The 133,009-nt window shown below is 44.9% G+C and overlaps 2 protein-coding genes and 2 long non-coding RNA genes across 5 annotated transcripts; all 4 read left to right on the plus strand.

Moving 5' to 3' along the window:
• The first annotated feature begins 54,459 nt into the window (after nucleotides 1–54,459).
• On the plus strand, nucleotides 54,460–56,794 carry LOC142362189 (uncharacterized). The gene is made up of 2 exons (XR_012764784.1): nucleotides 54,460–54,614; nucleotides 55,339–56,794. It is a non-coding gene; the product is annotated as an uncharacterized LOC142362189 (long non-coding RNA).
• Nucleotides 56,795–58,884: 2,090 nt separating this feature from the next.
• On the plus strand, nucleotides 58,885–89,310 carry NAMPT (nicotinamide phosphoribosyltransferase). 2 transcript variants are annotated; one of them, XM_075427633.1, is made up of 12 exons: nucleotides 58,885–59,064; nucleotides 70,243–70,399; nucleotides 71,703–71,806; nucleotides 74,580–74,708; nucleotides 75,191–75,349; nucleotides 75,694–75,830; nucleotides 77,579–77,804; nucleotides 78,830–78,949; nucleotides 81,458–81,475; nucleotides 84,224–84,364; nucleotides 84,528–84,662; nucleotides 86,369–89,310. In XM_075427633.1, the coding sequence occupies exons 1-12, from the start codon at nucleotides 59,005–59,007 to the stop codon at nucleotides 86,480–86,482; spliced, it is 1,500 nt and encodes a 499-aa protein (XP_075283748.1). In that variant the 5' UTR covers nucleotides 58,885–59,004; the 3' UTR covers nucleotides 86,483–89,310. The 2 variants fall into 2 exon arrangements, with proteins under 2 accessions (XP_075283748.1, XP_075283749.1); XM_075427634.1 differs by lacking the exon at nucleotides 81,458–81,475.
• A 10,356-nt stretch (nucleotides 89,311–99,666) lies between these two features.
• On the plus strand, nucleotides 99,667–101,527 carry LOC142362318 (uncharacterized). Its single transcript, XR_012764959.1, has 3 exons — nucleotides 99,667–99,729; nucleotides 101,200–101,289; nucleotides 101,416–101,527. It is a non-coding gene; the product is annotated as an uncharacterized LOC142362318 (long non-coding RNA).
• Nucleotides 101,528–123,921: 22,394 nt separating this feature from the next.
• Nucleotides 123,922–128,634, plus strand: SYPL1 (synaptophysin like 1). The gene is made up of 5 exons (XM_009933781.1): nucleotides 123,922–123,990; nucleotides 124,709–124,827; nucleotides 126,015–126,219; nucleotides 127,505–127,693; nucleotides 128,503–128,634. The coding sequence occupies exons 1-5, from the start codon at nucleotides 123,922–123,924 to the stop codon at nucleotides 128,632–128,634; spliced, it is 714 nt and encodes a 237-aa protein (XP_009932083.1).
• The last annotated feature ends 4,375 nt before the right edge of the window (nucleotides 128,635–133,009 follow it).

Genomic DNA, 133,009 nt, shown 5'->3' on the forward strand with positions numbered 1-133,009 from the left:
AGAAGAGCAGCCCTCCTGCTCCTCGGCACTTGGGATGCAGTGGTACCAGCGGGCAGAGCACGTGCCCAGGCTGAGCCCTCCTGCCACCCACACATATTTAAGCAATTGCAACAGGCCCGTGGTGGAGACACAGTGGGGCTAAAGCAGTGACCTCCCCGAGCACCCCACAGATGATGGAGGGTCCTTCTCTCTCCCTTCCACACAAGTCAGGGAGAAAAGGGAAGTGTGTCAGGAGCTGTACAGAGGTGCATGGGACCCCGACCTGTGGTGCTGTGGGGTGCGTGGTGGCTAGTGGGCAGCGGGGGCTGCCAGGACCACCCCTGGGTCACTGTGTTTGACAGGCTGGTGCTTGCAAAGCACTGGGCCCTCAGCTCACAGAGCTGCGCAATGGTTCTACCGCAGGGAAAATCACTTTGGCCCTTCTCACTCAGGGCTTTCATATCTGTTTGGCCAGGATAATTTTATTTTTCTCACCCTGAAAGAAATATTTTTGAAAACAGAGTTGTCTTAACCTCCACAGAGGGTTATTACACATTACTCAGGCATGTTTCAAGCACAGACTGCGGCTGCTCAGGCTTCAAAAATCAGATTATATTTTCCTTTTAAAACGTAGAGGAATGTCTTCTTGAGCCGTGAGTCACCTTAACTGTGACGTACTTGTTTGGACTGTTTCTGCTTAAAAAAGAAGTCCTGAACATCAAACAGCAGCAGGAGGTGACAAGGGATGGATGAAAGCCTCCAGGCGCTCCATCCCGAGGGAAACCCAGGAGAGAACATGCTGAGACCAACAGCAAGGGGCTGCATCCCCGCATCCTGCAGGCGCAGCCAGGTGGGCTCCTGCCCAACACAGAAGGAAGCGCTCCAGCATCGCGGAAACCCGCCCTGACATGACATGAAAGCAAATACTGTTTTGACACCTCTCCCCCTGCAAAAAGGGCTTTCCCTCATGGACGAACCCTTGGGCTGCAGTGCTTGCAGGCAGTGATTTGGGAGCAGGGGGCTTCTGTGCGGCAGCAGGGAAGGACCACGATGGATGTGATTCAATGGCACGGAGCGGCTGTCCCCGAGGAGCTGTGGCCGACAGCTGCCCCTTCCCGCAGACACCCCCTGCCCTCTGCAAACAGCAGAGCAAAACAACAGCCCAGCAAAATGAAACCCTGAGAACCTCTCCTTGCTTGTCTAACACAATTGAAATACAGCCTGTGGTGAGGGGAAGCGGAAGGCACCAGACTGGCAGCTCGTTTTAATTTGTCAATGAGTAAGCAAGGTCCGACAATAATCTGGTGAATGTCCCATCCATGCTAGTGATTTACAAGTCCCCCGTTTGACTTCAGCGGAGGATTTTGCACTTGTGTAATGCAGCCCTGCTGTTATACAACCAACTGCAGCCACACGTTTTCTGGTTTCGCTTGTGATTCATATCACGCAAGAGCAGAAACATGTTCGCTGGCTCCCGCCAAACAAAAGTCACACTGCGTTATCTAGGTTAAGGTTCGTACTGCTCGGGCCCTTGAGCAGCAACAGGCATATCAAACACATGGTCAGTAGTTAATATTTACAGGACCAAAGATTACAGAAAATCAATAAAGTCTGTGAGATGACTGTGAGCCAAAACTTCAAAACCAGAGGTAAAACTTTCCAAACTAAAGGCCTGGCAAAAAACCTATCAGTGTCTGACGATGAGGTTTGCTTCTTTCCCTTGCACATCCTCTTGTGCAACATCACATGTACAGCTTACACTGAAAGCTTCTGACCCTAAAATCGGGCTCTGTTTCAAATGCGTCCATGAAAGGATTTGTAATGGGCAACGCGAGCAGCGGGCTAATCCCAAAGGTATCTAGTTCATGGAGCACTTTCCTGAAATTTGTGCAACATCCAAATATTGCAGGCTGGTGCTTTCTAAGCTGCTTTGTGGTCTGTAGGACATGGATCCACCCGCAAATTTTTTTCTGGATAGAACTCCCACTTGCAGACCGATAACTTTGTGCAGTCCCAAATTCTTGTGTCATGCAATTTAGGACTCTAGGAGATATGCCACCCAAAAAAAGATGCAGGAGCAGGGTGAAATAAGGCACAGAGAGAAGAGCAGGGAAAAGCACACGGCCTCCCCTCCAGTTGTTTAGCTGTAGTAAGTGTTTTTGACTGGAGGTCCAGGGAAGGTCTCCCTGAAGTTGCTCCCATGCTGTACCCTTGTGTCGAAGCCCATGAGCTCTTGCTGGACATTCACATTGCATCTCCTGCTTGGTAGCCCCAGCATAAATCCAACTGGAGAGCAGGACATTGGTCTGACGTTTGAGGATAAGGACTCCATTTGATTTAGCTCCTTTTTGGAAAGCATCTTCATATGCAGGGCATGTCCCTGGCCACGTGTCCAACCTGGTACTTGCCTCGGAGTTATAGCACAGACCAGTGTATGAAAGCTGGGGGGTGAAGCTGGAGGAGTGGTGCACAGTACACCATACTTTTGGTCCCAGATAATGCTCTAACTGCAGGCTTGTTTGCGGAGCTAAGTTGGGACTGGATGCAGACTGGGGCTAAGTGCCCTTTTGCTGGGCAAGACAAAAAAGGCTCAGGAGAAAAGGCAAGCAAAGAGGGCAGCGGAGGAGGCAACATCACAAGAGATGTGCAAGGGTGGCCAGTCATGGCCAGAATGATGCTGGTCTAAAGGGGACCTGGGAATTGTACCTGTGGCCACAGAGCTCAGGTGTAATCCCAGGAGGGAGGAACACTTAATGCAAAGGCGTTGTTCCGGGGCTGGGGCTGCCCATTGCTGTCCCTGCTGGATACTTCTCTGGTCTTGTGATCCCTCAGCCCTGCATCCCAGAAGATCCCTGAAACAAGAAACCCCAGAAAGGAGCCTCCCTTAACCGCCCCATAACCACCAAAGTTAATCCTCCCGCTCCCGCCATTCCACAACCTGGAGTGGCTGAGCTTTTTCTCCCGCACCATGAAAAATACACATAAATCCTTCTGCAGAATTAAGTTGATTGATTGATATTGAAATTGTCAGGTTTCAACCTGCAGCCCATGAAATCCTGTGGGTACAAGGTAATTAACCAACAAATGGGAAGCCTATTGTCAGAACGCTGAAATTTGTCACAGGGGGATCCCACATCTGTTGGGGAAAATATCTGGGCCCATAAACGTAAAATGGTCCACAGGCTCCCAGATGTATGTTTGCCCGTAAACCATCCGATATTCTGGTGGAACGGCATTCCTGTGGAGTTAAGAGTTTAGCCACAAGATAAAAATAGCCAGGGCTAACATCTGGGAAAGTCATCTATGTTTTGTAAATTTGTAAAAAGCCATTATGCAAAACCAGTTGTGTCATGCCTGTGCCATTTAATATCACAGGGATTTAAATCTTGGCTAACCCAACTGGCCAGGCCAGTTCTTTTATAATCCTGAAGAAAAAAATGCAAAGTCATGTGTACTCTGTGTAGGGCTCTATTTTTGTTTCTTGCAAGCTTCTAGTTCTTTCTCCATTGCTGAACCACTTGCATAATACATTGCAATTTTAATTCAGGGAGAAAAGCATTTTGTGGCTTGCAGTGGCCTGGGCAGTAGGAAATGTTTTACCAGTAAAATTGGGCAGGCAATTTTATTGGTGACTGAAGAAGAGGAGGAGGTTGAACCACATGAAGCTGTTACTGTGTTCTAGCATTTATTAACAAGACTAGGGAGGGACTCTATTTGGTCTCAGAGGGATTGATGGTTGATGCTGCTGCACAGGGAAAGCTCTGCTTAAACCCTTTGAAGGGTGAGAGTGAGTTAAGCAGAGACTGCCGTTTCACTTGGTCCCATTAAACAGGGCATTCTGCGTATGAAAAGCTGTTTGGCTGGGAGCTCATCTTGTCACATCCATACTTATTGAAGATAACACAGAATTAGACAGCACTAATGACACTAAATGACACTTAGCTCCTCGCAGTAGGATGGCAGATGGCCTTGTTGAAGTAGGCACATGCTATTTGCCTTGGTTTGCAGATGTGGAAACTGAAGGGCAGAAGTGAGCTGCTCAAGGTGACAAATACTAACTGGCAGGACTGCGACTAGGACCCAATCCTGCTTTCTTCTGGAGCGCCCTTGCGTAATGTGTTCCCAGACTTTGTATTATGGATTAGCTCCAGCCTCGCCTCTGCGCTGCTGAACTTCCGACCTGTCATGCGTGGCTGCAGGTCAGCAACTGGGACATCCCTGAGGGCTCAAATGGTTGATCTCCTCTTGGCCCTTGGCACGAATTAGCCACGCTCCTTATCTCTTGCTCTCTGCAGCACTTTAAACACACTGCCCCACACTGAGCTTCCTACAGAAGCATCTTCATCCCTGGAAGCTGTTTAAGAAAATGTTCGATACCTGTTGTGCAGAAGTGCTACAAGGGCAGCTGGCCAGGAGATTGGATTAGCTGACCTCCTGAGATCTGCTCCAGTCCTAACTGATTCTACCCAAATGACTGAAAACCGTTGACACCCTATTTTCTGTCAGGGATTGTGCTGAGGAGCCTCAGTTGTTTATCACCTGCCACCTCGTGAGAGTCATGGTGGGACTCCTTGTCCTCCAGAGCTGTCACTGCTGGAACAAGCCTCAGGCTGCCAGTGCCTTGGCATGTATGTAGCAGGGTTGCTGTCTAACCAATGGCTGACGGTTTGGCTGTTGAAGATGCTGGGCATGTGCCAGCAGCAGGATCCTCTCAAATGAAATCACAGCTGTCCAGAGTACACTTGGTTTTCACGCAGCTGGCTTTCCTAGCAGCTTAGCCCAGTTGGGAACCACTGAGGAGCAAAGTTAGGCCCCTGCTTTTTGGGTTGCCCAGCTTAATTTTGTCTGGGGGCAGAGAGGACAGCTACAAAGAATTGAACATATATTTCAAACTATCACCTTAGCACCAGACCATCCGCCTGCCCCCTCCCATGCAGGCAGAATTACAATGTTCACATAAGACAAAAAAGTTGCTGTCCTTGGCAAGTACTGATCTTCTTGATTAAGTAGTTTCTCTGGTTTAATAGATTACTTCAAATCTAAATATGAATCCAATTATTTCTCAGCATCTTAGGAATGTGATTTTTCTGCTACTATTGTGAGTTTCGAGTTGTCACTGCTTTGAAACCTTTTAAGTTAGAATTCTTAGACTTTACACAGCTTTATACCTGTCACATCGCATTCTGCTTGCTTTTGAAAAGAAGGAATCATGAATGTGTTTTTTTCTCAAGGGAAAATATATATTCTCTTTCTAGAACTACATTGAAACAGAATCAAAATTGAGCCTTCATGCTTTTTTTTCAGTAAATTGAACTATTGTACACTATTTTCTCTCGATATCTTGTGTCGGCTTATATTTAATGCATGCCATTGTCATTTCCAAAGCTTTCATTTTGCAAGGAATTTAGATGCACATCCTTGGTCCTTTGACTGTAACACATCATATTTCTACAGGCCTTGGTTTGCTTTCTTTTAATTCTTCTGTACTTTGGAGGTGTCCTTTTCTGCACTTGTGAATACTTCCCACTACTGCACGGATTCCAGCTTAAAATGACATTCCTTCCCAACACCAGCTGGCTTAAACTCCCCCTGAAATGTGAGCCTGTGTGCAAGGGTGTGAATGACATGCAATGGGTAAAATGCATTCTCCTTAGGGCCAACTCTTACTAAGAATTTGGGTGCCTACAGGTCAAGTGGACCCCTTAGAGGGTCCAATGCAGATGTCTGCACCCTGTCGGTTGCCCACAGACCCCTCTCCCGTGCATGCAAGACCCCACAGTTTCAGGACAGGACACAGAATGGTCAGCATGCCAGGCAAGCCTTGGAGGGCTGCTATGCTGAGAGCAATGCAAAACCTGAACACCGTTCCTCAGGCAGCTCAGCCAGGGCTGTGGGCAGGCATCTCCAGTGAGGATTTGTCAGGATGGATGCTCAAGATCTTTTCTTTCTCAGAACCAAGCAGGACTCACTCCTTTAAATCCGGGCTGGGGGAAATGATGGACCACATGCCTCCCCTTCCCCTTTAGTTTGAGCTTTTTGAGATAGTTTGAGTTTGCTAAATACAACAGATTAGGAATTTCTAATTGTACTGCGGGGCAAATTTGATGGTACTAACCATCTGTGCACTTGTGAAAACTTTTGCATTTTTAGTTGAAAGTAAGTACTTATTAGGGATATGCTAGCATTTCTTCTAAGTATTTAACCTAATCTTTCCTGATCAGTTTTTTGTCTGTACGTTCCTACCTGACCCATCCAATATTGCATGCAGCCTGTCTCTGTTTCCTTCTCTTTCCATTGATATCACCTTTTCAGAATTCCTCAGTCATCTGTTGAAACCGTGATCTGTTATCCACTCCTATGATTTCTAAATCTAATAAAGGAGCAAGTCAAGAATAGAAAGATGTGCAAACTAGTATCTCACCGTGACACTGTTACAGCCCCTTGAATTTCCTATCAGACAAGCTGATTCAGGAGCTGTGATTCAGACAGTAACGGGTACTTTGGTAGTAAACATCTATCTTCTGCATTGGGCTTTTTGTTTGTTTGTTCATAGATTTGCCATATGACGTTTGAATAGTATTAACTGACAGGCTTTTCAGGTGCAAACCTGCAATGTCAGCACATAAACAGGACAACCGCAGCAATTTCAGGCCCATCAGCCTGACTCTGGGAATGTATCTAGAAAAGATCCCTGCTAAGGGGCACTTCCAAAGGGGAACTGAGGTACTCGTGTCCATAACTGCAAAAATTACTCCCCCCTCCCCAAACCCTATCCCGGGAGATACCACAGATACCTCTACACCTGACCTGCAAGCTCTGTCCACATGTAGAGCAGCAGGTCCATGCAGCTCCCTGGCTTGGTGCCTAAATGCTGCACCTGCCCAGGGAGGATTTGCCCACATATGTTGGGCAGTCCACTCTGGCTGGCATTTCGGAGGCTAAATTCCTCTTCCCTTTGCCTTTCTGGTGATGCTTCACCAATCTCCATGAAATGACTTGGAGGTCACCTAGCAGCCAGCAGGAGCAGAGAGGTGATCATGCCCCTGTACTCATCACTGGTGAGGCCACACCTTGAGTACTGTGTTTAGTTTTGGGCCCCTCACTACAAGCAGGACATTGGGGTGCTGGAGTGTGTCCAGAGAAGGACAACGAGGCTGGTGAGGGGTCTGGAGAACAAGTCTTATGAGAAGTGGCTGAGGGAGCTGGGGTTGTTTAGTCAGGAGAAGAGGAGGCTGAGGGGCAACCTTATTGCTCTCTATAACTCCCTGAAAGGAGGTTGTAGTGAGGTGGGTGTTGGTCTCTGCTCCCAAGTAACTAGCGATAGGACGAAAGGCAATGGCCTCAAGCTGCGTCAGGGCAGGTTTAGATTTGATATTAGGAAAAATTTTTTTACTGAAAGAGTGGTCAGACATTGGAACAGGTTGCCCAGGGAGGTGGTGGAGTCCCCATCCCTGGAGGTGTTCAAAAAATGTGTAGATATGGTACTTCGGGATATGGTCTAGTAGGCCTGGTGGTGTTGGGTTGACAGTTGGACTTGATGATCTTTGAGGTCTTTTCCAGCCTGTGATTCTATGATTCTATGGTCAGGAGGAGCTGCTCAGTTGTCCAATAGAAATATTCCATGTCATGCTTGGTGTATGAACGGGGGTTGGCTGGGCAGCAGGTGTCCATTTTAAATCGCTTTTTCTTTTCTCATTTTGAGTTTGAATCCTCTTTTTCCGGGAGTTCAAGATTTTCTGGGAGTTCAGCCTTTTTCAGGAATTATGTGAAATTTGTGAAAATCCGGGGGGTCCATCATCACTGCTCGGGGACTGGCTGCGAATCGGTCATTAGGTGGTGAGAAAAATTATATTGTATATAGCTTGTTTTGCATATTCATTATTATAATTGTTATTATCATATATATATCATATATATATACACACTGAAAGGTGCAGCCGGAGGCTCCGAGAATTTTAAAAACTAGTATTTGTGTGCCTCAGTGTGGTGCTGAGCAGAGGTTTTCAGACTCATGGACATGAACAGGGGCAGAGTTTCCGCCTGTAGCTCCTCCAGCTGACTTGGTCTGTGATGCCATCTCTTTGCTCCCTCCCCAGTGCCGCGGCGCATCACCCATGTTCACAAGCACTCCTTCAGAAAACATCTGAAAAAACAGAAGTCCACTTCTTTCTGTTCTTTCTTTAACTATCCACTGTGACCTCCAGGCTTTAAGCAGCTAAGGCCCTAAAAACATGTGTGTTCATCTGTGAGCTCTATTAAAGACAAGAAGCAAGACATAGGGAAGTTTTCAACTTGAAGTGGAATGCGTAGGTATAATTGCCTTCTTTCTGTTCTGGATCTCTTGGTGCTTGAATCTGAGTATCCTGTGTCCACAAGGATAACAAAGGTAATCCACATGCACCTTAATTGTTGTCATCAGTAATATGGTCTGTCATGGAATCAAGACTCAAATAAAAAACCTAGTCTCAGGAAATCAGCTCTGTTGTTTATAATGCCTTCTGCTAGAGCTATAATGAGGCAGAGAGGCAAGGAGTAGGTCTGAAGGTGTAGGTATTTCAGAGACTATCAAATCATAAGATGGAGCCAGATCTGTCCATATAAATATTTATATTAGAGAGACAAAGCTGCAGCAAATTCTTGGCTGATGTGAAGAGTCTTCAGCTGATGTGAATTTTTACAGCTTGTGCTTTCCAGCAGGGCTGTGACAATTCACATCAGCAGAGGAGCTGCTACTCTATAATTAGCCAAATCCTTGCAACAGGGACTGCTGTCACCTTCTCATCAACCCTGCTCTCCGCACACGGTTGTTATTTAACCAGTTGCAAAAATGCCACTTATCCGAGCATCTCAACAGTGTGCCGAACAAAAGAATATCTGGAACTCTGGCTCACTGTCAGACAGGCAGAGCCACAGATGACAACAGCATTAATTCAAGATCTTTAGTTATCTGGCATTTTGCAAAAGAAACTGTCTCCTTTGATCTGCTGATCTTTGGTCTTCGACCAAAGATCAGCAGATCAAAGGAGACAGTTTCTTTTGCAAAATGCCGGATGCAGGAGTTGGGCTGAAGTTGCTCCTGAGCCGTCGCCTCTGGGTTGCGGCAAGGGAGGCGGCACAGGCTGGACGCAGCTGAGCTCGCCCGTGGGGAAGAGCGGAGGGCACAGGCATCTGCTTCTGCCTGGGTCGCTCCCACACGTGTCAGCGTCTGCAAAACTGGCTCTTACCCTGAGCAGTACATCTAGCAAAGCTGCCTGTTAATACAGACGCAATAACAGAGGGATTACTGGGGTGACAAGGTCTTGGCCAAATGTTCTCCATCACGTTTTTCTTGGGGCAGCGTGGGGAAAGAACAGGCTTTCCCGGTCTTGCTGTGATGTGGGAGAGCTTGGTTTCATCTGCGGGGCTCTGAGCAGTGCAGCAGTAGCAGGTTCCCTGGTAAGCTGGCAGCCCTGTCCTGTCCACCGCAGCCTGGTGGAAAAACAGGACAAAAGGAGTTTTTCTGGGGGTTGAGCAGCCCCGTCAAATGACCAGGCTATGCCAGAGCTTAAATGGAGCTGGAGCTTAGGGAGCTCTTAGAGAAAGGTGTGCACAAGGCAAGTAATTAGAAACTGGAAACCAAAACGATTGCAACATTTCGCTGCATAAAGTGAACATAGAGCCCATTCCCAATGCACGTGCAGCCCTCATTCAAGCAAAACCAGGGTCTCGCCAGAGGCCAAGGGGTGGCTGTCACTAGGGATGACCCTCCAGCTCACCTCCCAAACCCCAAACCCACACCTGGGCTCGCAGCAGTGCCTGTGGCTGCTCCATGAGGCTTTCCCTGCTCCGGGGACATCCACATCAAGAGTGTGGCTGGGCACCGTGGACAGGAGCTGGGCTCTGCACAGCATCTCTTAGCTTGACTCCTGGCGTGAGCTTGCTGGGGCTGTGGTCTGCCATCGCCGGTGCCCTGATGGGGCTGTTCAGCAAGGACCGGGGCACCCTGCCCCAGCATTTCCACGCCGATCTGTGCTGTGTGGACTAGGTGTGGCCCTGTGCAGTCCTTACACTTACAAGGGCTTTAGCTGCCACCTCGTCCTTCTCGCCAGGCCCCGGGGAAGGCTGTTTCACTGGGAGATGAGTGCTATTTGAAAGAGATGTCACCCTTCAGGAAAATCACCAGAGTGGGTGTTTTGTTTCCAGGAGTGACTTTTCCCGAGGCTTTCGCGGCAGCGTTGTCTGCGTGGGCTCCCATATCAGCCTGCTCTCTGGAACAACCCAGGCTGATGCTTTTTTGGCAGCTTACACAGAATTTGATTGCTTTTGCTCTGGACCGTGGCTGTGTATTTCTGTAGAGTCAGGGCGAGCCCTGGGACACTCCACCCCAAGGGATGTCTGCATACAGCATCCATCCCCTCCACCTGGAATCCGCCCTCGTCACCCCTCTAGTTAAATGCCCTGCAAAAGGAGGGAGCCACAAGGTGCCTTCATGCACTAGCGTGGATGACTCAAGTATTATTCGAGCACCAGAAACTTCTTAAAAACAGAGTAAAGGCATTGGAGTAGGAAACATTCACCTTGGCATGACAGCACTATGAAGAGGGTCATCCCTTTGACTCCCCTGTCTCGTAACACTTCCGCAGCTGTTTCTTTGTTACCCTTGAGCGAACATCACTCAGTCTATCAAAGAGTAGTTGAAAAGGTAAATTGCTTTCTGACTATGGCTTTACACCACCCCCTTCCTGCATGATTTGACTCCAGCAAACTGCAAACATGATTTCCAGACTATTGTTGGAAAGGAGAGATATATGTGTGTGTGTGTGTGTGTGTGTGTGAAGTATGTGGGTGTGTTTGTTTATACATATGAATAGATAACATGTTTTTCTTATTGTGTTTTAAGTATATATGTCTACGGAGAGAGACAGACAGCAAATCGTGTGGGGACTGACTTTCGTCAGCCCTGTCCACACAGTGAGCTGTGTCCTCGCTTCCCTTGAGCTGCCTGCGAGCCCATGGGCAGTGCTGCCGCAGGCTGCTGCCACACGCACACTGCTCCTGCTTGCTGGCGAGACGCAGAGGCCATGGCACCCTCAGCTCCCACCACCGCTCCTCCGTCTGCCCTCGGATGTGGTGCACAGCCCAACGCAGCCTGGGCGGCAGACGGAGCCTGCCCAGGGATCTTCTCCTCTGCCAGGGAGATGCACCGACCCACAGCAGGGCAGACGTGGGGTTTACTCAGCCCCTGTGCTCTCGGCTGTGGGGATGGGAGGGAGCGTTAGCCCACAGGCTGTGCCTGTTGTCCCCATGGGACCGCTCCTCTTGCACGCAATAAAGGCATCAACTTCTTCCCACCATTGCTACTATATTTCCACACACCTTATGAGTATAAAAAAGCAACTGCTAGGCAAAAAACATTATCTCAGTTGCTCTGGGGCTCTCAACACTGTCTGCAATCATGGACATTGCAAAAGGATCAATGCCCGCAATAAGGATGTTGGCACGATCCCCATCTGCAGCCCGGTCCACCCTCTGCCAAGCAACAGCTTTGAATGCGCAAGTCCAGTGCCAGGCCCTGCCAGGGTCTGGAAGACACCAGTGCACTGCCAGGGTGTCCAGCCCCAGCGTTGGGTACCTCACTGTGCTTGCTCCTGGGTGGGGTGGTAACAGGTTGAGGCAGCTCCTGGTCAGTGTCTGGGCAACAGGAGCAGAAACCCCCATGGTTCGTGGCCACAACAGCTGTGCACCTGGTGCACACCACATGCCTCTTCCCTGAAAGGTTCACCAGGCTGGGATGGAGATATAGGGATCTTTGCAGGCTGTCCCTCATGATGGGGAACTGCTGTGAGTTCCTCTGTCTTCAAAAGCTCCACCACATCAGTACTGAGTGGTCTGTTGTTGGATCCTGCCCTGCTGGGCAGCTTTCTGAGACACTGCCCAGATCCCACTGTGCAAGCGGGGTTCTCACAAGCTGGAGAGGCCACCACGACGTGGCCAGAGCGTGGGTGCCTGTTTGCTGGGGTACGTGGGAGGCTGGGAGACTGTTTTGCAGTTACAGCTTGAGGGAAGGCTGATGTGTGGAGGGATGTGGGGGAGGGAATGAAGAATGGCCATGATGGCTGTGGCCGGCTGCACCACCAAGCTGACCAGCAGTCTGGCCAGAATGGCTGCTGGTGAGAAAGCCCTCGGATGGCTGGATGTAACCGTGGCTTTTGGCAGCCCCAAGCCATGGGATCCTTGGTTTGGGGGTCTGCAGGGCAGGGCCAAGCCGCAGTGCATGGTGATGGGAGCTGGAAAGGGGTCCTGGGCTGTGGGCAGGGCAGGTGGGAAAGGATGAGCCTGTGATGTCTTCCCACTGCTGCCACCTCAGAGGTGTTCGTCGTTCTGCCCTCCTGCATCAGATAGTCTGTCAGACCATAAAAAGTTCACACTTTTTCTATTGATCTGATTACTTTAGGCTTGCCACAGATGATGTGAGTTGCGCTGCTCCTCAAGCCTCAGCAATGCCTTGCCTGAGCTTTGCATGGGAGCTCAGTTCATTGGATGCCTGGTGCTTCAGGTCCCCTTAATTACCGACATGTCAGTCTCCAGTAATATTGGAAGAACTGGTACAGCAATCCACTAATACATAATTAAAGGAAGGTAATAGGATTAGTGTTGCACAACCTAGATTTAGGAAAGATATTTTCATTTTAAAAGTAATATTAAATTAGTTTGAGAAGTCTGGCTCATAAACATGATGATATTGTAGCAATACACTTAGACTTGTGTAAAGAAGCTTGCTTAATCTTAAATTGTGTGCTGACTGAGATAAAAGATGACAAAATTAGCACTGTATCTTTGTCTTTTCCGTGAGAGATCAAGATCAAAAAAGTCGTTATTGACAATGTTGGGGGAATTGGTGAGAAAAACTGGCACAAGAAAATAATGCATATTTCAGTTAGGTAAAATACGGTATATCTAGGAACAAAAAATGCAGGTCGTGTTTGCCTAATAAGGTGTTCTGTCTTGCAGAGCAGTAATTCTGGAAGAGATTAGGGATCACTGATAGATAATCAGTTGAAACAAAATTGCAATATGATGTTGGGACCTTCAGAGTCAATGATGTTCTTGAATGTTGTCTGCAGCTTGTCACAGAGCAGGAGCAGAGTTCTGTTGCTTCTGCATTTGGCATGGGTGCAGCTGCAATACCATGTCCAGTCCTGGAGCTCACACTCCAAGAGGGATTTAAAAAAATCAGGCAAAGTTCAGCACAGGCCAATACTGTCTGAAGGCCCGAAGAACCTCTTCAGGAGACACAAAGTCTACTGATCTTCTCTAAACAGTCTGTAAGAACCTGCCAAAGGGTTTTGATGTTACAGATCAAGATACAACAGGCTTCTGCATTTAGACTTGATAAATTCAAGCAAGAATATAATTATTTTCACTAACGAGGATGATGATTGTCATAGATTTGCCATCCCTGGAGAAGATTACAGTCAATGTTTCTCTGAAGGATATCCTCAAATTTAACTGTAGTTACTGGAACTGAATCAAGGACTAATTTCAGGGAATTAGATAAGACTCGGGCAAATGACCTCTGCTGTTCTTCCTGGCCTGATGGTTAGAGGCAGTCACACAGCTCAGCCCTATGCAAATCTGAAAATCAAAGTTTGAATTCAGTGTATTTTTCATGCCCTGCTGTACAATGTTCAACATCTTGGCAGATGCCAAGGAGGAACAGAATTTGTGCTAGTGACTGCAGGGCAGCCAATACACTCCTCCTTCCCTTTGGAGAACTGCTTGTGGTACCTGCTGCATCCCAGCTGCTGGCTCTGTGGCTCTCAGTTATCTAGCTGAGCAGCAGAACAGAATTTTATGGCATATTTAAGACATAATCATGTGTAAACTATAGAATCCCATTCCTCATTCACCCTTGTGAACCCTATTCTAATCTCCAAGCCTATGTGATGGAATTGCAAAGGAAAGTACGGCTGATAGGTTTGCATGAAGCCTCCTACGTGAACACCTGCCTCGCTGTGCTGTGAAGCTGTGACAAAGGGATGCCTGGAACCTGCAGTCCTGATCCTATTCCTCCTGGGCCTTAAGCTGGCATGAGAGGCATCTCCACTCACTCGGGGGAACTCAGCCAGCTGAGATTCTCTAATGGAAAGCTGGGCAGCAGACCACATCTGGCAGCCAGTGACAATGCCTAAGGCTAGCTACAAATCCAGACGTGTGCTGAGCTCATTGCTCCAGCACATCATAGAATCACAGAATCATAGAATGGTTTGGGTTGGAAGGGACCTTAAAGACCATCTATTTCCCACCCCCCTGCCATGGGCAGGGACACCTTCCACCAGACCAGGTTGCTCAAAGCCCCATCCAACCTGGCCTTGAACACTGCCAGGGAGGGGGCAGCCACAGCTTCTCTGGGCAACCTGTTCCAGCGCCTCACCACCCCCAGAGTGAAGAATTTCTTCCTATCTAGTCTAAATCTATCCGCTTTCAGTTTAAAGCCATTACCTCTTGTCCTATCACTACAGGCCCTTGTAAAAAGTCCCTCCCCATCTTTCCTGTAGGCCCCCTTTAAGTACTGAAAGGCTGCAATAAGGTCTCCCCAGAGCCTTCCCTTCTCCAGGCTGAACCACCCCAACTCTCCATTGCACCAGCTATCGGTGCAGTCCTCATTGCCAGTAGCCAATGAATACCCACACCTTTACTTCACCCCTTGTCAATGTGGGTTGTATCATGCTCTCATCTGTTTGCATTAAGAGTGAATGGATGCAATGCTCTAATCTTCAAAGCTCTCAAGGGTTAGGACTGGCTTTAAGGCAAAGCTTTGTGATTATCACCTGCTTCAACCTTGGGCTGCCAAATCACCACCAGCGTCTGTTGGCTCTTGCAGCCTTACACATAACAATTTACCTGGTAGACTGTAAACGAATGTTTCTCAAGAAGATGGTGTGCAGCTCTGCGCAGCATGCACAGACAGTCTGGCTGCATACTGTGTCCTTCTCACGAGTCCCTGCAAACTCTGATACCACTGGAAATTAAATTAACGCTGTGATTATGGGTGTGTTTGTGTACACATGGGCAGATACCCATATGCATATAAGGAGAGCTGTAGATAAAAAATATATATACTACAGACTACATATAATACATGTAACATGTAAATAATGTAATTATGAAGAAATACAGCATATTTATATAAGCATATATAGGCACATAAATATATATATGTATGTGTGTCTGCATGGAGAGAGTGAGAGTCTGCGAGTACGAGTGTACGACCACTGCACACATGCCTATCACTTTTTCTTAGCACCTTCAGCCTGGTGTGATTCTAGAGCTGCAAAGGGTGCTCAGCCGATAGCTCAGGCATGGAGGCTTCTGATTCTGCCCCGTTCAATGCTGTCAGCAGCCCTGTGAGCTGCTTAATCCTGTCCCTTTGATGCACAGCAACCCAGCCCGGATGGACCCGTTTCTGGTGTGATAAGATACTGAGGCTGGCTGAGGCTAAAAACTAACCTCAAGGCTAGATTTGCACAAGCAGTTTAGACATAGAAGCTTTCTCCTCTGCAAGCACTTCAAACCCATTTTTTCCTTTTAATTATTCTTTTGAGAAAACTCAGGCTTTGAAGAATTTTTAGAATGAGGAGCAAAAACTAAAAATCTGCCACTCTGTGTGACTGAGTTTAACAAAATTCTCTATTTTGACTTGGAGTGCTAATTTAAAAACAAGCAGCCATGAGTGCAAGGCATTTCTGGTTATTCTGTGCTGTTACAGGCAAGAAGGTTCAGGAATGAGATCAACAAACCAGATGTCATCACTATTACTTAGAACTCTTCTTTCAAAGGTCAGAGATATTAGGAGTCTAGGTTGGTGAAAAACACTAGCTGCTTCTGCAGGCTTCTTACTTCTTTATTCTTTCATTAGGACCGTATACTCAAATACAGCAGTGTCTCCTTTCCCAGGTCAGACCATTACAGCTTTGTAAATACATATGTTCATCCCATTTCTGCCTTTGGATTTCATCACCACTTTTAGTAAGATTATATTGGGTTTGTGTGGCAATGTTTTGGTAGTGGGGGGAGGCTACAGGGGTGGCTTCTGTGAGAAGCTGCCAGAAGCTTCCCCCATATCCGATGGAGCCAATGCCAGCCGGCTCCAAGTCAGACCCACCGCTGGCCAAGGCCAAGCCCATCACCTCTGGGATAAGATAGTTAGAATGGGTGAAAAAGTTGCTGCGCAACAGCAACTGCAGCGGGATAGAGAAGTGAGACGATACGAGAGCAACAACTCCGCAGACACCCAGGTCGGTGCAGAAGGAGGAGGAGGAGGTGCTCCAGGCGCCAGAGCAGAGGTTCCCCTGCAGCCCATGGAGCAGACCATGGTGAGGCAGGCTGTGCCCCTGCAGCCCAGGGAGGTCCATGGTGGAGCAGATCCCCACCCGCACCCTGGGGAGGACCCCACACCGGAGCAGGGGGATGCCTGAAGGAGGCTGTGACCTCATGGGCAGCCCGCGCTGGAGCAGGCTCCTGGCAGGACCTGTGGCCCCGTGGAGAGAGGAGCCCAGGCTGGAGCAGGTTTGCTGGCAGGGCTTATGACCCCGTGGGGGATCCGCGCTGGAGCAGCCTGTTCCTGAAGGACTGCACCCCATGGAAGGAACCCACGCTGGGGCAGCTCGTGGAGGACTGTGTCCCGTGGGAGGGACCCCATGCTGGAGCAGGGACAGAGTGTGAGGAGGAAGGAGCAGCAGAGACAACGTGTGATGGACTGACCACAGCCCCCATTCCCCGTCCCCCTGCATCGCTTGGGTGGAGGACGTAGAGAATTCAGGAGTGAAGTTGAGCCTGGGAAGAAGGGAGGAGTTGGGGGAATTTGTCTTAAGATTTAGTTCTTATTTCTCATTATCCTACTCTGATTTGATTGGTCATAAATTAAATTAATTTCTGCAAGTTGAGCCTGCTTTGCCTGTGACGGTGATTTCTGAGTGATCTCCCTGTCCTTATCTTGACCCATGAGCCTTTTGTCGTATTTTTTTTCTCCCCTGTCCTGTTGAGGAGGGGAATGATAGAGCGGCTTGGGTGGGCACCTGGCACCCAGCCAAGCTAAACCACGACAAAGGTACAAAAGTTAGTTTTGCAATGCAATTCTAAGAAATCCCAGAGTTATTCTTCCAAGTTTTTTTAGCCTGTGTTTGAAAAATAAAAAGCAGCTATTAGATGTGAACTGCTTCACTAAAATGGCTTGTTTTACTGACTATATGATAGCAACAAAGTTGGCAAAGCTTTACCTGACAACTGAAAAATCTCTACTGTCTCATTCTCCACACTGCAGTAAACATCAGATCCCACCTTAGAAGCAGAGTTAAAAATCAGGTCTTTGGGGGACATCTGATGCCTTATTTTGTATCTTATACTATGCCTCAAATTATGTCTTCAAATCACTTCTTGACTTGTACAAACAAGGGAAACAAAGGCATGCACAGCTGCCTGTGTAAAAAGGCACCTGAGATGGTTTTGTAAGTCTTCCTTGACTGATCTTAAGAGACGTTTGTAGTACAAGCTATTTTTCACTGTCTCTCACTGTGTAAGGATGAACGCTGCAAGCACAGAGGAGCAAGTGTCCTCTCTGCAAGACCCATGCCTGCTGTGTAGGTGCACCTGCTGGGGCTGTCCTTTTGTCGGGCAGGCACAAGGGATGCAGAGGTATTTTTAGTCTTTGTACATATGTATTTTCCTCTTCTAATCCATGAAGGACACCATTTCAGGACAAAGACTACGTCACCCAGTGAGTCACGAGAATCACCAGTAGGACAGTTTATTGTTTCCAGCCTGCATGCAGCTTGCCAGAAGCGCAGACACGCTTTGCTTCCGTCAGTTCTCAGCGGCTCTGCCCTCCGCTCATAGTGAATACTCTCCCCCGTTATTTCATCAGAAATGGTCCTCAGACATGCTCCTCTCCTCTCCTCTCCTCTCCTCTCCTCTCCTCTCCTCTCCTCTCCTCTCCTCTCCTCTCCTCTCCTCTCCTCTCCTCTCCTCTCCTCTCCTCTCCTCTCCTCTCCTCTCCTCTCCTCTCCTCTCCTCTCCTCTCCTCTCCTCTCCTCTCCTCTCCTCTCCTCTCCTCTCCTCTTCTCTCACCTGTCTGCAAAAATATTTCATCTGAATTAAACCATTCATAAAGGTACTGGTTTCGCCTGTGAAGAAGATGCCAAGTGAGACTTCTGCACAGTTTCTGTCAGAATGTGATTTAAATAATGACTGCCTTTCCTTGGCACCAGGTGATGCTTCCTAGGACTGAGCTTTCAAATGCAGAGCTTGGAAGGATGAAATATAGCACTAACCTTTAAGGCTTCTCCAGAAACTCAAAACGTGGCACTGATCAAATGTCAAGAGCAGTGCTCTTAGGTATTTTATCTGGGCTATATGAATTGAAAACCCAAGCACTTTTCTACATGTGTTAATTGACTATGCATCACTGAATCAAATCATTATGTAATGATTATTACTTATGCATTATTCTCCCTATTCTCCATATGCATACTTTTAGGTGTTATAACTTTAAAATGAATGACATTTATTTGAAAATGTGATGAGGAATATGTGCATGCCTGTAGTATATAGCTTTGGACTCAGCCATTTGAGTGTGTATAAGCAGAAAAATGGCAAAGCTTGATTTAAAAGTACTTTGAAAGGTTTCTCTTCCGAGAAATTCAAAGCAATCAAAGGGATCAGGAGCCACATTCAGGACCTGCTTCAAGAACTCCTCAACACCAGGGTCGAAAGCCAGAACTCCTTTGGCACCGAGCTATACTGAGCTTGGTAAGGTCAGGGAAGAGATTGTATGACATGCTGCTACTCCAGGAAAAATGAACTTGATGATCAGAAGATGTCTGTGTTCCTGAATGTTTGTATCAAGTATGAGTGCGTAATCAGATTATCAGACTTTGTATGGTCCTAAAGTAGCAGATCCTGTGTGTATATGTTGACCGTAAGCCCGGGAAATTCTTTTGGCATTAAGGTACTATTTAGGTGCATGAAGTTCAGCAAACGTGTGACTGTAGCCTTCACAGGAGTTTTGCAAGGCCTTTGTTGCAAAACTGGGTTAATGCAAGTGGCTCCTTGAGCCCCCATTGACACTGGATCTTCAGCTGCTTCCACGTGGTCACACTTCTGTCATACAACTTCTGCTACAGCAGCAGGTAAAAGCACTGTTCACACAAGAAAAGTCAGGGACCAATTTCACCTGGGAGAGTGGCAGAAATTGAAAAATGTGTTTACCTTGACAATACCATCTTCAAATCAACAGCAAGTGAGAATGAAACATTTTCTAAGAGGGTTCACTGTTGAATTTCTACGATATTTGCAAAACTGTGTTTTGATCAACAACTGGATCCAATGGTCAACCCAGATTACCGTGTAGCAGGCTGCTGTAATTTTTACCCTCCTCTTTCGGTCTCATTCCTGGACTTGATGAACTTGTAGGTTCATTACATCCAACAGCTCAAACTGCAATTAGCATTGACTGTACCTTCTCTGGGTATAGGACTGAGGCTCTTGGTGATCTCCTTAGGACCAAAAGGATGGCAAGGCTTTATCAGAAGTGAGCTGGGTTTATACTAGTCATGAAAGATTTCCCATGAAATCCCAAGCCATGTGAGAGCTCATAAAATATCCGAATTTCAGTGCATGTGCTTTATAGGCAACCTGATAGTCTTTTGAAGCACATCAGTTCAAAACCAACGATGGGGTGGTAAACAACTTGTATCAAGGAACTGATGGTAAAGTTTCTATAGTGCCGCTTTGAAGCAAGGCATCCAGCTGACAGGCCAACAGAGGAAAGGTAATTTGAAAAAAGTTCCCTACTGCCTTGTCATCAACAGAAATTCATGTATTCAGCCTGTAACAACACAAACTCCTCTCAGATTGGCTGCTTCTCCCAAGAGTGCAGAGACAGCAAAAGTAAATAGACATATCACATAGAAGAAACACAACAGGCAACACTCTGTGTTGTGTGAATGCATTGCATATATAATAAATGTATATAATGCATATGTAAACATAACAGATTCGGAAACACTGGAATGCAGCAAGCATTCTAGTAGCTACAGACTTACCACGTGTCATTCATACACATGCTAAGCTATATGCATACCTGGTACATACAGCTGTATGTATATACCTGTTTACCAAATTGACGCCAGAATAAGTTGCCCAGCCTGTTTGCTCGGCTCCGCAGACTAGGACTGAAATCCTGCTCTACTCCTTTAGAGTCAGAGATGCCCATGACTCTGCAGTTCTTGAAGCAGAATGGGAACTGACAGTAGTAAAAAGTGATGCTCCTAAAATATTCATGGAAACATTTTACTTAAAACATTTGGACGTCAGTCAGGCTTCTAAAAATAAAAGCAAAACAAGACCCCAGAAGAAATTGCTGTGGTTTTCTGTTGTCCTTTATGACTGTGTTTTTTCCCCTTTCTAACCACAGGGAAGAAAATATCAGGAAATGTTTAAATCTATCCTATAGTCCCCAAAATTCTGCCTCTGTGTGGATGAATCAATCTGATCACAGCGTGTTGTTTGAAAAGCCATTCCTGAGATTCATCTTGAACAGTTACGGCTGTTTCTGTGTTTTACATTTATCAAATTCTGCTCTGAATGCAATGGAAAGACCCTTTTCAAATGTATTTTACAATAGGTTTGGGGAAAGCTTTCCTAAGACAATCTTCTCCTCTTCCTTTTTCTTTGCCATATGAGAAGGGCACATTTTTGTGGTGGTTTAATTTGCAGAGATGAGCCTGTAGCATGTAAACTGTAATAGACAACATTTATTTTCCTGGTAGAAACATTTCTCGTGAAAAACTGGCAATGCTTTGGCAGATTTTCGGGAGCAGGAAGGAGAGGGGATGGAAGTGAACAGAAGGTAAAAAGGGAGGGATTTTAATTTTTTTTAATAGTGCTGCCAGTAAATATGTGCATCCAGTTTCACTTAATCATGTTCTTCTTTACTCTCCTCCACTGGACTTTCTCTCTGCCAGATTATGGATGTCCAGAATGTATCTGGTGGTCTGCAGTGACTGTACGGGATATCCACTAGCAGCAGTCTCAGACCAGTTATTAACGAAACATTCTGCTCTAGAGAACACATACTAACTTCTGCTTGCTCACTTTGTCTTTACCTCTTTTAAATGCAGATGTTGTTGAATGAAGGCCCTTGATTGCCTGTTGCTGGTGGTTATGTTCTGGCTGCTGCAAAAGCAGCTTCATGTCCTCTCACAGCAGAAGCGCTGTAAGCACAGCCAGCATCATTGAGATGATGGACAGAGGCAGCATTAAAAGCTTTGTTGTGGGACAGAAACCATATGAAATAAAGGTGGTTTTCCCTGTATACCCCGCACAATAGCTCAGAAGAGGTCAGTCATGAACCTTACTGGCTCTTTTTTACCTGCCAGTACTAGTGCTGACTGCCACAGTACCTTAATGCTTCACCTTCCCAAGGACATCAAGCCTGAGGGCCCCTCAAATTTACTGTTCTACTGTCAACTATGGACATAAGCAGTAACCCAGAAGCAGCTGACACACTACAAAGTCAGGCTCTTTTTATGTGGCAATAACATACCCTGTCCCTACCTCTGAGACTTTCCCATGAAACGCTGGTTTTGTAGCATACACCGCCACTCATGAGATATCTGTCAGCAAATCCCTGGAAGTGACCCCCCAACTTGGTAAGCCATAGGAGGAGAAATCAAACAGAAACATCACTTTTCCTGTAGATGGAAGTCAGGAGACAACCGTTAAGGAAGCGGCAGCGTGTAGAGCCCACCACCGTACCCCTACATGCCTGCTCAGCTACCTTGGCTGCAATGAGCTCTGGATACAGCCCTCAAATTGGCCCATGGGAAAATAAAAACAAACCCAAGAAAACCTGAACCCCCTTATGCAAAATCTGCTGCTAGTGCACAGCTTTTTCCAGAGAATTCCATCAGTTACATCCTGAAGCTTTTACAAGGAGTTCTCCTGAAGAAAGCATTATCCCTCATGACAACTCACAAATTTCTGCTTCCTGTCGTATCACCTGTAAAGCTGTTCTGAAACACATTTCAACAATTATTCTATATCAGAAACAATACAGCTTTATTTTTTTTCCTTCACATCTTGCTAGAAAACACTTTTTTTCTTTCTGACTCAACCTGACTTCCAGGCAGAGTTCCAGCATTGCTGTTGAAACTCACCCCTCCTCAGCTGCCTGAGGTTTTATTTGCTGCACTCTAGCAACCATAACAGGTTCTTTTCATCTCAGACTCTCAACTCATGGCGCTCCTCATTATTGTTTCAAGAATTACTTCTTCACAACAGTTGTGGAGAACCAGGAAGTTGTTACTACCCCTCACTTGAAAAAGAGATTCACCTGTCATGACCGGGAACCCAATAGCAGCAGCAATGAAACAATCCAGGTCCTCCACGTCCTACCTGCCAAGCTGTAGGAGCAGTCTCCCTTCCCAGCAGGCCCATCCATCACTCTGTACATGTCACAAAACTTCAGTACTGGACATTTCCAGGTACCCAACAACCCCACCACCACCAGTTTGCCAAATCCTGCTTCCAAGCAATGCATGGAATGAGGTAGGCAACCCAATAGCAGTAATTGGATATGATCACATTACAAAAGTTTATTACAGTGAATCCACTCATAAGCTAGTCTGAAATAACTCTGGGCTTTTGCAGACATGCTCTCCAAGGAGCATAGTCTCCAGCAGGAGATGGTACCGGGATGAGACGTGTAGATTATGCTGCAGCCTCCTTCCATGCGAGTCACAGCATGGCTCTGTAACTACAGGGCTAGGGAATTTGGAATTTAATCTCTCGCCTCAGGAAACTTGGTTTGTCTTTAAAAGAGGCTTAGACTTCAGCTCACAGTCTGCAGCACGTAACCTGCAATGAATATATTGTAATACAAGGGCATGCAGAGAAATGAGGAAGCACTGAGAGGACAGCACTATGGGGGAAGCTCTCATAGCGTTCCTGGGAAGCCAGCAGGACTGAGTGCCCCTCTGCGGTGCCTGTGCACTGACACATGCAGCATGGGGAACACACAGGAGGAATTACGAGGTCTGTGATCTGACTGGGATCACTGAGACACAGTGTGACAGCTCTGAAGTGCTGCCATGGTTGAATACTGGCTCTCCAAGGACAGGCTGGGAAAGCGAGGAGGGGATTTGCCCTTTATGTGCAAGAGCAGGGGCAATGCATGGAGCTCTGCCTGGGGTGGTCGATGAGCCAGCTGAGAGCTTTTGGGTTAGGATTAGAGGGCCGACCAATGTGGGCACTGTTGTGGTGGGTGTCTGCTACAGACCGCCTGGTTAGGAAGAGCATTTGCCACTGGTCTCAGGGGCCCGTGATTCTTGAAGGCAAATCTCACCAGTAAAGACCAAGGCAAAGCGGACATTGTTTATCTTGATGATACCAAGGCTTTAGAGGCTGTCTCCCAAAACATTCTTACAGACAAACCAATGAAGTACAGAGTAGACAAATGCACAGTGAAGTGTGAATCAGTGGCACAAAGTCCAACCAGAGGCTATTCACTAGTGGACTACCCCAGGGGTTGATACTGGGGCTAATACTCTTTAACATCTTCGTTAATGAACAGTACGATGGGAGAGAGTGCCTCCTCAGCAATCTGGCAGACAAAACCCAGAGAAGTGGCTGACACCCCAGAGTGTTTTACTGCCATTCAGAGAGACCTGCACAGGCTAGAGAAACAGGTGGACAGGAACGTCATGACGCTCAACACAGAGAAACACCAAGTCCATCACCCGGGCAGGAATAACTTCAGGCACCAAAGCAGGCTGGAGGTCAGCTGGCTGGAAAGCAGCATGGCAGAAAAGGACCCGGCAGTCCTGGTGGACAGGCTGGCCATGAGCCAGCAACGTGCTCTTACAGCAAAAGAGGCCAGCAGCTTCCTGGCTGCATTAGGCAGAGCATCACCAGCAAGTCGAGGGAGGTGATCCTTCCCCTGTGCTCATCACCGGTGTCTTGTGTCTCTGTGGGCTCCCCAGTACAAGACAGGCATGAACATACTGGAGTTAGTCCAGCAAAGGGCCACCAAAATAATTAAGGGACTGGAGAATCTGACACATGAAGAGAGGCTGTGAGAGCTGGGACTGTTCAGCCCAGGAAGTGCAGGCTCAGGGACATCTTATCAGTGTGTGCAAATAAATACCTGATGGGGAGAGTAAGGAAGACAGATACAAAATCTTCTCTGTGGTGCACAGTCACAGAAGAAGAGGAAATGAGCACAAACTGAAACACAGAAAATTACACTTGAACATAAAAAAAACCCAACACTTTTTTTTACTGTCAAGGTGCTCAGACAACAGTGCAGGTTGCCCAGACAGTGTGTGGGGTTTCCATTGTTGGAGATTTCCATAAGTGCACTGGACACAGCCCTGCGCGGCCTGCTGCAGCTGACCCTGCTCTGAGCAGGGAGGCTGGACTAGATGATCTCCAGAGATGCCTTCAAAGCTCATCCATGCCGTGACTCTGTGTTCCTATGGTATCTCTTGCAGAGAGGTGGTGCCTGCTCTGATCCTCAGCTCCTGGCTCATGGCATAGGCAGTTGAAGAGTAGCCAGTACCCTCTTCAATTAACCTGAGCTGTCATCAGTGTCAGTGACACCACTCACACTAATGCACAGATAGGATGGCTGAGGAGCTCAATGCACTTTTCCTGCTGCCCCTGCTCAGGGACAGGAGTCTCCGCAGTGCCAGCAACCTTCCGAACCACTTCAGCCCAGCTGCTCAAGAGTAGGTCAGAGCATTTGTCTGTTTGGGACTAATGCAAGGAGAAAGACTTAATACATTGATAGAAAGAAGAAAAAAAATTTCTTTATCCTTTTAGCCAAGCTCTCTTTCAGCTGTTGAGATAAGATGGACTACATCCAGAGGAACTGTGAGTTTTCTTTCATTAGTGATAAAATCTAAGCTGTTGTTAGAAACATCAGGGGGATTTAATAGGCTTAACACAGACTCCTAAATTCCTCAGAAGGCCTGTGAATTTGGAGTCTAGATCTGTGAGAGCTAGGAAGCGCTTGGCACCTTATCAGCAATCAGCTCTGCAGCCTTTGGAGAATGAAAATCACCTTTTTGTTCAACTTTCCTTGGTAGCTTGCCAATCTTCTTGTTACTCACTAAGTCTCTAGAAAATATGCTCTCTGGTCTAAGCCCCAGGATTCAAAACACAGCTTAATAAGTAAGCATCAAGTCGATGGGAATTATATCATAACATCTCCTCAACAGGCAAAGGCAGTTCAGCTTCTTGACTGCCCAATGCCCCAACTAGTCAGTGGGTTTTGCTTGGTGGTGCCCCTACCTTGCAGGCACTGAGTCCTCCCCATGAAGCTGCCTGGCTGCTTTCCTTCTGGAAGAAAGTGGGCAGGGAGGGACACAGAGAAGTACAGAGGAAAGGACCGAGGAGAGAAAAGCCGCATAACGAGAGTAGGTGGATGAGCAGCTGGCAAACAACCCCAGAGCCATGAAATTTCCTTAGCAGTCTTCTCAGAGTGGTTGAAGCATGACCCCAGTTTAGCCTGTTTGTGACTCTAGGTGTTTCTGTTCACATGGACGAAGTTTGCTAAAGTTGTTCTTCTGATAAGGTCATTTTAATAAACACAACTTGTGTGTACAGCTACAATTAGTACTCTCTAAAGAGATATGGGATAAAATACTCTTGCATCAGTAACTAGGAATACCAAATTATAATCACAGCTATCACTAGTCTCCCTCCTTCACCTTGAAAAAAAATCCCAGATTTACATTTATTCTGTTGGCACCCATGCCATCACTGGACAAGCCATATTATAATCAGAGCTGCCAAAGCCATGCCCAAGGCCCGGCCAGAGACACCCATGCCACACACCACAAGGGATGGGAGAAAAAAGAAATACAAGGGCAAAGGAAGGGATGTTCCCAGATACATTGCGTGCTCTGAAACACTAAATATTTTTCAGTCGCCTTGACCATTTGTGGAGTGCTCTCCATTAAGCATTCATCATTTGCTATCCCATTAATCATGGCAAGTGAATCAGTAAATAGCTGTGATGAATGTAAGGTATGTGTCAGCAAACACTGATAATAATTTTCTAAACAAAACTCTGCCTAGCTCTGGAGGAAACACTCCAAAAAAAAGTCTGCTTGTTCTAAGCAAAATGTGCACAGGAATCTAGGACTTGGCTGGTTCTCCCGTGTCTGGGTATTTGGGTGATTTGCGATGCTTCACTCTTAATTTCAAGTAGCAATGTGAGTTTGCTTGTTCTGCAGCAGAGTGTATTGGTGGTGTCACTTCCCCTGAATAGCCCTTTTGCCTGAAAAGCTCATGTTCTCTTCAGCATGACAAATAACACATCTCATCTCCCCCTGGAGCCTGGAAAATCTGCAATGAGGTTGGCACCACAATATTAAGTGAGATACCCTTGAAAGAGAGGCAACAGAGGCAACACCATTTGGCCTGAGTGGAAATAATCACTGGCACTTCCAGACACGAACATTTCTGTATCAAGATGTATTTCAATGCGAAGTGGCTTTCTCTCGTCGTGTTTGTACAGCACCTAGCACAATTGCATCCTAATCTTGACTGTGGGTTTCTGGCACTGCAGTAAAACAGATACTGAGTTTATAAAAAAACACAGAGTCACATGCGGTCTTGCATGAGCCATCCACGCCCTCAGCATAAATTAAACGCAGGTGCAGGTCCTTCTACGACTTCAGCTTTGGACATTAAATAAAATAACATTGTGTCCAGAAAAAAACTTTTCTCAACTAATCCTGCATTTCAGAGCCAGCCAAGTTGGGAGCTTCTTTTTAAAAGATAAAACACGCAGGTGGTCTGCCATTTGCTGTGGGTACATAAAAGCAGCATTACACAGAGAGCGAAGGAGAAATGGATGGATCTGGCAGATGGCATCATGTTCGGGGTTAGCCAAACCCCCTTTCAGGCACAGGAGCCCAGATGGCCAAGCAGAAACACTTTCTGCCACAAACCCTTTGCATGCCTTTGTGGCATCTCTGTGCTGGGAGGGGAAGTATGTCAGTTCACAATCTTGCTGCAATAAAACAAAACTGGGCGTATTCTGGCAAAGTATGTTCATTCTCAGGCCCTCCTCAGCCCTGAAACTTTGCTCCCCTCATCTGAGCCTCTGCCTGGCTGGGGTGCTAATCGCGGCTCCCACATGCTGTAAATCATGGTTAGCACTGATTTTGAAAGCCGGGTTTGCATAAAGAGGCAAAAAAACCCCTCCTGGCAGGTTTCTAACCGTGCACCTCTAAAATCAGTAAGGAAGCTGGGAGAGCAGGGACTGGATGGATGCAGCTGCTAAAGGGACCCAGCAAGGGTGACTGGTGCTGATGGAAGTGTTTTGCAAAATTCTTAACACTTCCCATTTGTCTTGACGTTGCTCTTTAGCTTGTGGGACTTCACAAAAATCTGCTTTGCTCAACCCCACCGGAGGGCTGAAGCACACAGTTATTCAACCAATTCTCACTGCTCGTCTTACAAATGACCTCTCAGGACATCCAAGGTGTTAAGACCTTACAGCTGTCTCCTACATGCTGTCTGGCACGTCCTCTTCCAGAGCCTTGTGGTGCCACGTCCAATGCTGCTATGTGTGCTGGCCATGATTAGCCCAACATGAAATAAGGCCTGGGGAGACTTTAGTGAGGACTCTCACCAACAACATCTGCCCAACATCTGCCCAAGCTGTCCCTGTCTTATGCATTTGGTAAATGCTTAACACACACAAAGAGAGCACAGGGACTGGATGGGGGAGGAGGAAGAAGAAAAGTAAAAAATGGGAGCAAGAAGTGGGGCAGGACAGGGAGGGCAGAAGCAGGACTTGGTTCAGAGGTAAGGGGAGGAAGCACCATAAAGCTTTTATGGAGAGAAAGGATTAATTAGTAATTATCTTTAATCTCCCCTACTCTCTTGCCTTTCCTGAAACCTGACTTTGCCTCCTTACCATTCTATCCTGCTCCAGACATGTCTGCAGACACCCTCAATACCTTGCACAAGCCTGCTCCCTCTCGCAGGCTTTCTCTTTCTCCTCCTCTTGTCTCCAGCCCTCCCTCCCTCCTGCCAGAGCCTGTGGCTGCTCCCTTGGTGCCTGCTCCATCCCCAGCTGAAGGAGCCCGGCTGTGCCATCACTTGAGCAGGGATATTGCCATCGTCATGCCCTCATCCACACACACATCCTGTCGTGATTCCCTAAATACCTGTAAAAATCCAAAAGTTCCTGTTCTTCCTCCCTGAAAAACCTCTCCTTCCGTAAGTTGTTTGCCTTGCGCTTTGCCTTGTGCACACATCCATGCCAGGGAACAGCCCCTCTGCCATCCCTGCTGCGGTTTAGGGGCAGCAATAATGCTCCTAAGCCAGTTCTTCCCTGGCTATGAGGCCAGCTGGGCCAGGAGGTTCTGTGCCGCAGCCTGCACAGCCAAGCATGGGGAGGGTGACAGGCCACCTCGTGGCACCCCGATGCCCACACCACCTCCTTTCAACCTGGAGCAGGCTTCTCCGTGCGACACCTGAGACTTTTGTCTATAGCAATAAGTAAAACAAGAGCTGGAACCAAGGTCTAAGCACCAATTCACGACCAGCACTAGATGGTCAGAAAGGTCCTTGGTGTGGGTGAGGCTGAGGCAACCCACACCGTGTCCAGCCAAGGCGCATGCTAGCACGAGCCTGGGTCCTTGCAGGCTATTTGGATGCAGCCGTCTGCTTTGGCGATGGGAGAGTCTGGCTGTACGGACACAAGCTGAACCATGCCAAGGGGCCTCCGGGCCAGAGAACGGGGCTTCATTTCCTAGCACAAACGTAGCATCAGGAAAGCCTTCAGTGTAGTCACACCTTCCTCGCCTACCAACTCTCAGAAGCAAGAAGCACATAACAGCCTCTCCAGTAAAGTGCAATGGGTATAGTATGACTTTATGTTTTGCAGATTATTACAAGAAACTTTATTCCAGGATTGAGTTAAGGTAGTCTAAATGCTCTCCCATAAACTCCGTGAGTGATTGTTGCATCCCCAGATTTTATATTCAGGATGTTATTATTTTGGGCTAAGCACTGCCCATGCCATGGAAGGGAATTCTGTATCTCCGTAATGCCAAGCAATGACTTTGCTCACATTATCTGTCAAACTACTGTTGCTGCTCTTTCTTCTGCCACCTCTGTTTCTACATCTCTTCCCATCTCGTACAGAGTCCCAGGTCAGACTGTCAGGCTGTGGCAGATCCTAAGAGATCCTGACTGCCAGACATGTCAGGATTAAGCCTAACTTTAGGGTCTGGGTCACTGAGACAGTGAAATGCTGATTGGAAAGTTCACTGCTCCTCTGAGAGGGTGGACCTTGAAATGGCATCTCTCAGGACACTGAGTGCAAGCCAGCTAGATTCCAGCTGATGTGCTGACCTCGGCACGGGGGGAGTTCTTGCATAACAGGAGGCACTCAGAAACTCGGTGTGGCTAAACCCAATGCCTGTGCTTGTTATCGAACCCAGACAAGGAAAGGGGTTTAAATTAAGATTGTCAACTTTTTTTTTCGCATATCACCTGGAGGAAAATATTCATTCTCACTTAAAAGTTGTCTGCCTACATGTAGATGATGTAGAAAAAACTAATATTGGACTACAGCTGGGAAAATCCCTCTTTGTATGATACTTCTTCTGCAACAACAAGCTTGTCTTTCCCTCTCTGAGCACAGCCACCCGTGTCTGAGCAGGGCTGGAAAGCAGGGAACACTCTTTTACTCCCCAAATCCCCTCTCCCTTCCTGGTTGGAACATGCAGCAGCTTCACCACTTCACCTTGGTTTGGTGCAGGATACTAGCAACGGCGAAGTGGCAAAGGCTGCTTGTGGCCAGGGGCTCTGTGGCCACGTGGTTCTGGCAGCCTGGGCAGCCTCCAGCCAGCCATAAGCACAGGAGGGGAAGGAGGATGGCAGCTCACACCCCTCTGTTCTCTAGCTGATGGCAGGAGCAGTATTAGCTTGAAGACCTCATACCTGGGAGAGTCAGGGAACAAGCCTAGAGCTTGGGAAACGGCCTCAAGTTGCACCAGGGGAGGTTTAGATTGGATATTAGGAAAAATTTCTCCACTGAAAGAGTTGTAAAGCATTGGAACAGGCTGCCCATGGAAGTGGTTGAGGCACCATCCCTGGAGGTATTTAGAAGACATAAAGATGCAGAGCTTAGGGACATGGTTTAGTGGTGGAATTGACCGTGTTAGGTAAACGGTTGGACTCGATGATCTTGATGGTCTCCTCCAACCTAAAGGATTCCATGATTCTATGATTAAAAAGAGACGTCCCCATTTTACGCTCAAAGTACCTAACTGAGCAGGTAGAGCATGAACCTCAACAGGGTGTTGAGAAACGACAAGTTGTTGTAAAGGAGAGGCAGTAAGTGTTCGCTAGCTTGATGGGATGAATAAAAACAATTCTTAATTTATTCCTGTCTTTGAGACTCAAGGGCCTGAAAAGTTGGGCGTAACATTTATAAGCTCTTAAAACTGACTGTGATTTCCCAGGGCTCCCAGAGAGGACCCAGTATTGCTCACTTGCAGTCTAGCAAGCAGCCATGAAACTCCACCAAGCCAGCACAGTGCCCAGCTTCTCCCCTCAAGCCCTGTCAGCGCAGTTCAGCCCATGTTGAGCTCCATGCTGCCCACATCCATTGACCACAAGGCCATGCCTCAGCATGACACTGCCACCATCATTTCTGCGCTGCTGCAGCACGGGTTGGCCCTGACTCCTGTTTACTTGTAAGCAAAAAAAGGGAGAGGCTACTGCTATATTTGAAAAATAAGAAATTGGTTTCTTCCATGCCATTCCATTGTTCCAGCTCCTGATTTGGTTCCAGGAGCTTGTCAGCCCTCAGCAGAGATGGCCCTGTGACAGAAACAAAGTCTCTTTGTTTGCTGTGGATCCCTGGGCCCTTCAGGGACCAGTCTCCCACTGAACTGCCTCAAATGCTTTTTCCTGCAGTAAGCTTTGAGGTGGGTCCATTCCATTCCACTTCCTCAGGGAGTTATCTTGCATAAAAATGCTGTAGTTCTTTCCCTGACAGGTCCTTAAGATATATTATAACTATATTTCATCCGGATGCAAAGAGGCTGGCAGCATTAAATTCAGATGGAGCCATTCGTCACCAGAGGTTAGCAAAGATGAACATAATTTAATAACATGACGAAATTCTTCTCCTGTTTTTGCTGGAACCCCAAAGCTGTGGGCGAGAACATTTCAGGCCTGCGCTCCAGACTTTGTCACTCCTGAGTAACGGTGGGCACAGTCCTGGGGGCATTGCTGGAAGGAAAGACTGACATACGGTGCTAGTCTGACAATTCTGGGGGTAGCAGTTATTTTCTGAAACTTTTGCATCTATTTTATTTTATGCTGATCAGGAAAGCTCTGAGCTGAGACCAGATGGTACTGATTTGCTCAGGGTTATTGCTGGTCAAAGCTAAACAGCACTGCACTCCATTCCCACAGATAGCTATTAACCTGGAGGTGATTATTATTTATTCATTGGCATTTCAGTGGTGTTCAGCTGGGAGTGAGGCAGCATTTGGCTGGGCACTATTCACATACACACGCAGGGAGTTACCGTTCTTCATCCCCAGAAACCTAAACCTGAAGTGAAAGCCCCAGATGCAGAGTGCCTTGATCTCAGGCTGTTATCAAACACTTCTCTCTACTATTTCAAAATGCATTTCTCAGCAATATGGTTTCCTCTTTTATCCTCTCCAACTTGAGGAGACTAGATGTCATACTGCAGGAACTGCTGACCGGACTGGCTGAGAAGACACGCTTCAAGGCACCGCTGAGGCTGCTGCAGCTCCACTGCTGGGGCTGCTGATAGTGGCTGCTTCCCTTTTCTGCATCAAAACATCCCCTGCCACATTCTCAGCTGAGCTAGGCCTCCTGCGCCCATCTGAGAGCTGTTAGAACTGGTAAAACATAGGCTAAACTGCCTGTGGATGCTCTCCTGGATATTTGGCCCTGGAGCAGCTTTTTTCTCCTTCTTGAGGGAAAGGGAGACTGCATAAGGTAGTGTTGGTGATTGATAGAAACATTTGCCTGAAGCAATTCTTGACAAATCCACTACTCTGCTCGACGTCTGTATTAACACTGGTCCTGAACACCATGATCTAGCAGAGCTCAGAGGATCTCAGCAGCTCAGCGTCCCACGTGACGGGTCTGGGACAGGCCTGGACAATTCTTGGGGATGGGGGAAAACAGCACTTCAGAAAAAGTGTCTCTGGGGACCCGGAGAGCTGAGGAAACAGAGCCACAAGGCAAGCCCCATTTCCCTTTGCAAAAGAATTCAGCCCAGTGTAATCCCAAGCAGTTTTGTGAGGCCACCTTTCTTCCTCTGTTATCCTTGACTGCTTTGATGAATGTACCTGTTGTGCTCCAGTGCGTGACAACATGCAAACACTGAAATCCACTGATGGCAAATATCAATATAAGGAAAAGCTTTAAGTTAACGTACTGGGTGCCGTAATAATTTACACTCAATTACAACTCCTTATAAGGCTGTCTTGCTACAAATGTGACAGAGGCCAGTGATTCCCTTAAAATGGTAGCAATAAGTCATAGGTTTGGATACATAAAAGCTTATCTTACAATGCTGATTGATTGCTTTTGACAATATTACAATTTTTCATGGGGAATTTTATGATCCAAAATGAATTGGAAGTGTGTTCAATATAAATAAACCCTTTCAATCAGTAATCCAAGAACAGATATTTCCAAATTCTGAAGACCAGGAAAAACATCTTGGAGTGGCAGGAGCAGTCAGACTTAAGTTCTAAGTATAAAACTGAAGTCTGTCCCATAGTTCTAACTGTGGCACAGCTGGGAATCAGGGCTGTGTCTCTCTGCACAGAAGTCATTCGTTCCCTGGGTGGTCCAGGAACACCCCAGCCTGTCATCAGCACAGATGAGATAGTAGGGCTGGTTAGAGACAACAGACTGCCTTGAAAGCAGGTCAGAACTCCTCGCCACCTCCATAATTAAGTATTGTACAAACAAGAGCTCTCCAGACAGGAATTTTGGACAGTTCTACATATTTCCCAGGAAGCTCCTGCTGTAGCTCATCTCCTTTGTATGCCTAGATGTGTATGTGTTGATTAACGTCCTGGGTGGAGTGTTCCTGAGATTCTCACACAGTTCTTTGCTTTGCAGTTGCAGGAAGGAGCAAGCTGTACACAGACATTTGCAAACAGTCAGTACAAACTGGTCCTGCAGATATAAAAACACTCATGTAGGACAGTCTTTTGTACACAATGAAGATTTTTAAACCAGTTTTTTATGTAGCTCTCACGGACAAAACAGTCCAGAGTCAGGAAACTTTACTTGAGTTAATTTATTGCCAGGCCACACAAGCTTCTGATCCCCGATTTGGATATTGAGGGAAAGAAGAACACAAACAACTAGACAAACATTTACATGGAACTCCATCCTCCCTCCTTCCCAGCCTCAACTTCCCTTATTTTTGCTGCTGTTACAACCAGCCCGTCAAAACTCCTCTGGCAACAGGACAGACGGCATAGGAAGTGGAAGCGGTGCACGTGACGGCTTTCCGCTGCCCTGCGTGTAACCATTTCTGCCGAGCTGCACTTCGTGATTCCTGACACTCCTTGTGTAATGGTTTCTGCCGTGCTGCATGTCATGGCCTCTGCTGCTCTGTTCCTCAGTGTCCCCACTCTGGCATGGGTCGCCCATGGGTGTGTTCTTTCACCATATGGTTTTCACTTACTTCAGGGTAGGCTGGAACCATTATCAGCAGACGGCAGGTCATGGGCTTTCCCCAGGCAGGTCACCACTGCAAACTGATGCTACATACAGCCTGCAGCATCTCCCATTGCCACAGGTACAGTCACGGGGATGGGTTGTGCATGGTCATGCAGGACAGCTTGCAATTGAGAACTTGCATGACCACTGCAGTGGGGACTCCTTTTGGCGCGAGACAGTGAGCAACCATTCTGAGAGATTCGATTCTCCATATGAGAGTTACCTTATGTTAAGATTAAAAAAATAGGTTTTGTTTTAAACAAACAATCTATCAGGCTTGGGGCAGACCTGCTGGAGAGCAGCTCTGTGGAGAGGGACCTGGGAGTCCTAGTGGACAACAGGTTGACCATGAGCCAGCAGTGTGCCCTGGCTGTCAAGAAGGCCAATGGGATCCTGGGGTGCATTAGGAAGAGTGTGGCCAGCAGGTCAAGGGAGGTTCTCCTTCCCCCCTACATTGCCCTAGTGAGGCCTCATCTGGAGTACTCTGTCCAGTTCTGGGCTCCCCACTTCAAGAAAGATGAAGAGCTACTGGAGAGAGTCCAGCGGAGGGCTACAAGGATGGTGAGGGGACTGGAACACCTCTCCTACAAGGAGAGGCTGAGGGAGCTGGGCTTGTTCAGCCTGAAGAAGAGAAGGCTGCGAGGGGACCTTATAAATGCTTATAAATATCTGAAGGGTGGGTGTCAGGAGGATGGGGACAAGCTCTTTTCAGTGGTGCCCAGTGACAGGACAAGGGGCAATGGGCACAAACTGAGGCACAGGAAGTTCTGTCTGAACATGAGGAAGAACTTCTTCCCTCTGAGGGTGACGGAGCCCTGGAACAGGCTGCCCAGGGAGGTGGTGGAGTTTCCTTCTTTGGAGATATTCAAGACCCGCCTGGACAAGGTCCTCTGCGGCCTGCTGTAGGTGACCCTGCTTCAGCAGGAGGGTTGGACTAGATGACTCACAGAGGTCCCTTCCAACCCCTGTCATTCTGTGATTCTGTTGATCATTGAGTGTCTATGCAACATTGGGCTGCCTGAGAAATGGTTATTAAAACATCTTTATAGCACTGCCTCTGAAAGATGCACAGCTCAGCAGCTCACTATACCCCCAAAAGCATGAACATGAGGGCTAACACTGCCTACCAGCAGTTGGCTCACTTCAGTTAGAAACCGTAGTAACCATCTTAGAAGCAGAGCCAAATATTATCAGAGCTGAGTTTTTTGTTTGTGCTGCCACATGGAGTCTGCATAGTGGCTGTCTGTCCATCCCTCAGAAAGCATTGCAGAGGAGGAAACCCGGCAGCCTGACGTCTGCCGAGTAGCAGTCCTACCCGCGGTCAGACCGCACAGAGCTACCACTCCTACATAGAGAGCTGGGACCACTGAGGCTTGCGCAAAGCTTCTCAGAGAATTCCTCTGTGTGCTTATACTCTGAGCTGGAAAAACAGTCTCCTCATATCATGTAAGAGCTGTGCAGGCCTGCTTCAGCTGTGCCCATTTTGGGAAAGGATTAAGAGAGGCTGAAGCGCATGGGAGCAGCCCTGCAGAGCTGGTGCACTCGGGTGGGCTCCATCCTGCTCCCTTCTGCTGCCTGTCTTGGGGTTTTCATGCTTGACTGCTTTTCACACCTATGCCGCTGCACCTGAATGTACAATGATTGCTGTAATTCAATCCCTTCATTGATCTAAATGATTTCTGACAGATTTATTTGTACTTATCTAAATTTATAAAGAACAATGTCAACTCTGGTAGCAGTTAAAAAGTCTTCAAACACCCTCAAATACCCAATACAGATATTGCTGTCCATAATGAGTGCACTGTGAAATCACAGAATCATAGAATACGCTTTTAAATGAAGAAAGCCATGGCAGCTTCTCAGGGAATGCTGTTTGCAGTGGCCAGGCACTTCATTTTCATGCTGATCCCTAATCCTAACTCGAGTAAATCAAAAGTGGAAATAAAACTGTACTATTACACAACTGCAAAGGCAGTCAATTCTGCTGTCAGCAGATGCAGTGGCAAAAGATCCTCTTAATCACAGACACCGGCTGACAGTGATACACCCCTGGATGAAAGAACAAATGCCAATGTGAAAGTGAAACACTGGCAAACATTTCACGTAAAACCTAAGCTAAGTAGTACGCAAGAGGGTCTGAGTCATAGACACGTCATGCTGCAATATCAGATGTTGCAGACTGTGAAAATGTCACCATTAGTACAAGTTCTGCCCCCTCATTGGGCAGAAATAATATACATAGGTCAGTCAATCTGCCACATACTGCGTCTTTTTTACTATTATGGCAATAGTATCTCCATTGAGTTCCTATGTGTAATTTATCTCAGGAATAGATAGGTGAACAAATAGACATTTTTTTTTTAAATTTAAACATCTATATTTAAAAAAACATAAAACCATATATATTTCATATATGGATCTTACTAGTGTGGGCAGTTGCAAACTTCTACAATCACACCACAAAGATTTCTCAGAGGGACTCACAAATTATTGGTGTTTACTCCAGGGTAATTACTGTCACTCTATGTGTATCTTTCATCTGTCAGATATAGTAAACTGAGATACAATCTGCCAAATGATGAATGCCTGTTTTCCCAAATTCCTTTAAAGATGCTCAACCTTCAACTGTTCTTCTCAGACACCAAATGTAAGCAGCATTCAGCCATTCAGCGACTGACTTTTGCTGCATGTATTCTCCCAAGGCCAAGAGGATGGAGATTCCTCGAGGACACACGAAGGTAATCTCTGACAAGGCATTCTCGGCTGGCTGGTACTTCAGCACCTAACACATACCTGGAATAAATCCAGCTGTCTTGGGAGGAGTTGTATAAAGACTAATCTGATTCAGAATTCCTGTGCAAAAGTTGATAGGTAAAATGGCATAAGACAATTTTAAATACAGGCTGTCTTCCTCATTCCTTCTGCACTCCCTATCTTTTTTTTTTTTCCTTAAACTTTCTTTTGGTTTTGAAGTCCCCAATCACGTGTTCGTTGCACTTGATTATATATGTAAAAACCTGGAAACTGAAGGGTTGTTTAATTTCAGTGTATGCATATGGGCTATGCTAAAGTCCATGTGAGTTACTATATTCCTCCTGAAAGTCTTGGAAACAGCAAAGGGCAATATGTTACTGCAACTTGTGAAAGGCTGCAGCTGTCTAATTAGTCTGAGACTGCATTTTTCTGGAGTCAGTTGAGTTAAGAAGCTGTGAGCTGTGGACTGCTAGCTGATGAGGTTGTCATACCATGGCTTCAAGGGATTTGAACCTCTGCATTCACCGAGGAAGTGAAACATTTTCAAGGCTGCGTATGAGCAATGTCCTGTTATAAAAGAACACAACACTAATGTAGGTGGAGCCCTTATCTCCATCATCCTCAACAATGCATAATTTTCTTTCAGAGGCTGAGTGTCCAACCTTACGTAGATATTTCTCTGCTTAGTACCTGACGAGTACAAGTACCATGTACAGATTGATTGTGCTCCTGTTACAAGGCATGTGCTGCAAAAGATCTGGCTCAGATTTTGCTTGTTGCTTAATTTCCCCACTGCAGAGTTATCTGTAGTTCAAACTAGGTTTCAGGCAATGTCAGGTCTCTTGTGGAAAACAAATGTTCAGCTAAACATGCGATCCTCTCTGGGCACATCTGCATTATGTGTTTACTACATGTCCTGGAGTGAACTACTGGGCCTGTGCTGCTGCTGTCAAATTGCTGTGTCTCACTGGCAGTCAGTGGGAGAGTGAGGATTGTTATTTTGGTCTGGAACACTGTCCAGATCAGCCATGTCTCCACTGCACAGTGGCTCAAGAGCCCTTTCATGAGCATGGCACACAAATGGCATGGACAGCTTGAATGCACACCACAAACCTCACCCATCTGCTGCACATGGGTCTTATCAATGTCTTTAGTGGCATAGAATCTAGAAGTTGCAATGGGGTCCCTATGGAATAAGTGACTTCTCCAGCAAGAAAAGTGACACTGGGGCCTCTGGAGCAGAAGTCTGAGGAAAGTGTCCTTCTAATGGCAGAAAATTCATCGTTTCTGATAGCTTCTCCACAGAAAAAAGAAACACTGGGGCTGGAGGCTCACAAAGCATGCTCTTGAATGGTCTTAAAGAACTTCTCAATCCTATTCCCTCTCTTTGGACTGCTGGTGCTTCTGCATTAGGAGTGGCTGCTCTGCTACCCAGTTCCTATATGGTCAACAGGCACACACTTAGTGGAAGTGGTGCTCCTACTGCAGACCAGGAGTGAGTCAACAGACCAGTCCTGATTCCTGGCCCCTGACAGGACAGGGTCACCAGTCTCCGTTTATCTCTAGGCCCTGGGCAGAAGGACTGGTCATGGCAGCACAGCAGCAGCCAGTGTCTCTCCACCTGAGAACTTCATGGAGAGAACATGTGTATCAATCCCTGCAGCTTTCTGAAAACACGTAATGCAACGCACTGCTTGTATCGGGTCCCTACAGTGCCCTCAGTGCCGAGGTATACATTTTCAGCAACGAAGTGAGAAGCCTCAGAGAGACTTGTTTATTTGTTGCGTGTGTTGTAAGAGGATTAGGCCACTGAGTGGCAAGGCTCTTCAACACATTCAACTCAGCAGCAGCCTATGCTTCACATTATGGGGAGCGAGTTGAGCAAGAACAGGCAAGGGGAGGGAAGGGAAGAGTTTATGCATAATATATAAAGGACACCATGGTCAATGCCCTTCTATGCTGGGACTTTATAACCAACTCTAATTAGCGAGTGAACTGAGCACCTCTTGCTGATTCCGGTAGGAAAGTGGATGATGCCTTTGAGTACGGAGACAAAGCCCTTCCAACACTTGCTGCTCACCTGCTGTATGCTATGCTGTGACCCATCCAGATGGAGAAGTGGTCTGGTCTGGTATGTTTCTGAACACTTTAACCAACCCTTACTGGGTTATCCATATAATCCCAAGTGAGGTTATAATGGTTATAATCCCAAGTGAGGATTGGGCTTTTACAAAGACAGGAATGCTGTCTGAGGATTGAAGACTGCTGGGGAGTGACAGGATACACCTGATGAAGTAGGGCAAGAGCACCTTTGTCAAAAGGCTGGCCATCCTGGTAAGAAGGGCTTTAAACGAGAAAGATTGCGAAATGGAGGTTATGACCCACAGCTAGGTGAGGAAACAGAAGTTGGTAGCGGAAAGCAAATGATGCAAGTGGGTGGGAACAAGAGAGATGTCAGTAATACGATAGGGCAAAAGGACACCCACCTCAAATGTATGTCCACAACCTGAAACACAAGCATGAAGACGGGGTGGGATATAAGCAATACAGGAGAGTTTTGGAGCATGCCAGGGATAAATTCTTTACACAGGAACTGAATGGGCCCAACAAGGGTGACATACAGCTGGATCTGATATTCACAAAGAAGGAAAAATTAGTTGTGGATGTGATTATCAGTGGCAGCTTTAGCTGTAGTGACCTTGAAATAGTGGGGTTCAAGATCCTGAAGGGAGTAAGAAAGAATAGTAAGTAGGACAATACAGACCCTGGACTTTAAGAGAGAAAACTTTGGCTTTTTCAGGCAACGGACAGGTAGAATCCTGTGGGAAACAGCTCTGAAGTGTAAAGTAGCTCTGGAAAGCTGCCAAAGCTTTAAGTACAGCATCCTCTGAGCACAAGTGCAATATGCAGGATGTCAGGTAGACTCATCAGGAGACTGGATAGTGTAAACAGAGAATTCATGACTGGACCTCAGTGCAGTCAAAAAGTGTACAAGAGGTGGGAGCAGGCACAGGCTACAAATGGGGAATTTAGAGAGATTGCACAGGCATACAGGGATGGGGTTAGGAAAGCCAAGCTCAAGCAGAGTTGAAATTTGCAAAAGATGGGAAGGGTAATAAGAAAAGCTTCTACCACTAGTAGTAGAAGGATGAACAAAGAAAATATGGGACCATTGCTGAATGGGGTAGGCTATTTAGTGACAGTGGACACAGAAAAAGCCGAGGTACATAGTGCCGCCTTTGCCTCAGCCTTCACTTGTGAGGTCTCTTGGGCATCTGGGCTGAAAAGCAGGGTTCAAGGAGGAGAACTACCAGCAATCAGATCAGAGATAATTTCAGAACTGGGCACTGTTTGGCTGGAGAGCAGCTTTGCTGAACAAGACCTGGCAGTCTTGACATACAGCAAGCTGAACGTAAGCCAACAGTGTGCCGTGGCAGCAAAGGCTGACAGCCTCCTAGGATGTATTACCAGAAGCAGTGCAAGCAAAATGAGCAAAGGGATTATCTGTCTCACTTGGCATTCACTAGACCACATCTGAAATACCACATCCAGTTTGGGACCCTCCAATACGAGAGATGTTGATCAACTGGGTTAAGCTCAGCAGAGGTTCAGGATGATCAGGGGCTGCTGCACATGCCCCATGAGGAGAGACTGGGCTTCTATAGCCTGAAGAAGAGAAGGTTCTAAGTGATCCAGGGCAGAAGAACAGATGACAACAGGCATGAATTGAAATAAGAAAGTTTGTATCACACGGGATATTGAGAAAAACTTTTTCACCATGAGGACAATCAAGCATTACAACAGACTGTCCAGAAAAGTTGTGGAGCCTCCATCCTCTGAGGATTTCAAGACCCAACTGGATAAAGCTGTGAGCAACACAGTTTGATCCTATAGATGACCCTGAAACCTCCTGAGGTCCTGTCTAATCTGAATTATTCTATGATTCTATAAACTTCACAGAGTTGTCGTTGCTGTTGGATTTTGCCTCTGTGCCCCATTTCTAGTGGGCCCGGTGACACACCATGGTTTCTGTGTTCAGGTAGGGACTGGAAGACTAAGTTCTAATGGCTTTTAGTGGAAGTTTCCTCTAGCATACAATGGTCTCATGCTGATTTACAACTCTCTCTGCATCCTGGGGCTCATTTATGTGAAGAATTAAGAGGTTCCTGTTTTGCTTTGCTTTACCAGAAAGTACCTATTTCTTCGAGCCTTTCCCCCTTCTTTTAGCATACCACTGGAATGGTTCTGCTGATGACTGCTTGGACTCTTGGGAATGCCAGTGTGGCCTGACATCAGGTAGACATTTTCCAAGGCTACCAGAAGATGGAGAAGGCACACTGTCACACAGGAACTTCTGGAAAAAGAAAAAAAGGGGGATGGGGAAGACAGTGCTGCACTGATTTTTCCCATGTAAGGAGAGTAAATGAAACTGCAATAGCGCTTTGATAGTAACACCATGACACCCGCCCAGTGGCAGGAAATCAAAGCAGATGCTGTTCAGAGCAATTTCTCCTCCCAGAACTGCAATCACAATGTACACAACCAACACAATTATTGCAACATGGTCTTAACCAGAGTGACTGATGCGATGTAGCTGGCTTCTATGCAGAAGTCCTCTCCAGCTGACGCCAAACAAGGGAAACTCCTGTTTAACAAACCCAGTACACTCTACTGTCTGTAGGTGGTCTACAGCAGTGACAATGGCTGGGACAGCTCTGGAAAATGCTTGCATTCACAGTCTGTTGCACTCATGCCCCCTTCTCCCTTCTCTTAGAGTTGAAGCAACTGTACAAAGCAAAGCAGTCAACAATGTTAGGCTTCTGGGTAGTCAAGAACCATGGCACGAAGACTGAGGATGTTGGTGACAGAGGAAGGAAGGTGTTTCCTGATTCCACAGGACGGACTTCACCTAGATCACTGTTCTTGACCTCAGATGGGAATGACAACCCAGTGTCCCAGGTTTACTCTACCATGACAGGCCTTCTATGAATGCCAAACTACATGTGGCACCATGACGAACTCTTAGTCAAAGCTTTCATTTAATTCATCTTAAGTGAGATCATTTTTGACCAGCCCTTGACCATAGACTTACTGCCCTAAATCTTGAACCAATAGGCTGCTAATAAGCATCCCCTTCCAGAACTACTTCTAGGAAATCCTCCTGGCAGCAAAACCTGACCCCTCTTTCAGCATAGCCTCACATGAACATCATCATTTCTAGACCCCATGTCTTCCTTCTGTAGGAGGATGAAGTCTGGGACATCTACCTTTGCTTGAAGAGAAGGAAGAAGCAAAAAGCAAAAAGTAAAACATTAAATTTGAACTGGATAAAGAAAAGGAATAAGGATAGCCAAAAGAACAGCAAAAAACCCCAGAAGGAATAATAGCAAACAACAGCAAAATGCAGTGCCCATGCCAATTCTTCTTTGAGCTACAATACATAGGTCATGGAGGAACACCAAGTGATCAGAGAATGAGGTACATACAGTGACAAAGGCACCACAAAAATGCAAACTCTTGCATATGACTACATGGAGTTGAAAATTCAAGGGCTAAATACAATTAAATGCTGTAAACTGTTCTGAACCCAGAGCCTGGGACAAAGTCTTAGCCCCAAAAAAACTCAGTGGACATTTAAAAAATTGTTACAAATTTGTATGCCTTAGTTTTCTGGTTTATTAAATATAAATAACAAGTTACCTACTTGATATATTTTATAGGCTTCATTCCTTCGATGTTCAAAGGGCTCTAAGATCTTGGGAGGGTAGACTGATATACAAGTACAAAACATATTCTTTTTTATTATCATCTTATTGACCACAATTTCTCATATATTTGGAAATTCTCCCTGAATTGAAGTGACTTTTCAAAACCACACAGCAGTGTTTGACTACATGTGAAAAATAACCTGAAGACCTTTGTTCCAATTAAGCTGAAGAGACGGGAAATCTATTCAGAATGCTGAATTAATATTCTTACTTTTTAAAAGTCTGTAAGGCTCTGTAAGATAATAAAAACAGAAAAAAACCACAGAGTATAAATTCCTCTCATCTCAAGTCTCCTTGGGCTTCTGATCTGGCTACAGCAGGAGATGGAAAAATGTAAAATTTTCATTCTTGGAGAGATAACCTATTAAAAAAAAAAAGTCTGCGTGAGGTACATAAAAAGGCAATTACCAAAGAATGTATGTAATCAACCTTCCATTAAAGAAAGGTATGTTTTCAACATCTAACTGCACTGATGGCATTAGCAAAACCAACAATTTGCACATGCCAATATAGTGATGTGGACACTTCTCATTTCATTTTATAATGCAAGACTTTTTGATAATGGCATAAATACTCAGTGACTGATACTTGTAAAAATGCAGTCCAATTTTAGTAAGGGAATACACTTTTCATCTTGTCCACTGGCTAGTCCATAGAAGATAAGAATCTACTGCTGCTCCTGATGGTGCCTTTAATACTGAGAAACCCAGTTCTTGTGAGCTTAATCAGATTAAATGTGACAGGCTTGACATTGATATGATTTACAGCCACACTAATGTGACACACAGCAGTTTTATTCATTATTTGAAAATCTAGTTTTATCCAATATGTTAAAATAAATATGCTAATGGTACAGGTCTTTATTGATCTTTGAAAGATTTAACTGTTATTATTTAACCAAACTGGACATGGATCGGAAAACAAGACATTCTGAAGTGTTGTGCTAACGAAGCCTTTTGCTTTTCTTGAATCAGAGTTCACATCTGATAATCCATTTTACTTAAACCAGAAGAGGCGAAAATTTCAGCTTAAATTTGCCTAATTCTGTAATCATTACACCTGTTTACATAGCAGTCACTATTACTGTTTTCAATATGTTCATGCTTATTTTATATGAATGTAACACAGAATGAAACAAGGCCCAAGTATTTTAATTTGACTCCTCTTAACCTTTTGTATTCAGACAGCTAAGTTGTATGTAGTCAGAATGTATGAAACGAGTAAAAGTTTATGCTCCAGCAGTGGCCTTTTAGAAACTGGAGCATCTGTACTTGTATGATTGCCACTAAGTGCCAGGCAGAGCCGCGCAGACCTGAGCTGTAGAAGATCAAAGCACTTCAATCTCGCTGCTTCTGTTAAGTGCTATGTGTTGCTCAGAAAATGTTAAGTCCAGATTTTTCCCTAGGCACTTACAATCAAGAGCATTAAATCTATGCAGGAATTCACTATGATTTTCTAGCTAACTCAACTGAAGATCACAAATTTCATAGAAGATAAAATACAACATAGTCTTTTATATATTAATAAGTCACAGTAGAATCCGCAGAAGTATTCGCAGGAGTATTGGAAGGTCTTGGCTCCTTACGATGAATTTACAGACTTTAAAATCTTTCTCAAAAGTATACAGAAATATATATACCAATCTTTCTCAAAAGGTGTACAGAAATACCTATATAGAGAAAGATTTCAGTGTGTGTTGCTTGTACAGATTTGTCCCACCACTGTGAGCTCGCCTTCTGAACCAGAACCGTTGTGAACTACTTTCACCTTAAGTCAACAATCACAGGAACTACAGCAATTGCTCACAGTTATTTGAGGGGGGCACTGCAGTTGCCTGTTACATTCCCTAGTCTGATGGGTCTTCCAGGCAGCTCACTTGAAGAAAAGCAACATCAAAAAAAGTCAGCTATCTTCATGAAGAGGTTACTGTCTGTGCACAGTAAAAGGGGAGAAGCTTATTCACATACCACACTGTAGCCACCTTCCTTCACAGTTGGCATAACATATTCAGGGTCTTCCATGATCTCTGGTTGTGATGACAAAGACCATCATTTCCTAGGTTCCCAACAGCCTGCATTACCACAGCAACAGTGCTGCACTATGTGAGCAACCAGTTGGGGAATTTTCTGACTCAACAAGTAGGAAATGCTGAGTAGCTAAAACTAACACATCTCATGAATACATATAGGCTTTAAAGAGTTTCGTATTAAAAAAGAGAAGTTCAAATAAAACCTTATCTTGCTTGTTTCCAACCCTTTACCAGGCTAAAGCATGCTCGGGCTTCCAGGAAACCCCGAAGGTATGGCTGACCCAGATTTATTCAGTGCCCTGACAGAGAGTGAGGAGCCCAGAAATCCTGTAGCCATTGAGTCCAAAGCTTCCAGGTTCATTCACTCTTCTCAGGGTTTCCAGTCTCCCAGTTCCCTTCATCCTGCTGGGGCTCCAAGCAGAGCATCCAAGCTGTGCACTGCAGCTAGTGTCTTGAAGCTGAGCTCCCTGCCTCCATTTCAACATTTTTCAAAGGCCGTTTTTAACAAAACATTTGTATTTATCTTAAAAAAAATTAATAAATCCTTCCACATCAAATATCGACATTTCTACCTTTGTTTCTAACATAAAGAATTTTCCTCACAAACACAAGTTTCCCACAAGGTACATATTTCTGCTTTCAACCAGCTCTGCTCACAATTTTTTCATGTATTTATCATTATGATATGCCAGTAAGACAGAAAAGTACAACCAGCCTCATGTCACACAGAAGGAACAGGCTTGCCAGCTGGTAAAGAGGACTTCAGACAAGGTACATCAAGGAATGGTGATAACAGCTTGCAGTTAAGCAAGGGAGGTCAAGGTGCTGAGTAGGTGAGACAACGCGATAGGAGGAAGAGAGCCCTTGGAAGGATAAAATAAGTGTAAAGGGGCCACCTCAAATGCCCATACACAAACACATGCAGCCAGAGTAACAGGAGCAGCTAGGGCTCCACATCTGGATGCAGAGCTATGACATCACTGGAATCACTGAGACGTTATGAGATTAGTCATACCAGCTGAGTTCTGGGATGCTTGGACGGATGGTTGAACAGATGGGACAGACAAAGGCCCTCAATGCAAATATTAAAACATCGCCTAGGCACTCAGGGATGATGTTAGGAAAGCCAAAGCTCAGCTAGAGTTGAAAATTGCAAAGGACATGGGGGACAACATGAGCTTCTGCTGCTACATTAGTATTAAAAGAATAAACAAATATAGGCCTGCTGCTGAAGGGGATGGGTGATTTAGTGACAGTGGGTGCAGATAAGGTTGACGTACTCAATGCTTGCTTCATCTCAGTCTTCACAAGCAAGGTCTCCCTGGCTGCTGTGCCTAGAGAGGGGAGTAAAGGAGAACTATCTTCTCCTTGGAAGAAGACTAAGGGAAGTATCTCTTGAGAAATCAAGACTCATCCAATGCAATTAGATCACACATGCCCTGTGAGGTGAGGCTGAGCTTGTTTAGCCTGCAGAAGGGTTTAGGGAGCACCTAATAGCAGCCTTTCAATGCCTACAAGGAGGCTGAAGCAGGGGAGGTTCCAGCTGGATATAAGTGGGAGGAGAATTCACAGTCACAATGCTTAAGCATTGGAACAAATTGACCAGAGACACGGGAGAACCTCTGTCCTTGGAAATTTTCAAGATCTGACACAACACAGACCCGAACAATAAGGTCTCAGTTCCTTATTGACCTGCTTTGAGCAGTAGGCCAGACTAGAGATTTTCCAAGGTCTCTTCCAACCTGGACAGCTCCATGAATTATCACCAAGACTTTAAGTGAGTTGCCTGAGATCCAACAGGAAATGATGGGAAAAGAAATAAGCTCAGGACTGGCCAAGACTTCAGCTCCCCTATTTCCCTTCTTGATGCATCTCCTCTCCCACCAGCTCAAAATAACATAATGTTTTTAAGGCTACATATACATCCTCGCATCCAGGAATATCCTCTAAATCCCAGGTCTGAATCTGGAACTATACCACCTCCTCACTGCACTTAGAACTCTCGTATCACCTTTGTGAGACTGGAACTTCATAGCCATCCTCCTTGCCCTGACCCTGCCTTGTGCACCATACAAAATAATGTCAGGTACATCTCCTGGAAGGTTGATATGCTAGACGAGATGCTAAACTGGATAACCAGCAGCCAGAACACCAGTGTACCACAGTGTGACTCAACACATAAATCAGGAAACTGATATAAGGTGGCCAACAGTGGTCTTCTACAATGGGGTTACTGCATTGGTGGATATGGGAAGAGCAATTGGTGCCATCTACCTGGACTTGAGCAAAGCATTTGACACTGTCCCGCATGACATCCTTGTCTATAAACTGGAGAGACACAGATTTGATGGATGGACAACTCGGTGGATAAGGAATTGGCTGGATGGTCGCACTCACAGAGTTGCAGTCAACGGCTCGATTTCCAAGTGGAGACCAGTGACAAGTGGTGTTCCTCAGGGGTCGGTACTGGGACCAGCACGGTTTAACATCTTTGTCGGCAACATGGAGAGTGGGATTGAGTGCACCCTCAGCAAGTCTGACGACGACACCAGGCTGCATGGTGCGGTCAACACACTGGAGTGAAGGGATGCCATCCAGAGGGACCTGGACAGGCTTGAGAGGTAGGCCCATGTGAACTTCATGAAGTTTAGCAAGGCCAAGGGTAAGGTCCTGCATATGGGTCGGGGCAATTCCAAGCACAAACACCGGCTGAGCGGAGAATGGATTGAGAGTAGCCCTGCTGAGAAGGACTTATGGGTGCTGGTTGACAAGCAGCTCAGCATGACCCAGCAGTGTGTGCTCGCAGTCCAGAAGGCCAACCATATCCTAGGCTGCATCACATGAAGCGTGGCCAGCAGGTCAAGGGAGGGGATTCTGCTCCTCTGCTCTGCTCTGGTGAGAGGCCACTGGGAGTCCTACGTCCAGCTCTGGAGCCCTCAGCACAGGGAAGACATGGACGTGTTGGAGCGGGTCCAGAGGAAGGCCACAAAAATGATCAGAGGGGTGAGCACCTCACCTAGGAGGAAAGGCTGAAAGCCTGGGGCTGTTCAGCCTGGAGAATAGAAGGCTCCAGGGAATACATGAAGGAGGACTACAAGAAAGCTGGAGAGAGACTTTTTATGAGGGCCTGTAGTGATAGGACAAGGGGTAATGGCTTTAAACTGGAAGAGGGTAGGTTTAGATTAGACACAAGGAAGAAATTCTTTACTCTGGGGGTGGTGAGGCAGTGGCACAGGTTGCCCAGAGAAGCTGTGGATACCCCCTCCCTGGAAGTGTTCAAGGCCAGGGTGGATGGGACTTTGAGCAATCTAATCTAGCAGAAGGTGTTCCTACCTATGGCAAGGGGGTTGGAACTAGATGGTCTTTAAGGTCCCTTCCAACCCCAACCATTCTATGATGATTCTACGACGACAACACAACTCCTCTGTTGACTTCCTGATTGACTGGAACTCCTGAGAACTTCCTCATAGCCAGGACTCATAGGGAGGGTGGGGAAGGCTACTCCAGCACTGTTTGCATAAACAAGGACAACTGACTATTTCTTCTACATATATATCCTCATTGTTGTCTTCCGGATAGTTTATTTCAAATCTTCAATTTCACTCTCACTCTTTTCCATTGCTCCATGCTAGTCCTCACTGTCCTCCTCTTTGGGAGGAAAAGGTTTGACTCTTTAGTATTTCAGCATCAAATAGAACACTGTTTCTTAGGCTGCACACTCAGACATTCCCCCTTCAAATTTCCAGCACTGTATTTCCTTTCTCTCTGTAAAAGAGACTTTTGGGATTAACAAATATTGCACGACATTTATCAGTTAATTGTTATTTAAATCTTAAAAGTCTTCTAAATTTAAATCTTTTAATTGGAATCAAGTTATTATCAAACGACAGATCTTTGTGACAGTATAAGTTAGCTGACTGGATAATACATTAATAGCAATAAAGTGACACAGAAATAAATCCTCTTAACAGGAATACGGATAAATTTCCACTATCATGATCAGTTTATAAAAGAGAGAAAACATTGCTATATAAACCATAGGGGGAGGTATCTGCAGGAAAAAATATATCAGATACCTTCTGCCGCCCTGGCAAGAAAGAAACTGCTGCCAGAAGCAGCAAAATGGGTGCTTTAGATAGAATGACAAAATGAATGAGAAAATGAAAATACAAGGAAGGGACTGGTTCAATACAGTAAGATCAAGGGAGGCTACAGAAAGGTTCACATTTCATCTGACACCAAGGATTGTCACAAGCCAACTATTCACCTCACTGGGTTCACTGGTCCACAAATTACCCAAAACATTGGTGGAATGATCATTACTTGCTACCTGATCAGCTAAATGCCTGACTTTTTAATTTTTTGGTAAAGATTCTCTCATTTTCATTTTTAAAAAGCAATACTGCCAGACAGCTGATTCTTGTTTCATCTCACAATTATTATTTGTGCGATGATCATTTTATACATATTGTTTAAAATCTCACTCCTGTTTCCACTAACTTTGAGATCTCAGGAACCAACTTACAGAGAGAGAAATACAAAAGACACCTGGGATCCCAAAGAAAGGACTAGCTATAAAGAAGTGTGGATTTCAGGGGTGTGCTTTGATTACTTTGTTCATTTCTCCAGAGCACCAAGGAAGAAATGAGACTCTAGGCAGGAACTGAATTCAGGGAGCTTGGCAAACCAGGAGAAGAAGAGAAGCTGGCAAGAAAACACTGTGTGCAGGGGACCACGCTGTAATTCAGTTCACTGCAACTTATCAGATTGACAAACTTTCCAAATGTCACCGAAGTGAAAAGCCAGACCCTACAGGTATCTGTTGGGTAGGTGTAATCCAAATCAAACAGCTCAAACTGGGATCCCACATCGATTCCTGATGCAGCACAAGCTGTTACACTGCATGCCTGCCATCTCTCTTCCTGCTAGGCTCAGGCAGATTTTCCTTCTGCTTCTCAGCGCCTCTTGTAGCACCTCATAATTTGAGGTAATGTGGTTTTTTTAATTTATGCATCAGCCTGATCTGTATTGAAATTGATGCATAAAGTTCATCCCTGTCTCCTCTTCTGCCACAGCAGGCTCCCATCTCCAGTTTTCATTTCATGTTTAATTACAAAGCACTAAACTAAAATTAGGACAAAGGTGAGTAAAGTAGAATTTAATGGAAAAAAACAGACCTAAATCCAAACGCACCATTCACAAAAAACTCTGTACAATGTAGTAAGTGCCTATTTGTTTAGCCCAAAGACCTTCTCGGTGCCTATCGGTTTGCTTCTGCGCATGCCCACAGCCCGACTGCTTCGGTGCCCACCTCCCTTCAGCCCGTCGGCATCCACAAACATCCCTCTGCTTGCATCCAGAGAGCATTTCTAGGCCATGCTTTGTGCACACTAATGGGATAAAGCTCTTCGCAAAATATAGCTGCAATCTTTTTCCATGTGGAGAGCAAGAGCAGAAACCTGCTCAGGGATTTAAAGAGCAGCACGGCAGCCCCTTTCTGCCGTGCTGCTCTTTAAATCCCTGAGCGTGGATGCTCCCAGCCTGTGCCCTGCAGCACAGCTCCCGACCAGCCAGCTACCGGCGAGCCCAGGCTGCACACCAACCCACCCAGCGTTGTCTACTGTGGAGAAAATTGAAGATGGATTGGGTCTGGAAGACAGCAGATGCAACCTATGTCTCTTCTGTACTGCAAGGACTGCGGGGCACTGCTCTAGGAGGGTGTCTGCTGCTCGAGGGTACTCTGCGCTTCACGTAAATCAGTCAGCATAGGTCTTGGGAAGCACAGTGCCCTACACACAGTGAGAATATTGTGTAGGACCACTTTTTTAAAAAAATAACTTTTTTCAGAGGTCATTTATGTCCAAGACATCAGAAAGAAAGATCTCCAGCTCTGTAAATGAGTGCACACACACACACTACTTTGTCACTTCAGCAATTATTCACCAAATGCGCCGACCTCAGTCCTGCTCAAGTCAATAAACTGAGAACACCCTAAATTTAAGCACCTGAGGTAGTTTTTGCTGGTTATGGGCTTAGGCTAATATTCTAAATTCCACTCTTTTCCCTTCATTTTTACCTTAATAAGCGACGAAATACAAACCTAAATATACATTTCCATGAGGATTTCCCTGGTTTCAAAGGTGTTCTCCTAGAGAATTCTGCTTCCACTTCTGCAACAGAAGCAGCATGAGCCATGGCGCAGTCCAGCAGCAGTTTGCACGCACCAGCACTGAGCGAGCAGAAATGATCCTGCATCTGTATGCAGGCTTCTCTCACCTACAGCCAGGATGACTTAGCAGAACAGCCCTGCATCTTTACGCAGTATCACAGCTCCAGTCACGGTTACAAATACTCTTGCTGACTGACCGAAACGGTCAAACTGTAATCTGTGGTGAGCTGTTAGGAAAATGGACAACACTTGGGGCTCTGTCCTTACCCCTTTATAATCTAAATATTCGCATTCCTCAGGAATGGCAGGAGGAAGGGCTTTGCCTGATAAATCTTCCAGTCCCCTTTTAGAAACGGCACAAGGGAAAAAATCACACGTTTCTTTAAACTTGTAGTGCAATAAATTTTGTAACCCTGTGATATTTTTTTTGCCAGAAAACTGTTCAGTACAGCTTGCTCTCCATACCATTCTTTCAGAGAGCATAAATAAATTATTCCTTTTTTTCTCTCTTTAAAGAAACAGTAGACAAGATCCTGCGCTTACTGAAGTCGGTGGCAGCTCAGAGTGCTCGCTGGAGAAGCACTGCATGTTGCACGACCAAGCCTAAGCAGAAAGTGTCTGAGCGTGTTAACACAACCCCAGAGGAAAGACAGTTCAAGGCTGAAGTTCATGTGAGGAGACCAGCTCATGTCACAAGCGGTGAAACTGCAACTCCTCTAACCAATGGGTGGTAGCAAAATGACCGGTGTCTGGCCCTCCGCTGCTTTTTACAAATGTGTTGATTTATCTTGTTTGGCTTCAGCTATTCTCCTGCAAAGCCAGTATGAGTATCACAGAAACTGGGCAATCACTAAAGATGTATAATCCTTCATGCTGCCTATGCAGCGAAAACAGAAATTCTGGGCAACCGGTGTTTCTAGGGGGTTCCAGGTTTTTTCTTTTCTTCCTGGGTAGGTAGAAATCAAATGAAGAGAAATATAACCTTCAGCTTGCTAGAACAAACACAGAGGCCTGGATCTTTAGAAAGTCACCTTCTGCCTTTCCAAACCAGACAACTGTCATTAGGCCCTCAGACATAACTGTGGCAGCGTGGTTGAACTGTGCAAGTTCTGCTAACTCAGTCATGTAGTGGGTGTTGTCAGCTCTGTATTTTTACCTACACACACAATTGTACATCTCTCTCTTTCTGGTATCTGAATACATACTGTGTATTGTGAAATACACAACAAAAATCAATCCATTTAGCTCCAGGTCTCTTAACCCTCCACCACACAAAGCTCAATCACACTGCACAGACACTGCAGTCACTGGTTGCTGGGTCAGTGCAGAGGCTCTGGTCTGAACCAGTCCTCACCACATCAGGTGATAAACAAACACAGAATTAGAAATTGATAAACAAACACAGAACTAGAAATGGCCTCAGCTCCAGAGGACTCACTATTTATTATTTTACTCTGGAGCAGTAAAAATGGATTAAATTACAGATGTTATTCTAGACAAATAGCAGTAAAATTTTCACGCTACACCGTAGCATCACAAGTTCTCCATCGGCCAAACACTGCTGAAGAAACTCTTTAGCAGTACTTCTGAATCCTGAAAGATATTTATTGGAAATATTTCACTCTTCTTCCTGTAAAAGCCAAATGCCTCCATTACCATGAACTCTATTTGCCCAAGCTGAGCCTCAGGGCACTGTGATGAAGTGGAGGAAATCTGGTTTGGGAGGCAAAGAAAATACTTTGTGCTTACTTGATTTAAAACAAAAAGAAACCCATCTGTTTGGACGTTTGGGAACCTTGGTGTGGGCAAAGCACACATGATCCAGTCTAATATTCATGTCAGCTCCCTTCTTGCACTGCATCCCACACCGAACAGCCACCACTGAACTGGCTGTGGAGGGTTATTTCAGCTGCACATTGACTGAGCCATGGACACACTCTGTATAGCTCAGAGGTTATTAATACAAACTTTCTTGGCTCAGGCGCAGCGCTATACAAACAAGCTGTCAGTGTTGGTTCAGATCTGGAAGCGGCTTAGCCATTTTTATATAATCTGGAACATGAAGAATAAGATCTGGACCTTGGTACAAAACCAGGAAGACTCAGAAGTGCAACACGGACACCTTTAACTTCATGGAGCCACGTCAGATCCAGCAAGCTCCAGCTCAGGAAGGTCTTTCTCGATCCAAGCTGGTGCTAGACAGATGCACTCAAACATCCATGCACAACACTTGCCATCCAGCTCATGAGGAATCTTCAGCATTGAAAAAACGCAGAGCAGATCCACCTGAGCGGCTCTCTGCAGAGGGAGCCTCAGGACTCGGCCAAAGCTAGCAAACTGTGCTGGATCCACAGCAAATATGCAGAACCAGTCCGGCATCTCTGTAACACCGGAAACTTCAGGGTGTCCTATGGCCTTCACCCATCTGCGTGACAGCATTTTCAGGTTATCTCAGATGTACATTACTCTGAACAATGAAGTGATTGAACTTTGGTTACTCTTTGAAGAACATGCAGAAACCTCAGTCCTGGTTATGCAATGCATGCCAAGAAATAAAAACTTACGTGCTGTGATACAAAGCCACAATAATAACGTGAAATTCATCTCTTCCAGAAATCAAGGCAAGAAGTCTCACAGCATGTCTGGGAATCTACTAATTCAGCCCCCAGCAGAAACACACGCATTGACTTCCGAAGATAAAAGTTAATGGCGAGGTACAGTTCTTACGAAGGTATAAAGAAAAACTGACTAGCTGTGACTCGCCCTCAGAAGCACAAAACCTGACAAACATTTGAAGGTTAGCTGTGCTGAGGTGTGAATCTTGCTGACCCTGGTCCTGCAGTCACATAAACACCTCTTGGAAGCTGGAGTTCAAAAAAAGAGATGCTGTGCCATGGACTGAACGGGAGCTTCAGTACATAGACTGCCAAGCAGCATTTCAAAAGAGTATTAGGGGGTTTATATCTATATACACACACACAGACAAAAGATCTAAATATCAAATTACGTATAATCCAGTGTGACTGCTCACCAGAAGAATCTGCCATCTCCTGTAAACAGAATCCTGCACTGGATTTAACCTTGTCCTATATGCTGCATAAATAAAGCAATTCCTCTTATTTTTCACACATATTATAGTCAGGTTTTTTATACAGTCTGCATAGCACATAATTTTTAAAGAGTATTTTGAGTTATGATTTAATCAGACTTCTCCACAAGCCTTTGGATAAACTACAGGGTAGAAATACTAGGCTTGCTTCATTCACTAAATACGATTTAAAATGATGTGTCAGGACTTTTTTAATTCACTTCTATGCAAAATAATCTACCTCTCCACGATTCCTTGTGATTGGGATAGTATTTAACAAGACTACTGATGGATACTGCTTAGCAATGAGAATTAAATTCTCAAGCCTATTAAAATCTACTTAGATGATCTTAACCAATTACGCACTGATTAACTCCCGAGTCCCAGCCAGATATCCAAGGTGAAAGAATGCTACAAAAACACAGAGGAAACACCGTGATGCTGCAGAACAGTGTAGGATGGGAAGCTTTAGGAAGGATAAAAGGAGATTTAGGAGACTTAGCCCTGGAAAAAAGTCTACAGGCTCCACTCCATTTTCCTCGTAGCTCCACAGCAAGAATTGTATCCACCGAGGTGGAGAGTGACGGATGTCTGATAAACTCCAGCAATACCAGCCTGGCTGTCAGGTACCGAGGGACTTGATGACAAACATTATAAGCTTAAACACCACCATAAGCACTAGTTGCACCAAACCTAAAGCACGAAGGAGTACAGCTAAAATTCTGTTCTTTCGCCAGCATATTTGAACAGAAAAATAACAGTATTAAGAGATCATGTTGACATTTAATCTGTCAATATGCTCTGGAATTATCACCAAGATAAAGGGAGCACGGGGGATTGGTTGGGGCTCAGAATGATTGACCAAAAGAACCAGAAACTCTTTAGGGGGAAAAGAATTCACCCTCTGAGCATGGCGTGTGCAGAAATTTCAGTCGCACAGATCTTCTGCGCGACTGTGATGGGACTCTCACGGCTAGATGAAATAATTATCAAGCTTTGCAACAGTGACTGAAGAACGGATGTCAGGTAATATCCATCTTAATTTGGCTGTCCTTGTACACCTCCTAAGACACCAACCTGAGGACACATTTGCAGAATAGCTTTCCTCCAAACACAGCAGCAGACTACGTTATAGACTTTATATACATTAAATGCTGACTGGACACTTCTGTTACGCAGAATATAATTTATTATCAGAAATCCCTGGGGAATAAAAGGTATCTCTGCATTAATATGAATTTATTAAAGCTACCATTAGAACTTTGTTTATTAAAAATATCTAAAATGATTACCTCTAAATATCTCTCACATGCCAAAGTTAGAAGATAATTATTGAAGAACTCTATCAGTAGGCTAAACGGTATCAGAAACAATTTAGCTGAATTCACATTTAAATTTAAGAACGTGATTTCTTGGTGTGGTTCCATCTGAAGAGAGAAGTTAAGCCCCACATACATTACAAATCCTGATTTCAATGAGCCAGATGAACAGTCCAAAGTCGGTTTCGCAAGATAACAGATGACAAATACAGCACAGGAATCGAGTGTTTGAGGTTCCTAGGATTATTTCTCTTCCGCCATTGTAACTACACTCCCACTATCTACTGCTGCAAGAGCTGTATTTAATTTTTTCCAAACTTAAAATACATTCTCTTCACCAGCAAACTGTGATTTAATACAGCTCTGTTTAGCATAATACCATTTTCCATTAATACTCTGAAGTGTCCTAACTTTACAATATTTCATTACAGATACAGCCTTAGATATGTTCATACAAGCTAAATTAAACCATTATTCAAGTTCTGGCATGTCGTAAGATACAAGAAAGAGCCAGCAGGAGGAGAAGGAAGATGCTGACAATTAAAAATTCTGCCCGAGCAAATAATCATGAATTATTCTATTCAAGGCCTGAAGTTGTATCAGCAGAATTCTGTAGCAAGAAATGTCATTTTTAAAAAAAACAAACAAGCCCTGTAGTACTTATCTTTTCTAATTTCTTGCAACAGTTAAAAGACTGATCCAATCAAATGAATCTATTTTTTCTTTTTATTAATCTGCCTTATACTAAAATTGACTTTCCCCCAAAAAATGAAGATTTGTCCTTTGTGGCAGAGAAATTTCACCATGAAAAATGCACAGATAAAGGATGTGGTAAGGGGGAACGTTCTGATATAAACAACATCACAGAAGAAAGTTTTGGGACAAAACAAGGGAGATTTGTATATAAAGATCATTTCAAATTATCCCATAATCATGTTGTCACATTGGTGGGACACTCTACAAAAGGAATCCTCAGAAGGAAGTAAGGAGGAGCCAAGTCCAAACAACTTCAGAAAAATCATTTCATATTTAAGGAGGATGAGGAAAAAGGTAGAGCAGCTTTCTAGACTGGCACGTAAACAGTAGGGTAAGACAAGTTTTGCCAATGGAAAAGAGCAGACCAGGTTTGGTACAGAGCAGCAAACAAGACAAAGAGATAAGAAGGGGAAGAGCTACAGAGAGCCCTGAGAAGGAAAACGGAAATTTCAACTTTGCTTGCTGTGATAGGGAAGTAATGGTAAGAAGATAACTTCATGTCCATGGGACTGAACAAGAGCAAGCAGAAAATCTAAGGCAAGGAGAAGAGCTAGTTGCAAGTTCATGGTGGATAATAGCAATAACAGCAATTACCATTGCTCCTCCCAGGTTTTGTTGCAAAAGAGAGCACAGACAAGCCGGCAGAGGGAAGCGTGCAGGACACCCCTGATGCACACCTTCTCCTAACATTTCCAGCTGCTTCACTGACTTATTCCTGCTCCCTGGAAAGCCTTTACCTCCTGAGAAAACTAAGGGAATTAGTGTCATATGGCTTCATAACTGTTAGTGACTGCCAGCGTTTACCTTTTTTTTTTTTAAACAGTAAATACACAGCTTAATAGCACTTAGTCACAATTAAGTGAAAGAACTGGTGCTTCTCTCGCATGAAATGGCATAAAGCAAGAACACGCAGAAGTCAACATGGGCACACACAGGCAACTGAAAGAATGCAGCTCACAGTGCCCGTACGGCTCAGCCAGGACCGATGCGGATTCAGGTCCAAAATATCCGGATCCCATTCCCGATCTTATTCTTTGCAATCTTGTTGGATACTCATATTTCTATGAAAAATCTGACTGATGAAAACCATCTTTTCTCAATCATCTTAATAAACAGTTATTAGCTATATGATTTGGGGTTTGGATTTGTGTATCAACAAACGTCACCCTAAGTGTTAATTCACCAATGGTTTTACATAAAAGGCAAATTAAGCAGCTTTTTTAATGCAGTGCTGACCAGCAGCATTGTCAACATTTAATGTTATTTTTCCATACTTTTGGTTAGCGGAGAGCAATGAGACTCTCTCCCCATCACGGACGAGCCACCACTGCGCCAGAAACCATATTTGCTGCTTGCTCCAAAAGCGGTATTTTCCACTGTCACAGAACAACTCACAGAATCACAGAACGGTAGGGGTTGGAAGGGACCTCTGTGGGTCATCCAGTCCAACCCTCCTGCTGAAGCAGGGTCACCTACAGCAGGCTGCACAGGACCTTGTCCAGGCGGGTCTTGAGTATCTCCAGAGAAGGAGACTCCACCACCTCCCTGGGCAGCCTGTTCCAGGGCTCCGTCACCCTCAGAGGGAAGAAGTTCTTCCCCATGTTCAGACGGAACTTCCTGTGCTTCAGTTTGTGCCCATTGCCCCTTGTCCTGTCACTGGGCACCATGGAAAAGAGTGTGGCCCCATCCTCCTGACACCCACCCTTCAGATATTTATAAGCATTTATAAGGTCCCCTCGCAGCCCTCTCTTCTTCAGGCTGAACAAGCCCAGCTCCCTCAGCCTCTCCTCATAGGAGAGATGTTCCAGTCCCCTCATCATACTTGTAGCCATCCGCTGGACTCTCTCCAGTAGCTCTTCATCTTTCTTGAAGTGGGGAGCCCAGAACTGGACACAGTACTCCAGATGAGGCCTCACCAGGGCAGAGGGGAAGGAGAACCTCCCTCGACCTGCTAGCCACGCTCTTCTTAATGCACCCCAGGAGACCACTGGCCTTCTTGGCAGCCAGGGCACACTGCTGGCTCATGGTTAACCTGTCGTCCATCAGCACTCCCAGGTCCCTCTCCGCATAGCTGCTCTCCAGCAGGTCCACCCCAAGCCTGTACTGGTGCGTGGGGTTGTTCCTCCCCACCTGCACTTGCCCTTGTTGAGCTTCATCAGGTTCCTCTCTGCCCAACTCTCCAGCCTGTCCAGGTCACGCTGAATGGCAGCACAGCCTGCTGGTGTATCCACCACTCCTCTCAGTTTTGTCATCAGCAAACTTGCTGAGGGTACACTCTGTCCCTGCATCCAGCCATTGATGGATGTGTTGAACAAGACTGGGCCAAGTACTGACTCCTGAGGGACACCACTAGTTACAGGCCTCGACTCCAGCAATAGCTGAACATGATTAAAAAGCCTCAGGTGTTTACACAGAGGGGCAGTCACGACGAGTACAGAGACAGCTGCCGGAAGGCGAATGGATCTTCACACGCCATTTCTCACCCACACCCACTTAGAACGGGGCGAGCAAGTATTTTTCTACGGGCAAGCGAGCGGTGTATCGCCCGGGGGACTCGGCCGCCGACCCCCTCCTCGCCCTACCCCCGCGGCAGCTCCTGAGACGGCGCGCGGGCAGCCGGCCCTCCCTCACGGCCACTGCGCTCCCGCCGGAGCAGCCGAACCCGGCGCGTGGCGTGGCGCGGCGGGCCCGGGTCCACCCCGCCCCCCGCGGGCGCTGCGGCCGCTCGCCCGCCTTTTCCCGTAACCGCGGCCCGGAGGCGGCAGCCGCCGAGAATCGAAACCCAGGTCCATGTTCCCTCCCCCCCCCGCGCATGCCCACACCGCTCCCGCGCCCCTCCGGCCGCCGCCGCTCTGCCGATGATCCCGCCCGCCGCGCCGCTGGCCAACCGCGAGAGAGCGTGCACCGGCCGTGCGGTGACGTCCCAGAGCCAGCCCCGCCCCCCTCCCCCGCCCTCCGCCCGGAATCCAATGAAAGAGAACGTGAGGTGCTGGGGCTCTTCCCCGCCTCCCGTGATGTCACGGCCACCTCCTCCCTTCCCCTGCACCGACCAGGCGGCGGGCCCAATCAGAGCACGGCTGGAGCCCTGGCCCCGCCCCACCCGCGCTGTGACCTCACGGGCCCCTCCTTCGGCGGCGCGGACGTGCGGCCAATCAGAGGGGCAGGAAGCCGCGCGAGGTCCCCGCCCCCCCCGCCGCCTGTAATCCCCTTGTCCCCGCCCCGTCCCCGTCCCCCCTTTCTCCTCTCTCCCCCCGCACCGAGCGCTTGGCGGCGGCGCAGCCCAGTCCTGTCCGTGCTGGCGGCGGCGCCTCTTCCTCCTCCTGCTCCCCGGGCCCGGCGACATGGAGTGCGCGGCGGCGGGGGCCGAGTTCAACATCCTCCTCGCCACCGACTCCTACAAGGTGGGCGCGCGCGCGGCGGGAGGGGAAGGAGGGGTGGGGGGGGTCACCTCTGAGGGTGCCGCTGCCGCCCCGGACCCGCCTGGGCGCCGAGCCTGGCCGCCCCCGCCGGCTCCCGCCCCCTGCCCCCCCCCCCCCCCCCCCGCGGCGTGAGAGCGGGAGCCCGGTCTCGGCGCGGCGCGGAGGGGGCACGGCGGAGGCCTTGCCCGGGGGCTGCCCCCCCGCCGCCCCGCCGCGCCCTGCCCCGTCCCGCCGAGGGGACGGCCGAGCCCGCTCCCCCGCGGGGTGCCCGGGGCCGCGCTGCCGGGGCGAGAAGAGAAAGTGAAAGCGGGCGGGGTGGGGGCGGCCATGGCGGGGCTGCCTGCCGCCGCCGAGCATCCCCGGGCTCCCCCCCCCGCCTCGCCGGGGCTGGGCGCACGTGTTGCCGCGGCGGGAGGGCGGGGCGCGAGCGGAGCCGTTCCTGTGCCCGCGTCCGTCCCACCCCCCCGGTCTCGGTCATCCTGCTTCGCTCGCTCCTGGGGGTTGTCTCGCTGGGTCCCGGGGGCTCCTGGCCCGGGCCCTGCTCCCCCACAGCGCCGCGGGCATCGGGCAGGGCCCGCCCGTGCCGCCCCGGGCCCGGTGCTACGGCCGACGCACCGCCCGGAGCCAGCGCCTCGGCCGCTGGCTCCTGCTGCTGCGCCTTCCCCCGCTGCTCCGCGACACGGCCGGTGCGTGGCGTCACGCGAGGAAATCCCCGCGTGGGGCGGCTCCGGGCACCCGGGGCTCGCGGAGCTGCGCCCGCGGCGGGCTCGGTCTGGCGGCCGCGGCGGGGGAGCCGCGCCGAGGCGTTTGCTGTCAGACCGGCCGAGACACGAAGGGTCCGCTTGGCTTCGCGCCGGGGCTGGGCACGCAGGGTGCCGTGGGCCGGGGCTGACGCGGTGTCCGCTTTAAATCTGAATTGCGCGCTGCTTCGCCTAAATTCCCTGGATCTGCTCTGGGATCAGCGGTGGCGAGGAGCGCGGGGGGGACAGGGGACCAGTCTGCGTCTGGTTCCTTGGCCGTTTCGTAGGGAGGACGATGTGGTGACATGCCGCGGGTGGCAGAAATCTTAAAGAGGTCAAGTAAAGGCCTGCCTGAGGTTTTGTTGTTTTGTTTTGTTTTGTTTTCCCGGTTTAAAACTGAATTTGGATGAAGCTTTCTGTGGCAGCGAGGGCACTTTGTGTCACGTTAAAAACAGTCAGAATTGTCTGCTGTGCTCTGTTAGGACGATTCACATCGTCTCTTCCCGAGTGCTTTTTCCCAACCCTGAGGAGCTCCGGCATCTGTGAACGCTGCTTAAACAAGTGGCTGCTTTTTATCTCGTTGGGCAATGTGAGCAAACATCGCTTATCTTCTCCGGGATCATCCCGTCGTTTGCTGATCAATGAAGCACACTTAGTGAGAGCGCTTGCAGTAGGGATCGCACGGAAATATCCGGTGGTTCGCAACGTCAGGCTTTTTACGGGAGTTACCAAACACTCTTACTAGCGATTACAGCGAAAATGGGAATTGATCTTCTGTGTCTTTCCCTTTATTTTCGGATATTTCTGCTGTATCCGCAGCTGTCTGCGCACAATGCAACATTCAGACTCTGAGGAAAAACCTGTATCAGTGCTGGAGTTTACTTGGTGACCCCATTGCCGCAGGTGCCGATCCGTACAAACCAGCGTTGGTGACGAAAGCTGTGTATAAATAAACATCCCGGGGGGGGGGGGATGATGTGCGGACCATCCTAAACAGCACAGCCCTCGCTCAGGCAGCCGTCGGTGAGGAAGAAGTTCTGGTGTCTCGGGGTGGTATCTGTCACACCTCGTTAGCTGGAGTGTTTGCTCCAGCGCCCCAATTGCAAATTAATTTGCCAGTTGGAAATTTGGGATGGAGAGAAAACTAGTTACTGGTTTAGCGCCTGTAAGAACTCGGACCCAAAGGGAGTTGGTAGGCAGGGAGCTGTCTGGGGCCGTTAGTGCAGCCTCTCCTCCCTCCCGGCTGCTTTCCTGTCTGCGTCTGACATTTCCGCTGAAGTCACGGAAGATTATCGAATGTTCAGTTTCAAAATCATAAAAGGTGTTTCAGAAAAAACAGCTGAGTGTCAAGCTAATTTCTAGTATGCTCGATATTTCTCGGCAGGAATAGTTCCCAGTGGGTGAATTTCAGAGTCTTGCTGCGCGCTGGACCCAGTACTGAGCTTCCGTTATGAACTGGGGCTTACTGGATCGTATGAGCGCTCCAGGTTTTTGAGCCTGGGCTTCAAATTGTGTAGTTTGTCTCTAACCCCCATAACAAGAGAAATGTTTTCACATCAGTTAACTTTTTTCTTCCTGTGCACTTTTTTGCGTATCCTTAAGCTTCTCCAAATCCCCCAGTGGCGTAATTCCTCCTGTGTGCTGGGTATTACGCGCCATCCCCTCGGAGCGTGGATGTGGGCATATGGTACGGGGCGTGTGCGCCTTGCTGGTAAATAACAGCAGTCTTCTCAATTCTTTGGATCATAGGACTTCCAAGAGATTCATCGAGGCGGTGTCATCTGGGGAACCTCTTGGTGTGACTGTCCGGCATAGCAATGACGCTTTTAATACTTAAGTTTCCTGCTGGGGGCTCAGTGTTACTGAAAACAGGAAGCATTTGGAGTCAAAGTCCTTGTTGCTAGAAAGCTGCAGGCAAGGGGATGTTGGCAGGCTCCTTGAAGCTCGCTGTTCGTGCCGCGTGACATCTTACTCTCGTGTCTGCACCAAGAAGTCCCCACCGTCTTGCCGCTCTGCGACAGCGAGGGTTCCGTTTGCGCTTCCCAGGCAGAAGGGTCCGTGCCCTTCCTCGTTCCTCTGACATCGTTGACACACCACCTCTCCATTTTCTCCTTGGTTCCCAGTGCTCTGTTTATCCCATATTTCTGCACAGGCAAGAAATCTTCCAGGGTAGATGTGGTCTGAAGCTGGGCTGAGAGGATCAGCTTAGCAGAGCTGTGTCGTCCATTCGGGAGATACCAGGGACTGGCGTATGCCAGGCCTGGGCTGGATGGACCAGGAGCTGCAAGTGGAAAAAGGCCATCAAGATGAACGCTGAACCTTGCTCGCCAAAGTGATAATAGCTTATTTTGCTTTTACCAATGAAATGTATTACTGTTGCTTGGAATGTTTCATAATTAAGCTGATGGCTATACTAAGCTGCCATGCGATTACCCCATAGGAGGAGCTGACTTGCTGTCACGACTGTAAATGAGATCCCTTTCAGAATTCAGATCTTCCTGGACGCTTCAAGGAAGCCCAAAAGATATGTTTTAACTCTGTATGCCTTACATACTGAATTTGAAGTGCTTGTCACTTTGAATGGCTTCTTTTACTCTGCACGGATGTAGGAGAGCATGTACTTCTGAAGCACTTCACGTGAGTGTGTGTTTATTCCAGGCCCTGACAGCCTGTATATTCTTTATTTAGAAAGCTAGAGGTATGCAAGGAAGAGACATGAGGACTGTCTCCTTTGACTAGTAATTAATGACGCAAAAATACTCTTTTCAGCAGCCTGTATATGCATATATATTGATTTTTTTTTTTTAATTAAAATCTTGTGGTCGGGGTGTGAATGTGTTCTCTTACCTCCTGGAATTCTGTCAGTGGAAAAGTATTGGAAATTTCTGGCCTGGCACTTGAAAGAAGCAGTCTTCTCTCTATCTAGGTTCGTTATCTTCCAAGTTTTGATTTGCAGTCACACGGTCCTGCTACAAACCCCAAGTCATCATTGCTCCAAGGGAACACTGCAACTGTATGGAATTCAGTCAATTTTTAAACTACTGGAAAGTAACCCCTTCCAGGGTCATTGAAACTTTCACTGGTGAAGCGGTAAATGTTTTTTCAGTGAGGAACAGGAAACTTGTAGCAGTATGTGAAGTAGTACAGCTGATTATTCACAAATGTGTAAACAGTAAACATAAGGCATTTTGTCATCTTTGTTATTATAATCTTGGATGCAAAGCACACAGCAGTTTTTAGTGGTAAAGAAATCTGCTGTAAAGCGTTACCTTTTTTAAGAGTTACATTTTCTCTGAGCGATTTAGAATACATTCAGTTGGAATCCTTGCACTTGACCTTGTGTTTTTAAACGAATGTGGACGTGATCACTTACAGCATCTCTGCTGATAATGTGCAGCTTCCACTGGAATTCAGTTGCGTGGATGTGCTCTCCTTAGTTTTCTTAGTGACTGATCTCTTAACTTTTTTTTTCTCACCTCTGGTCCTTATATTTTACAATACACGTACAAGAGGTGATGGATGAACTAGAATTACAGGCACATTAAAAGTGGTACAAGATCAGCCCTCAATCATAACCTGCGTTAGTTTGTCCCTCTCATCTCCTAAGAGCAGATGTCTGCCAATATTCTCACTTTAGGTCTTAAACACTATCTTGATCTGTACTTGCTTCACTTACGCATTTTTAGTAAAGGGTCTGGAGTCTCTGAGGCTACTTTCCTGTGGTGATTTGAAGCTCATGTATAAACAAAATAGTAAGATTGTACTTGACTGTTAGATTGTGGTTTGTTTTTTTTTTCCCCACTTGTTTCAAGTGTCTTGCACTTTACCTGCTATTGTTGGATGCCTTTTTTGTTGAGTTGTTAAAGATTGATTCTTCTGAGGTTTCCCCTTGCATTCAAGTAAGCTTATCATTTAACCATGCTAACTTTTGGTTTGGTTTTCGTTTCTACTTTTGTTTGTGGTGTGCATTCCTGTTGTCATTGCTTTGGAAGCTACAAAAGCATCCTTGTTGAATATAACTGCTAGTTACAGTTGTGGCGGTTTTTTCGTGGAACAGGTCAGCTATACCTTATAGCTGCTGTTAGTTCTGTCTGATCTCAGTGAGGGGTATCTGATAAAGCATTCGCTTTTGTTCCCAAGCACTGGTTCATCTCCTCATTGTCGTTAACAATGTTGTTATCCGTACAGGTTCCTGGCAACCTTTGCTTTTAACCACTCTGTTGGCTAAACCTCGTAAAGGTTTAGGTAAAGCAGTCTTTTAAATCACGGCCTTCTTCCACAATGTTTTCAAATAATACGTCATACTGTAGCTAATAGGGATCACAGATGTGCTGTGCAGACGTCTCCCCGCCTTAAAGGCCAGAAGCACCACTGCAGCAGAATCATCAACTAACTCAGCGAGTTGTAGACGCGTGCGAGGATCCCCCAGATATATGTCTTGCAGCATCAACAAGCCATTCTGATAGTGCAGATCCACGACTTTAGCTCTCATTTTCACTTGTCACGTAGAACAGGCTACAATCGATGCTCAGCTGCACTGGAAGGGCTACAGCTCACTTCGGCGTACACACAAGGCTTGCAGTCCAGTGACCACCCCATCGCTTGTAGAGTCACAGTGCAGACAATATCGTGCTGGCTGGATACTCCACGTTTTGTTTTCTTCACTGTAGGCAGGGCTTAGAAGCATCTTTCTCATGTTAGCACCCATCTGACCTGGCTGAGCACCAGGAATAAACCAGCGATGGAGAATTTGGCCACACCTGACTTCTCTACTCGTGTCGGACCTGGTTTTCTCATATTTTCAGATGGTTGAGTTACATAGACTTAAATAACCTTTTAAAGTCCATTTCATTGCAAGCTCTTGTATAACAAAACTTGTAGATTGAAAGATTATTTGGCTTTTGTGCCAAAGGATCTAGCCGATAAAAGTGCAGCCTTTACCTCAGTCATCCCCATTTTGTGATGAATACCTGTTAATTCCTTTTTCTTAAAATTTAACTCTTAATGTTTGGGGTGCTTTTTTGGATGGCTGATCTAAATGCAATTAGTGCTTCACGGTTTTTCTCAGATGGCTGACTTGATTTAGTTCAGTAGATTGTAGTTCTTGTGGAGGTATTCTTTGTTCAGAATATGCCTTTGTTTGGATGAAATTTAGTAAGAAGCTATCACAACAGGAATAAAAGTGCTCTATTTCAGTCATAGTACATAACCTTGTTGTAGATGGATGTTCCAAGGGGCTGTTTGTCATACTTTCTGCAGACAAAACCTGAACCACTGTCTTTGAACTAAATATCAGAAGGCCTTTGAAGATATTTTTGTTTTTGTTTTTTTTTTGTAAGGGTCCCTTAATTGCAGTAGGGGCTTTTGTTTGTGTTGGGGTTTGTTTTCTGTAGAGAAGGGGTTTCCTATTGACTTTACAGTCACTCTTGCTTGTCAAGAGCCCATCGGTACAAGTCCTGCTTCTGTCATCCACTGACTGAAAGCATAGGTTTATCAATACTGGCTCAATCTGTAAGTCACGTAAAACAGGTTTCAGATATTGTACTTTGTCACTGGTTGTTCTTTCCACTCTTCTGTAGAATACAGAAAAACTTCATCTGAGAACAGGGAAAGTTCAGGCATTTTTTGAAGCATAGTTTGCGTTGTCCAAGTGCCTTGCAGTGTTGTGTTGTGCTGTTTGGGGGTTTGGTGGTTTTTTGTTTGGGTTTTTTTTTTATTGTCTGGTTGGTTTGTTTTCAGTGGCATTCTTTGTGTCTTCTGTGACCTGTTCCTGCTTCCTAGAGCTTGATCCTTTTTCAGACTTTTTTTACTGCCAGGCATTTCAGTGCACGCCAACCCCCCTGGCCATCGCTCTGGTGGATGGGTGTTATTTCCCCGCGTCCTGGCAGTCCAGAAATGCCAGCTAACGGTCAGAGCTGCCATGATGTTTTGTGGGCAGATGCTCCTGCTGGGTACGGTGTCCTGCCAGAGAGCTTGGAGGGAAAACAGATGGCCAGATAAGCGAACAGGGGCTGTGGGTCTTGTGCTTACCTTCTCACGTACCTGTACAGCGTACCTGGAGTAAGCAATGCCTGGAAAGTGTCCCGCTTCAGGATTGTGGTTGTGCCTTTAAATACTGAGTGGTCTGTGAGAAGCCTTGCAGACACCCAAAAGGTGTTTCACCTTTACAGATAAAACTAATAGCCTTGTGGAATATCAAAAGAAGCACAAGTTATTTAAAATTACAGATGTAAAGCTTGTTAAGATGTAAAGATCTTAATTGCCAGGGATGTGTATTTTTCACTGTTAAAATAGATTCTAATATGTGACAAATATAATTGAATCTTACACATCTGTAACAGTTGTAAAGTTAGTTCATTATCTCTTTCAAGTACTTCAAGCAATTTAATTGATAAATTGACATTTCTGTTATGCACAAAGTTTTTATTTAGGTTTGAATCCCTATAAATAATTATCTTCTGGACACTAGCCGGTATATATTTTCAGGTTAAGATCTAATCTAAGGTCAGAAAAGTTCGCTAAACCCCTGTAATTTAATGTTTGAGGAACTTGAGCGTTTTGTTTAGGTTGAAAGCTGCCAGCAAGGTACCCTGGAGGAGCTGTTTCCCCAGGTTTGCGACATAGAGGAGAAATGTGGCTGTAAGTGTTCCAGCTTGATTTCAGCCCTCCAGTTCTGATTTGCAGCCAGAGCACCCTGTTCTGTGGTCATGCTTCGAAACAGAGCTAGAATGAGAAGTCCCTAAAAACACCTGTATTTAAATGCAGTAGGAAAAGGTGGCACAAGCTAAATGTGTGCACTGGACACCTTAAACTAATTTTGGTCCTGTAACCAATTGGCAGAGCATTTAGCTGGAGGACATGTCTCCGAACTGTGAAAACCAAGTATTTTTTTGAAGATCATAGCCAAAGATGATGCAAATTTTCATTGTAATGTAGGTGTTGACTTCAGCAACCAGCCTGTAGTTAGTAAGTTGGACAATTAAAGTGTTTTAAAGAAACTTGAGTAGGCAGTCTCACGTGGATATAGTTTTCTTTGTTTTGCTTGACCCGAGGTGTGGTGGATACACCAGCAGGCTGTGCTGCCATTCAGCGTGACCTGGACAGACTGGAAAGTTGGGCAGAGAGGAACCTGATGAGGTTCAACAAAGACAAATGCAGGGTCCTGCACCTGGGGAGGAACAGCCCCATGCATCAGTACAAGCTTGGGGCGGACCTGCTGGAGAGCAGCTCTGCGGAGAGGTACCTGGGTGTCCTGGTGGACGACAGGTTAACCATGAGCCAGCAGTTTGCCCTGGCTGCCAAGAAGGCCAATGGGATCCTGGGGCGCATCAAGAGGAGTGTGGCCAGCAGGACGAGGGAGGTTCTCCTTCCCCTCTACACTGCCCTGGTGAGGCCTCATCTGGAGTACTGTGTCCAGTTCTGGGCTCCCCAGTTCAAGAAAGATGAAGAGCTACTGGAGAGAGTCCAGCAGAGGGCTACAAGGATGATGAGGGGACTGGAACATCTCCCCTACGAGGAGAGGCTGAGGGAGCTGGGCTTGTTCAGCCTGAAGAAGAGAAGGCTGAGAGGGGACCTTATAAATGCTTACAAATATGTGAAGGGTGGGTGTCAGGAGGATGGGGCCAAGCTCTTTTCAGTGGTGTCCAGTGACAGGACAAGGGGCAATGGGCACAAACTGAGGCACAGGAAGTTCCGTCTGAACATGAGGAAGAACTTCTTCCCTCTGAGGGTGACGGAGCACTGGAACAGGCTGCCCTGGGAGGTTGTGGAGTCTTCTTCTCTGGAGATATTCAAGACCTGCCTGGACAAGGTCCTCTGCAGCCTGCTGTAGGTGACCCTGCTTCGGCAGGAGGGTTGGACTAGATGACCCACAGAGGTCCCTTCCAACCCCTACCATTCTGTGATTCTGTGATATGAATAGAATGACGGCGTTGTGTTGGTTTGCTCTAGAACTTGTCACCAGGAATTCAGGTGGTGGTCTGGGGAGGCGTTCCTGGGACATCTGCCATGTACACCTGAAGCTGGGGGGCTCTGTGGAGCCTTCACTCTGAAATCGTGAAGCCATAGCATGCCAATGGGATGAAGAGTGGAGATAAAGTTAAGCAGAGTTGCCAGGCGATCGAATCGGATCGTAAAGAAGCACCAACTTAGAGCCCAGTCCCAGTCACAAAAAGAGCAGATTTTTCGTACAGCTGCTGTAACTTCAGTGGTGACAGCACGGAGCAAGGAGCTTCCACTCTGTGCCGTACAGTGAAGGAACCCACTGATGATCTGTTACATGCTATTTTTCTCAGGGTCTGTTTAATACGAGTCTTTGTAAGGTGGTTGTGTGTGCGAGTGTGTTCATGTTCCCATTAGTTAGAAAGACTTGTCAAGCAGAGCATATTTTTGACTGCTCCACAGTAGGAGGGGTGGTGGGTTAGGGAGGGGGTGGTGTTTTTTGTTGGGATTCTTTTTTCCTTTAAGCATGATGATGTCCTGAAGAGAGTTTTCTATGAGCTGGGTGCGTGATTTACTTTTTTTGGAAACTCGGTGTAGAACTAGAAAAGGACATGTTATAATTTGTGGAGTGAGACATTTCTTAATAGCTAGAACTAAACCTAAAATCCAGGTTTTGTCTCTGGGTCTAACACTGCTACTCTTCAGCGTTCTGCTTGTGGGCAGCTGGGGAATTGGAACAGAGTAGGTCTGTGTGCCGTTAAATGCCTCCGTTGCAGGGCTTTGTATGAAGTAAAGGCAGAAAACTTGCAATGACAAGGTTGGGTTTTATTTGATTGGCCTTGAAAACTTAATGGAAGTAAAGATAATGGAAAGATCTGAAAACTGACCTTTTCATTATTTGAATGTTTCCTTGCAGCACTGGAAACAACCACAACAGCGTTGTGCTGGTGTAGGAGAACCAAAAAATTCAGTTGGGCCGTCTAGTTCATTGTGCAAGCGGAGTGAAATATTAAATATAAATGGCATTGGAGAGGAAAAAGAAAACTGTATCTTTAAAATCCTCTAATATACAGTTTTAGCAATACAGGTAAGGGAAACCTTCAAATATTTTATTTTGAAGTGTCAGAGGTACCTTTAGAAAAACAAGACAAAAAGGAAGAAGTGGTGAAACTATCCCTTTTCCAATGCCTTGTGATATTAGAAACAAAAATGTTTAAGGTGATTTGGACTAAGAAGTAGCAGCGAGAAACTTATAATGAGCTCATGCTCTAACCTATAAATCTGGGGTTTTGAGAAAAATTCAGACACAACTTTCACACCTTTTTGAGTTTTGTTCTGTTGCATGATGATGCTTTACTCTGCCCTAGGAACAGTTTTCCCTTATGGAATGTGTAGACTTGTTCACAAGAGTTTTCGTCATAATTTAAGAAGACTTTCGGCAGCTTCGCCTTTGGAATGCCTTAAGCTGATTTATGTATCCTGTGATTTAAACATTGATAGTATGAAATTTATGTCATTGTGTATCCTTTTTGTTTAATATGGAAGTACAGATTTTGCATGGAGTTTGCTTTTTACACATCAGGATGTAGCAATTTTGTGAGTTTAAGTTGTTAATGTTTAAAGTGTACTTGCTTCAAATGATATATTACTCAAAGTAAATTTCTGGGTAGATTTACTCTCAGTAGCTGAAAAAAAAAGCTGTTATGGTTGAATCCAGCATAACATTATATGTTCATATGACCAGTTTCCATGTAATGCACACTTTCAGGCTGCAACTTCTCATGCTTCTCATGCTTCCTTTATGCTGAATGTGAACTTTTTTCAAAGACGGGAAAAAAGTCCGTCTCGCAAACTCTGTGGGGAGATACAAACCTCAGGTAGATTTTAACAGCATTACCAACAGTAGCGGGTTTGTAAGCTGGCTTTGACGAAATCTGAGCTTGGGAAACCTGCTCTGCTCACGGGCAATGGGATGCTTGGGTGAAGGCTGTTGCTAATGCCTTCTTGAGCCTGTATGGCTTTTACTTGAGCTATGTGATTACAGCCTTCAAAACTTCCGTCAGACACAGCGGGTACCTCCACTTGGGTGGTGGCAGACAGCTTTGGGCTCCCTGTAGCTAAAAGGCTTGGCCAAAGTGCGGGGAGGGAGAAGACGGACCCTGCATGTTGGTGCTCAGTGGTGCTCCGAAAATCCTTGCCGGGGTCTCTGCCAGTTAATCAAAACGAAGTCGTCAGAGGGGTGGAAAGCTGACACAGAAGCAAAGAATAACAAGATAAGGAAGACAGCCTTTTGAACTGAAAATTGAAGGTGGCTAAAAAAGGGGAAATCTCCTAAATGCTTACTGCGTAGAGTGGGAGTGGGTAGATAATAATAGTCCAGAAGAGCTGGGAGTTAGTCTCAGCTTTAATGTACAAATATGATTTCTCGTGTGCTTTGTAGTGATGTTTTGAGCTCTTACTGAAGTTTTTCTCAATGTAGGTTACACACTACAAGCAATATCCACCTAATACAAGCAAAGTATATTCCTACTTTGAATGTCGTGAAAAGAAGACTGAAAATTCCAAATTAAGGAAAGTGAAATATGAAGAAACTGTTTTTTATGGTTTGCAGTACATTCTGAATAAATACTTAAAAGGTAACTGTCTCAAATTCCAGTAAAACCTTTCCTGTAAATAAATATCTTAATTTTTCTCAAGCCTGGAGTCCTGGAGTTGAAAGAATTCCAGGTTATCGTGGTACAGTGTAGCTAGTGACACACATAAGACCTTACGTATGTGATTCTGAAAATGAGATGTACACCCTCGTAAAATGGTATTGACTTCTCAATTCAGACACCTCTCTACTATCCTTATTTATGCCAATGGTTTATTAAAAGTGAAGAGGTGTTTATATGCCAGATTCAGTGGGTGAAACTGAGATGAATGGAAATAGAGCAAGACTGTGCATAGAATCACAAGAAGACAGGAGATTTGAGGGGAAAATGTATTTTGCATCTTGAACATGAACTTTAGTCTGTATTTGCTGGTTTATTTACTGTGTAAATTAATAATGGTTTTAATTTCCCTTAAATTTCATTTGCCACTCAGCTTAGATCACTGAGTACGGCAGCCACGTGTGAAAGTGTGTTCAATATTGACAATTCTGAGTAACATCTGAAAATCTCTTCGTGCTGTTTAAGATTTTTGTTTGCTTTTTTGCGTTATGTACAAGTATCACCTGTTCTGACCTGAATGAAAGTTGCCTTCTGCCAAGCTTTACAGGGAAAACTTTAGTCATATGGCTTACATATCTTTGTCTTGATCCGGAATCCATAAGTATCTCTGCCAATTCCACTGAAGATTGGAATTCCACTATAATCAAAGCACCTCACAATCTTGTTTCTTTTGTCTTTAGCAATCTGGGGCTTGTTCTCTAAGGTTTCCAGTAGGTGACTGGTCCTAAGGCGGTAGCAGTGCCTAGTGAAATGCGGTGGTTAGTTTGTCAGTTCGTATGGCAGAAGCGGTTAATCAAAGACTGACTGTGAGGCCTCTCCGCAGGGATTCGCCCTGGAGCGGTGTAGCTTAACCCCTGTACTGGACTGGTTATGTCCTGCTGCCCGTGCCAGCTTGCACAGCCATCACCCTCCTCTGGGAAAAGCACTGCTACTAAAACCCTGGGCAGGTTATTGACCACCATGAAAGAGCAATAATCTCAAATTGTTCCTCAGTCCCCTGCAAATCACGAGTGTATTTTATCCTCTTTGCTTCTTGAGCATCCTAATCTAGATAATAAATGAAACCAAATTTTCGTTTTAACATAGCTAGTATACTGCATTTGGTGTGTTTTCCATGCCTTTGTTGGAAATAAAGTGACTTTTCTGTGTCCAAACCTTTTTGTTGTTTATTTTATAAATTGATAAATACCAGTTTCTAAGCTTTCATCTCTTTCTGAAACCACAGGTAAAGTGGTGACCAAAGAGAAAATCAAGGAAGCCAAAGAAGTATATAGGGAGCATTTTCAAGATGATGTCTTCAATGAAAAGGGATGGAACTATATTCTGGAGGTAAAAAATTATGAGAATAATATGAGATCATCATGAAGGATTTATGAATCAACTGTAGAATAAATACAGCAGTCTCTCCTTTTAACCGTCATAGCAAAGACTGGATAAATTTAGCTTTTTATGTTTAGTGTACAGGGAATAGCAGCTGTCAAAGAATAATCATATAATTGTGATTCCTTAGAGAAAAGTAATTTTCATCCTTTCAGATGCCAAATACGGCTTTGCAGGTAATAAGGATTTATGGCTGCTGTCAGCCAGCTAGTGTAAGTGGGGGCTTGTTGGCGAGTCTCTGTGTCTAATATAGTGCTTAGTGGTTGCTTGCATCGTTTACATAGCTTTCTGTAACTAATCATAACAATTTTTATTCTAATGCAGAACTTGTATTTTCTGGAACTATTTACACATGCATGTTTTGTTCAATCTTTTCCTGAATTTTTCAGAGATACTTAAATTGAACTTTGTTATGAAATACAAGGCTTCAGCACTTCTGACACACAAATCCCTCCAGATTAAGTCTTTCCACAGTTATCCGCTTTCACTTTTATTTAAAAAGGTGTCAGTCTTCAAGTAATTGCAAACATCTCTTCTCTGTAAAAGCAGCAGATTCAGACTAATAGCATTCACCAGAGCTGTTCTAATCTCTGCAAATTAATTAAATGCTAAATTTTGTTATGGGTTCTAGTGAATGGATATTTTTGGCATTTAAAACCACAGTTTTTAGTTCTTTGCATCTATTTTTCCCTGGATACCCTGACTGTATGTATTTTATGGTGGCATCTGTCTGTGAATGTATCATGGTGACATCCTGCAACCAGGGTGGAGCATAAGCTGCGCAAGAGAAAAGTGAATTTCAACTAAATGTTGCAAATGGCAGCAAGATAAATAAACCCACTGTTTTCTAAGAGGGAGTTTCAAAGAGGTTTGCAGATGACTTGCATCCATTTGAAATAACTACACATGTGAATTCAATCCATATTTGTGTTTAAGCTATGTTATACCTTGTGAACTACTCTCATCTGTATTTAAAGTAACCTTGATCCCTCTTTGGCTAAACTGAATCGATACAATTTTGATGCTGCATGTCTGTCCACACTGAGTTTTGACATGGTTTAACTAATTCTGTTTCAATGTGTGTTTTTGGTTTAGTCAAAAGAAGCCTTTCTGCATACCCCCCCCCCCCGTATACATCATTTATTCCTTTGTCAGATTTTCTTGTTAAAATTGTGCATGTGTATACACAAACACGATTTCCACTGATGGCTCTCAGACTGGAAGTGTGTGTGCCCTTTGGGCCTTTGTATGCCCTTATATGTGTGCAGAGACCCTGCTCCTGCTCGCTGAATTCCTGTGTCTTCACACACCTGCTGCTCTTTGCTCCCTGTCTCCGTTACCTGACGTGTAGCGCCAGGGAAAGCGGAGGGAATGAAATGAACACACATGAATTTGTACAAAGACGAAACGAATGAGTAAATACCGATAGGGTGAAGGGGTGGAAGAGACGAATGGGCTGCCTGGAGTGCAAGGGGGTGGTGTAAAGGCTGGGAGTGGACAGGAATTGATGAGGAGTGACAGAGATGTAAGCCCTGACGAGTTGCTTATGCCTAAAAATTTTGAAAAGGGCTATAATACAGTGCTGTGGCATGCCCAGATTGCTTTTTTTCTGTAGACAAAATCACCTATAGTGACTCTGAAATCTGTTTTGCTTTTTTCAACTTAAGCCTGCTTTTATCTTCATGGAATCAGTAATAAATTATTTTGAGCCTTTTTGAAGGCTTCACTGTCTTTTTTTAATCCAGAATAGACATCTTCATGGCTGACAACTAAACCCTGTGTGGTATATAAACAGAATTCACTTCAGCGTGTTACACTTTGGAACAAACTTTTAAAGTGTAGTGTAGAAGAGACTTCTGATGTGTTTTGGGCACTGGAGAATTTGTTTTGATGCTAGTAATGAATCTGTGTAATTTTTGCAAATTGATGCAGTTCTTGTTGCCTTTAAAGAATATCTCATGAGAAGCTTTCTGTCAAAAATTTATTAATATACAAAACATTTTAAGTATTATTAGTCTAGTGTGCAAAGCTATTTCAGAAAGTTATAATTGCTCTTTTTGAGTTGCTGTTTGCAACTTACTCTGTTTCAAAAGGCGTGTTTCATGCAATGTTTAGTCCTTCAGGGATGAAAGACTGAACTTGACAAAGAATGACACTTCAAGATTACATTTCACGTTTAGTGAATAATTGAGATGATAAAATGCTCTTTAAAGTAGATATTAAATGGATCCTGCTCTAATAAATTAACAAAGCACACATCTATACTAAGCAAAACTAGATTTGTTTTTTTTAACACCTAGATAATAGCTAAACTTTTTTTAGCCTACTTAGTGTGAAAACACTGAATAAAACTGAGTAGCAAATATTTCGTCTTCTTTGGGTAGAACTTCAGTATTTTCATAGAATTTTTAAGCCTTCCTGACTTAATTTGCACAAGGAATACAACTGATAGCCATCATTTGGTTGGAGAAAGAGACTGTTTTTTAGCTTACAGGATTTTCCTCCTTTTATGATAAATGTGGATTGTTTTGGTTTGGTTTGAATTTGTTTGGGCTGGTGGGTGGGCAAACAAACCAAATTATTTCTAGGGCTGAAAGAAACGCCTAAGAAGACAGCTTTATCAGTAAGCTCATAGCCTGACTTTTATCCATTGATGTTAAGTAAAAGAGAGGTAGGTCCTAATCTTTCCTGTTGTCTGATGATACTGCTGTTTCTTACACAGAAATACGATGGCCATCTTCCTATAGAAATAAAGGCTGTTCCCGAGGGCTCTGTAATTCCCAGAGGAAATGTTCTTTTCACAGTAGAAAATACAGATCCAGAGTGCTACTGGCTCACAAATTGGATTGAGGTCAGTTTTGGAAAGTTAACATGTTTTTTCTAAGTAAATATTAACGCACTTAAATTAAAGGCTGAAGCCCTTATTGCTTTAAGGGGAATCACTGGCAGCTTTCACCTTCTGCTTTAAGTAAGCCTGGATTCATTTTTTTAGTGCTCTTACACAGACGTTTTCCCCCTACCTGGCAAGAGACTGTGATAATTTTACAGGGAATTCACCACAGTGCTTTTGTCCACAAGGAAAGGGGGATGGGGGAAGTTGTGTGTCTGTAGCTCAGGAATGTGAACTCCTGAGGTGGTCAATACCTGGCCTACCTTACAGAGGAATTACAAAGACCAAGTACTTTCGCCCTAAAACAAACTGTTGGTGGCATCAGCACTTTCTGAATGGGCGATGAAAATAAATAGGCCTTTTTGCGCCTGATTAAATGTCAAGTGGGGATCTTTAAGTCCTAAGCAAACATACACCGAATAACGTGCTGGGTTTTGTTTTAGACTATTCTTGTGCAATCATGGTATCCAATCACAGTGGCTACAAACTCTAGAGAGCAGAAAAAGATTTTGGCCAAATATTTGCTAGAGACTTCTGGCAGCTTAGAAGGACTGGAGTATAAACTGCATGACTTCGGCTATAGAGGAGTTTCTTCACAAGAGGTAATGCTACTTGTGTGATAACTTGAGAAGCCTGATTGTTCTTAACTCTGAAGGATTGTAGCGTTATCTGCGAACGATCGTGTTCAGCAGTGAAATTGTGAATGCGCGGGGCAGTGTGTTCAGGCCTGTTGTGGAGGGGGAGATCTGGGGCTGTCTGAGCTGTGAGCCCCGGGCTGGGAGAGCTTGCTGCTGCGGGCAGGCTGGCTGTCCCCTGGCAGTGCCTGATGAGGGGGTTGGTGAAACGGGAGCAGAGTCCCAGTTGTGCTGTTAAAACTAGTGCTAGGCGGTGGCGGGGTTTAGGCTTCTGTACTTGGCGTGGCAGCTGAAAGTTGCGTCTTTTTCAGACTGCGGGAATAGGAGCTTCAGCTCATTTAGTGAACTTCAAAGGAACAGACACTGTAGCAGGAATTGCATTAATTAAAAAGTACTATGGTACAAAAGATCCGGTTCCAGGATATTCTGTTCCAGCTGCTGAACACAGGTAAGATATTGGGCTATTAAAGCCTTTTTAAAAATAACTTAACGAAATGTAAGTTTTTTTTTCTTACCCATCTTTGTATCCAGAAATATTAAGCCGTTTCACTTATATCATGCAGTATTAGCCAGCCGTGACTGATCCAGCTGTTGAGGCTGAAGTTCAATACTGATGCCTCTGTATGTTCTAGGGACATGGTAGTGGCATGGTTGTTCTTAACTCTAAACGTTTTTTAAATGTTATTAACTATAACATTCTCAAACAGGCATTAGAGATGGAGAGTTCGCGGGGTTTTTTTATATCCAAATCCTGTACGAGGTCAGGAGTGGATGCAAGTCCTTGGATTTCACTTGCATGTCTGCATATTGAAATAAGCAGAATATAAAGGAAAGGACAGTTGCTTTTTACTTATAGAGTACAAAATCTAGTGCTTTCGTATAGTGAATATTTTCACTCAGAATTGCAAGAGAGACAACGGAATGGCTTACATGATTACTCCTGGTAGGGTGGTGAGCATCTTTGAATGAACACTGCTTCGGGTAACTTTCTGGACCATTGCTGTAGTGCTGTTCTAGAACACCTGCTCGATCAATAGAAATGGAAAATTTTTTTGGAAGTGTTGACTCTTAGCTTAGCTTAATACTACAGTTAAATCAAAAAATGGTGGCCCACGCTGCTATAAAATTTCTTGTAATGAAGGCAGACAAGTGGAGTCAAAGAACAAGCGAGCGTCTTTTGCACAGCGTATTGAAGTGGTGGTACGAGAGCAGACAGCTCAAACTGTCCTAGTTAGTTTGTGTTGCCAAATGCAGGTGACAGGCAACACAAACTAACTGTCCTTTCCAAGTCAACACACAGAAAGTCTCATGCGAGAGACCTGAATTTTTCCAGCATCGTTCTACTGTTCCACAGCCTCTGAGGTGAGGTTGTGTTGAGTGTGGTGCTGCCCCAGCCTCTTTGAAACAAATTTTGCCTTTGCACTCCTGTGATGTGGGGCTTGTCCACACAGTAGTTACTGCTAGCATTTTGTGGTTAAGAATTCAGTGCCCGCTAGCTCTTTGCGCACACCTGGGCATTGCATGAGGGCATTTTTAGGTATTCACACACAAGTTACAAAAGTCAGCTATGTCAGCTGGCCTGTGACAGCCATGTACAGAATAGCTACCGCAGATCAACTGGCGTTCAGTAACTTACTACCTCTTGTAGCAACTCTGCTTTGTGTGCTTGCCTGTACCGTTGTACCAAGGGTAATGCCCTGAGGTTCCTCTAGAGAAATGTTTGAATGAGGGAGCAGAATGGTTTTAAATCACTATTAAAAAAAGAAAATAAATTGTGTTTTCATCTAAGATTTTTCTAACATATGCTGCTAGTTTTCTACTTCCCATTTTGTAGTCTGAAGTTGCCAGAGCAGGTGTTCCGTTCTTGCATCTGTAGTGCCTTAACTGTCTGAATGTCACATTTGAAAGAGAAGGTCTCTCACAAATGTTAAAGAAGTAAAACCCCACTTACATGTGAAAGAGGTTTTATGTGTCAAGTGTTTGTCTGAGCTGCCAAAGGTGAATCCAGGGTGCGATTTATTTAGTATATGGTATGTTTACTACCCATGCAACACAGAGCTGATAAGCACATAGTTTATGCTGTCTTGTAATCATATTGCCTACTGTCATCTTGAACTGTTATTGGTAGGAAATACAGAATGTGTGATTTAACATACTAATGCCGCTCTAATGTGGATTTTTCAATTGACTTTACAGTACCATAACAGCTTGGGGGAAAGATCATGAAAAAGATGCTTTTGAACACATAGTGACACAGTTTTCTTCAGTGCCTGTATCTGTGGTTAGTGACAGCTACGACATTTACAATGCTTGTGAAAAAATATGGGGTGATGACCTAAGGCATATAATTGAAGCCCGAAGTCCAGAGGCACCACTTATTATTAGACCAGATTCTGGGAATCCCCTTGACACTGTTTTAAAGGTAATCCTTTCTTGAAGTCATTTGTATATGAGATTGGGAAGGGCAATTGTTTGTTTTGTAAGGACTGGCTAACAAACATAGGAAACACAATGCTCTAACTTGCTATGCGTAGTATGTAGTTGATGCTGGATGACTTGGACCTATGAAAAATGTAGACATTTACCTCATCTCAATATAGATATGGAAACTCTTTGGCAGTCTGAATAGTTTAATCTTTTTTATCAAACCCGTTCTTGAAGCTTTTACAACAGTTACTAGTTTTGCTGGTCTAATGATGCTGGAATGGTTCTATAGAGAGGGGTCTTTCATCACTTAAGAACAAATAAAATGGGAGACAACTTGAGCATTAATAAATGCCAGGCCAGTAAGACTGCTTAGCACCAAGTTTAGGTATCTAGGTGTCCTCTGTTGATGTAATTCACTATTTTTTCCTACAAATACAAGTTTAGCACTCTCATCCCTTTTGTAAGACGTGCATGTAAGTCAGTGGCACGCAGCCTCCAAGTTGAAAAATGCTTCTTGCCTTGCAGCTCTTCAGAGAGCGTAATGATTGTTGCAGTTCTGTAATAAAAGCTGATGATACTTCTGAATCTGACTAGCTGTCAGCACTGTTTTAGTAAGAAAGTAGGGGAGATTATAGTTTTGTTGGTACTCTATCAAATTAGATCCATACGGCTTTAACACTTTTTTTTTTTCCTTTGGGACAAGTGACTTATTACAAATAGAAACTTTGAATAATTTTATCAGAGTTGATAAGGAAAACTCCTAACTGAAGTGTTTCATTTTAATTATTGGTGGCCATGTGGTCTGTGCCCGCTTTAATGCCTTCACCCACGATGGCTGCATGCTTTTTGTTTGTGTGCTTATGTGGGTAGATTTAGAGCAGGGTATGTGGGTGAATTTATGGATTTTTTTTTTTTTTTTTTTTTTTTTGAGAGAGAGCGTGACTCAAATGTGGAAATTGTGTTTCTTTATTGGAATGGCAGGGTTTTATTTTTATTTTGAACTGTCTCCCTTTTCAATAGGTCTTGGAGATCTTAGGGAAGAAGTTTCCCATTACAGAGAACTCAAAAGGCTACAAGTTGCTGCCACCATATCTCAGAGTTATTCAAGGGGATGGTGTGGATATCAACACATTGCAAGAGGTAGGTTCATGTGTCAGGGTGACACTGGCAATGTTGTTATTTAATCTGGACTCTGTTACAACTAGTCAGATGTTGCAGCAGAGACTACTGACCCCTTTGTTGCAGGCACTGGCAGTGATATCATAATGCATAAAACAAATTCATTAAAACTCCACAGGGAATTATTAAAATGCATAAAAAAAACTAAATGGCATTTCCTAATCCCCCTGTTGTAACCCTTCTCCTCCCACTGTCTCTCCTTTTGTTTGCTTTCATCCTGCTTGTCAAGTCTAATTCAGATCAAAATCTGGCAGTGCTTGGTCCTTTCATTGAAGACTAAGTTGCACTGCACGATACTCTGCTATAGCAAAAGTAGTAATGTAACTGGTTTGGCTCATTAGTTCTGTACCATCTGAAGCGTGCTCGCATTCAAATACTGAAGATGTAGCATTGAAGGAGACCCCTTGAAAACGGGTAAGGGAGGTGGGTTCATTGATTTGGCAACTAGTGGAATAAGGATTGTTGAAAGCCCAGAAAATAACAGAAAACAGATTAGTCTGTAGTCTGAGTCCAACGTGCAATTTCATCAAGACAAGACTGGTTGTTTAGTAGATGCTACATGCTTGAAACTAGTTATAAATTCACCGTCATTGACTAGATGGAGATACAAGGTAATATAATGTGGCTACAGAGGTACAGACTGCAGTAACCACAGATGACGAGGGGCATGTAAAAGGAGGAAGACTTGACTTTGTCATGTTTATCCTGGATCATTCATTCATCTTCAGCTGTATTAGAGTTCAAAAACAGAAAAGAAGTTGGATAAATTTAAGATTAATTTTACTTGATTTTATTGACACTTTTCTTAGCTTTCTAGGTTGACGCATCCGTAGATTCTTCTTAACAAAGTTGACTTTTGCTGCTTCTCAGAACTGGGAGTAAGAGAGATGTCAAAGCTTGTTTGACAGTCTGAAACTATCTCATATTCAATTTAGGCATATAATGTGAACCTCAACCACAGAACTCAAATTTGTCACTGAGATCCTTAGAGAGCAGTTAATATTGAGATTATTGCCTGATATGCCAACTGTAGTGTAGTCATGCAGTTTTGTTCCTCCTCCAGTAGCCTTTAAAGCAAATTTTATTTTATTTTAATTTACTTTTTTTTCCCATGTGGCTTTTTGAGAATATACAACTATGCTAATGTGCTTAACAGAACACAAGCACGAGATGGTAATAGCTGGAAAGAAAGTCTTATCGTTAGATACTAGGGGAAGAGACTCTTTTTTCTCTTTCTTTTTTTGTTTTTTTATAAACTTCCGCTTGTTCTCAACAACTGTTTAACAGGACCGATGCCTGTGTTAGGAGAAGCATGCTGTTGTTGAGATTTGCATGAGTCGTGACAGGAAAGAAACTGGAGTATTAGTCCTTTCTTGTTAGGAACTCAAAGATTGCTTTCTGGAAGTTATACTGGACAAAATTCAAAGATGTTCATTTAGCATTGATTGTAATCAAAGGATTAAAACCAGTATTTAAAGTATTTACATTAGAGGAAAAAAAAATGCATTGCTATCCAAGTTCTAAATAGAGCAGGAGCAATTCTTTGTTCAGATGATCTGCCTGTTTACGTATTTTCCTTATCAAACTGTAACTGATAACGAGGAAGATTCTACGTGTAATATGTAGTAGAAGGAGTTGAAGATGCAGGTCCACAAGATGTACAGAGCAGAGAGAACTCATGTGGCTGCCGTCTCGTCTCTTCCCAACTCCGTAATCTTGCTGCACACCTCAAGTCAGCTTTGGTCATTGAATCACTGGTCACTCAATTAATTTAGTCCACACATGCAGCAGCAAACTAACTCAGTCAAAAGTGGTCAATTTTTTTTCGTTTAGTTAATGAAATTGGCCCACAAAGGGGGGCAATACTCACCAGCACAACACAAGAGAGAAAAGAAACCGTGGGTTTGAGCTGGGAGAAGCAGGAAGGAAGGAAGGAGACGCTTCTTTTTTGACAGGAGCAAGTTATGTTGGAGCAGAAAACCCATGAACTTGCAGTCTAATTTTACTCGTGTTTAAATTTCATGGATTTCTTTATCCTCTTCTGTCAGCAAAACCAAGGTTAACATGCTGACTTTTGGAAGACTGGGTAATAGCTTGTCATTTAAAGAAACCCAACAAAACAGCAACATAAAACACAAACTGAAAACAAACAAAAAACCGCCACCCCAAAACCAGCCCAACCTCTTCAAAAAGGTATTTGCATAAACAAGTACGAATGTATTGTTGTGGCCATCTTCCCCCCCCCACCCCGTTACAGCCTGTGCGATTATTCTAATTACTCCATATCAGTCTTAGATTCTAGGCGTGCTTTATTGTTATAGATCAGATGGAAGGTAGTGGGTACAATAGGAAAAATCTAGAGTGACTAATAACCGATCAGTCTCATTTAACTATCCGAACTAGCTGAAACAACAATATAGAAAACAACTCGGCGTATAAACTGGATTTTAAAATTCTTTGTTTTAATAGGGGATGCTGGTAGAGCAGGTAAGGAACCTTTTCTGACTTTCTTCTAGCATTTTCACTTTTTAAAATCATTCCAATCTGCTAACTCCACAATATACTACGCTTTCAAAGGATTTTCTTTGAACATTCAATTTCCAGATGTCTTTAAAATTTTAATACAAAGCAAATCCTCTAATCTGGAGTCACAGTCGATACATTAATCATGCTCATAATAGTCAGAGGAAGCGGGTGAAAACCTTGACATCTGAACTGTTCTCCCTGTACAGGTTTGAAAGCATGAAACATAAAGTTCTTCTGTATTGTTTTCCTTTGGGGGATGCTTCAGTTATTTCAGATCTTCCCGCTTTTCTTCTTCCCTGTTCCTGCTGCTGCTGGCTATCTCTTCCCCATACTGAAGGAAGCTGTTATTTGGGCCTCTGCTGTTGGTCCCTGATAGAGTCAGAGCTGTGTTTCAACTTGGTCTCGATTTTTCCTTCCCATCTCTTCCACCCCTCCCCAGACAAAGATCAGTCCGAGTAAGGAAGTCCCTTGGGAGAGAGTGGAAAGGTGAAAGCCATTTCTTCACCCAGGGTAGGTGAGGAGTTGTGCCTTGGCACCAGATGAACAAACCGTCTGTAAATGAGAGCAGGAACACTAGCTGAAAGGGGGGGTTCACGTTTCTTCTCACCCAGGCAAGAAGGTTAAGTGGCCACGGCCCAGCTACGCTGTGCTTGTACCAGCATCTGTTAACCTATGAGTATCAGTGAACATGAAGTCGAAGCATGATGTGCCTTGGTAGGATGTTCTTTATACCGGGTAGTTTGTTCCACATCTTGCAGGTATGTTCAAGCGAGTTAAGTGTAAGACCTCATCTATAAAACTAGATAAAGAAAGGAGTAGAAGACGTTGGCTCAGGCTTGGCCAACAGTTCATGTGGCTTCAGGCTTGGTCAGCATCTGGACAGAACTTGGTCAGAGTCCAGGCAGAGTTTACCTACATTTGCCTTTTCAAAAGACAGTGTAGATAAGCAGAGTCCATATCCAGGCCTAGTCAAGTCTGGTTTCTTACGGTACTATTAGGCCTTATGCTTAAGAAGAGGGTATACAAAATCCCTTTTCTTACCTTTCCTTTATCGTCTTTGAGATGCTTAAGAGAGAATTTCATTCATTTCAATCCTTTATCCTGCCTGGGTACTCCTTCCAGGAGAGTCTAATCACCTGAAAGTACGGATTCCTTTTGTGCACAGTCACTGTCTGAAAGGATATGATGACCGCTGTTAAAATGCGCAGGACTGTAGGGTACTGAGGGGGTATTTGTTCAGGACACAAAGCTTCCAAAGGGTTCCCTTAAGTGCCAGTCATGGTGGTAGAGCGTGAGATACGTTTTGCTTGGCTTCTTGGGTGAGGCTGAGTAAGCTGGTATGATTAGAGCGATGAAAATTCACTGATGAGATCTCTGCTGGGGAAATCTCTGCGAAAAATACAGTGGGACGGTGTTCAGAGCATGTTCTCAAAAGGTTATGGCTCTGCAGTCGTCCTCTCCTGTTGGCTGGCCTCTGCCAGGCATTCAGACTTGGAGGGCGTCTGTGAAGAGACAGTCTACATGTGACTAAATGGATAAACAAAATACTGGTATGCTCTCTTGTTTACATTAGATACCAGTTTGCCACTGTGTGAATGTGGAATTGTTTCTTTTTTTTTTTTCCTTATGAGTGAAACTCAATTTTGCCTTAGCTGTCCCTTAAAGAAAGTGGCTTGGCATCAGTAGCTCCTGAAGCAGTCCTGTTCAGTGTTACTCTGGCATTTCTTTTTGTTGCAGAACGCTGAGACTGCACAAAAGATTACCAGATGTCTGACAAAGTTGAGTTTTGAAACTCTGCGCTGTTCCCCGTAGATTATGGCCTTCCATTCTGCTTCTCACCTTCCTTTTTTCTGGATGGATGGGATTTTGCTATTTCACCCACTCTGACATTTTCTCACCCACTTTTGTTAGTGAATTGGTTAGGAGCTAGGAGTTCAAACACTCTCTTCTGGGGGCTATAGCCATCATTTCACGCCGTTGTAAGTGTTACAGGTCAGGGAAACAACTCTTGGCCGTTGATGAGCATGACTAAACCCACAGCCATTGCTCCAGGCTAGAGGATGCCATGTTTGTCTGGATAGAACGAGGGTGGGGGGAAATGATACAGTGAGTTTTAACTTGATTGCTGAGAGCAGTGCAGTTCACCTGAGAAGGTGGCAAAGAAAACTTTTTGAGCAGCTTTGTTATTTCCGTTTCTCGTCTTCGAAATTGCTAATCTAGTTCTAGTCAATGTGATTTTCAGGAGATCTGCTCTGTTGAAGTCAGTGGTCAAAGTGGGTAACAGCTGTCTGGAGTTGATGAGCAAGGTGACTGCTTTGTTTTAGGATACGTGCTATGCTTTGAGGTCTTCCCATAATTCTGAGAAATCGGAAGGCTCTGAAATACTACCATGAAGTCTTTTATTTTCTTTCCAGCTCTGATTGTGTGGGCATTGCATTACTGTGCCACCCTTGTTTGGGAAGTACACATGCTGGCATGATAATAGTTCTACAGCAAAAACTTTCTCTAATTATACCATGCTGGAATCACAAATGAGAATAAAACCAGTGTGCCAAGTATTGACAGAATTGTTATGTACATCTCCTGGAAACTGAATGTTAGTTGTTTTAATTGTCTGTAAAAGCATCTTGTTCAAGTAGTATAATATTTTTATGGACTGATAGTATGGCCTAAAAGTATGCTCCATCACAATATTCTTTTTCTTACTAGATTGTCGAGGGAATGAAGAAGAATAAATGGAGTATTGAGAATATTGCCTTTGGATCTGGTGGAGCTTTGTTGCAGAAACTAACTAGAGATCTCTTAAACTGTTCCTTCAAATGTAGTTACGTGGTGACCAATGGTCTCGGGGTATGTCGTTGTACTGTTTCTACCACTGTGTTTTCGATAGAGGCTTTGCTGCTTGAAAATGTGTTTGACATTTGCTGTTACATTACCACCACCTGCATGAGGTACACAGGCCCCACAAGGCTCTTTCCCTTTAAAAAAAAAAAAACCCTTCTTTTCATTTTAGGTGAACGTCTTCAAGGATCCGGTTGCTGATCCCAACAAAAGGTCAAAGAAAGGACGGCTGTCCTTGCATAGGACACCTGCGGGAGACTATGTGACACTTGAAGAAGGCAAGGGAGATCTCGAAGAGTATGGACAGGTGTGAATTTCCAAAGTGTATTACATCATTCTTCATGCAAAAATAGACAGAGAAAAAGCAGGTTGTAACGTAATCTCAGAATTTCGTTTTGATTGTCTTTTTGTTCGACTCCCGTCTTAGTACCTCTGAAGTGTTCCTAGTGCCAAATTCAGTAACAGCAGAATGGTAGAATGGCAGGAAAATGTTCAGGCTTTACAGTTAGAGGTCTTTCTCTTTTGCTGGTCTTCAGAAACAAGAGAACATTGCTTTTTCCCAAAACTAATGTCTCAGTGTTACAGAATATATGCCTGCGAACTGGTTTTGGATGGGCTATACTGCACGATTTGAGTAGTGACCACAGTTGGAGGTAGGGGAGGGACAGACATAGTTAAAACTTATTTCTACTTCCCCGTTGAGATTTTTAAATAGTTCCTTCAGGTTAATGCTCTATATGTGGAGTAGTTCCCTAGTTTTCAAAGACATATATTTAAACCAGTAATTTAGTTTCCCCATTGATTCTTACAATTGCAAAATGAAATGCTGTTTCAGCAAATTCAGCACAAACTTTATGCCAATCTCAGGCTTTTGGTTTGGGATCTCTTAACGTTTTCAGTGTGCAAGCAGTGAAAAGTTTAACTGTGTGTTGAGTCTCTTCCTGAATTAAGAGGACTGAAAATAAATTATCAAAAGCTGGAAGTTTCTTGAGTTTTCTGGTATACAGAAGCACATTTCTGTGCTACTAGGTAGAGGGGTACTACGAGGCAACAGCAGGCAATAACACTGAGATCTCTAAGAAACTTCAAGACAGCAAACAAATGGAGTTATATACACTGTAGATGATGTGCTCTGGATGCACAGATCTAAGAAAAAAGACTTTCAAAGTTACATATACACATGTGTGTATATAAGTTTGTGATGAACATTCATATGTAGGGAGAGAGAGAGGGAGGGACATAATGGTGAGAAATCTCTTCAAAATGAATCACAAGACTTTGGCTCTGAAATTAGGCAGTATATAGTTCCTTCATTTTTGACAGGTGAAATAATTAATTAAAAAAATGTCTGTCCTGGGATGCCAGAGAGGGTGATTTGTGTGGTACAGGTTCTGGGGCTCCCTGGGAGGTAGCAGGGAAATTCTCTCTTGTGGGCCCATTTCCCTAAAGCCTCAGGTCCTTGCGATAGGTCATCAAGCATAGTGGCTGCTCAGCGTTGCTTTTGTACTAAGTTTTCTGTACAACGCTGTGCTTGTTGCTCTTGCCACATGCTGTTTGCAAGCACTTATTGATACACTGTTTTAGAAAATAGATGTGCAAAGGGGACTGCGAAGAACGATGGGTGTGGTTTTTTCCCATAGTTGCTCTAGAGGAAATAAAAATTCACTTAAACCTCTGTAATTGAGTTGCATTTAATTGGTTCAGTGTCACCTTTCTCACTAGCTGCTCTAGCATTGTATATTTAGCTTGTGTATTTGACTTTGGCCAGAGGTGGAGACCTCACTTGAGGGACTACTCAGCACAAAGCTGCTTGCTGGGCATAGGATGGGCTAAATCCTTTCATCGGTCTAACCATTAGTGAGAGGTATCGGAAGAAGCTGTAAAGAATTCAGTATCTTGACAATCTCTAGTCTTGCCAGGCTTGATTTGCGTGCTTGCTTTTGAGTTTGTGTAACCTGTGTTGTTTGTTCATTTGCCAAATGACTCTTGCTAAAACGGTGGCGTTTCTTGCAGGATCTCCTTCATACAGTATTTAAGAACGGCAAGGTAACGAAGTCATATTCGTTTGATGAAGTAAGACAAAATGCCAGGCTGAAGAACAGTGAACTAGAAGTGGCATCTCACTAAGTTTCATTCCATGTCTGTGTATGTGTGTGTGTAACAAGTACGTACTGCATAGCTACTGGGTTTATTGTACAGATTTGTGTGTTTGTGTTTTATGACATTGTAGCCAAATTATTTGTTGGTTTATGGACATACTGCCCTATCTTTTGCCAGTCTTTAGAAAAGATTAAATGAGGAAATGGTACTTACATTGTAAAACATATTTAATGCTAAAGTATGCTTTTTAGGGCCCTTTGCCAGTAGTGATTCAATCTGGTATTGATCTTTTCACAAGTAAGACAGAGCTGAGAAACTTTTTTATATATAACAGAATATCACGAAATGGATTTACATAAAATTATCATGATTGCTTTATGTTTATATTTAACTTGTATTTTTGTACAAACAAGATTGTGTAAAATATATTTAAAGTTTCAATAATTAAGTCTTTCCAACTTTTCATGATTTTTATGAGCACAGACTTTCAAGAAAATACTTGGGGGGGAGGGGAATCCATTGCCTTTTGTCCATTAATCAGCAAATAAAACATGGCCTTAAAGTTTGTTGTGACATTGTACCATTTGACGATTAAATCAGGACTCGTATCTCCTTCAGATCCCATAGACTTGCTGACCTCACTGTCTCTTGTAGTTGTCTGTATTAGGAAATCTGCATTAAAGAAAGTTACTGTTCTTACTAGAAGGTTTAGGTACTACAGACCTTGCTGGCACGGTAAGGTATGTAAATGAAATGCCAAATTTTGAAAGGATTCTCTACTGCAACTTAACTTGCCAAGTCTATCCCACTTGGCATATGCACCTCAGTATTTTAAGAGTAAAGTTTTTAAGAGATCTCCTCTTCCACTATAGAATATATGTGTAAAATACTGAAATATGGAAGCGGTGTATTTTAAAGTAATTACACTTCTGGGTTTATTTTTCATACACTGTAAGTGACATGACTTTAAAGCAAAATACTGGACTGGGTAGTGCACTTTTTTACTTTTTTGTATTTTTTTCATTGTTTTGCCTTTTGTCAGACTGGATGTTAAATTGTAAAAATGTTTAACTATTTTTGTTAATGACTTTAATAAAACTTTATGCTAGCCAAACTCCTACATGAATGGCAGACCTATTTCCCCTTCTCGCCCCGTCTCATTGGGGTGAGGAGGGGCTTTTATTTTGCAGAGGGTAACTGTAAAACAAGGTGTTTGAGAGATGCATTTGAACTGTCTGCACTTGATTGTATTTGCTCTCTGCATATGCTTAATTTGAGTATCTGCTGGAAAACAAAACTGTTGAGGATTTAATTTGAGAAGCTATGTAGTAACCTCTGAGACGTTTGATGGTACTGTAGGATGGCTCTCACTAGAAAAGTACCTCCCTTACTTAAAAACAGAGAACAACAGCAAAAGCAAATGGCTTCTCTGTAGTGCTGGTGATCAACGATCAGCCAGTGGCTTAATATACTGATGTAATTAATGCTTCTAATCAGTAAATGATGTTACAGGAAAATGTTAGGGGTCGTATAAAATAATTTAAGACTACAAAATTTTATAAAACGTGCTTTTAAAGGAAGATTGAAAAGCCATACTTCATTATTCTTACTCTCTTGCCAAAAAGGGCCACATCAAAGCACCCATCGTATTTCCAGGGTTTGTGGTTAAGACGTTTATGCCCAGTCTCAATAGTTCTTGTTAATAAAAACTTTTTTTTCCACTCGTAGTGTATGTAATTATACATTTAAGTGATGTATTGTTTCAAAAATAGTGCTTTAGTAAAACTAAATGCTGACCTTTCACACTGAGGAACTGCCTTCCCTTTGCCGTTAGTCATATTGTTTGTATTTGGCCAGGAAAGATTTTAAATCTGGACCTAGGATCAGTAGCAGGTAAATAGTACAGAGCCTATTTCACTCCTCCACATGTGTACTAGGGAATTTTATGATGTATGGTTTAAAAAACAATAAAGTAAATGCTGCTTTCATTCTGTACCAATAAAATTTTTGATAACTATTGACTACCCATAACTGATATTTTTGTACTTGAGAACTGAGGATATACTGTGGAAGCACTGTGTTCTTGTGTACCATGAAATACATTCGTGGTTGTTCAGTATTGTCTAAAACTTTCAGCTGATTAGTTGGAGACTTGAAGCAAATTGTCTACTTTTGCATGTCACTTTGAGAAAGTTGTCACATCACTCATTTTATTAAATGTTAATAACTTTAAAAGGGGGAAAAAAAAAAAAAAGAAAACCACCTGGTGCTATTCAGACCTGAATAGGTGTCTCTGTGTTTGGCGGTTTGACATTCTGGGCATCAAGGAGTTGACAGAAATTACTGCAGTGCTTGAACCATGCAATATCCTAATTCTTCCACATGAAAGCAAACAGCATGTGTAAGTTTGCTTTAAATTACTAGATTTGTAGTCACTGATATATTTTAATTATCCCCATTTCATATATAATACAGTATTTGTATTTAAAAATAGGAATTGGGAGGTTTGTGTTTAATACTCTTCTTTGTAACCATATTTAGCATAAGAAATGGATTTTATAAGACTATTTTTTTTCTTGAGCTGCATGATTAATGAAAAGATGCTTTTTTGGTACTTTGAAAGATCTGAGGAGAGAACAGAAGAGTACTTAACCGTTTGATTTGCCAAAATCAAAACAAAGCTTAAACAGTTTTTTCTTATAGGTTTTTACATTCCTTCTTAACCTGTTTAGTGAAGAATAAATATTCCTCACTTAAATCCTCTGTTAAAGTAAATTTAATGTATTTGGCATCAAATACCAGTATGTAATACACATGGAAATAAAGTTTAGTTCTGGCAGTGAAAATAATAGCCATTTGACTGTGTCTTGAAGTTGTGATGTTGGCATCAGATTTCATTCCTGTGCTCTTCGTTGCCAGCCACAGCTGGAGCGCAGCGCTGCGCCCATCACAGTCCTCTGCAGGAGAGCTGCTCAGCGGGCTGGCGTGCGGCCTCAGGTTAAGTGAGCAAGTTTACAGTCAGCTCGGTTCTAGAGAAGAGAAGGGAAACTGTGCTCTTTTTTTTGTTTGTTTTTTTTCCCTTTTTTAATTTATATTCCACACCATCCTTTCTCAAATAAAGATTCATTATTTAAATTTTACCTCTAAAGCCACTGAAAATGCTTGTTTAAAAGCAAACTAACCACAGATGTTGCAGGCTTCAGTTCACTTCAGTACCTGTCAATAAATAATGTCAGCTCTTCAACAGCGAGAACTTCTTACACCCCTTCAGAAAGGATTTTCATAGTTGGAAGAGGTTACACTTTTGACTCCTACGTAACTTTATATTGTAGAGGGTACCTTACAACCACAGGTGCTGTTAGTACGGCTATATAAGGCACCAAGTGTAATGATTCTTTAGCGTCATTTGTTGCTGGTCCCTTCAGGTCATACTGTAATGTAAGAAGGGGCTCCTGTAGCCTACAGTAATGGCCTTTTAGCACTTGCATTTAAAGTCTCTGTTGCACTGTCTTTACAGAGAACGTGGGCAGCCTAAGTGGTAGGCAGGCCCCTGCCCCCTCTTTTCCGTGCTGGTGAAAGCCTCTAGCTACACCGCTCCAGCTTTTCTCGCTCTGGTCAGCCTTTCTGCGAGTTAAAGGTGATGGCCAGCGGTGAGTGCGCAGTGGCAGGGTCCCAGGTCGGCACGCAGAGGAGTCTGCAGGGAAATTCCGGGCCTCAGACAGCAGGAGAAGGCAAGGGACTCACCAGCGTGTCCTTTCCTGTGTCCTCCAATGCTACTGTAATAAAGAAAACAGTACCTGTGCGGAGCTGCTCGAGGCAGGAGCTGTGAGGACGCATTTGAGCAACGGTAATTGCGTCTCTACCTGGTAACGCATGGGAGTGAGTTTTGTCCATGAGAGCCCCGTCGGGGACCTGTAGGTGCACCCCTTCTCTGCCAAATCTGTAAACACACGGGTGAAAGGTGCTCCTCTTCTCTTAAACCTGGTGGATAGAGGCACGCTGTGTGGAGAGCTGCATGCCTTCAAAATAACCCCATGGTCAGAAAGAAGGAAATGCTGGGACTGAAGATGCTCTGTAAAGTCACGCTTACTGAAATCACAATTGTTAACCATGGGTGTTACGTTCATTTTCTTTTCCCTGTTTTGCTAATGGCACAGCTGACCTTGTTAATGATTTTAAAACGCCCTTCACAGTTACCTAAAGATGTTTGGTTTTAATTCATGGCAAGGGATGAAAAGGACTTAGCAATAGAGCACTTCCAAAAAGTATTTTCTTGTGGCGCAGTTTTTTGTTGAAAGGTACCTGGATTTCTGCTATAACATAATCCAGAGCAATTCAAAGGATATGGGAGTGAAGTCAGCAGGATTCTTCTCAAGTAACGTATTTTGTTTCATATAATTTCCTTATTAATCTTTATCTGAGTACTCCTGATTGCTTTTTGAATAGAATTTCCAGAATTTTCAATTTATGGTGAGGTTTCTTGGAATGGGAATTGCAGTCCTCTCTCCTGCTCCTGGCTGGAGCAGAGAGGTCTTTTACGGAGGGACAGGGAGCCATCATGCCTCCAGCAATGTTTTTGCTTCGCTCTTGTACAACTCATCTAAGTAGAAGAGCAAGTTTGCTGTTGTTTACCTTTGAGCCAAAAAATCAGAAAATTTGATTATTTGTGTAACTCCTTTTTTTTAGCAATTTAGATTGTATATAAATTAAGCTGTTTCTAGATCACTAGATGTATTTACACAAGCATACTCGTAATTTATTAATACATGTAACTATTTACATTTTCTTATGCTTCATTGATTAATGAGATCTGAGGACCTGACTCTTGGTAGTTGTTCCAATGCTTGTGTCAGGTAAACATACTGTATGTAGCCAGGTAGTTATAAATTACTGAAAATGGCTTCAGGATTTTCTATAATTACAGTACTTGAGAAATTCAGGTGGGTGGATAGAGAATGTATGGAAGGATCTGAGGGCTGGACACTTTTACTTCTTTGTCACTAGTTTAGGTGACGAGTGTAGCTATTTAAAGCTTTCACGTCAGCTCTTTTGTACAAAAGCGCATGAGGAAATTTGTTTTATAATGGCTGACTATTCATATCACTGAAATATTAATGGAAGTAATACACACATCAGACCAGCTGTATGGACTCTAAACCTTTTGTCTTCTAAGGTAAAGTGAAGAACATCCATCTCAAACTTCCTTCCATTTCCCACAAAAGGGAGAAGAGAAAAGCTGTTTTCTCAGAGTGCTTGGGATGTGGTTTCCTCAACTTTCTGACTGTAAAGAACAAGGCTGGCGTGCTCTTCACTTTCAAGGAATCTTTCCCTATTCCAAAGGATGCTGTCCTATTTCAAGCAGAAGGAATTGTGGCTCTTTGTTGGATGTGTCAGAAGGATGACATACCCCAGCAATTTAAGAGGATAATCTCTGGGTGAAATGGCTTTGGGTAGAGATATGCCTGTAAGTCACAGAAAGGGCAGAGCATGACAACTAATCTCCCTCTGGTGAGGGTGCCTCCCGTGATTTCTGTCGCAGCTGAGCAGGTTCAAGTCTATCCTGTAATCTGCTGTGGAAACACTGAGGCTGTTCAGCCAAAACAGAGTGTTGCCGTGTCCCTGCGATAACAAAGCAGTGGTCGGTTAATGTGCCCCAGTCTAACCTTAATCCATTTTTGAGGCTTGTAGCTACTTGTTAAGCCAAATGGCAGTGACAAACTTCATTAAAGCTGCTGTTCTTCCCACACGCTGGGTTTTGCAGCCTCACCTCCAGCACTGTTGCTTGAAGACCATTATTTGCTTTTATTGCAACTATAAATCTCCAGAAGATAAAAAGATTTCACCTCTGTACCAGGTTTTGCAGTCTTTACACCTTCAGATAAAAACAGATTCACACACTAAAACCAAATGAGAAAGCTGTCCCTTTGCTGCCTTTCATGTCCTAAATTGTGACCATCAAATAATAATAGACACGTGAGAATCTGGCAAAACTAAGAATTTGTTCTCTTAAAAAGTGATTTCCTTATAAAAAAACATACACCAAAACATATGCTTGTAATTTTTATAATAATGAATAGAACATAGCTGAATACTCTTACAGTCTAGCTTGGTTTCTGCAGGTGCCTCTTGACTTGCCAATGTCAGCCAGATCCCACGCGGGTCACACACAGTTAATCCCGTCAGGCAGAGGCTGCACTGGCGCACAGGACGACAAGGCAAAGTACTCGAGTGCGTGGAGACCACAGCGCTGGGTCTTGCGTCTGCTGCAAAAGGCCAATGCTAAATGAGAGCACCTGTCCTGCAGCCATCCTAAGCCCCGCAGGAAAAAATACATTTTTGTTGGGTTTGGTGAGCCTAATTCAGCTCCAGCTGTGCTTGTAGCTGTGGCGGCTATTCCCATGGCTGTTTTGTTGTGAGAAAGCATGTACATGTTTTAATCCCTGGTCTATCTTTCACAGCCTGTGCTGGATTAGGCAAGACCTGGAAAGAGTTTCACTAGTTTCTTCCCTGTTACAACGGGGTCCTGCCTAAAGGCGTTTCGAGACAAGAACCCATATGGTTATTAAGTATGGGGTGTGCTGTAAACAAGCAGGAGAAGAGGGAGTAACTTTTCAGTTTGTGATGTGATTGTAAGTAATAATTCCTTCCCAAGTCAATTGATTAGACACAAATGCTGTCACGGAGATGGTTGTTACAACGCTGCAGCAAAGGCGAGGATATCAAGACACGCGTTGACTGAGGCTGCCTCTGGTGGCCTTCCAGCTGACTTTCTTTATCCACTGCTCTCTTAAAAAACATGGAATTTGGAAAGTACCACTCTCACCAAGCAGCCATGTCTTATTTTTCTACAATGGGGTAAAGCTCTGTGTTACAGTCTCTGTTCTTGCCAAACATTTGAATTGCCTGGGTTTCTTTTTGTTTGTTTGTTTATTTTTAGTGCTACTGAGCTTTGTACTGACATTTTTATGAAGCTATATTTTATAACCCCGGGGTTTTGTATTCAAGTGGTAAGTAGATGAATCATAACACATCACTTCTTGCGTGAGGTTAGGATTATTTTTTCCTGTACACATCAGTATACGCTGAATTTCATCTCCCATTTTAATTTGCAGTCACTGTGTTTCATAAGGTCCTTTTGCAATTCTTCACAATCAGCTCCCATCTGTATTACCCTGAGTAACTCAGCACCTCCAGCAGTGTCACTTAGCTACTCATTCTTCTCTAGGTTGTTTAATAACCTCTGGAGCAGCACAAGTTCCAGCACAGAGCATAAAGTGGAGTTTCACACTCTCTGTGAAAACTGCCTATTTTTCCTACTCTGTTTTCTATCCTTTGATCAACGTGTCCATGTGAGGACCTCCCCTCACGTCTCAAAACGTCTTATTTTCCTCCAAGATTCAATTAGAAACCTTGTTGAATACCTTTTTGAAATTAAAGTAGGTTATATTAGAAGGGTGTCCCTTATCCACACACCTGTTGACTCCTTCAAAGGACTTCAAAGAAAGTGACTTTCTCTTGCACATGTCCTGTGGAGTCTTTCCCAGGAGCTCAAATTGACTTCTACCACTGTAATTTCAAAGTTAAGTCTGTCCACCTTCGGCATCCAGCTCCTTGGTCTCTCTATGCCTTTGTCTGAAAGATCAGAAGTCTTTTGAACATTTGGACAACTTGGGGAATTTGTAAAATTTATCCTTGCTCTCCTGCTGTCTTTGTCGTGTTGCAGTACAGTTCTCAGTGGCAAATGGCACAATGCCAACAAGGTTCTACAGTCTCATTCATGTGTTGACAGTCACCTATTTCAGTGGCGTACCTTGGGATAAGAGCAACGGCTAGGACAAATCTGTTCTTCAGGTTTGAATTTAAGAGAGGTGGTTACCAAGTGACAGACCAACTTGTGGGAGGCTTGTCACCTGGTGATGCTTCTCAGGGACTCGTGTGAACAGGAAAGCTGGACATTGTAAAAGAGACAGCCTCACCAGCCAGTTCATAAGAAATTTGATCTGGACTAGAGGCAGAGAGAACCTAGCTTGCACAGTGCTCATCCTTGGACTCCAAAAAAGTTCTTATATTCACAAGGGACTCTGGACTAAACCAGACTCCAGGGTAACTGGGAAGCTGAGGCTAGAAAATGCATGTGGGCCTGTTGATTATTTTGCCTAAATATCTATCTTACGCCAGCTGAATAAAGAGGCATTTGTCTTAGACCCCCATGCAAAGCTCTGTGGACATGTCTCATTGCCTGAAAAAACAGATAAACCTGGTCATCTCTATACTTGAAACGAGGGTATACTGAAATTACTGAGGTGCCTCTGCCAGATTTTCTGGGCATAAAGTGAGCACTGGCAATTGGTCTTTTACATATACTGACTGTACAGGGATCACATAAATATAAGTGTATATGTTTTACACACACAAACATGCAATCTATCTATGAATAGACAGATGTATATACGTGTGTATATATTCTATCTAAACAAGGAAATGTTCATAAAGACTGAAGATATTCTAATAGTGATTTTTCATGGGCTATGATCTTCCACAAACTCTGCGTACAGGGATTCTTGCCCTATTTCTTCCTGATAGTTTCATTTTATATGTGAAAATGTTGCATAAGCAGCCTTTTCAGCTACCACCTGACTGGCAGCTTGTGCCAAAATGATCATCTATGATTACTTCTAAATCTGTCTCTGGATTATTCCTTGCCAAGACAGTCTGTGCGTCTGTCTCTGGAGTTGTGCAAGTTGGTATTTAGCTACCTGCCAGTGGTTGTCATGGGACCGTGACCAGGCAAGTCAGGTTTGCATAACACTAGCCTGTCTTTGTACCTCTTTATTACCCTCCAATTTACATATCTTCTACAAACTTTATCAGCAGAAGTTTTATGTCGTTGTCTAGTTCACTGGTGAAGAAATTGAATTGTGCCAAAAAGACTCCAGCCCTTAGGCATGGCTGCTAAATGTGGTCATGGTTATTGGTGACTCCCAATGATCAATATTTTGAGATAGTGAAAGTTTTTAATCCATGTAGTTAATTACCAGGTAATTCCATATTGCACAAGCTTTTAAAACCAAATTCAGTGCTGTACTAATGCCTTGGAGGAATTAGCATTGCATGATGATGGTTTTCTTTATTCAGCAGACCTGCAATCCCATCATTAAAAAGACAGCAGCCCTATTTAGTTCCCTTTGCCACTACCGGCCAGTAAAGTGCTCTGAACTGAAAGGTTGTAGACTACCTACTTCTCTATTTAGGATCTCCTTCTCCCTTGAGCTTTGAGCAGGAAGTGCTGCTGGCCAAATCCTGGTTTCTACTGCAATTCCTAACGATGAAAGGAAATACTTTTAGGTAAGCAATGTGCTGGGAATGTTTGCTTGGAGAAAACACAGCCCTGAGGGAGAAGTGGGACCTGCGTGTTAGCTAGGTAAAGTCACACGAGAGGCTGGGACCATCACACTGGGGACTGTCCTGCCCAGCATGACCTAGACGTGGCAGCTCGCCCGTCCCTGGGCTGTGTTGGCCCAAACTCGCCAAGACACAGGACCTGGGCTTCAGCTGAGCTGCAGTGGGGCTCCTGGGCCATAGGCCGGGGGGCAGGGGAGGTCCCAGGTAAGGCAGTTTGGGACACTTGGAGACACTCAGTCCCCAGACAGAACCAGCAGATGATCATGCAGCTTGCAGCTATATTTCTATGAAATTAAAACCCACATACTTTGGTGATAAAGAAGGTGGACCTAAATCTAGTTGACAATACATCCCCAACATGCTGCTCCAGCAACATTTAAAAGCTTCTGAAATTAACATAAATGTAGTGTTTACCCACGTTCATGTGCCGTGTCACCACAAAACAGTAGCAATGCTGATGAAGTAGGAAAAGACAGTTAAGGAACAACATTTTTAAAGGGGAGCACAACTTCTGGAGATACACATGGTCCAGGTGATACTCACTCTCCGGTGGGAAAGGCAGCTGGCCCCCAGCCCCCATTACACCAGCGGTAGCATACACGTGAGAGTGCCCAGGCAGTTTTCTGTCAGCACAGATTTCCTGAAGATAATGCACATGTGGCCGGAGAAGGATGAGTCTGGGATCTGCCTGCCTTTCAAGGAAAGCCAGCAATGCCGTCACGCAAGCTCAGGGCTTTTGTTTGAAGGGGATGCAGGGGTGCTGGGATGCTGTGGACACAGAGGTGGGATAGCCACTGTCAGCAATGGGACCACCCAGCAGGCAAGGTGTTGTGCTGCATCTGACCAACGCCGGGCTTTCCTACAGAACAGGTCTCCACAAGGGTCTGGAGAAGAAAGTCCCAGCCTTTCCCAAGCTTGCAGGTGCCAGGTAACTGCACACAGAGCAGGTCTTCTGTGAAGGGACTCACAGACTGAACTGCTTCAGCCAGGACTGGACAACCCACAGTGGCTCAACAGACTTCTCTGGGAGAGGAACATGTGCATTTTTAGAGCAGCTCAGACATAAATATGTGCTGTATTTTGGGATTTGCTGTAGTGCAAGATTGATAATGCACTGCAATACACCTCCCAGAGCCTGCCCTGGTCGTCTCCCTGGGTTCCTCCAGCCCTGCTTTCTCGCTGGGAGCCAGAGGTTTTCATCTTCTACAGAAGTGCTTACACAACCACTGTAGCCTCAACGTGCAGTTCCGTGGGGGCCGTGAGATCCCCTGCAGGGTAGCAGAGAGCTCTGCTTCATGTGGTTTCCACCTACGCAGGACAGCCACTGACATGGAGCAACCCCACGCTCTCCTTCCTCCTCCCTACCCACTAGTGGAGCAGCCACGCTGTCCTCCCAGCCCCAGGGGACAGTGGCCCTGGGCAGCAGCATCCGAAGCTGGGGCTGGAGAGGCCACTGTGACCTTAGTGTTTCCAGAGCGGACGTATGGCTGATGGCAGGATGAAATTTAAACTGCTGAGTTAGATACAACACACGTCTGGGTCAGAGAAGCATAATGCCAAGAAGGTGGGCCAGCAAATCAGCTGAGGGCAAAGAGGAAAATCCCCTCAAATGTCCAGCATACCCTGGGGAAAAAAAGAGGATCTTGTATGCAGTGCATTTTCCTCTTCCACATTGCGCCTGCTCGGTTAGGTGTGAGCAGGGATGGGCAATCATCATTTAGCATGCAGGGTGCTTCCCACCAGGCCGAGCTGCCCATGTGAGGTGCGTTTGTGTTTCAAAACTGAGTTCCAGGTCAGCCTAGCTGTAAGCTGAGGAAGAGCAAAGTTGTACAGACCAAGGTACTCTGTAGGGAAACGGCTGCTCTGAGGACATCAGATCCCTCTGAATGTATCTAAGAAAAGCCAGAGGAATGGGCACTGCTGTGGGCATCCTGTCAAGCACAGGAGCGGACTGCATAGCTTTCACTAGTGACCTTTCAGCTTCCAAAATCTTGGCTGTGACTTGCTAAAATACACTTTGCCTTTGCTATCACACCTGTCCAAGTGGAAGTGGGAGGCAAAGAACTGGACTGGAGCCAGTGGAGCGCACTTGGAGCCCGCTGCTTCCCTGAAGATGCCAAGCCAAAGCCAAGCACCATGTCCAGGCCATCCTGGGCCCTGCACTGAGTCCTCTCCAACAGCAGCTGCTGCCTGGATGCTGCTCTCAGGAGGGACCTCTCTGTCCCTGCAGCCCAACCATGTGCATGGGCGAGGAGCAGCCCCTGGAGAGACTCCACTCCCGGCTCCAGAAAAGTCCCAAAGGTGAGTCAGCAGCCTCAGGTCAAAACTACATCAGGTCTTCAGGCAGCATCAGGCTTCTGACCAAAACCACTGCCCCCGCGTTGTGTCTGTGCAGGGTTTATTTCCCTTGGGAGATGTTTGCCGTCTCAGGACAGGGTGCGAGGATTTCCTCTCGTGTTGGTGCTGGCTGGGGACAGGGCACCCCTGGGTGAGGGGCAGGTGTCGGCAGAGCCAGTGGCCCATGAGAGATGCCTGTCGGTTGTCAGCGCTTCCTTCTGAGTGAGATCCTCTGTAACGGGCTTGATGTCAGCTTGGTGCTGGTCAGGAAAGCACAGCAGGCAAAACCAGAAATCAAAACTGTTTTCGAAAGTGGAAGAATCCAGGATTCTCTGATGCCATCCTCTGCCGGGTGAATAACAAACCACCCGGCCACAGCATTTGTAACTAGACTCTTCCCCTTATTTTTAGCAACTGATCTATGAGATCATTTTACTATTTTCAGTTGTTTGTGACTTGGGACTTTTCTGCTGGGAACACGCTGAGTGGGAAGGAGCACATACCCTGAGCTTCCAGCGAGGGGCTGAGCAGACCCCAAGTCCCCAGTAAATGCTACTCATTTTCTGAGCCATTGACCTGCCTTCCTGTAGCACCAACAGCCCAGGACATCAGCAACAGGTTTCGGAAATGCCCTCCAGGTTGTTCCTCCAAGACGCAGGAGAATAAGCACGTACCCAGGAAATGTCCAGACAGCCTTCATTAATCTGACCTGATCGCTTGCTTAAGCGGGCAGAGTCTGCCTGTAAGTCTGGATGTCATCTCCTGTGCCCCATTCCCAAGCAAACAGCGTCTTGCTTAAACCAAGAAATGTAATTCCTGCATGTGCCTTTCGGTGGCTCGGTGGTTTCAGGGCGCAGGGTCTCACAGCAGATCATATATTCTTCACATCCTACACCATTCCCAGCATTAACACAGCGCTTGCTGCAAACACCTACACCGGGCAGCTGGGCACCATTAGCAGGCACTGCCCTCCCTTAGGGGCAGCTTGATCATCTCCCTCTCGCCCGCTCCTCTCCTGCTTGACCTGCTGCATTCAGCGCAACATGCCTTATATCATCTCTTATCTCAAAGTACAAAGAGACCCTGACCCCTCATAAATGCATTAAGAAGGAATAATTAATTGACTGAGCCATAAACCGCAGCTATAATTTCACGTCAAGCCTTTAGAATTACCTGCAGGATTCCCCTAGTGCTGCCTGCATTGTGCAAAAACTGCAGCTTCCTTTGTCTACGCCAGAATTTAACATTCATTAAACAGAGACAACCTCCTGCAAGCAGGGCAAGGCTCAGAAAAGACGATTTACTTGGACTGTCTGTGAGTGGTGTGGCCCTGGCAGCGCAGGGGCTGGGACACGGGGCTGCCGGGTGGGACCCTGCCAGAGAGCAGCAGGGTTTCCAGCCAGGAATGCTGGCTCTGGAAAACCGAGGGAAAATCAGAAACCTGCGGCTATTCCCATGGCTGTTTTGTTGTGAGAAATCAGAAAATCTAGGAACAGGAGAGCTCGATTTTGTCTGTGCAGACCCCCAAATTCCAGGTAAGCTTTGGGATTTTTTCACATGACTGAAGCAGGGCCACCAGCCCGGTGACCCCACGCGGAGTCGCAGAACGCTGGACCTCCTCTCAGCCTGACGGCCAGCAACAAGCTCTGCAAGCCAGCGAGCGCGGGATGTCTCAGCCTTGGGACTTCCGCATTTCCACAGCTTCAGCTCCGCCAGCTCAGCCACAGAAGTTTTCAGCTACTTAATTACTTTTTCTATGGTGCTTCAAATGTATAAAGTGCTTATAGAAGTATAGAATGACACTTCTACTACCAAAAAGGGGAATGTTTATCTATTTTTATTTCCTTTTGAGTTAGAGGAGAGTGTAAGAAAATATGAATTCACTTTCTCCAAGAGAACAAACTGACCTTTTGAATGTTATGAAAGCCTTTATACAATAATTTGGGCAAAGAGATCTGGAATTTCTCCTGTGAAGCGTATTTTTCCTTAAAAAATGCCAGTTTGCTAAAACCAGAACAGTTTGCAGAAAGGCTATGTTGTAGTGAATCTGTCCATTTGTTAGCTAGTTGGAAAAGTTTTGGAACTGCTGAAATGCTGTTTGTCAGCATAATTCTTCAAATATTAAGTTTATCTTCAGTTGGAGTTAAAAAAATAGAGTTAGACTTTCAAAAATAGAAAAAATAACAATTGAAAAATAGAAATGAAATAAAAAGTAAATATTTTTTATATTATTTGAAACAAAAATGTTTAAATTGACCTAATCCAAAACATGTTGTGATCATCAGTTCACAACATCTTTGAAATTTGGATTTCTGGGGAGTGGAAATTTCAGCCCCTCCCGGGAGGAGGCTGGTAAGCAGTCCCGGAAGCAAAGCTGCAGGTTAGCTGGGGCCTGGGGAGGTGAGGCTTCACGCCTGTGCTACGGAATAAACTGACAATCTTGTGCAATGGCATCAACTTCTTCACAGGTATCTCTTCCGAAATGGTCTCAAATAACTCCCTGAATGGCTGTGACTATGGTCATGCAAAGCACGAACTCTGCCTTCGGACAGATTAGCATGCAGCCGTTACCTCCTCTGAAGAGCTGCACACAAAATAAATATATCTAGTCCACTGACGTAAAGATAATGTCGGTTAGAAATCAGGAAGGCCCTTCTACCTGATGACTGTTTTCTCCCAGCAGCTCGGGGGCTGGACACAGCCATCGCATGGGTTGCCTGAGCCTTCACGCAGCGCGGGGAGGGCTGGGGAGATGCTGCGTTGCCCTTACTGGGCCTTGTTTTACTGATTGGCCCCTATTTGATGGGTTTGGTTTCAGTTTGCAGAGTAGCACATGTTCAAAGCAACAGGTGAAGCATTTCTGGCTCTCTCCCTCTTCACCAAAGGCAGTGCAAGTTGTCTAATGAAAAAAAGAACAAACATTAAGCTAAAGACACATGTTAGTCTTGCTAACCAATACTACCTGACCTTACAAGGCTTATTACTCTTTTGCTACCGCTTTTTAGCCCCAGAAGGAAGTATTCTGGGCTGGAATTACTGTGAAGCATGTTTAGAGCAAGATAAAGGTCCAGTCAAGATCCTGCCCTCTGTTAAAGGTATTTTTGTTCAAGAAGTATATTGGGAATAACTAGTGGGTGGGAGAAACCACAGGAAATTATTAAAAATAGGTGTGTAAGCTGTCTTTGTTTTTCCTTTTCTTTTACCCCTGCTTACTGCACCAGAGAAAGCACACTAAACCAATTACATAATTTTGAGAAAAAGTGGGATTTTAAAGGCCAAAACCAAAAAAGGAAGACTTCGTCCTGGAATAACACTCTCCAGAGACTGCACTAGCAAGGTACTAATGCACCTCGCAGCTGGGTGAAATGATGCTGCCTTTGGCCTGAAGCTCCATGGCACACCAAAGGCATGGAACTATGGCTCATCCCAGGTAGCTTCGACTGTGGTTTAGGGCCAAAAAGGCAACAATAATGACTTACATTTGCACAGTGCATTTCATAATCCACTGGAGTTGCAACCAAGCAGGCTGTGTGCAGCTCTGCCCTTCTCCTTCAAGTTCCTAAGTACCAAATTAATGTGTTGGTTTGTGGTTGTTAAGAGGCGACACTAAGCGGCCTGTCTTTCCTCCTCGTTGCTTGATGATGCGTCCTGCTGCAAGTCTTCCCGAGAGATGCTGCTGTTGATTTTTATCCTCCTAGGAGATGGCATGACATTTTAATACCAGTCAGTGTACAATCAGTGAAAACCTGCTCTTGCTCAGGTCCCCAGCTGGAGCAAGAGGTGTGTCAATCTGAAACCAAAAAAGGACCAAACCATTCTCTCTCTCGGTTGATCATCTCCGAACTGCTCTCCCTGGCAGCTGCGCATGAGGCACTTTCACCTGCAATTAATGTCTGCTCTTCAAAAAATCACCCACTGCTTGTATTTTTGCTTCCTTGCAGCTTAGCCTAACGTTTTCCTGAATAGCTGGGAATAAAGTGGTGTTGTGAGTTTCCTTAAGTTCACAGAGCTGTGTGTGATTAACCGTAGCCAAGAATCAAAAGCTTTACACGTAAACATGTCTAATAAGTGTAATGCAGAGAGAGAGAGGTCTGAAGGCGTTTCTACATCTGAATCACATAACTCAAGGGTCATAAAAAATTCACAGCCATAAAATATGCAAGTGTCTGGAGCTTTGGGAGTAAATCCAGTCTGAACCGAAAGAGCGTCAATGAGTGATGCCTTTAATAAACATTTAACTAATCAGTCATTGGATCGTGCAGCTCTTAATTCTCTTTTAGCAGGCATTTTACCTGGTTAATTAGTTTATGCACTGACCTCACACCAAATCCCAGTTTCCTCGTCCTGCGGGGCAATACCGCTGGCAGACACTCACCAGTGGTCTCCATAGCCCCAGGTACAGCCGTGCCGGCTCAGCACCCAGAGCCGCAGCTCAGCAGAGCTACGCGCAGACACGGTGCCCAAACAGCCAGCCTGAGGGGCAGCTGTGGCTTCAAAGTCCCCTGCAGCGGACGAGGAGGGACACGTCGTCCCATCGAGACCTGGGGTGATGCTGGGGATGCCCCAGCTCCCCTCGCTCTGGAATTTCGGTGGGGATGGGTAGCGACAGCCGCACGGTCATGCCTGGGGAGTCTCCATCTCCCAGCTCCTGCTGGCACTGTCCTCAGGACTCGCAGGGGCAGGATTCGGCGGGGCTGCTGGACACTTACCCTCACCCTCCAGGAGCCACAAAGCTCCCAAAGGAGCCAGTGGAGTGGTGGCAGGGGTGAGACCTGGACCACAAACATCCTAGTTTGGGCCTGGGGGTCCCCCAGCCGCCTGTGGCATGCTCGCAGGAGCCTGGAGGAGCAGAGCAGCCCGAATAATGTCATTTTGCGGCCAAAAATGATGCCATTGAAGCCAAGCCAGTGTCAACTTGCGTTCTACATGTTTGTGAGTGGTCCTGCTCACCTCTGATGTGGAAGAAATAATAATAGTTGTGCACTAGGCTGACACGGTCCCTCCGGATAGGCACAGACTTTGCTGTGCTTAGTGGGAAGCCCATCACGCTTCCTGCGATGCCTAGCACAGTCCTACATCCAGCCTGTGCTATATCCCCAGTTCAAACAGCTATAGAATGAAACTGTATTTTATTTAACTCAGTATTGCTTTATAGAAAAATATGGTAGGAAAGTTTATTTCAGCAACCAAACTGGGGGAATTCATTAAGTAACAATCCCCATCCAGCTTTTTGAACTCCTCTGCTGTTACATGTTTTGAGGAGTATCTTTATTTTGACTGTTTATTTAGAGTACTTATTTTGGCAACCAAGCTAGTGTAAAAAGTGCTGCCTTGACTCCAGACCCAACCTAGGAGCTTTGAGGATGATCTGCTTTGGGTTTCTGAGACTGGAAACCAGTGCTGGGCTGCTAGACGGTGCTCAGCTGCAGCCCCATGGCACAGGCACAGCGTATCACACCTAGCTTTGCCTCTTGACCATGACGCTGCCTGAGCAGGGGCTGTGCGCCTTCCCTGCCTGCTTGCTTGTTTGGGGCATTTTCTCTCAGTAGGTCTAAGGCCTTCTACGGGGAAAACACTTGCAGCCTCTACAAATCACATATGAAATCAAGTAGAAACCCACATAGGAATCCTCTAGTTAGCATCTATGCCAAGAGCCAGCACTGACATCTCCTGGAGCAAAAGATTGTGTTTGTCCTTCTCAAAGGACAAAAAAATACGAGTATCTCCACACCAGCGCAGCCCTCAATCTGTGCTGTACCTCTGCAGTGAAGTCTTCATGCTCAGCATGCACACAACAGCACAGACATGCCTTTGGACACTCAGGTGACAACCGAGTGCCTTCGCAGCTGGCTTGAGCAGTATGTTGGAGCTAGGTTGCTTGTCTGGCTTGGCACTGTGGGATGGGATTGTGCACTGTGGGAGAAGCCAGTATCAACCAATCTCAGCGCTTTTAGCTCCAGCCTCGGTTATATGAAGGGCCATCTCATTCTGTGAGCACTTTCCTCACATCCCATTGTGGTCCAAGCAGGTTTCTTACCTGTCTCCTCCTCACTCCTGTGCTGGGGCCCTTGTGGGCAGAGGGTAAGGGAAGGTACCTCCCTCTCTCTCTGTTCCCAGGCTAGGTCCTGGTCCCCAGTCGACAGCCAGCTGATGGGGACACTGCCATCACTGTCCTCACCATGGAGTTCCCCTGCCATCACTGTCCTCACCGTGGGGTTCCCCTGGAGACCGTGTGGCTGTGCAAAGGGCTGCACAGCAAGCGCACAAGGCAGTCCCTGCATCATGCACATGACCAAGTCATTCGTCACCACCGCTGCAGTATGACCACTGGTCTCTCACTGATGGCATTTCTTTTTAATGAGAGTAAGCGGCCTGTAAAGACCCAGAGGAGTGATTTCAGGCAGGGGAAGGTCGATGTGTGGCTCAGTCTTGCTGGGCAACTTCATGCTGCTGAGGCTAAGCTGAATTTGATAGTGGTTTAGTTAGAAATGCGTGGGTGTGCCTCTGCTCCAGGAGACACGTGTCCACCAACCCAGGTAGTCACTGGCTATGACTACCCTGTCTGCAAGGGGATGCAAGTAGATTTTCCACAGCTGGACTGAGCGGTGGAATGCAGGCTTGTGGTGGGCACAGTCACAGGGAGGGATTTCATGAAGCTCCCAGTGCTGGCAGGGAGACACCAGGACAAGTTCAGGGGTTGTGGCAGCCTCCTGGAAAACAAGCCAGCATGGATTGGCCGCTGCCCATAAATCCAACGAGGCCTCTGTGGCACGTATGGGCTTATCGTGGGAGGGCAGGTATGTCTGGGAGGGATTCAAGGAAAGAAGAAGGAGATACCATGTAGACAAACAGGAACAAACTGGATCTTTTCTCACAGAAAGGCCTACTTTCTAAACAAGAATAGGAAACCCTGGAGGAGGTGGGGATGCTGCTGCTGCTGCTGTTGCTTCATCCTTTGCTTCCATGAACAAGGCAGGGAGTCACAAAGCAGCTGCCAAACGCAGGCCGGGGAGTGAGAGCCCAAGCCACATGACATCTACAGAGGCACCATCCTGGCACCAGGTGAGCCAGAGTCCTGGTCCCAGCCTTGATTACTGCACTTGCTGGAGCCCTGGGATTATGTGAAAATCTCAGCCTTCACTTCTAAAAAATTTCTACCCCTCGAGGTTAAAAGCAAAGGTTAAAAATGTGGTTCTGGATGTTCATGAAACAGCAACAACAAAAAAGATAAAACCGTTTTGACTAAGTCACACTGATTTTTAAATCACTCTCATGATTTTGAGTTGGTGCCGTTTATTTTTGGGGAACCCAGTGTAAGAGACCCACAGTCACCACATTATTGGGGCTGAAAGGCTAAAGCCGAGCTCCTGCTCCACGTGGGGTCAGCTGGGACGTCAGACCAGGTGTCCTACTGGGCCTGAAAATCCGCAGGGTGGCTGTGCCTGACTGTGTTCTAATGTAGATCACTACACATAGGTCCTGTTGAGTCAGTAGATGCCATCTGTACCTCTGTTGTAGTTTAGCCTGGTTGGACGCTATGTGCCCACCAAAGCCACTCTGTCACTGCCCTCCTCAGGTGGAATGGAGAGAGAAAATGTAACGAAAGGCTAGCGGGTCAAGATAAGGACAGGGAGAGATCACTCAGCAATTTCCATCACAGGAAAAGTAGATTGAACTTGGGGAAATTAGTATAACTTGTCACCAATCAAGTCAGAGTAGGGTAATGAGAAATAAAATAAAATCTTAAAACACATTTCCCCCCCCCCAACCTTCTTCCCAGGCTCAACTTCTCTCCCGAATTCTCTACCTCCTCCTCTCGAGCAGCGCAGGGGTACGGGGAATGGGGGTTGTGGTCAGTCCATCACACCTTGTCTCTGCCGCTCCCTCCTCCTCACATTCTGCCGCTGCTCCAGCATGGGGTCCCCCCCACGGGACACAGTCCTCCACGAACTGCTCCATCATGGGTCCCTTCCACGGGGTGCAGTCCTTCAGGAACAGGCTGCTCCAGCGTGGATCCCCCACGGGGTCACAAGCCCTGCCAGCAACCCTGCTCCAGCCTGGGCTCCTCTCTCCACGGGACCACAGGTCCTGGCAGGAGTCTGCTCCAGCATGGGCTGCCCACGGGGTCACTGTTACCTTCGGACATCTCCCGGCTCTGGCGTGGGGTCCTCCCCAGGCTGCGGGTGGGGATCTGCTCCACCACGGACCTCCCTGGGCTGCAGGGGCACAGCCTGCCTCACCATGGTCTGTTCCATGGGCTGCAGGGGAACCTCTGCTCCGGCACCTGGAGCACCTCCTCCTCCTCCTTCTGCACTGACCTGGGTGTCTGCAGAGTTCTCACTCCTTTCTGCAGCTGCAAAAAGGCGTTACACAGGGTTTTTTCCTACTTAACTATGTTATCCCAGAGGCACTCCCACCGTTGTTGATGGGCTTGGCCTTGGCCAGCGGCGAGTCCGTCCTGGAGCTGGTTGGCATTGGCTCCATCAGACATGGGGGAAGCTTCTGGCAGCTTCTCACAGAAGCCACCCCTGTAGCTTCCCCACTACCCAAACCTTGCCATGCAAACCCTGTACAACCTCATTGCTCAGTCTCTCATGTGCCGTTGCACAAGGAATCCGCAACCCTTTGACACAGGTCTCCTTTTCTGCACATTTTAAAGAAGGTGAATTAATTTGAGCTTGTTAATACCTCAACCAAGTTGAAATATCTGCAGGTAAAGTGTAGAGCTCAGGAAACGTTATGAGGGCAAAGCACAGCATCTGGAAACAAAACCACTGGGGATGTACACGAGGCTATTGAGCTGGGTTGATGAGGAGCACAGATTTCCTCTACAGTCAATTTCTGCCACACAACTTGGCAAACACCCCCTGCTCCCACTTTGTTGAAAGTTAAAAACAGCCTGCAGTGCTGGAGAAAGGGTTGATGAAACAATAGCTCTTTTTGTCTTTTCTTTTCTCGGCAACATAGGGAGAGCAAATTGCAGAGAGAAAGAGAAACAAACACACATGTATCTGCAAAGATGAGATTTGTCCTTTTAGCCCATGGGCTGAGCAGAGAACGTAGCATCTTTCTCAGAGGAAGCAAGACGACTGCAGTGAAAACAGCAACCGAGCCAGGAAATCCGAAGTTTTCCCACATGAAGTGACCAGAGAAGATTTTTTGGTCACTGAAGACTATTACCCTCTTTCCCAAAGGCAGCAGAGGAGTTAAGAGTGCAAGCAGCTGCCGTCAAGTGACAGGACTATAAATTTCTGTCTCGAGGGCAATGGAAATGAAACTGCCTCAAGTGCTGTTGGAAAATCCCCCCTTGTTTCTTACTGGGTTCAACGACACAGAATTAGACCACTATTTTTAGATTACTCAGAGCTGTGTATCTTGTAGATAAAGGAAGACAAATGTACAGTCGCCAACCTCTGGCAGCTTGCGTGGCTGACGCTCTGTGCACAGGGGCTGTAGGAAACCACCTTCCAGCGTGAGGCGACAACTCATCCGTAAAGGAATCAGGCCCTATTTTTGTTGAACTTAGTTATTTTTCTTTCTGCTTGGGAAGATCCAACATCAATATTGCTGTCATAGCAGCTGCACAAGGAAATAAGTGATTTCCTGTCTGAGCGTGTTCCATCACTCAGCATTTTATTTTTGTGCTAAACCACAACCCCACCCTGTGCTGGGGTACTCTACCCCATCCCCTGCCACTGGAAAGGCACTGGGAAAACATCACGGAGGCAAAATGCGCCACAAAATGCCTGCTTAGTAGTTGTGCCAAATGCGTTCCCCAGAAACATGTTGCTGAGGCAGAGTTTTCTGGACTCTTGGAGTAGATGATGGCTCTTCTTGCAGTATATGCTCCTTCCTCCCAGAGCTGTCCACCTAAATGAGGACAAGAAATCCAACCCTTGGCACAACCTTCAGCCCAGACTTGCTCCAGAACCCGGCAGATAACGAAATCCTCTACCTAGCTGTGCAAATAATGGAGAAAAAAACCCAAACATTGACAAGCCTCTTATTGCTTTCCCTCTCCTTAGTAATAATTCTGATCATATGATAAAAGATCTAACTTGCATCCTAAGAGAAGTCGGTTCTGCCTGGATGTGGTGCCATTGATGTCCATGGGAGGACTATTGGCAAGGGCATTTGGGTGTTTGAACCTAACAGAAATACAGAAGATGCACTGCCAGCTGATTGCAAAATTCGTCAGCAGCCCCTGCTCCCCCGCAAGCTTTTGCACAAGCTGTGGCTCAAAGCACCATGCTCTTGCACCAGCTGGGGCAGGAGGCAGCAGCTGGGCGCAACGTGACCTCCTTTGCCCAAAGCAGCTTTTGCAGCAACCAAGTCACTAATGACTTCACAGCAGCGTCGGGCAGTTCTGAGGGCTCTGCTGCCTCCAACCCTGGCTCCCGCAGGCTCCTGGACCATCCACTGCATTGTCAGAGTGTCTGACAGAAGTCGCATGCCGAGGACTGATTTTCTTAGTACGGCAGTTCAAATAAAACACATTTTAGTCACACAGAGCTGAAAGATTTTGTTGGATCCAAAATGATACATTCTGTGTCTGTTCAGCCTGAATTCTATTCTCATTACCAAATAAGACAAATTTCAGAATAAAACATGCTTTCAAAATTAAAAACTACAGCATTTTAATTGAAGACGTAAAAATGAAATCTTTTTCTTCTATACATTTGTATTTTATATATGTAACATTTATTAATAAAAATTTTTCCTATCTTTTTCTCCTCTATATACATTGCACCATTACCTTCATCCAAAAAATACTTTCTGAATTAGATACAATTTTTGATCAATTCAAGAGAGATTTGGGTCCAAACCCTCTTCTAGTTTTGAGATTCTGTTTCCATTCACTTTTGCAGTCACCAGCAAAGCTGTTGGCTCTTCTGAATGGACCTTGAGTGAAATTCAGTCCAGCCTTGAGGTCAGCATGAATGTCAGCATTGCCTAGATGTAGAGGTCCTCCTTGAGAGACACGTGATCTACAGACTTGTGCTGGCTCATCGCACAGGGCTGAATGTGACCTTTAGATTGCTCCTTCAGCTCATCTGAGACTTTGTACATTATCCTTGGGACATTAAGCACGGCAGGATGAGCTCTCCAGGGAAATTCTGCAGCATTGCCAGCTCTCTGATGGCTGGTCCCGTGGGACGCAATGTACTTCTTCTATCCCCAGCTTCTGGAGTCATATGATTATGTGAGGATCTCAGCTTTCACGACAATGAAAAGTGGGTTTCTAGCCATTGAGCCTGCAGAGAAAAGCTGGCAAATGTCACCTCCTAAAGGTAAAGGATCAGAAGACAAATGAAAAGGAATCTCGGCTGTATCAAGAGCTTTATTTTTAAGCTGACTGCAAGGCTCAAAAACAGCATGGTTTTGAGGACCGACTATTAACTTTTGAATACTTCGAATAAGAAATAATATCATGAAATACTTGAAGCGAGAAAAAATTCCTCCTTGCTTTTTCCTTCTTCTCTCTCTGGACTTCTTCCTTCTTTTCTAAGGCTCTAGTCTATTGCTTATGCTCCTTGATGCTCCTCAGTCCAGAGACGCCATTGGAGGAGGATGCTGTTAACTGGTCAGGTGGAGCGTGAGTACTGGGAATTTTCCAGGGTTACAAAATGTTTTCCTTGCATCTACCAAAGCTAACGGCAGCAGTAACTGAACACGTGCCACTGGAAAATCACAAGCGGGCTGGCTGCCAAGTATGTGGAGCTCTTTGGACAGAGGCATGTCAGGGCCTTGTGAGTGTGAAAGGACATTGTGAAAGGTGTCTGAGCCAGCAAGGCAGCGCTCCGGGCTGGCCTCGGGCACTTGACAGCCCACGACTGCGTTCCCAGCCAGGAGGGTTGAGCCAGGCGCTGCCCATGGATCCGGATGGCGAGCTGCTGGGCTTCAAGGTGAAGCCAGCCTTGTGCAAGGACTATCCACTTGCCATCAGAAGAGCACATTTACTTTTAATGGAACAGTTTAAGTGGAATAAACCATCTCAGCTAATGGCCTGCTGACATTCAATCACAGTTCAGCGGGGACACATCCAGCACCCCTTGAACATGCGTCAAGCCACTAAACCCCTCTCACTTGGATATGGCCTTTTGCCAAAAGGAGGCTGAAAAGAAAGCTACTGAGGAATTAGGCTACTGTGAGCACATGGAGTGTCACCAGTGTGAGATGAGGAATTTTACATTTATACTGTACATAGAATCACAGAATCATGGAATGGTTTGGGGCAGAGGAGACCTTAAAGATCATCTGGTTCCAACCCCCCTGCCATGGGCGGGGACATATTTCCACTAGAGCAGGTTGCTCAGAGGTCCATCCAACCTGGCCTTGAACCCTGCCAGGGAAGAAGCAGCCACAGCTTCTCTGGGCAACCTGTGCCAGGGCCTCACCACCCTCATAATAAAGAATTTCCTCCTTATATCCAATTTTGGTAGCATCTGTCCAGGCGAGAACCTCGCCTTACATATACAGAGAAGAGCAGAGTATTCCTACAGGAACACACACCTCTCTATATGACTGCTCTCATTTGCATTTATTTCTACGGTTGTGCTTTTGCACTGAAGCCAAATTCTTCAATTAATGCTATCTATTTCCATGAGAAATGCTCAATGGCATCCATTTTTTAGGATACGACTTCCAAGGACTTATTCTTGATTTATATCAGCTTAATGACAAAATCGAATTAAGCTCCATCTTACAGAAAGCTTTGTCAAAACAGTTAGGTCCTAAATTCTGCCTTCCATTAACAATATACATTTTAATCAGGTGCTTGAAATTTATAGCTTAATGTAAATTATGTGTGCATATGCTATGTGCCAAGTCTCTATATACCTGTTTGAGGGACCTTCAATAAAAACCCCTCTTCTCTCTTAGATGTTAACAGGAAGGCACTGAGAAGGTAGATTTTTCAGGCACTATGTATAGCCCAGAATTTGGTGTGTGCTCAGTGCAGAACGGATGATGGGAGGAAATAACAGTGGATTTATGCCTTTGCAGAACCAGCCAAGCTGGGACAGCCTCGCAGTTTGCTGCCTGCAGCCCTCAGAGGTTGTTCCAGTTTTATGTTTCACTAATGTGCACTACCGAAATGCTGCCTGGGGCCGACAGACTACCAGCAAAACTGATTAAACCAACTACTGGAAAAATCCCCAGGAAGCTAGTCAAAACATAGCATTTCCAGCTCTGAAACACGAGCTGTATTAGTTCCTAGCACAGACTCCTGGGTTTGGTTGTTTTAAATTACACGTTCGTACACACACACGTGCACAGCAGCCCATGACCGCGAGATGACAGCACAGCGGGTTCTCTTACAGCACAGCAGAGCCAGAGGCTTTACAGCTCTGTGCACAGGTAAGGCACGGGTTACTGGCTGTGCTCTACTGGCATGCAGCTATTTGCTGAAGGACACCTTGCAATGACAGGGATGCCAGTATGTATAAATCATCCCAGAGCGACCACATAATTAGGCAAGCTAGACTTTCCTTCTCAGCTTTCTATTCTTCAAAATATTCTCTGAGTCAAGGGCTGATTTCTGAATACGACGAATGGCTCACGCAACGGCCTGTACAGCAGGGTGCTTACAATAAAATGGGTTTGGAGCAGATAACGCAGCATTATTAATCCCCTGCCTGCCTGGCTTCTTGCCAGCCTCCTGCTGCCTTCTATCTCCCATCACAGGAGGCTGGAAAAATTCCCCCTGGATTGATTAACATGAGAGAGATCTTGGTAAAAACGGAGGCGATAGGAAGGAGGGAGGTGATGGCTGAAGGGAGAGATCAGGCTTGCAAGGGCTGACATTAGCAGTTACGCGCCTGGAGAGGTGGGAGACCAGTGAGAGTCACTGCAACAGCGAACGAGAAGGAAATTCCAGGCAACTTGTTTTCTCTCTACGGGTGCTCCAGCCCTACCACAAAAATGCTGCTTCTATATAAGAGAATTCAAGAATGGCAAGGAAAGCCACCTGCCCTGGAGCGCTGTCAGTCAGCATACTGGTGAGGCACACTGGGGCAGGAACTGGACACAGAGACATGCTCCCAAATAACACCCAGGCACAATTCAGGAGTGAGGATGGTCTAGAGATGGTTCCCACCAGGTCATACAGCCACCACCGTATGAAGGCTGAGGCCTGAAGAGCGGAGAGTCCCATAACACCATGTCAGCTGGTCTCTGTGTCCAGGAGGGTCCCTGGCCATGTTTAAATGCAGCTGAAGCATCTTGGGAAACTAAGGTTTCCTTCTGCATTTTATGCTACATTTTACACTGCATTTATAGTGCCACTCACCACATTGCTAAGGTTCTGGAAAGATATGAAGGCTTTTTAAAATTCAACTGGAAACATTCTTAAAGAAAATCTTAAATCTCATTTTAAAAAAATCTTTCTGTGAGGGCCATTTTTTTTTACAGCCCAAGTATTTGAAAGTCTGGGTTTGTCAGGTAGCCTACAGGAAGATCCTTTTCTTCTGGTTTCTCTGTGATATTGATTTCCTAAGATAATATGGCAACGTTACAACATCTGCTTTCTCAAGTGGTATCCTCATTTACTCCACATTTTGCCAAAATCATGCTCCTGTCAAAGCCCACAGTGTGATTGGCAGGTATGGGCAGTGACCGAATTTATTCCCTGACTCTGGACGCAGCAAGAAAAGGGCAGGGGCCACCGTGCGCCTTCTCAGCTTGTTCCTGTTAAATGTCAGGAGCTGTAGCAATCTTGGAGAAAAGATGTTAAACATGTAGCTACTAAATTACCGTGCCAAGAGTACAGCTTGCTTTTTCTATGTGAAGTTGGACTTGGTCAAACTCTTGGCTTGCATCAAGAAGAGAGCTCACACTTGCATTTGGAAGGTTATAAAGTTTCAGACTAAGGATTTATGAACTATTTTGTTTCACCAAGTAGCATTTGCATTTAATGACATTAAGAAATGCTTTTTTTATTTACATAGGGTGCTTGAGATTTGTTTGGTTTGTGCTTTGTTTTCTAGAAAATTTAATCCGGTCAGATGATAACTGAATTAACTACATAGCAACACTTTAATTTTATTATGCCCTCTATTTCAGTTTTCACTTTACTTCTCATTGCTCTTTGCTTTTTATTTAATTCATATGTATTTTTGCAATTTTGTGGTCTAAAAGACACAATACACCCAGTGCATTTCATCGCTTCCAAATTCTGAACAGATTCTTTAAGAGTATCTATTGTGCCTCGTTTGGCAGACAAATAATACTTGCTTGACCATCTGTATTTGTGTACAGTTATTCCACCCAAGTACACAACACTTCCTTTCTCACCATTTAGAATGAGAAATATTTGTACTGTTGAATAGATTAATTTTTATTTTGCAGCCTGACGTCCATGACCCGGATTTGAGTTATAAACCTGTCCTGTGTCAGGGCTCATTATCCACTGATTGTATAAGCTATTGTTACCCGGATAAATTTAGAATTCATCTGAAAATTACAATTAATCACTTGACCAACTCTACAAATACAGTCTACTGCCTCTAAGTTCATGTGTATTTAAGTTTTCTGCCAGAGTATCTTCTGAGTTTCAGCTGCCTTTATATGTTTTATAATCAGAAATATTTCAGATTCAAATTATTTTGTGTAGTTAGCTCCCTAACTCAGGTGTGTTGGCATGTCTTTTAAAGACTAGCATATTCTAAACATGTGCACAGACAATAAAGCAGTAAGATCTGAAAAAATTACTATCTATAGCCTTCCATTGTTTTCTCAGAAAAATGGTATTTGATACTTAGACATTGTTTTCAAGAAGATTAAACTGACTCCTAAAATGTTTTTCCTGAAATTCTTTTGTTTTTCCAAGTCCAATAACGCTTCAGGATAATTTCCATCTGGTAGTAATAGTCCTGTTTATTCTGGAACATCTTGGTTTCTAGTATGCCTCTGTGTCAAAAAAAAAAATCTATTGAAATCATGCAAAACACTGATCTCTCTGCCAAAGTCAATAAAATTACTACTTGTTGAAGAAAACAGTAAACAACAGAACTTCATAATGATGTCATTAACACATCCTTTGTCAACAGTTGGGAAATCTGGAACCTTCAAGAAAAATAAAGAAGAAAAAAAAGTAATGCATTCAGCTCAGTTGTAGAATTAATTATACATAAACTTCTAATGAGATTTGGTTAGAAATGCAAACAATTTTTATAGCAGCATTCGCTGCACAGCAGCATAGCAGCATTAGTTCAGCTCATAGAGTGGATGCTGCAGTTTATCCATCTATCAGATAGATAGACACTTTTTAAAGCTTCTTTAATTCTCAGACCCAGTATGCTACAACAGACCCTTTGCAGCTTGAAACTGGTAGATAGCTCTGAGCTGACCCGGAGCCTAACTCAAGATGGTGCAGTATTTTTGGGAGTTCCCAAGGGATTTCATCCTACCCTGCATTTTCTGCTAGGAGCCAAATTCTCCTACTCTTTGAGTTCAGAAAATTCATAGGATGTGGTTCTGAAAGGGAGTTATCTTCCTTTTTGTTGCAGTGGGACACCTGACATCTCTTGTGCAGGACAGCTCTTTTTTGGGGGTCTTTTATCATTTAGCCTTTGCCTAAGGAGAAATCACTAAGGGAGTTGAGAAAATGGTATTTCCCACCCCACAGCTGCTTGTTCCTGTCCCCAAACCACCTCTTGGTTTGCGCCAGCACAAGCTTTTTTGCATCCATTTGGTACAAAAAATAACTATTCATGGGTTTATTTTTCATACTGATCTGTTCAAATATGTGACAGTATAAACTTCTGCATAGAGCAGCGCAACCATGGAAGATGTTTATTTAACTGACAGTGCCAACCACGCAGCAAATAAAGCACTAGAAAACACAGCAGTGGGCTGAAGTACTGACAGACAGATGTTGTCTGACGGTGGCATGATGTGGTCAAAACTGAGCTTACTAGCTCAGTTCTCAGAGACTGCTGGCAGAAAAAGAAGGGGGGGCTGGGGGGGGGGTTGATTCCTAGATTCATCAAAAAGTAAATTAATAGCAGCACTAGAGAGTTGTGCTTTACCATAAGATACTGCTCACGTGTAGTATTAAATGCTAGGCTTTAGTGAGACTAATGTATATTAAAGGATGCCACTGATGCCCACACCCAGCTTAAGCGGCCTGGCTGAAGCAGAGAATATATTCTACCTCCTTTTCTCCACGCTTTCCACTTTAAATCAGCATTTATGACATTCTTAATGTCTTCCCTTCATCCAAGAAATTCTATGGGTTTCACAGATGACAAACAAATTATTAATAATTTATTATACTAATAATAACCTCAACCTGAAAACGGGTGGCTTCCACAGGGTGCACTGTCACACCGTGCCACTAGATGGTAGAACAGGATTTTGTCTGCACAGTTCTGCAGCCGCTCGACACTCCCAGATAAAACTCTTCCAGTAAGCAATTAACTTAATTCTGGCTGAAGATTCGGAAGTCTACAGTGTAATTTAGAATTTTTATTCCAAGTGCATACATCGTATTCTTTGTCCGTTACAGTTAATCGTTATGTTCCAGAGCTTTGCCTTCAGCAGCGTGTTTGCGGAACAGGGCACGTACCAGCGTCCTGCACACAGGGCAGGTCCCACAGCTACCTAGTTAACACCTACAAAGTGATGCGCTATGAAAATTAAGCAACAGGATTCCTTTGTAGATTGTGATCCCACGTGGAAATCACCCTGCCTGGGAGGCAAGAGCAGCTATCAGAAACTTCTCAGAAGCATCCTCCATAGGAGTTACTGCCTCTCTGCGAAGGGCTGCCTTCCCTCCTGCCCTTTGGAAATGTACACAGAAATGGGGCATAGGGGACATGGCTGCCTGCCCTTCAGTGGTTTCCATGGGGATCAAGGAGAATAACAAGAATTTTTACACATGCAGCAGCAGAATATCAAAATTCACGGCAGCAAGGGTACTAATAAGAAACATAATAGTTCAGAATTAAGCTGCTATGAGTAAATGAAATAAAGGCAGTGTAGAATGCCTAGAATTAATTTTTTAAATTGGTGTCTCAGAAAATCTAACTTGTATTAACCACAGAACTTAAAACCTGCTTAGATACGATAGATGCAATGAAAAACATGTCAAGGACTTTCAGCAAAACACAACATTGAACAAACATTTCCAAAGTCTTGGAAAAAAGGCAAAGGGGTGCCACAGAAATCAGGGAAAAGGAACGATATAACTTAGCATTGTTATTAGAGAGCCAGAAAAGAAATAAATGGAATAATAAATATACTAACAGATCTAAAGAGGAAATATTTAGAACATCAGAGCGCACAAGCAAATAAAATGATGCAAAGATACTAGAAAACAGACAGAGAGCCAACAGAATGGACAGCCTATTACATCACAAGAAGCTACCTGTAGACAGCTATTTGGCAGGTGAGATGTATTTAACTGGGGAGGAAGAAAAGCACTTTCCCCACCTGGAGTCTCCAAAGTTACAGCAGACCTGCTGAACAGACAGTACTGTGGGCAGAGCAGCCCCGTGAAATGGTGTCTCCCCTGCCAGATAAGTATGAATCTAATCATCCACTCTTGCTTTATCTGTAAACACAGAGCTCAGGACTTCCCTGAATTAGTCTTTGTTTGGACTGTGTAGCAGATTAGGATGGGAAAAGAACATCATGAATCATCAAGTTTTTTTCCAGTGCTATCACAAGCAACAATATCACAACTATTCTGAACTCCCTCCTAAAACAACCTCCAGTTATTTGTCTTCTGTTGGAATACATTTCCAAAATCCCATACTTACACTTTATGTTCAGCATAAATAATATTATTTCATTATATGCCATCATCCCCGTAGTAAAACTGTCTTTTAGTATAAATCTCTGCCTTTCCTGCATCTATTCCTTAGCGTACTTCAAGCCAGCAGTAATATCTTCAGTTACCTTTCATTTTCCTAAGCTAAACCACTCAAGTTCTTGCAGTCTAAGAAAAAAAGCTCTCTGTGACCCTCAGTCATCCAGGTAGTTTGAATTAATCTTCCGCAAGCATTGATAAATGAGTCTGCTGCCCAGTGCTCCAGAGGAAACTCACTTGCTCCTGGCAGAGGGACACCGGCACTTTACTGTCTCTGTTGGAGATATGTCTCCCCAGGGCAGCTGGGAATCCCGCTGGCCTCTCCACAGCCTCCTCAGACACCAAGAGACCAGCTACACAAACCCCACAGCTTTGTCCTCCTTTATATTTTCGAAAGAATGTGACTCGATATACTGAGAAATTATTTTTTTCACTAATAATATTCATTTTCAGTTTAAGAGCTATCAGGTACCCAGCTTCTAATTAAATCCGTGCTTCACATCAGTTTTGTGTCCATCTAGAGTCATCAAGTACCAGGTGAAATACCTTGCAGAGCTTGGAAGTGTGTTACAGCGACAACTATTATCAGCCCAGTCTTTTGATCATCACTGCTTAAGCGTCGGCTAATCAGAAATAACTAATTTCCAAATGACCATGTAGCTCAACATTAACTATCTTATTCTAATTTGATGCTCTACCAAGAGGGTTCTGCACCAGTCACCCCATCTTTTTTCTTAGGAATAGTGATAAATGGATAGGCCTACGTTGCCGTAACATCAGACATCTGGATCTTGACCAGCGTTTCAAAAATGACCGGCAATCATTGTCATTGTTCACATCAAGAGAGCTCCTTTATCAGCCCTGTCCAAACTGGGGTTGCTCGCTATTGACAACTGATATAAAAGCTTTAGCAGATGCAACTCAACACTCCCCTGAGCCCTACTGGAGTGGAAAGGATTTATTACACTATTAGCATATTAATACTTTCCTGCTTTTAAAAAATACATAATATAATTATTGGTTTTCTTTTTTTTTTTTTCTTTTTTTTTTTAGTTGATTTCCATCATTTCTGTCCATTTACTTTGGTATAATCTCTTTTCTTCCTCCTCCGTTTCAAAAAAGGATTGTTGTTGTCTGCAAGTCTGCAGACCATATACTGGTCCCTCAGTCCATTTGCTTTCTTATCACTTTTCTGCAATAGGCTGCCTTCCAATTTATATTCATTATTACCAGCTTCTTCTTTCTGTCATTTTTTATATATATTTTGTTTTTATAATTCTCTCACTTTCTCTCTAAGCCAAGATGATTTTCCAAGCAAAATAACTCTCTTTTTCTGTAGTGGGCTTTTTCAGTGCTCTTAAACAGTATACAGTCTACCTGCTTAAAATCTTCCTTGCAGAGATTTGATTCAGAATTGCTTTCAGCTTATGAAATCAGCCCCGTGGAAGTACTATCTATATTTAAAGTGTTTGATATCACTTTGGAATGCAAACCACTAGCAAAAACGTTCCAAAATACTTTTAACCCCAGCGGAGAGATAAGTCACATGGACTGAAAACTTAAGAGCCTTTTCCACTTTTGAATTAATGAGCCCACAGCTAGAACATTGTATATAGTTCACAGCTGATCCATACCAGATATCTGACACCTGAAAAGACTGGAGGAAAGAGAGAATATTAATCAGGGGCTGAGAGCATTTTTGAAGAATGTTCTAAATAGTGAAATACTTTTGAGTAACTGAGAAGTGGAAAAGGAGAGGAATCAAACAAGTGCCTATACATATTTTTACGGAGATACATTGCTTACAGGATTTAAGTAGATGATGAGGAAGAAGGAGGAAAAAAAATACAGAGACATATTGGACAGGAGGCAGGGAGTTGCTTGGTTTGTTTAGACTGAACCAAGACTTGATATTCTGCTTATATATGGAACAGTTTTTCTTGGGCATGGAGGATGTGGAGATGACGAGCAAATAGATATTTCATCTTTTATCTTGGTCTGTCACCTTTTTTTAATATTCTTATTTTACTCCTTAAAGGCACTGGCTATTCAGGCAGCTAAGCTAATCAAGGTGGCTTGAACTTCCAGCACTGCTCGTCTGGATTGTGGGTGGTTTGGTGTGAGATTCATGTACTACATGGAGAGTTGGGCACATAGTCTCACATAGGCTATGTTTTCCCAGTTCATCCACTGCTCATTTAATTGACAGGACATAGCACTGAACTGTGACAGATCCTCACATGATTAGAGGACATTTCACCAGCTGCTTTAGAAACACCACCGTGAAATACCAAAAACGCACTGTCAGTTCCACAGAGTCCCCCATTGGACTTTGATCCTACAAGACTCGCACAGCCCAAATTGAAGCAGGTTTTAGTTACGCCATTGTAATTTCCCTAGGAGACTTGCACAGCTCTGCTATAGTCTTGTTCCCTAATTTGCACCCACTGTTCAACTTCATGGACTTCAAGAGGGATTAATTTCAGCACCAAAAATCAGATTACTGTTCTTCCCTTGCGACTTCAGTAAATGACATATCTTATGAAGACAAATTATAATCATAGAATGCTTAGGGTTGGAAGGGACCTTTAGAGATCATCTAGCCCAACCCCCTGCAGCGAGCAGGGACATCTTCAACTACATCAGGTTGCTCAGAGCCCCATCCGACCTGGCCTTGAATGTTTCCAGGTATGGGGCCTCCACTACCTCTCTGGGCAACCTATGCCCGTGTTTTACCACCCTCATCGTAAAAAATTTCTTCCTTGTATCTAGCCTGAATCTACTCTCCCTTAGTTTAAAGCCATTACTGAAAATATTTTCCCCCATCTTTCCTATAGGCCCCCTTCAAGTACTGCAAGGCCACAATAAGGTCTCCGTGCAACCTTCTCTTCTCCAGGCTGAACAACCCCAACTCTCTCAGCCTTTCCTCATAGGACAGGTGCTCCAGCCCTCTGATCGTTTTTGTGGCCTCCTCTGGACTCACTCCAACAGCTCCATGTCCTTCTTGTTCTGAGGGCTCCAGAGCTGGACGCAGGACTCCAGGTGAGATCTCACCAGCATGGAGCAGAGGGGCAGAATGCCCTCCCTCAACCTGTCGGTCGCACTTCTCTTGATGCAGCCCAGGATATGGTTGGCCTTCTGGGCTGCAAGCACATGTTGGTGGCTTATGTCAAGCTTTTCATCCACCCGTACCCCCAGGTCCTTCTTGGCAGAGCTGCTCTCAATCCCTTCATCCCCCAGCCCGTATTGATACTGAGGGTTGCCCCGACCCAGAGGTAGGACCTTGCACTTGGCCTTGTTGAACCTCATGAGGTTCACACAGGCCCACTTCTCAAGCTTATCCAGGTCCCTTGGGACGGCATCCTGTCCTTCTGGCATGTCAAAGTTCATCATAACTAATGAAATAACTAGTTTTACTGTCTGAGACCTTATCTAAAACATCCCTGAAAACTCAGAATGAAGGTTCAGGCAGACACCTCTGCCCTTGCAATACTAAATGGCTGATGGCACTGCAGAGCAATGCATTTGCAGCAGATGGAGCTTTCTGAAGGCTGTGCCCAAGACCACACCAGACCCCACAGGGGAGGTCCAGACCCTCACAGAGGAAATGCAAGGTGCCGTTCTGCAGACTGTTGATTTAGGCCCCTCTTGCACTGGGGGTTCCCGTTCTTGCGATACCTTGTTGTGATTTCTAACTGTACAAAGACTATTAAAGTAGCCTACTCCAAGGAGCGGCTGATCATTTTTGTGCTTCAACAGCCTGCACACATCTGGGAGTGCTCTACCCCTGTGACAAAGTACGGCAAAGCAACATCTTAAAAATGAATTCTAGCATATGTTTGATGATGCCTCTACACCCCACAAGAGTCTGGAGAGGCTTAGCACCCTGTTACTCGCTCCCCAAGTGCTTGCAGAACAGCCTCACTCTGCCAGGGAAAGGTCTACAGGTAGCCCTTACCATGCAGGTGCTCTCACCCTTCAGTGCACTCTGCACCAGGTGTGTTTTGTACCCATAAATGCATATTCTCAAGATTTCCAATATATAGGCCAATGAGTCATCATTTGCAACTAATTAGTTGCTAATCTGTAAGTTGATACTAACAGCAAGCTTATACATTAATAACTGACCTTACTAGTGATGCTAACAAGTCTACAGCTACATCACATTTAAAAGCCGTTTAGAGATACTGGAATTAATAGAATCATTGATACTAATTTAGTGTATTTCACATAATAAAGGAGCCTATTCTATAAATTTTAAGAGTTTCTATAACCCTCAATGACAGGTATATCAAAATTTGACAACTGGGGATTGACCATATTTTGCATGCACGGTCCATTTTATCTCACTAGCATGAACAAGAGCAAAGCAGAAGTCACCAGCCAGGGAGGAGGCTGCCAGCCAGGGCAGCAGCTGTATTTGTAATATAGCAGAGAACGAAAGGAAAAGAGCCATCCTTCCCGCAGCTTTAAAGTTGGATTACCTCCAGGAGCCCATAGCAGCAGGCAGATTTCAGCACCTATCTTGCTCATTGAGCAGAAAGCTAGGGTCAAAAATCCTGCTTGAACGGAGGAGAAAATTGTGTGAGAATACCCCACCCTGCTGCCAATGTTTTGCAGCAGGGCAGCCCCAGGCCAACGGAAAGACTGACTCTGTGTTCCCATTCCCACATGTATTCCCCAACCTGGCAGCTTCCTCATGTACTCCCACCACTTATTCACAGTAGTAACATCTACCACAGAGCAAACTCCACCAAGGCTGCCACCAGCCTCTATATCCCTGACCAGTCCTTCCTTATCTGTCCATATCAAGTCCATAGAACACCTCACCTTGGCAACTCCTCCATCACCTGCATGAGTGAGCTTTCATCACTGCACTCCAGAAACCACCTGGATTGCTTGTGCTCTGCTGCATTGCCCTTCCAGCAGATACTTACAAGTTCCCCCTGAGGACCAGGGCCACCTTCTGGTTATCTGAAGGTGTCCTCTACTTCTTCCTGATCAGCTGGTTTGCAGCAGACAGTCACAGTAGCTTCCTCTATGTTGGTCTGCCATCTGTCTAATCCTAGCCCATAAACTCTCAGCCAGCTCATCATTATCCATCCTAAGGCATGCCTTCTGCTGTCTCATATAAAGGGCACCTCCCCCTCTCACCATCCTGGTTTGTCCTTCCTAAGTAGCCTGTACCCATCCACAGCAGCACTCCTGTCATGTGAGCTACTCCACCCACCCCACTTCCACAATCCAAATGAGATCACAGCCCTGCAGGTACACACAGACCTCTAATACCTCCTGTTCTCTGTGCTACACATATTAACACACAGGTACTCACTTATGCTAACTTCCCCCATAATGCTGCTCTGTTAGCACTTTTTTTTATACAAATACATACACCTGAGGGGAGTGAGGAGCTTCTGCTCTGTTTTCTTGTTTTCAGTCTCTCCTTGAAATCATGTCATCCTGTACCCTTTGCTTACCAAAGCAGTCCACCACTTCCTCACTTCATTGTAGGTCATCGTCATTGTCTCCTCCCCTGATGCCACCTCCATCACTGCTAGTTTAAAGCTCTCCTCAGCAGATTGGCCAGCCTATTGATAAGATGCTTTGATCCTGTTTGGTCAGGTGGATCTCATCTTTTCTTAACAGCTTGCAATCCTCAGAGAAGTTTTCATGGTCATAAAAGTTGAATTCCCTTTATCAACACCAGATGTGCAAGCAACTGTTCACCTGCAGGATCTGTTCACTCCTCCTCAAGCACTTCTTCCTCACCAGAAAAATTGAAGAGAAAACCATCTGTGCCCCTAAGATGTTGACTGCTTCCCCAGAATAATGTAATCATCGTGCTTGAAATACTCCAGGTCTCCCCTGGCACTACTGTTGGTGCCCATGTGGATAAGCAGCAGTGATTAACAGTTTGAAGCTTGTCTCTCCACCACATCCTGGATCCATGAACCTGGTGAGCAGCAAACTACCCTACACAGCAGGTAGGGGCCACCATCCCACACAGCAGAGAGTTTCCCTCTACTGCCTGTCACCTCTTCCTCCTGGTGCTCCTGCGTGGCTCAGGCTTATCTGGCGTGGAGGCTTCATTGGGGAAAGCTCCCAACCCCTGGCCTGCTACCAGAGCACTGACTTTGTTCTGTAGCTGCAGATCTGCAGCTGCAGCCATCCTCCAGTGACAGGAGTCACAAGCTTCCAGCCTTCACCATCATGGGAGTCTCCATTTCCTGACCTGTATGAGCACAGACTCTACCTGCCCCTCCTATAGGAACGAAGTAAATGCAAGTTCCTGAAGCTGCAGGGCCTCAGAGGAGACCCAGCTGATCCCTTTCTCATCATCTCTAATGCTGTGCAGGCCGCTGACCTCTTCCCACAGCTCCTGGAGAAACCTCACACAGCTGGCCTCGGCCCATCGATGCAATCTGTCCAGATCCCTCTGCAGAGCCTTCCTACCCTCTAGCAGATCAACACTCCCGCCCAGCTTGGTGTCATCTGCAAACTGACTGAGTGAGCACTCCATCCCCTCATCCAGATCTTTGATACAGATGTTAAACAAGACCAGACCCAGAACTGAGCCCTGGGGAACACCACTCGTGACTGGCCACCAGCTGGATTTAACTCCATTCACCACCACTCTGTGCTCAGCCATTCAGTCGGGTCTTTATCGAGTGAAGAGTACACCCACCCAAACCACGGGCAGCTGGTTTCTCCAGGTGGATGCTGCGGTGAACAGTGCCAAAGGCCCTGCTGAAGGTCATAGCCGGCAGGGGCATCCCCGGCGTGAGGTAAGTGGGTGTGGCAGGGGCGTGGCAGGGAGGAGCCAGGGGCTGGCCCTATAGGGGTGGGCTGCCCAGGGCCATGGTTGTGGTGGGTGTTGGTCTGGGTTCCTCTGGTTGCCCTGGTGTCCCCTGGCATGGCTGGCTGGAGGGTGGACTTCGGCTTGCTCTTGGAGCCCTTGGGCTTCATCAAGGTCCTTGAGGGGGTGAGTGGGGCTGGGGATGTGCAAGGGAGAAGCTTGGTCTCCTCATGGGGCTGCTTCTTCTCCTTTTGCAGGCCTGGGTTTGCTCCCGTGTCCTAGCTGCGTAGGCCCGAGGAGGGGTGTGCTGGTGGGCTGCCTGCTCCCTGCCTCATGTCACTGCCTGGGGGTATGTGACACGAGGCTGCTCGTCAGCCAAGCCCTCTGACAGGGAGGGAAGGACACAGTTCTGCGAATATGTAAAATCTGGCTGTTAATGACAAGTTTGTCATAGTAACTGGTGTTGCTGTGTGGTGCGTGTTCTGATTACTGGGGGGCTAGGGGCTTGCTAGTGAACAGAGAGCTACTTGGAGAGTCCAGCTGAGGCGCAATACTCTGAGCGTGTACCTTCTAGCTGCTCTAATCTACAGTTGTGGATATCTGAGACTTCTAAAAATACTTCCCTTACCAACTGCAAGAGGTACTGTGCTGGTTTTTAGCACTTAAAAAAAAAAAAATTTTGCTGTAGAACTAAGAAAAATGTAAAGAACTTTCAAATGGGCTTTTGTTAGGGGTGTTGGTCGTGGGTTTGGATTATAGAAACTCAACGCTTTCTTTAGCTCCTGGCATCACTTCATGCTCTCCACATTTCTTGCCTTCGTAAGCTATTCCAGCTAAACATTAAGTTTATTTCCTTTGTGCTCTAGTGGTGTGCACTAATATGTCTGTGTATCAATTCCTATAGATTTTTTCCATCTTTGCTTTTGCCACATGTGGAGGCTTTCAAGGTGAAACTACCCTTCTAGTTTCCTGCAAAGGTGTGGTAAACAAAACAGTTACAGCTGCTTTTGCTTATCCATTCAGGTGAGTATTAGCTCATCAGTTGTCACTCATACACTAATTATTTGTTATTCCCTTTTTTCCCCCCATCTGTCTCCATATGAGTATGTACTTACTGTACATTCCTGAATGAATATGTGAAACTTCTGGCCTACTCTGTAGTAGCAATAAATATTTAGTTGTAATTGTTCAAAGCATTGTGGTTGTCAGTGCCCTGTAGAAAGAGGTAGGTAGAAATAGCAATAGGCTGTATTACTGTTCTGTGTCACACTACCTTAAGTGCTATTCTAGCAGTGCGTGAGTGCTACAGGAGGTAATTATTAAGCAAAACAATACAATTAATTTTAACAGCCTATTTCTTGATTAATTTGTAGTTGCTTTAGAGGCCCAGATAAGACTATTTTGGATGCTCTGTTAATCATATTTTTGTTTAAAGATTCAATGAAAAATACTTACTTTTCAGTTTATTCCATTACAGTCTTTGTAAGGGTGTTGGGTGCATAAAAAACTAAATACTCCATTGTTGTTGTAGTGCTCTTGTAGAGACAAGCTCCTTTCCTGGAGCACTAGGAGAAATGCTTCCTCTTTGTCCTCACAGCTGCACAGTTACAACAAGCACAGAGCTGGTGTTCCATGTGTGTTCAATAAGCATAGGTGTGAGCATAGAAATGGATTCAGAAGCCAGTTAGCCAAAACCCAGCATGGTAACAGCACTTGGAGGGGAGAATGGGAAATCTGAAGTGATTCTGTGCTGGTCGCCGAGTGGTTGCCGCTAGTCACACAGGTTTTATTGAACTTCCCATGCTTGAAGGTTCAGTGCTTGCATTTTCTTGTAGCTGTAGTGCAACTCAGTGTCTTTTAAGTCCAGATCCCTCATTTAACTGCCAGTCTCCTATATAATGTTAAGCCTAATATGGCTTAGTTAAATCTGCTACTAAATCAGGGTTTGTTTCTTCAGTTGTTCTAAACATAAGATTAAGATTCTTTTCCTGAAGTTGCTATTGCATATATCAATGTAGGATGGGGACTAATCTCCAGATATCTTGACAAATCTTTGTGCTGTATGACTGATGCATTATACAAATATAAATTGTCTTTTAAAGTAAACTACCACAACCAAAATGCTGAAGCACTGTTACTGTGAAGTATGACTGTATGAAGTTTCCACTGTATAGCAAACTCTACCTACATGAAGGACATAATCTTTGCAGGTTGAATACTGCTGTATTTAGTGCGCCTGACCCAAAATGCTGTGGTGGTACTTGGACTGATGTCTATCTCATGGGTGACTTCTCCTCTTCCGCGCAGTTCTTCGTTACGCTTGCAGTATTGGTGTTCCTCTACTGCATTGCTGCCCTTGTGGTATATATTGGATATAAGCATGTGTATCAGCAAAATAGCAAGTTTCCACTAACTGTAAGTAATACTAAGATATTTTAATGTTTTGCCTTTGAAATCACATAGATGAGGAAATACTGCCCATACAAGGATATCGGAATAACATATGAATATTTAGTAGATCCAAAAGTTAGATGGAGTGTTAACACAAGTATCTCAGACTAGTCACTACAGCGCTCAAGCAGAAAAGTGGACCCAAAGTCCTTGAACATCTGTGGCATCATACCTTATGCAGTTGTTAAAGCAACCAGTGGAATCAAGTTCCACCTTTTCAGGTGAACAGTGTCTTCACCACCACTTTTCTTTGCTTTTTCTCGTGTTTGAAAACAGAATTGTTGCGTAGGTGGAACCTCCTCTGTTACTCTCTGGGAATTTTGCCTGTGGAGAGCACCTCCTGTGCAGATGCAATTGGCAGAGGGAAATAGCTATCTTGGAATCTTAGTCACCTTAAATACCAAATCCCTGATCCTCAGAATGACACATTTTGGAGCATGCCCAGAAAAAGACCCAGTGGCTTCTCAAGCTAAATTTTAGCATACCAGCCACCCAGATTTAAACCCTCTGCACTTTCTCCCCTGTCATTCCCACTTTACTAAACTGAAGTTTTTATAACAAGTGCTAGGCATCTGATTTTTAAAAAGTAATTTCTTATGAAGGATAAGATTGCTTACGCTTGATACATGCAAAAGACGTAGAGTTTTGTAGCTGGTCCTCAAAACAAATTATAACTTGAGTTGTAATTACAACATTGTTAACAGCTAAATTTGCTTGCAGTCATTAGCACTAATGCAGTTATTTTGGTGATAGAGAATTATGCACTGATTTGTGTTGGAAGGGTCCTTGTACACCATCTAGTTCCAACCCTCATGCCACAGGCAGGGACACCTTCCACTAGAGCAGGTTGCTCAAAGCCCCATCCAGCCTGGCCCTGAACACTGCCAGGGAGGGGGCACCCACAGCTTCTCTGGGCACCCTGTGCCAGGGCCTCAGCACCCTCGCAGTGAAGAATTTCTTTCTTAGATCTAATCTAAACCTACCCTCTTTCAGTTTAAAGCCATTACCCCTTGTCCTATCACTCATGCCCTTGTGAAAAGTCCCTCTCCAGCTTTTCTCATAGGCCCCTTCAGGTACTGACAGGCCAGAATAAGGTCTCCCCAGAGCCTTCTCCTCTCCAGGCTGAACAGCTCCAACTCTCTCAGCCTGTCTTTATAGGAGGATATAATTCATACTATCTATGCCTTGCTCTATTATGTACATCCTTGCAAATTATTCTAACCTAATAATGAGTACTTCTCTTTTGTAGGACTTGGCTATCACTGTCATAACAGCCTTTCTGTGGATGGTCAGTACTTTTACTTGGGCAAAGGCACTTGCTGACATCAAAATGTCCACTGGGGCCAGCATTATTCCAGGAATTGAATCTTGCAAAGCACTAGGGACAACTTGTCGTTTTGTTTCTGTGACCAGGATGGGAGCTCTGAATGTGTCTGTGGTATGTATGTCTCCTGCCATATGGGTACAATAAATGTGTTAGAAAATAACCACTGGCACCCGAGAGCCCTGTTCTACAGATTGCATGTGTTGCTTTATGGGTTATCAGTCATTTGGGTCCATTAATACTGTGGTAAAACACCGACCAATTTTTTTCTTTAAAAGGAAACTTGTTTCTTTTAAGCAATGAAGAGAAACAACTTGTAGGATCTGTCTCTAGAGATGCTAGATGCAGAGTTTCCTGACACATTTGAGCCTCTACTACTTTTGTCTGTAGCCAAGAGCACCTTAAAATATGTTACTGTGTCACCCAACTGGTTCACTAATACAAGGAAAGAGGAAACATTATGCTTCCTGCTCTGCCTTTTGGTGCTGAACCTATCTTTTCAGTCAACTGTGAGCATTTTTACACATCAGATGTTCCTTGTAATACAATGATATAAAGCTCATGTTCTTAGAACTCTTCACAGCAGGGTAAATGAGGTTTATTGTATGATCTTCCTTGTGGATGCTGCCTGTCGAAACTCTGGCTGTTATTCATTGGCCCAGTAATAATTATGTGCTCTGGATGTTCATATGCAGAGGTGCTGAGTGGCTGAAAAGAATTTGTCTAATTCCATGTGAAGGTCAGAGCTGCAAATTGACTATCTGATTTACAAAGAATTCTGTTAAAATAGCTTGTAACACTCTAAAGCACATGGAAATGTCTTGTCCAAATCAAAGGGGTGCCAAAGATAGTGGTTGTTTCTGGCTTGCCTTGAAGTTGTACTCTCCAAAACCTTAATCTCCCCTTTTTTTCTTGACCTACAGGTGTTTGGCTTGCTTAATATGGTTTTATGGGGAGGAAATGTTTGGTTTGTATACAAGGACACCAACCTGCACAACCAACCAAACAGGATTTATCAAAGTCTAGGCATATATTCAACTCAAAGAGGAATATAAAAACAAGGTGGTACTTTGAAGTGCTTCCACTTTTACACCACACTGCCAAGAGCATGGAGCCACTAGGATTTATTTCAACAATAACTGATCATACTTCATACAAACTTCTGTTTTGTACTATGGTTTGACATACGGTCTTGGATACTCCAGTAGAAGCATTTAATTATCTTGAAATATATTATGCCTTTTGAAGTTGTGTGGCTTTTTATTGCAGTTTTGAAGAGCAAAATGCTGAGGTTATTTCTGGATTCTGACCCTTTCAGGTTCTTAAATTACCCTCATAGGAGGGATGGGTGAGAAGCAACTGCATTTGGGTTATTACTGAAACTTCAGTTCTATCAGGTTTTGGCTGAAAAATGAAATGTAAATGCAACTAGGGCATGTGAAAATGCAGTTCAGCTTCTTCCTATCATTGGTACCTTGCAAAGCTATCCGAGTAAAACTCTCAGCTCTGTCGGAGTTGCAGCCATCACGTGTTGGTTTCCAGATATTCTGTTCCAATTACTGTATCAAATCTGCTGACAGGCCTGTCTGGAAGGGCATTACCTCTGTCTTTGTTAGTATTTAATGGTTCAGGACAATCTCTGAACAAGAACATAGCTTATAATTTCACAGTACACTCATTTAACAGATATGAGAGAGTGTATATGTGTGCAACAGATGACTTAAAAGATTACTTTTTTTCCTGGGCGCGGGGGGAGAAGTATGGCCCCAAGCTCTTACAAATATTGTAGAAATCAAAGCTGATATGTTCAACTGCTAGTTTCTGGGCTTCTGTGAGTTCCTTCTGAGGTGCATGAACAATGCTTGTGTGTGAAAGGATGTAACGGGAGGTGTCTGAATATGACTAAGTCTTCATTGATATTGTTCAGTGTATTCATTGTGAGCAAGACTTGTTTCTTCTCAAGTGGACTTCTTTATTAATATATCTGACTCTCTGAGAATTTCATAGAAAATGCTTGTTTTGACAAATCTAATAAGCTCTTGTCCAGGCAGGATTTTTATTTAAACTGTTTGGGATGAAAATGGACATAATAATGTGTATATAACGCATCGTAATTGCTCAGTGTGCCAGAGCTACTGACTTTCTGATGGCAAACTTCCAGTCCAAAGAGCATAATAAAATAAGCATGACTGCTGAAAGAACATGCCTTGAGTACTTACTGCTGCAACAGCCATGCATATGTATTGGCCTTGTACCTTTTAGGACATGGCTTTAGCTATTGCTGACCTTGCTAGCTGAATAGGTTATCTGTACTGCAGAAGTGTTCTTACACTGATGCCTTGAGGTTTTTTGTAGAAAGGACTATAGCAGCCCTGAAGACTGAAGCTGTCTCGTGCTGCCCAGAACTTCCCCCCACTGTGGGCTGACAGAAGGGGTTTTATTACTTGTAGCTGTCCAAAATTTAATTTTAACTTCCTTTTGGAAGAGGTAAGAAGTGCAGTGTTCAGGTGTCCTTTTCTAAAAGCGTGCTCTTCTTTCTTCCCTGTTCCAGGATAAGGGATTTGAAAGCAATGAGCTTCTGCTGTTTCCTGTTTAACAATGCTACCTGTGTTATCTCCACAAGAGAACAGGCTTGCCTTTTCTCAGTGGTTACTCAAGTACCAAGTATTATCCTACCTTAAAGGCCTCTCTCTTGAGGGTAGAGAAAAGCAGTACTATGTCCCAACTCCTGCACCAAAGGTATGGGACTCAAAATCACAATGTAGTCTTCCTGGGACCTTCCTCCTGTGTCCTGCTTCAGCTAACACCTTCTGTAACCCAAGGGGCAAGTCTCAGGAGGGGAAGACTGGGGCATAGGATTTAGGAAGGATGATGTCATTCTTGTGTTCAGAATTGAGATACGTAACCAGTTACTTCTATTACGGGTCTAGCGGGGGCAGGGAGAGGAGGGGGGTTGGTTGCAACATGGGGCTATGATCTGAAGGCCTCCTGAAACCACCAAATAGTTTTGACAGTGAAGTGGGTTTATTAGCTTCACACTCAAAGGTCTTTAAGCAGATTGGTGATTGACACAGCTTTCCCCACATCCTTGCTCTGGTAGATTTTATAAGCAAATGAACCAGGGTGCACATATTCTGTTAGCAGCCCCCTGCTGTTTGCACTTCCCTTGCCATCAGGAAAATGAATTGCACCTGGGCAGTCTTCTGTCATTGCAGTGGTCTGAACTGGGTCTTGAAGCTTCACTAGAAGTATTGATGATCAGATGAGTGGGATCTTCTCCTTTGTCCCTGCTACCAGGCCTGACCCAACAGAATTGTGTTGAGCTGTAAATGTAGCGTGACTCTTGGGGGAAAGGCTGCGTATACAGCAGTTACAATGCTTTGGTGTTAGCTAACACAGAATACAAAGTTTTTATTAAGATTTAAAGTATTGAGTCAGCTCATTATAAATATAAGAAGGTGTTATTTTTTAAATGCTCTTATGTTAGCTGTTCTGCCTCTGAACCCCTGCTGACAATGACTTTTGTGGTGTCCTTTCTGGCCTCCTTGTTTGTATCAGTTCCATGTTCCAAATACTAACTTTAAACCTTAAATCCTCATTCCTCCTTGAAGAGAGTTCACTTCTTACCTAATGATGCCCTGAACTGACAGTTGTCACAGATGCCTTAATTTGTAATGTTATATCTATATCACTATAAATAGTTGGGAAGAGAGGACAGAGAAGAGTTGGGGAAAGAAAATTACTTTGTTGCTGCATATAGGACTTTTTCTTTTTTTTTTGATAAGTCAAAACTATTGGATCTTCTCCATTGATCTCTTTCTAACACAGAGACACCTGAGACGAAAAGGTCTGTGCCATTTCATTGTGGTGAGCTATGATAGGATTGCTGATACAAGGTTACCACGAAGACCAATATTTAGATGTTTTGGTAATTCTATTACCGTATTTTAGATTTCAGAGCTAGACCTGAAGCAAATTACTACTTGCCACCTGATCAAAGCTAGCACTGATTTGAGCAAGAGGTCGAACCAAGTTTTTTTCAGAGGGCTCTTCTTTATAATCACAATGGTTTTTTTTCTAACACCTGATAGGCTATTGTTTGGTTTTGCCCCCTTTTTTGTCTTTTAGCCAGAGGCTCCCTATTTACATCAATGTGCTTGTTTAAAATCTGTATTTCATCCTAAAATATAAAATGTCTATGAATTTTCGTATCGCCTAAGAAAAAAACCCTGCTAATTACAGATTAAGTAAGATTCTTGATCTCATAATTCTTTGGGATCTAAGGTTACACATGATGTGGTTAAAACACTTTTTTATTAACTTTTAACAATATTTTTAACAAAACTGTGTTCCTGTCTATGTAGTATATGCTTATCTACCAGCTGAAGCTCTGGTTCTTTGACAAACTGACTTTGTCACAAAGAGCCGTGTCAGAGTCACTGGGATGGCTTAGTTACAGAATGGTGATTGTGTGTGTTTTTGCAGGCGTGAGAGCAGGAATGGGTTAGATCAGGATATGCCTCACTGATGGCTCAGGTCGAGCCAGCAACTGAAACAAAGTTGGAAGGCTTAACATGTTATGGTTGATTATTTCAACAAAAACTTAAATTTAATATGCACTCAAGAAAGGGACGTTCCTGTTTTCCAGAGGGCTGAAACTCTCTTACACTTTTTGTAGATGAAACAAGTGCGTCCCATCCTGAGAGTGCTTTCCTTCAGAAGACAGGGAGACCAAATAGGGCAGGCAGGACTATGGCTGGTAAAACATAGATCAACAGATACGTGGTTATGTTTTGTAGAAATTCATGTTGTGTGTGTGTTCTACGCAGCTAAATGTTAACAGCGTCCTGGCTCTGCAGGCTTGGATGAGTGTGACGTGTAGTCCACAGCAAGCAAGACTTTAAAAAGGAAAAATAACTACATGTCCCCTTCTGGCTCATTAGGATAGGCCTTGTTTCCCCTCCCAAGGGGGAGGGACTGATGCAGAGTACCGCTGGCTTTGATGTCTGCTGGCAGCCGCAGCTGAGATGAAGTGGAAAGCATCATGCGGCAGGAGCGAGCAGCTGCTCTGCTTTAGCCTGGACACCCACAAAGGGCTGAGCAGCCTTTGCCTTTGAGCTGGCATCACGCTCGTGCTGGCAGCACTGAAATACTCAGTGTCTTATTTACTCATGAAAGCGGGGGTGCGGGGGGGGGGAAGCCTCTTTGACTCATTTACCAGCTTTATCTTGACTGCACAAGAATCACTGCTTCTATCAGGAGACGCAGCGTGCTCGATCCCTCTGTACCGAGGCAACAAAGCGCCTGGCCATCTGCCAGGGCTCTGAAGGTAAGGCGTCCTCGGCTGTCAGCAATCTCTCTTGCAGCCATCAGCGGAGCAAGCTCATGGAAATCCTCTTACACAGCATGAATTCTTCTGTTGGCAGGGTA

Source organism: Opisthocomus hoazin, chromosome 8 (genome assembly GCF_030867145.1).
Source record: "Opisthocomus hoazin isolate bOpiHoa1 chromosome 8, bOpiHoa1.hap1, whole genome shotgun sequence".
Taxonomy (NCBI): Eukaryota; Metazoa; Chordata; class Aves; order Opisthocomiformes; family Opisthocomidae; genus Opisthocomus; species Opisthocomus hoazin.

What these genes read in the sequence shown, in the direction of transcription:
- SYPL1 (XM_009933781.1), top strand. Translation starts at nt 123,922, where the DNA reads ATGGCTGGCTGGAGGGTGGACTTCGGCTTGCTCTTGGAGCCCTTGGGC. An exon ending in TCATCAAGGTCCTTGAGGGG is followed by an intron (nt 123,991 to 124,708) that starts GTGAGTGGGGCT and finishes CAATTCCTATAG; the next exon opens with ATTTTTTCCATCTTTGCTTT. An exon ending in GCTTTTGCTTATCCATTCAG is followed by an intron (nt 124,828 to 126,014) that starts GTGAGTATTAGC and finishes TAATCTTTGCAG; the next exon opens with GTTGAATACTGCTGTATTTA.
- NAMPT (XM_075427633.1), top strand. Translation starts at nt 59,005, where the DNA reads ATGGAGTGCGCGGCGGCGGGGGCCGAGTTCAACATCCTCCTCGCCACC. An exon ending in CCCTTGACACTGTTTTAAAG is followed by an intron (nt 77,805 to 78,829) that starts GTAATCCTTTCT and finishes CCTTTTCAATAG; the next exon opens with GTCTTGGAGATCTTAGGGAA. An exon ending in ATCTCGAAGAGTATGGACAG is followed by an intron (nt 84,663 to 86,368) that starts GTGTGAATTTCC and finishes CGTTTCTTGCAG; the next exon opens with GATCTCCTTCATACAGTATT.